Source organism: Rhinolophus sinicus, linkage group LG12 (genome assembly GCF_036562045.2).
Source record: "Rhinolophus sinicus isolate RSC01 linkage group LG12, ASM3656204v1, whole genome shotgun sequence".
Lineage (NCBI taxonomy): Eukaryota > Metazoa > Chordata > Mammalia > Chiroptera > Rhinolophidae > Rhinolophus > Rhinolophus sinicus.
The window spans coordinates 18559914-18704092 of NC_133761.1; positions in this window are offsets into that span (position 1 = coordinate 18559914).

Sequence of the window (144179 nt, forward strand, 5' to 3'; positions counted from 1 at the left end):
ATACCAAGAAACATGTAGCAGACAAGGAGGAAAATATAAGTGGATAGGCATGGAGAAGGCTTGGGTAGTTCAAAGAATACCATCTCTTGTCCCCTCCAGCACTGCACAACTTGATAGGAATACATAAATACTCATCAGGAAGGTAAAAATATTGAGATCTAACATAAAGTTCAGACCAAAGTTACACTTTGCTATTATTTGACTGTACCTATCTATAAATCACATTCTTTTCTACATTTTAAATTGAAACATTCTTTTCTCACATTCCAAAAACATTTTTCTTGCATACATACCAGACTAAATTTTTTGTTTTATTCTTCCTTATACAATAATATCTGAAAAGAATTTCAGTCTTCTGCTTTCAATCCCATTTGTCCTTAAAAAAATAACTGTTTAAATAATGGAGATGGATGAGTCAAGTGAGATATCTATCCTAGGATGAGAAAATGTCTGTGATTAGCCTGTGTGGTATAGAGCTGAAAAAAATTAAAAATATATATGAAACAGATAAAAATAATGCTATTATTGTAGAAGAGGAATTGAGGGGCCAGCATTCTCATTGCTCAATCACTTTTTTTTTGCCTGGAGGTAGCCTAGGGGTAACTTGGCTGAATATTAAACCTCAACAGAGCATAGTTTAAAAAAAATAAATAAAGGATTGCTGGACTATTCATACTACAATTCTTTCAGCTTAACAATGCTATTACTGGGGTCATTTAAAAACAAAACAATACAATTATTAAGTCTTTGTGTGGCTTTGCAGAGACTGCTAATTATTACCAGGATCTGTCTCAATCTTTTCAGACTTTAACCTGGTGTTAGGTTGTCCAGGGCTACCCAGATAGAAACTACATTTCCTACTTTCCCAAGTGCTTATGTGTGGATATGTCACCAAGTTTTCTTACACAATTGAGTTTTCTTTCATTTGTAACCCAATGTTCTAAATAATATATTGGTCAGAAAGATCGTGCACAAAAATGTAAAGCTATAAAAGAAATATTTAAAAAAATCACTCTAGCAGCAAAAATATGATGGACTAATGTCAAAAGATCATTTGAAAACTATTGAAATAATCAGTAGCCTATTGAGATTAAGAAGGTGCAGCATGTGTTGGTCATTGAGAAAAGAGGATATATTGAATAAGAAACAACTCAAGTTCAACTTTGACAGGTCTTGGTGACAACAGACCATATAGAGTGAAGGAGTTTGTAACAAAAGTATTTGAAATTTTGATCTTATGACCAAATGAATGATGGTGTCAAAGAAAGTAAAGCTTGAGTTGCTGCAGTTTGCTGAGTAAAGTACCAGTACATTCCAATCAATCTGGGAAAAATGTATATATATTTAGATTTTATGAGGGCAAGTTGAGAAATGTCTCATTATGCAAGTCAGGAATAACCCTAATAGGTAAAAATAATGGCTATTTGTGGCTGTTATTATAATTATGACCTTCTTGTATTTCTTTAAAAACTGGTATACTTCTATGTTGGTGCATATCCCATAAAGATTGAATTTTATTGAGGCACATACCTGATCTCAAGGGAATATCCATTTAGCTTTGATCTGAGGCTAAGTGTTTTATCATCTGTTCCTACATTTAAAACAAAAAAATCCTCAAGAAGGCTTCTCGTGAAATGGCAGGGTAGGTAAACATTGTGCTCCCTGTCCTCCCAGACAACCTCTAAATTGTAACTAAACTACAGAACAGTCATCATTGAGAACTGCCCGAAGTCTAGCTGAACAGAACTCCTATAACTAAAGACATACAGAAGAAACCATGTGGAGATTGGTAGGAAAGGCAGAGACGTGGAACGGGGTGGTCCTACACCCATGTGTGGCAGTTAATCGGGAGGGACATATCAGCTGCTGAGGTACCTCTGAGGAATCAGAGGTCCCAGCCCCACACCAGGATCGACAGCCTGGGGTTCCTCTACTGGGAAGTGAAGTCCCCATAACGGGCTGTGAAAACCAGCGGAATTGGTGGCTGAGTGAGACAGAGGGCAGCTGGAGTCCCAAGTGCTCCTTTTATAGGGCCAACACGTGGACTTATTTGCTGATGGACTCACTCACTCTTAGCTCCAGCAGTGGGGCAGCAGCTTGAAAGGTGACATATGGGACAAAGGTAAAGGAACTGAAATGTCTGGCTTCAGGGCAAGTGCTGGAGGGGCAGCTTTCTCCCAAACAGTAGTTCTGGCAGAAGCCATTGTTCCTTTCTTGGGCCCTCCCCCTACCCAGCCTGCATATACAGGCACAGATGAGTCTCCATCTAAATAGCTAACACCGTTCACTTTGCCCTGGTGATTCCCAGAGACCCCTCCCTACCCCACTTGCAGGCTCAACCAAGCCACTTCCATTTTATACAAATGACCTGATTTGGCTCATGATGTGGACTTTCCTAAAACCTCTCAAAGGTTCACAAACCTTAAACAAGCAGTATGTGGTCTTGGCATGACCCTTACCTCTTATTAATCAGTCCCAAGCCTGGCACTAGTGCCAGCCAGCCTCAGTTTGCCGCTTAGCCTCTCCCGAGTACCTCCAAGACCAGCACAAGTGGCAACTATCTGCAGATCACTTTAGAGCTCATACCAAGTGGCTGTAAGCCAGGCACAGACAGCAGCTGACTTTGGCCTATACCAGAGCCCCTCCTAACAGGCCCTAGAACCAATATACTCTATGGCCAGCTTCAGACTATATCAGAGCACCACCCTCCATCTCCACAAATGACAAACACAAAGGGCAGACTTGGCAGGCACCAGAGCCCTGCTAAAATGAACCCTGCTCCGTAGGGACAGCCCCTGCACAATAGCTCCTCCACTATAGTCATGACCAGTCCTCACAACCAATCAGCCTGAGGGTAAATCTTTCCCACTGATGTGTCAACAGCAGTCAAGGCTCAACTACAACAAGAGGCCACACACAACCCCCACAAGGGACATACCTGGAGCACCCGGCTCAGGTGAGTAGGGCCCCACAGGACACTTACTTCATAAGGCTACTCTTCCAAGACTGGGTGGGAGATGTAACAGCTCTACCTAATACATAGAAACAAACACCCAGAGGCAGCCAAAATGAGGAGACAAAGAAACATGTCCCAAATAATAGAACAAAACTTCAGAAAAAGAACTAAACAAAATGGAGACAAGCAATCTACCAGACATAGTGTTCAAAACATTGGTTATAAGAATGCTCAATGATCTCGGTGAGAACTTCAATAAAGAGATAGGAAACATAAAAATGGAGATAGAAACATAAAAAGAATATAAAAATCACAAATGAAGAATACAATAGCTGAAATGATGAATACATTAGAGCAAATCAACAGTAGATGAGATGAAGCAGATAATTGAATCAGTGATTTGGAAGATACGATTGCTAAAAATACTCAATTAGAACAACCAAAAGGAAAAAAAGAATCCAAAAAAAATGAGAATAGTTTAAGGGGCTTCTGGGACAACATCAAGCATACCAACTCTTGCATCATAGTTGTAGCAGAAAGAGAGGAGAGAGAACAAGGAATTGGAAACCTATTTGAAGAAATAATGATGGAAAACGCCTGACCTGGTGAAGCAGATAGACATACAAGCTGAGGAAGTGCAGAGAGTCCCAAACAAGATGAACCCAAAGAAGCCCACACCAAGACACATCATAATTACAATACCAAAGGATAACGATAAAGAATCTTAAAAGCAGCAAGAGAAAAGCAATTAGTTACCTACAAGAGAGCTCCCATAAGACTGTCAGCTGATTTCTCATCAGAAACTTTGCAGGCCAGAAGGGATTGGCATGAAATATTCAGTGATGAAAAGCCAGGACCTACAACCAAGATTATTCTACCTAACAAGGCTATCAGAATTGAAGGACAGATAAAAAGCTTTTCAAACAAGGAAAAGCTAAAGTAGTTCATTACCATCAATCCAATATAACAAGAAATGTAAAAGGGACTTGAATAAGAAGAGGAGGAGGAGGAGGAGGAGGAGGGGGAGGAAGAGGAAGAACCAAAAATGTGAATATTAAAAAGACAATAATTACATATGTATCAACTATTACTTCCAATGTAAAATGGACATTAAAAAAAAGAATGGAATCTTGCCACCTAAAACAACATAGATGAAACTAGTGGGTACTATGCTAAGTGAAATAAGTCAGACAGAGACAGACAAATACCATATTACTTTACTCATATGTGGAATCCAAAAAACAGAATAAACGAACAAATAAACAGAAACAAACTCAGAGATATGGAGAAATTTTGACAGTTGCCAGATGGGTGAAAAGGGGAAAGTATTAAGAAGTATAAGTATAAATTGGTAGTTACAAAATAGTCATGGGGATGTAAAGTATAGCATAAGGAATATAGTCAATAATATTGTAATAACTATATATGATGTTAGGTGGGTACTAGATTTATTGAGGTGATCACGTCATAAATTATACAAATATCTAATCACTGTGTTGTACACCTGAAACTAATATAATATTGTATGTCAACTGTAATTGGAAAAATAAAAAAGAATTATTAAAAAACAGAAACATCTTCCAATGTTGGCATTAAAAGCTACTCAGAGGCTGAGAGTAGCTAGCTTTCTGCCTCTTGCGTTTTTTTTTTCAACATTCAAAGAACAAAGTTTATAGTAACTCCCATAGCATTTCCAGATTTTATTCATGATATAAACTTTAATCAACCAACCCTTTTATTTATTCATTTAGTTTTACAAATCCTTGCTACCTTAAAGTATAATTTCTTCTATATATCATATCTTCTCTAAGGAGCTAAGATCAGCTGAGGTAATTTGTTGACCACCTTAAGATTTTACCTTTTTTAAATGAGATGTTAAAACCAAAATTTGGAGAAATTTATTAAAATTGATTACAAAGATTTTTGAAACTTGTCCCTAAAATTTGGTGCTGAAGGAAACTAGTGTAATTTTCAATGTGATTCTCTAAAACCAGTTGTATTTAATTCCATACATCCTCTGGCTATAACCACAATATATTTCCTCTGTTACTTAGGTACAAAAATGTAAACATTATAAATACAATTTGAAAAAGAACTATCTGTGCACAAGAATAAAAAGGAAAAGACCTGGGGCTTAGTTGAGTAAACTCTGAATGAGTCAGCAGTATGATGTCATTGTGGAAATAAGCCTACCTGATTTAATATAGAGAAAAGAATACAATGGACAAAAGCTTGTGAAGTAATCTTTTAATTTTATTTTTCTGTATTTAAAAATGATATGCAAAAGTGGAAAATTACAAGATAGTTAAAAGAATGAAAATGATTATACCAAGAATGACTAAAGGGATTGGTTTGTGGGTTTAGGGAAGTACAAAGGGTGTTTTGATTATGGTCTTCATCTGTACTAATACATTAAATCAAGGAGGTTTGCTGAATAGTTATACTCTCTAATTCTGGATAACAAAAATATAATAAATTATAATAAAAATAAAGGAAGAAAGATTAGAATTAGGCACAAGGAAGACATTTTTTAATGTGAAGGTGATGGAATTCAGTATCAAGGGAAATAGCAGATGTTGAGATTCCATTTATTAGGTGCTCAATAAATCTTTCCCTTTTCTCACATCCCTTCTCTCTCTGAGGTCTTCCAGGTATTTGTTCTGGATGTTTCAGACATTCACTAGTCTGAAGTATTGAACAAGATGATCTTTTCAAATTCCATCTTTTTTCTCCATCTCTGTCCCTCTGGTCTCTGTGTTTCCACAGAAAGTGCTTGGTTGTTTGGGTGACAATCAACACAAGCTGGAATGATGAGTGTCCTTCAAGGAAAGGACTCTGAGAAAGCTTGGCAGCTTTTCCTCTTAGACACTTTCTTCGCATCCAGTAGTACTCTGGCAAACAATTAAAATCATGGGGACTAAGCTTGAATGAATTAGATTGGAATAATTAGTCAAGTTAGCAGCTATACACACTCTAGATTAAGTACACTGTATTGCCCTGTCTTGTTGAAGCAAAAAGCTTGTCAGTTGTGAACTCCACTTCTGAATCATTTCAGAGAAACAGGATCCTTAGAGAAAGCTTCCCTTACGTTTGTTTGTTTTGTCCACTTTTAGGTGTGCACAATAATCTTTAAAAATATCCTAAATATTCTTTCTTCTACAAATGCTGGATAGGATTGAGGGTCTATTCAAAGAGGGTCTCTCTGGCACCCTTTCCAATCCTCCAAAGATAGTCCTGGATTATTTAATTTGCAGACACAGTTATAACATCACTATGCTATTTCTCTGCTGAGCAAGGAAAATGCTTTCTACATGGGTATTTGTGACCATCAGAAAGACTTAGAGCTTTTGACAATTTTGAGAGACAAGCTGAATACAAAGGAGGCAATAATGAAATCCAGAGGTTTAGGATTAAATCATGGAATGCTTTTCCTTTCTTAGTGAAATTTCTGCTGGCCTCATGTAAACTGTTTTTGATGATGTGAATTCATTAATCTTCTGAGAATTTAGGTTTCTTTTCTTACTAGAAGGCAAAAACCAGAGGAAACCGTAAACAGTAGATTTGGGAGATCGAAAGTACTGATTTGTGTTTCCTTCTGTTTCTAACAGGCACATTTTTTTGGGGGGAGAAAAAGTACTGGAACAGATAAATGAAATCAAAACACACAGGCAGCATTATAGTGGACTTCAACCGTTAGTTCCAGGCTTCTCAGGGACATGTTTCTCACATCAAGACACGCATACGGCCATGGTAATGTATGTGGCACAAGGCAAAATAAGATTTGCCTTGAGGTTGTCAGGGAAGATAAAATTTCTAAGGTTGTGGTTTCCATGTGACTCTGTGACCTTGTTGTGTATTGGTTTAAAAAGAAAAGATAAATATCATTGTTCAATGTTCTCAGGCCATTTCAGAATTTGAGGTTATTGATTCTCAATTTATTTTCTTCTTGGCTATTGTGCTTTGTGCTGAATAGACCAGACTCTTAACAGTCTTGTTCCATTGTGGTTTCTGAAGCTTTGAGTCTCTGCCTCAAAGTTTCTTCTACCACTCGTGCCCCCAACACTTTCTTTTATTGATTCTTGCCAGGCTTTGGGCATGAAATAAATTATGATATGTCAAAGATTTGACACTGGATTTCGTTTTGGTTTAGCTTCGCGTGCTGTAATGAACACTTAAAGTGAAAGTTTCCTTTATAGATCTGAATCACATTCCTGAAGTCCCCTGGGACATAAAAGGTAGATCTTTAAGTCTCCCTTTTATGGGCTAGCCTCTCACTATTCTGTCTTTATGAATGGCCATTATTAGTATGCTAAATAAGAGAGGAAGTTTCTATCTGGTGGTGTCATTCTCTGAGCTGTTACTCTCACAGAAATGTTCTCTCTGGGTCAATTTACATTTTCATATCTAATAGTTCTTTTTCACTGACAGAGAATGTATATACAAAATTGTAACCACTTAAAAAAAATAAGGTTCAAGATTAAATGGTTTATTTCTGGCCCACCTGTCTGCCTTTCTTCTCCCTCCTATCCTCCCTTCCTCCCTCCTTCTGTTTCCTTCCTTCCTTCCTTCATTCCTTCCTTCCTTCCTTCCATGTCCATTCTGAAATATTAGTATGAGTAAATTACTGCTCGTCCCCCTCTTTGACTCTAGAATTTATCAGTTGTTTTATGCTTCCACTTTACCTTGCTCAGACTTTTACAATTGTGTATGTGCCACTTCTGGGCCCAATGGCCTTCTGAACTATTTTGTGTCTTTCCCTTGCTCTGCTCCACGTTATAGGGAGCTTGGCTGCTCCTATGGGCTTAAATGTCTCAGGCTCCCATGTTGGTTAGAATCCAGTTGGATTTAGTCAATTTGCCAATGGGACACACAGGCTGAAAATCCGAAAGGGAGGATTGAGAAAGTCAAGATATTTCCCCCTTCTTCTCTGCCTCAGACTGCTTTTCCTGAAGGAGCTCTAATTCCTCCATGACTCCAACTCTCACTTTGCTGGTCTGCCAAGGTTTGTTTCTGCTAAACGATTCTGATTCCCTTGTTTTTTCAGTGATGGAGTGACTTTCTGCTGTTGTTAGTCTCTGGTTTATCTAATTGTTCTTTGGCTCTCACCTCTCCTATCACCTATCTAACAATTCTCTGCCTTAAATTCCTTCTCTTGTACTTAGGTAGTTTTTAGTTTCCTAGTTAAACACTGACTGCTACAGTCTATGAAATATTGTTATTGTGATTGTTTGTATTCCTGCCGCATTCTACCAGACTGTCAACTTCTTAAGAGAATAGACTCTGTTTAGCTTGGAATCTCTCATACCTAATGCAACAGTTCCTGGAACATATTGGGTTGTCACTATTTGTTTATACATTTTAATACACTTATTAGTTGCTTGACTGAGTACAACCTATAAATTATCAAAATACAATGACTTATAGTTATGTCATGTTTTATGATGAACTAATCAATTCTGGAGTGAAAAAGGGAAATGAGCAGTAAATTCCTCATACTAATATCATAATATTTTTTAGCTCATTATCATCTAGATCTTGAGTAACTTTTGTAATTATAAACTTTATTAATGGTCATAAATAAACTAAGAGCTTATGTTTAGCAAAAAAGAGAAGGGAAAAAGGAAAACAAGAACAGGTAAGCTTTTTAAAACTACTAAAGGAAAAGAAACCAACAATTATTTGGGCTAGTCTAAAGAGTTAATTAGAACTTGTGGCATTCCTAAGAAAAGTAAACATCAAAAACAATAGAGAATGGAAATCAGAGAGTTCTCTTTTTTATAGTACTTTATAAGCTTCCCAGGAATACTTACAATGTAGTTCCCCTTAAGCAAATAAAGAATTGGAATACATATTGAAATATTTTAATACTTCATCCACATTACTCTTATATTTGGCTTAACAAAGGTAAGGGGAACACATAAGAAAGTTTGGTGGATAGGAACCCTACGACAGAGCCAAAATATTATTGAGCAAAGGTCTGTTTTTTGAAGATGGAAAAAGATTGAAAAAGAAGGGAACATTTAGTCAGGCATGGGAAGAGATAAACAGAAAATACTTAGATAAAAGTAAAATGTCTCCTTAAGGATTTCTCTGTGCAGAATAAATCCATTTTGTAAAAAAATTACATTATCTAACTTTCATTTCGTGTTTTCTCCACGTAAAAGTGACTACACCATTGTTCAAGTATCAGTATATAGGAACACAAAGCAGACTGATATTTTATGCTTAATTAAATGTTAATAGTATATTAAATGCTTGAGGTGAATCAGGTGGAGGCAAGCAAAAGTCCTAGAGTTCAGTTCTGCTGTTTTGGAAGAAAGATTTCTGAGACTTATGCCTTAGCAAGGAAATGTAAATGAGAAAATTAAGTTGATTTCAGGTTCATAAGAAAAAAGAGGATTTAACAGTATACCTCCATTTGTCCTCACTTAGATTTTTCTAATTTTCAGGATGATAATCTAACTCTTGACTTTTCTTTTTAAATACTTTTCACTAGGTTGTCATTTGTGTTCGGGATTCATGACAGTCTTGGGAAAAACTGTTCCCTTTCTTTTCTATACCAGTAAGAAAACGTAGGCTCAGACAGGTTAAGTAACTTGTACAATATCACACATTTAATAAATGAAAGAACTATAATTCTATTCCAGGTACCATGGACTTAGATCCTTATAATATTAAGCCTGCGTTTTGTTTTTTTCCTTTCCATTTCTTGTTCTTATTCTATCAGTTATAAGTAATTGAACATTTACATTAAGCTGGCTTAAAAAATAAAGGTAAATGTTGGTGAGAATGTAGAATAACACGAACTAATCAATTGCTAGGAAATGCAAAATGGTATAGCCATTTTGGAAGACACCTTGATAGTTTTTACGAGGCTAACCATAGGCTTAATATATGATTCAGCAATTGTACTCCTAAGTATTTACCCAACTGAATTGAAAATTAATCTATATGAAAACCTTCACATGAATGTTTATGGTGACTTTATCTATAACTGCCCAGACTTGGAAACAGCCAAGATGTTTATCAATAGACAATAAAACAGTCAGTGGTTGCCGGGAGTTTAGGTGGGGAGGAAGGGATGGATGAGTGATAGATGGCACATGGGATTTTTAAGGAAGTGAACTATTCTGTATGATACTAAAATGGTGGACACGTGACATTATGCATTTCTCAAGCCCACACAACTGCACAACACAGAGGTAATTCTAATGTAACCTATGGACTTCAGTTAACTACAATGTATCGATAATAGTTCATCAATTGTAATTAATGTACCACACGAATGAATGATGTTTATAATAGGAGAAACTGTGTTGGGGGAAAGAAGGGGTATGGGAACTCTCTGTACTTTCTGTGTAATTTTTCTATAAACGTAAAACGTCTCTGAAAAATAAAAATAGTGCAAAAGAGGAAACATTTAGGTTATAATAAATACCTAAGAGCAGTTTGGTCCAAAGCTCATTTTTATTACCAGCATCCAGATTTTCTCTATTGTTGGCTTTAAATTTCTTAGTGTTGGCTCTTTTCCAAAGCAGGTTATTTACTCAATACCACAGAGTGATTGCTTTTATTTCCTTGGGTTATATATATTTTCTCACTTATATCAATGTGGAAACAAAAATTCACTTTCCTGATTAACTCATATAGAATCCTAGAACTGAATTTCTTTGGCTTTGACTGGCTTGACTTAAATCACGTGACTACCTCTGAACCAACCACTGTAGCTGGAGGGTGAGATTATCTTCAAAGAAGGAAAGCAAAGTTAGCCTTATTAGATGGATACAAATTAGTTCCATCTAAACCACATGGGAAACTCAATATCATTAATAAAGGGAGAGGGAAGTAAAATACAGAGGGTGCCAAAAAAATGTATATACATTTTAAGAAAGAAAAAAAACTATTGAAATTGTAATACTCAATATATACCAGTAACAAAAGATGAATACAAGTCACATTTGACTTCTGCAATTACCAGAGGTGCTCAAAGTGGTTACCATCAGCATCCAGAAACTTCTGATGACAGTGAACTACTGCTTGAGCAATGTTGACCAAAGTGTTCACTTGTATACGTGTTTTTGGCACCCTTGGTATATGCTGGGAAGATACCTGGCAAGTATTCACTGTAGTATCTATGTAAGGAATATAGATTTTCTGTACACTAGCTTTATGATTAAGCAGTTGTATACATATTTTGCCTTCAAGTGTGACACTTAAGGATTAAAAACATTTCCTCTATTGGTTTAATGATGTTTGAAATTTGTAATTGCATTTGTTACTTTAGTTTATTCAGCTAACAAACATACATAAAATGACTGTAGTGCTCCATTGTATGGAATACAAAGACAAATAAGACACCAGTTAAGACCTAGTCCCTGGCCTCCAGGGGCGAAAACTCTAGGATGAGGAAGAGGCAAGCACAGATATGTATAAGGGTTGTCAAGGAGAGAGTGGTTGTTCCTAAAAGATGCCAAAAGAAGCTTCAGAGAGAAGCTCATACTAGAGCTGTTTTGAAGAACCAATAGCATTTCAGTAGGTGGATCAATGGTGGAACTTATTCCAACCAGACAAAAACAAAACAAAAGAAACCAAAACAAAACACAACACAAACAAAAACCAGAATGAAACATGGCAGCATGAAACATTGTGAAGTGTTTGACAATTGTAGCAGTTGTATGAAATGTAACAATGGTATAGGAAGAGATAAGATCAGAAAATTAGATTAAGGTCGGTTTTATCAACCTTTGATAAAAGGTTCCTGAGTGGGGAACCTTTGAGGCAGAGGGAGTACAAGATAAGTTTTTTTTTGTTTTTTTTTTTAAGATTTCACTACTGTAGTCTGATAGTCTGAATTGGATTCAATGTGGCATCAGGCTGTGGAAAAAGGGAGATTGTTTTAGAGGCTGTTGTAGCAGTCCAGATGAGAACTTGTCAGGGTGTGAGCTGAGGCAGTAGTGGTAGTCATGGAGAGGTGCCTCACTTAAGGTTTTATGCTCAGTTTTATGCTCACATTGCCCACAGCTATAATGCATAGCTGTCCATTACACTTCAGTGTGAATTTATATCAGACTCATGCACAGTGTAGGTTTCCTTGGGGAAAATGAAGGGGGACATGAGCACTTCAGGACTCTATTGATGACAAAGAGTGGTACCTACAATTTAGGTAAAGTTTCATAAATAACTACATAGGGATGGAAAAGGTCAACTTTTTCTGTGCCATACTTTTTCTTGCAATGACCTAATATAATGTGATGTCAAGAATGTAATACATCTAGGTGTTGTGAAGATAATTAGAACAGATATTGATTTGTGTGGCATAAAACTAACTGCTAAGCTCAGATCATGAATCCACTATGATAGGGTGAATCTATTTGATATGCAGTGTATGTTTCTCTAAATATGTCTCTAAATGTAAACATGATCCCAAATGGATTTTAAAGATTGGTGCCAATTCATGTCACCAAAAATACACCATAAATTAGATTGTAAATATGTATACTAATTATGATTGATATATCCCATTGTTATGTTCATTAAAAAAAGTTATCACCAAAGAAATTTTGAAGGAAATAACAATATATCTTTGTTAATTAATTATGCCTGTAAATTATTGTTGGTTAGTTTTTTCTAATGGAAGCAATAGACAAAATGTTGTCTATAATTCCAAAAGAATGCCACTCTCACTCTTAAGCATTCACCATTTGCAGTTTGGATTAGCAATTCTAAGTTTAGAATGAAAAACAGTTATTGTATAGAATTTTCATCTGGTAAGACACTGAGGTTCTGTACCTTATATTTGGAATATTATGGCAGACTAGGGGAGCACAAATGTTTATTCCTTTTACTGATCATGAATTGGAAAAGAATGGAACAGTTGGAAAACAGCCCATCTCCAGCCACCATCTGCTTGTTATAACATAACTGTATGTTGTCATTTCTTCCTCTTTTTTATTACTGTTATTAACACACTATAAAAATGCATTTAAATAGCCTTACGTTTGCAACACAAACCAACAAAATGGAGTCACTCGATCTTTAACTTGTTCTGTGGAAATTGCTCTATTCCTCCTTTCAAACATTTTTGTAGTCGTGCAGTATCCTGCTGTTCAGTTATAGTAAAAACAGGTGCCCAGAAAGGTAATTACCAATCTTACAGTTAGTGCTTTATTTTCTTTTGATTCAAAGTGTTTTGCCAATTGGTAGCAGACTGATGTATAGAAGAATGTCTTAGAGTAGAATTGATCATAGTTATGAGAGTTTATGCTTTAGTAGAAGAAATGACAATGTGACAAGTAATGAAATCAAATTTTAAGAAGCAAAAAATACTAATGTAATAAACATTTATTAAGTCTATTATGAGAAAGGCATATTGAAGTCACATTGTTTTACATTATAACTGATATTTTACCTCCTATTATTTACATTACATTTTATGTCCGATGAATGTAATCAAATTAATGAACATAACATTTTTATAACATATGCATATGCCCTTAACATAGTTGAACATTTTTCAAAATAAAAATAGTTTTATAAACTGATAAGTTTTTATATAAAAAATGTGAGTAAAAGCCACTAATATTCTTTACAAGATAATTGTTAGTGTGATATAGACATCTGTATGTGTGTATATACATACACATTTTTATGTAAGAGGAAGTTTACTAAGATATGCTTCTCTGAGAATACAGTAAGTCCTCATTTAATGTTAGCAGTAGTTTCTTTGAATTGCAGTTAAACAGTTTTTAGCAAAACTAATTTTACCATAGACTAACTGATACAGACAGGAGCTAAGTTCCTATGGCATCTCATTGACATAACAATGAAATGATATAGGATGAAATGACATTATTTGAGGACCTGCAGTACTCTTTAAAGTGTGTGTGTGTGTGTGTGTGTGTGTGTGTGTGTGTGTGTGTGTAAGCATAATATATATAAGACCAAGAATTTGAAGATTCTTATATGGAGGGATATTTTTGAGTTCCCACTCTTGGCAAGCCAGCAGAAGGTTGAGGAGGACTGATTAATAGAGAAGAGTGTCAGCGAAAGTCCAGTCAGGAAAATAGAAAACACTTTTAAGTGTTTCAAACAGAGGGAATTTAATATAGGGAATTGATTATACAGGTGTCGAAAGGGCTGAGGAAATAAAAAGGGGAAGTGAGGTAATCTAGAGATAAATAATGACAGGAAACAGGTATTAGGTCTAGAGAAACAAGAAAGGAGATGATGCACTGAGGCCCAGGGCAAACGGCCCACTCTGAGATTGTGGAGGAGGGACACTGAGTCAAAGACTAGGTTTTCTGAGAAATTGATGCAAGTTCCAGAGTTTCTGCTGGAAGCAGCAAAAGAGAAAAGAAAATAGAACACAGGGAGAGAGAGAAACATACCTTCTCCATTCCTCTTGATTATGAACCTGCCAGGCCCTTCTATTAGGACAGGCTGAAAGGCAGCCAGCCAGCTGGCAGGGGAGCCTGAGAAATGTCATTTACAGAATTCTAGGCCCAGCTTTACAGAGGAGAGGAGAACAGAATGGGTTCAGGGCTAAGAACAATACTAAATAACCACCTCAGCAAGTAAAAACAAACCTGAGACCTGGGAGGAGAATCCAGGGCGATGACTCCTAGATAATTTAATAGATAGGGGTTCAAAGTCACTAAGGAGAGATTAAAGGACCTCATTTTGCATTTACAGGCAGATGAGATCTGACCATCTGGGGAGAGACAGAGAAAGAGAGAGAGAGAGAGAGAAAGAGAGAGAGAGACGCTAGTCTGCTTGGCTCATAATAAATGTCTCAAAATAGTAGTTCTTATTGTGATTTGAAAGTATTTTTAATCGAATATTTTCATAATTTTTTCTAAGTAAAAAACAATCGTGTTCTTTTTCCATCTCCCCTTCTTTCTTTGTAAGAAAAGTAATTTAATATGTGGATCACTCCATAACAGCAGTCACTTTTTCTTGTGCAAAACCCAAACGGTTAAGTGTTAATTCTTTAAGATATCTACCTAGTTATGTGGACTTCAAAGTGTTGATTGATATTAATTTTCACAAATACTTAATAGGGGACGTGTGATGCCATGTGTTTGGTGTCAAGTCCCAGAGGACACAGGATGTGCTACTAGAACTGAAAGAACTTAGTCTATTTCAGGGGGTGGGGCTTAGATGTAAAGTGTGATAAATACCACAAACAGGAGTAAAATATTAAGTTTTACTATTTTCCTTTGTCTTGTTTTCGTCCTTTCTTTCATACTCTTAATCTCTTGAAATCAACTATCATAATTAAGGCAATGTAATTGCTGCTTCGCCTATTTGGGTACACACATTAAAAATTATAGCAAATCCCAGGGGAACATGCTGTGCAGTGCCCTTTCTTTCTATTTTTATATTTTATGTATGTAAGGGGATGGTTTGTTTCATTGTGGAAGATGGGAGGCAAAGGGAGCAGAGAGTAGTCTGGGAGAAGCCACCTGAAACAGAAGAACTGCAAGAAGAATATTATTTGAAGCCTGGTATGGCCTGGCAGCCTGTGACCTCAGTAGCGGGAAGTCCCACAGGGCACCGGAGTCAAAGTCCGATCCCTGGGCTGGTCCAAGAGCAGAGGAAAATGGCAGACACCACATGCTTGCCACTTGTAATATACCCTCCTACAGAAGCTTCAAAGCACTGTGGCCTTCAACTTCTAGTGTCTTAGAGATTTGAACAAATGAGGTGTATGAAAAATTCCCATGGTTGTTTACTCTCTAGGATTCATTCATGAGTCCGTGAGGCTGGTCCAGCCCAATGAACAGCGCAGACCATTGACTTCTGTCCTAAACAACATCCACACTCATTTACTCCCTTTAGATACTAGCCAAATGGCCTTATGCTAGATGTTGCACAGGAATTCCCTTTCTCCAGAGAGATTCCCAGGACTCAGTCACATTCAGATAGATTTCAAGTGATCATCTTCTTCCGCCCTACAGACAATTCATAAACCTAGAGTAAATACATAGTCTGTGCTCAGCTTTGGAAACTACAGTATTTATATCTAAATAGGTAATTATTTTACTAGTAAACAGGAAATGCAGATTAAATCTACGACAGAACATTTTATATCACTGGGTTAAGGAAAAATAAAGATGTCTGGGAATGTTGTCTAAGTGTATGTGGAGTCATGTGAACTTTTAACAGCTGGTGAGAATACAAGTTCGAACAGTCACATGGGAGAACCATCAGCAACGTTCAGGGAGGCAGAACATGTTCACACACTATAAGACAGCCACTTTACTCTTTGGTATTATCTTAGGGGAACTCTTATGCGCGCGTTCAAGGAAACTTGTGCAAGAATGGCTGTGAAGACACTGTTGGAATCAAGTATCAGAATGCTTCGAAAGATAATCACCACATTGAAGATAAGAGTTAACCTCTGTGTCAATGCTGGGGAGGTGAGGAGGTGGGATAGAGATCAGAGAGGGGCACCCGGGTCAAGGTATTTACCTGTTTGACTGAAGAGTTCAGTTGTTTAGGTAAGAAATTCAACCATATAAGGTTAGATTGTACTTCTTTAGGAGCTGGATCCGTGGGTCTAATGTTATATTTACAATATAATCTATGATATTTTTCAGGTAATATATTAGGTTGGACCATATGAAATCATTTGTTTTTGATCTACAGAAATGGCAGTTTGATGTGGTTGAGCCTAATGTTTCATTATGTGTTTTTAATTATTTAGAATTTTTGAAATATTACATTATATAAAACTATAAAAGCGTATCTCAAAGCATTTTGAAAAAAATAATTTGTTGAGTCTTTTTGCAGAATGTCTAAATTTTGCTGTTCCAATGATGATCGATTAATTATGCCTGTGCTATGTTTGGGTAATTGTGGGCTTGCTTCCTTAAGTATTGGTAGCGACTCCTACCCAAAGATCCAAGAAAGCTGATGAGATTAAAAAAAGGAAAAAAAAAGGCAGCACTAATAACTCTTTCTAAACATAATTAGTAATAGGTATTAACATCCAATTGTCTCCACATTGCGAAGGATTTCATGACCTGCAATGGGGCTGGGAGGTGCCTGTCCATAGGAACAAGACTCTGCCAAGGTCTTTGTTATTCTTTTTAAACCACTTATTATAACATGTTTATTTCCCATAAGACTTAAGGACAACCCAGGCTACTCCATAAGGACCATAATAGGAATCACACAGTAATTCAGGTTCTTGGGCCATCCATTACTCTTTTTCCACAAAGTATATAAATGGTTCTGACAAAGAAATCGTAAAAAGGATAATTGTATCAATTGTAATGATAGCAAATGAGTTACAGTTTTGCCAACATAACATCTTGAAGTCTTAGTTCCTCTTAATGCAAGATATTTTTAAATATCAGATTTAAAACATTTAACTTTCTCTTACAGTCTGCTGTGCATTAACTCAGTGGAAAGTCTCAGATCCTTGCATGTATCTGAGCTCTCTGTCTCTAATATTGATTCAACTGACACTTAACAGGCAAGGCATTGCCCCTGATGGACTTTTATTTGCAACTAAATCCTCAACCTGGAAAAAAATATCTAACATGGAGACACATAACACATATTTTTGAATGAATCAACTTAATGCAAGGCTGTTCTTTATTTAATTTTCATCTCTAATAAATTCTTCCTCTTGAAGACTTTTCTGAGGCCTCATGTGAATGTGGTTTCCTCATCATTTGAAATGTCATGTCTTTGCTACTAGAGGGTATGTTTCTTGAGGGCAGAATCTTTTTCGGGTACCTGACAGGACCTAGTATAAAACATCTGACCTGGTAACACTCAGATTGCCTTTGTACCTTTATTGTGTTCTATGCCTCCTTTTGATTCTTGTCTGACTCATGTTTTTCTGCTTGACTTCTTTCTAAGAGCAACCATGACAGGTAGTTTGTGTTTAAATTTATGGTCACGAGAGTAAAGGATTTGGACTGTTGTTTCTGCTTTAGAACCAGACTCTTCTAAATGCCTAAAATCTGTTACATATATTGTGGTAAATCCTCCATCAAAGCACGATTGCAATTCTGCACTTCCGAGTATATTTAAGATATTACCTAGATTGATAAAGTGTTAGACCTGTAATTATGAGAATTGATCACGAACTGACTTGTTAATTATGCCTCATTCATTAATACATATGCTGAGGTATATGCCAGGTCTTAGGAGGAACCATTAACACCCAGTGCTAATATAATCGGGTAGAGAGGTCATATTGTTAATTTGCTGACCAGAAAATTTAAACTATGGGATCATTTTACAATACTAACATTTTAGGGAAAAATAATCTAAATAGATGCTCTTATCAAGGAATTACTATTTGTCCAGCATTGTGCTAGGTGGGCTACTTACATTGTTCCTTTTAGTCCTCCCAACAAACCTCAGAGGGGGATATATTGCATCATTTTTACAGCTTTGGAAGTGGAACTTTAAGAGTCTTAAAATAACTTGCCCAAAGTCACACAAAGGGTAAGTTGTGGAAGAGAGACTTGAACCCAAGTTTGTCTGACTCCAAAATCCAGGCTAACTCCCTACATATTTTAGTTCTTATGGAATCTCCTTTGTGCATTTGCCACTATTTTCCCTCCTCTAGTGCTTTATGTCTTTGGCTTCCATGATTCTATTCTCTCTTGGCTTTCCTGTCTGACTATTAACTTCCCCATTCTTGGATTATTCTTTGTCTCCTTCTATACATTTTCTGGATAATCTCATTCAGCCACATGATTTTAATTGTAACCAATTTGCTGAGAGCTTGCTTCTCCCGTGCCCCCAAGTGCAACAGACACTCCAAATTCAACTGGACGGCTCATCTTCTTGCTTAGCCTGCTTCTCTTTGTTTTCTAGCTCCTATGAACCCCTTAAAATTCAACTCAGAAGTTACTTCTCTTAGGAAGTGTTCCCAGACACTACCACACAGACTTGGGGTTATTTATACAGAAAGTTAATTAATTAATTACTTTACTTACTTACCTGGCTCCCCCAAAATATTGTGAACTCTTTCAAGGCAGAGAACAACATGTCTTCCTTACCTTTGTATTCCCAGGGCTTAAGACAGTGCTGGTACATAGTAGATGTACGTTTTCAAATTTACTATCACTTCTTGTCCATTTCGTGGAAACAGCAATATTGGAAAATAGGCAAAAAAGGTGGTAAAGTGAATAGAGTTATTTTGTTTCTCTTAATAATGTGTTAATCCCAGGCTTGCTTTCTTCTGCCACCCAGCATGTTGCTAGTCATTCTCTAACTGACTGGGATATAGTCTGGGACAGCTAAATGCGTCTAAGAAACAGTGAAAAACGCAGCACAATAACTGCTCTTCAAAACAACCAAATGGTGCCAGATGTATTACATTTGAAAGGACTACCGGTTATAAGTTTTAAAAAAAATATTTTGGGCCTCTATTCTCAATAATAACGTCTTTTGCTAGTTTTCTTTATGCCACATACTGCTATAAGCACTCTGCCCGTCATTTCTTATCTAATTTTCATCATCCTATGAAAGAGCAATTAACATATTATTCCAAATTTGCATATGAGCAAACTGAGCTTTAGCAAGGTGAGGTCAACTTGCTGTGGGACACACAACCTAATAGCAGGCAGGGCCAAAATTTCAACAGAGGCCCTTATCCAAAGCCTGAGATGTAACCGCTGCATGATTCTGCCAGGAGTTTGCTTTACTATGAAACTATACCCACAATGGTTAAAGAGAAACCATGAAGAAGTAAACTACACTATGATGCTTTCCTTTAATTTTATTCTGAGGAAGGATAGTATTGGCTTTACCGAATCACGGATTTAGTTTGGAAGCTTTATTTCTCAATAAAGGATTCATAATTTTTGACCTAGGCATCCAGCGATAAAAAATGGATGAGAAAGCATTTGGGGAGACAATAGAAACTCTTGTGGTGAAGATAATTCATCCCGAGAGGAGCACAGGAAGGGAGACCATAAAATATCAAGAACGTTTCCATCTGCTCCAAGTTCAACTCAGCGGGACAATAGCAAGCAGGCTGGTCAGAGAGAGCCTGCTCTGTTGCAAACCACAGAAGTTATGGTTCGAATCTCTGTACTTAGAACGTAAAGGAAGCATAAACAAGGAGTTCAGCTACCAGATGGGGACCATTCTAATTAGTTAAGTCTGCTCTAATTTTTGGCCACCAGTCGGCAGATGTGACAGATGCCAAGGGAGTAAACAGAATGTGTTGGCAGTTTTGAATTTTACACCAGTATATCACAAATAGGTTCAATTTAGAAATATTTTCCCCTTTGGTTAAACTCTGTAACTTCATTTTGTCAAATGCCAGGAAGTTAGAGATGTATTACCAAGCATTTCTTTTTGGACATTTTACATTTTTGCCTGTAAATGGATGGCAATGAAAGACATGTATTCAGTCATGTTATCTCCGAATTTGTAGAGTGCAATAGTAATATTTGTATAAGAGTGATATTTTAATCATAAATATGGAGTAGTGGGGTATTTTGTGGTTAGAAAACTATAAAATGTAAGAACCATTTGTGGGGAAACACACCTTGAAATGAACAGGAACATTAAGAAATGAAGAAATTTTGGGACCATAATCACAATCTCTTGTCTCTGTACATTGTTGGGGGTTCATGTCTTATAAGCAGTTGGTCATAGGCAAAATGCTGTAACTACATAGCTGATAGAAGGACAGTATTACCTCAACATTATTGGATATCACTGTTTTCCTTTGAAATAATACATCAGTGATAATGTTCTAATATTTCCATTCCCAGGAATAATCAGCAAGTTTGCTTAAATTACTTTCCTGCTCAGAACTACTGTCAAGGTGGAAAGGATAGTTTTGAAGTTATATTTTATTTACTATCAAAAATTGTGTCCTTGATTTTATCTACATGTGTTCAACACATCTTTGCAACTGCTTGGAGTACGAGGTCTGACAATTAAGTTTGCAAACTCATCCTAGGAAAAACTGCTACCTACCTCATTTCTGAATATCACTATAGTCACCCTTGAAGTATTCCCTGTGGGAAGCAATGCACCAATGCCAGTGCCTAGTTCACCCTTCAAAGCAATTTTGGAACTCTTTTTCTGGAATGGTCATCAGAGCTGTTGTTGTATTACCCTTGATGTCCTGAATGTCATCAAAATGTCTCCCTTTTAATATTTCCTTTATCTTTGGGTAAAGAAAGAAGTCATTGGGGGCCAGATCAGGTGAGTAAGGAGGGTGTTCCCATGCAGTTATTTGTTTACTGGCTAAAAACTCCTTCACACACAGTGCCATGTGAGTTAGTACATTGTTGAGTTGCAAGAGACATGAACTGTTGACAAAAAGTTCAGGTGGTCTAACTTTCTTTTTAAGGAGGGCACAGCTCACAGTGGCTCATGTGGGGATCAAACCGGCTACCTTGGTGTTATTAGCACCTCGCTCTAAGCAACTGAACTAACCAGTCACCCCTTGTCTAATATTATTTTTCATTTAACCTTTTCAGCACTTCTAAAGGGTAAACTTGGTTAACTGTCCAGTTGGTACAAATTCATAATGAATAATCCCTCTGACATCAAAAAAGTTTAGCAGCATCATTGCAACAAGTTCTTGAACTTAATTGTCAGACCTGGTATGCTGGCCACTGTGTTTGCTGGATGTTCACTGAGCTAAATAAGATAGAGTCCCTAATGATTACTCATCTAGATAAGTCTAAGTGCTCCAATGTATTACGACAATTCTTGTTTTGGATGGAGGTCAGGTGTGTTATGGGCATTCACAGGAAGGAACATAGAGAAGAGTAAGTAATTCTGCTTGACTTTGTGGGGTGAGCATTATAAAATATTTTTAAAGGTGATGGTACATTACCTGGTTTTTGTTTTAGGGAAAGTAGGCATTACCAATAAAGTTAGTGGGTCAGAGGATTATGGGCAGAGAGAATAGTTTAAAGACAGAGATGTATTTTTGAGAAAATATAAATAGCTTTATAGGACATGACATAGTGAATGGGATCTTGATAAGAGAAAGAGCGGTTTGTTTTGGTAGGGAAAAAGCAACTGAGTGTAGGGGAAAGAAGGTAATTGAGAAAATGTTTGTAGGTATTTGACTGAGAAAACTGAGTACATTATGCTGCAATTAATCAAAATAGGGAATGCAAAAGAACCAGCTAGTTTTAGGGAATAGATGAAGAGTTCCATTTTATAAATATTGAATTAATATTATTAATATTTATACCAATATCATTAATATTAATATTGTGTTGATAATGCTAATGATGCTGGTGCGGATAAAGTGACATTTATTTGGCCTTAACTTTGTGCCAGATGTTGCACCAGATGTTTGCATATACAAACATACTTAGTCCTTATCACAACCTAATGAGATAGGGAGAGTTATTATGAGGAATCAGAGGTCCAGGTCATGCAGATATCAAGTGGTGGAACTGGGATTCAAATCCAGGTAAGTTAAGTTCATATTCTTAAACAGCTCACACAATTTGGACCTAGTTTCCATGGGACTCTGGTTGGAATATCTGAAAAGCAGCTGGTAATGTTTCCGGACTTTAAGAATAAGGTCTGAGTTAGAGTCATCATTTAGTAGTCATCTGCCTTGAGGTTGTAGTGAGAACGGTAAAGGTAGGGTTTGTTTGTTTTAGTTTGTTTGTTTGCACTTATCTAGAGCAGTCGTTCCCACCAGCATGGTAGGATCTTGGATGATTCAGCTGTCACCCTGCAATGATAGCTAAATGCTCTTGTGTGTGCATTTTCCTGGGGGAAGGGGTCCATAGTATTTACAACACCCTAAAGAGGGCACATGATTCCACCAATCCTTCACCATTTTAAGAGTCGTTAGCATGGAGTGAGCAGAGGTCAATATTTATAATAATCCCCAGAATTCTCTCTTCTAAAGAAACCTCTGGGACTGCCGGTGCTCTGCTGGATTTTCAAGGAAAGTGACAAGTAGAGAGAGTCATCAGTATAAAAGCTGTTTGAAGGGCTAATTCTGACTTGTAAAATCCTAGAATTGAATACCCTGGAGTATTTCATTCTCATGTATCTGTAGCTTTCTTCTTGCTTTTCAAGTGTGACGTGGCTTCCCTGGGCAGGCAGCCATCTCCTTCTGGGTCTTGGTCTGTTCCTTTCTTAAACTGGTCCTTTTCCTCAGATATAATCTGGTAATCTGTCAATTCTGGTCATTGGTATAGGTAAAGCTTTGATCTTAGAACTGATAATTTTACATACTTATCGTCTAGACCACGAACCCTTATCTCTGGGAAATGGCCTTGTGTTTTGTGGCCCAACGTGGATGATCATAGGGGGAAGACGCAGAGGAGAATAAATAAATAAGCTGGTTAGTCTCTCACTATTATTCCTTTCTAAGTTTTAACTTGGTTTCTCCATTTTATCTCTTGAATGAATTTAGATTACTTGGCAGAATTTGGCTCAGAAGTATCCCTTTCCTCTGTTATTTGTCATGTCCTCACTGAAATTGGTAATTCGGTGACATGTTACACTTGTAGACGTTCTTTTTCTCTTATGCATAAGGCATTTTTGGAATCAATTTTTACAACTTCAGGAATTTCCCAGATAATGCAAATATGCGGTATATCTAGTTATCTTTGTTAGCCATACAAAAACAAAAGCAAAAGTAAGAACAAAATGTAATTTGTTTTGATACCTTGAAAATGCCATCAGATAAGCTTTGTATGTTTGACTGAGTGAATTATGGTAAGAATGAAGAGTGCTTGAGGAGAGTAGGAAGGAATGCCATGTTTCATCCCTTGGTCAACGTATATAATTTAAATACTGATTTAACCTTAAGATCACAGGATCTCTTTTGCCTTAAAAAATGCCATTCTCTGAAAAGTATTATTAGCAAAGATATAATCCTTCTTCTTGGCAAAACAGTCTTTCTGCCTTGACTAAAGTTGGAACAAGTGGCACGGAGTATAGAAACTAGGGAAAGCAAATTCTGAAGTCCCTTTAGCATGTGCTTCCTTATTGCTTGTTGTATACCAAGCCCATATGGTCAAATACTGCACGACTCTTCAGAGAGATGTCTACTGTGGTCATACTTAACAAGAGAAGCATCTGATATTACAAGGCATGTCTTCCAGATCTTTTGCCCATCTTTATTCTTCTCTGAGTTTACAAGGTCAGCTTAACTTTCCTTTCTTCTGCAAAAGATAAAATGACCTTGATTTCTCTTTAAATCATGATTTTGGCATCTATCAAAAGACATCTTGAAAACTAAAGTGTTTCTTCCTTGGCTGAACATTTAAAAGACAATTATTGGCTGGTTTAAGTTGTATAAGAGTAAATCTATAAATTCTTAAGCCTTGGTAAAAAAGTACTCAAAAGAGATACGGAAAATTCTTTGTGGATTGTTTGCTTTACAACAAAAAGAGCTATTTTGTCTTGAATTAAGTAAGTATTATTGGAATTTTCTTGGATAACTTAGTTTACACAATCTCTAAGTACTATCTTCAGCAAGGTTAACTTATTTTATATTGAACCATTCCTAAATTATTGACATTTCACGGACAGCATTTAAGTAGAATTGTTGGGGTTAAGTATGTGGCTTCTTGAGCTAAACTAAGTTTGATTCCCAGCTCCACCGCTTACTAGCTGTATGACTTTGGGCAAGTCACTTAACCTTTTATGTGCCTCAGTTTTCTCAGCAACTAAATGGAGAAAATAATAGCAAATACCTCATAAAGTTTGTTATGAGTTTTGACTGAGCTGATCTATGCTCGTCTCTTAGAAAATGTGCCTGGCATAACTTAGCCAATATTTATTGACTGTTTACTATTTCTTTTTGCTATAGTTCATGATGCACTAAAACTCTCCAAAGCTATTTGGTGAACAGTATTTTCAGAAACTTTTAGCTAAATCTTATTTGTATTTTAGTTACATATATAGTACAATCTCATTGTGAAAAGTTAATAAAAAGCATCATCTCCATTAGCACTAACCATGGTAAAGCCACCGTCAGCAGTCTGAGGTGTATTTTTCCAGATTGTTGGTATTCATGCACACACAAAATCACTACACAAACCCTTTAAAATGTTAGATTATTGCCTTCATATTATTCTCTAACTTGATTTAAAAACATATATTTTTGGGCTTATACATGTGGATCTACCTTGTATCTTCATTGTGATACTCTAGTTCCCAGAAGGTATGTATTATAAAATCTATCTCGTGACTGACATTTAGTTTGTCTCTAAATGTTTGCTATTTCAAATAATACAGCCAAAACATTCTTACGCAACCATCAAAGTTCAAAAATTGGCCCCCTGCGAGACAAGTTAAGAGTACAGATTTGTCTAGTTCGGGTTCCAAATTGTTTTTAAAACTTTTTAAAAGTTGAATCAACACTTGTAAATCAAGAGAATTTAGATGAAAATCCAGATATTTGCTTCCTCTTAAAAAAAATCTAAAGATCAATAAACAATATAAGCATTGCAATAACTAGCTCTGACAGAGCAGAGGCTGCTGCAGTTCTAAGTTCACATCTATTCCTCCCGCAATAGTCCCTGCCCTGTCGATCACATTGCACTTATCCAGCTTTCCCCACTAATGCCTGGTTCTCATGGGCCCTTAAATTTATGATCCCTGAGATGTATCTTTAAAAAAACACACGAAAAAAACCCCAAAAAACGAAAACCAGAGATTTATTCTCTCATAGTTCTGGAGGCCAGAAGTCTGACATCAGTATTACTGGGCTGAAATCAAGGTGTCAGCAGGCCATGCTCCCTTCTTGGTGCTGGGGAGAATCTGTTCCTTGTTTCTTCCAGTTTCTTTCTTTTTATTTTTTTTTAAATGTGTTGAGGCAACATTGGTTAGTAAAATTACATAGGTTCCAAGTGTGCAATTCTGTAGTACATCATCTATATATTGCATTGTGTGTTCACTACCCAGAGTCAGTTCTTTTTCCATCACTATATGTTTGACCCCATTTATCCTCTTCTACCAACCTCCATCCCTTACCCTCTGGCAACCACTAAACTGTTGTCTATGTCTATGCGGTTTTGTTTCTTTGTTTGTTTGTCTTGTTCCTTTGTTGTTTTCAGTTTTATATCCCACATATGAGTGAAGTCATATGGTTTTCGACGTTTTATGTCTGACTTATTTCTCTTAGCATAATAATCTCAAAATCTGTCCATGTTGTCGCAAATGGTAGTATGGCTGAGTAGTATTCCATTGTGTATATGTACCACATCTTCTTTATCTAATCATCTATCGAAGGACATTTTGATTGTTTCCATATCTTGGCTACTGTAAATAATGCCGTAATGAACATCAGGGTACATATATTGTTATGGATAAATGTTTTCAGGTTTTTTGGGTACATGCGCATGAGAGGGATTGCTGGGTCATGTGGTAATTCTATTCTTAATTTTCTGAGAAAACTCCATACTGTTTAGTGGCTGTACCAATTTACTTTACCACCAATACTGTATGAGGATTCCTTTTTTGCATAGCCGCTCCAATATTTGTTATTATTTGTCTTGTTGATGATAGCCATTCTAACAGGTACGAGGTAACATCTCATTGTGGTTTTGATTTGCATTTCCCTAATAGCTGGTGAAGTTGAACATTTTTTCATACATCTGTTGGCTATTTGTATGTCTTCTTGGGAGAAGTGTCTGTTCAGGTCCTCTGCCCATTTTTTAATTAGATTTTTGTTGTTGTTGTTGTTCAGTTGTATGAGTTCTTTATATATTTTGGATATTAGCCCCTTGTTAAAAGTATTATTTGCAAATACCCTCTTCCATTTGGTTGGTTGCCTCTTTGTTTTGTTGATGGTTTCTTTTGCTGTGCAGAAGCTTTTTAGTTTGATACAGTCCCATTCATTTATTTTAGCTTTTATTTCCTTTGCGTTTGAGGTCAAATTCATAAAATCCTCTTTGAACCCAAGGTCCCTAAGTTTAGTGCCTATGTTTTTCTCTATGCAATTTATTGTTTCAGGTCTTATGTTTAGGTCTTTGATCCACTTTGAGTTAATTTTGGTACATGGTGACAGACAGCAGTCTAGTTTCATTCTTTTGCATGTAGCTTTCAAATTTGTCCAGCACCATTTATTGAAGAGACTTTCTTTTCTCCATTGTATGTTTTTGGTTCCTTTGTTGAAATTTATCTGCCCAATATATGTGGGTTTTGTTCTGGGTTTTCAATTGTATTCCATCGGTCTGTGTGTCTGTTTTTCTGCTAATAAATACCGTGCTGTTTTGATTATTTTTGCTTTGTAGTGCAAACTGTAGTCATGGAGTGTGATACCTCCTACCTTGTTCTTTTTTTTTTTTTTTTGGCTTGCTTTGGTTGTTCTGGGTCTTTTGTGATTCCATACATATCTGATAATTTTTTTGTTCTATTGAAAAATTGCCATTGGGATTTTGATGGGGATTGCATTAAATCTGTACATTGCTTTGGGTAATATGGCCATTGTGACTATGTTGATTCTTCCAACCCATGAACATGGAATATCTTTCCATTTACTTTGTGTCTTAAAATTTTTTTTTGTATGTCTTATTGTTTTCAGTGTATACGTCCTTTCCGTCCTTTGTTAAGCTTATTTCTAGGTATTTCATTACTTTTGTTGCAATTGCAAAATAAATTGTTTTTTTCAATTCTTTTTCTGAAATTTCATTGTTAGTGTATAGGAATGCAATGGATTTTGTGCATTGATTTTGTAGCCAGCAACTTTACTGTATTCGTTTATTGTTTCTAATAGTTTTTTGGTGGAGTCCTGTAGGGTTTTCTATATAAAGAATCATGTCTTCTGCAAAAAGTGACAATTAACTTCATTGTTCACAATTTGCATGCCTTTTATTTCTTTCTCTTGCCTAATTGCTCTGGCTTGGACTTCCAATACTATGTTGAATAACAGTAAATTATAAATCCTAAGTAGTAAAATTTCTGGGTCAAAGGTAAAAATCATGCTAAATTTTTGAAAAGTACTATGAAATTATTTTTCAAGTTGTATTAAATACCCAGAGTGCTTTTTCCTCTATTCTCTCAGCTAGACCTAAATAAATGCATCCTAAATCAAGTAGGGAATAAAGTAGGAGCTTTAAGTTTCTTTGAATAACAGAAATTTAGCGAAGGATTTATAGATTGATATTTGGTGGTTGTATCAGCCTTAGTCCTGTCAGGAAACAGAATACATACTTGACTGGGATCTTGGAGAGAATATATCGGGAAACTATTTCCAGAAATGTAGGTGGGGTGAAAAGAACCAATAAGGGATGCTGAGGTCCCTAAGGAAGCTGATAGTAACTTCAATCTAATGGGACAGGAAGAGGACATGGTTTTTCTGGAGCTCACTGGGGACGAACCTACTGTCAAAACATTTCTGCTGAGATCGGGTGGGAGTGGTGATCAAAATTTCCTGGCCATTGTTCCCTTCCATTCTCTAATCATGGGATGGTATCTTCTGTCGGCCAAACCCCTCTGGATCCCAAAGACATACAGACAGTTTGAAACAGTTTTTAGGGGTCAGAGCAAGAAGTAAGGAGAATATAGAGCAGGAGTCTGCAAAGACAGAACAACCAGCATGGGGCTGTCTGGCCTCAATTGTCCTAAAACATTTTCTGTATTGTTCTCCTTTATGATCATTACATTAAAAAACACATGAGGCCACCCAACCCTAAAAATCTGTAGTTTGTAAAAATTGATGGCACAGATGAGTTTAAATGACTACCTGCAGGAAAACTCCCACTAGTAATAGGATGCACATAAAGTCTTTATCAGTTTTGACAATACTTATATTTTTTAAAGTCTATGTGGAATTGGTTTAACCTTTTTGCTTTTACCAACAATAAGATAAAAAATTAATAAAAATGTACATATAAGGAACACAAAGAAATACCACAAATGTATTTTTCAAGGGGAAAAATGTCATGTACCTAAGTTATTATGTCTTTGGGATAGTGATGAGAGTTTCAGATAAAGGGCTTTGGAAATTTGGGAAAAAGAGAAATCATATTAGTAACTCCCGTGACAGAACCCTCTACTTCAGAGGTTTTCCTTGGTATACCAGTGCCCTCTGTGCCCTCTGTGAGGCAGATGACTGATGCCTGCAGCAAGCTAACCATTCTTCTCCCTACCACTCTTGCACATCTGCTCCCTCTGTGTTGTATTTCTATTAAAAGTCAGTTGTGCACCTGATTAAACCAATAAGTAAACCAAACCTGATTGAGCCAGTTTCACTAATTAATGACTACTCAAAGCATGTCAGATTGAGTAAACTGATGAATATGTTTTAAATGAAATTTATTTTTACAATGAAATCGAAGTGGAATGCATTTTTAAGAAAGAGTTGGTATGAATTGCTAAGAAAAATTTGCTCCTGTATTAGAAATAGCAATTTTGAAAGTTGGAAAAATTCGTAAAATGGATGAACATTTTCAAGGATGGAGTCTGCATTTAGAATGCTTTGCGCATCTTAAATATCTTGCTCCATCTTGAAGAAATAAAAAATGGGTATTGTATACGTGGTCTCACAATTAAGTTCGTGAACGTGTTGCAACGATGTTGCTAAACATTTTTGATATCAGAGGGATTATTCAATATGAATTTGTACCACCTGGACAAACAGTTAACCAAGTTTACTATTTGGAAGCGCTGAAAAGGCGGCATGAGAAATTTAGACGACCTGAACTTTGTGCCAACAAGTCATGGCTCTTGCATCATGACAATGCACCAGCTCACACAGCACTGTCTGTGAGGGAGTTTTTAGCCAGAAAACAAATAACTGTATTGGAACACCCTCCCTACTCACCTGACTTGGCCCCCAATGACTTATTTCTTTACCCAAAGATAAAGGAAATATTGAAAGGAAGACATTTTGATGACATTCAGGGCATCAAGCATAATACGACAGCTTTGCTGGCCGTTCCAGAAAAAAATTCCACAATTGCTTTGAAGGGTGGACTAGGCACTGGCGTCGGTGCATAGCTTCCCAAGCAGAGCACTTTGAAGGTGACTGTAGTGATATTCAGCAATGAGGTATGGAACACTTTTTGTAGGATGCATTCACAAACTTACTTATATGACCTCGTATTATGAGTTATAGATGTGTTTCATGCAGAGGGCCAGGAGGTTGAACTCTGTTCAATAGATCACTAGCAAAAGAAAAGACTTTGGCCCTAACAACAAGTTTGTAACTAGAGCATTAGTCTAAGTTTTAAAATCAATTAACACTCAATCTGTAAAATGTAAAAAGTATTTATGGCTATCTTGTTTGATTAGTTAACTAATTAGTAGTCCTGAATGATTTGGAAGAGGGCGTCCTCTAATTTCAGCTAGAAAGATAAGATATACTTCCTGAAGAAAATATATTTCCAGTTGGGCCCCTGCTAGATATCTCATTACTTGTCTTATTTACTTAAGAAAGCAAACTCTTCCTCAGTAAGTAGGTCCATTACTTTGAGCAAACATTTACTGAATTTCCATTGCCTTCAGGACAAAAGATACATTACTGATCATGGCATAAAATTGTATTTGTAATCTGGTTCCTACCTACTTCTTCAGCTTCATCCACCATTCCACCTCACCGGGCTTATCTTTATGGATTAGCAAGACAATGTGCTTGTGAATTTTAAATCCCTATTATGTGTCAATATTGTATCCCTTTGTACATTCTCTTCCAGAGGCCTAAAATGCCTATCCCGTCATCAGGCATTATGTTGAATGCTTATTATTCAATGAAAACTGTTCATCTTACAAAATAAAAAGCGCATACTCTTTCATTTGCCATTTCTATATCAAATTCTCATTTTAAACGAGTAGAAAGATTAATGAAGACAACTATTTGTTAGAATTATGTTTGTAATAACTATTTTTAGGATATTCAAAACTAGAAAAACAAGTTCTACCATTAAAGGATACTCTAGTGTATTGTAGAAAATAATTTAATATAATGCTTCTATAAAGCTAATGCATGCAAAACAATTTAATGTTTACTGAAGTATTTTAAATTCACTGCCTTATTAACAGTGCCTATGTATGTGCTGTCAAAAAACACAGTGTAAGGTATGGTGTTAGCTTAATGACATAAAGAAAAGTAGATAGAAAAAAGTATAAAATTTTATCATGTGTAACTCTAGGTGGTGGTATTAGGTTACAGGTGTTATTTTATTCTGTACTTTCCAATTTTTGAACAATGAAAATATGTTACTTTGATAAAAAATAAGTAAAACTTTTAAATAAATCTCAATACTTGGGTCATCACTTTTCCTATGAAGGTCTCCCTAACCATTCATCCTTAGCATTCATTACTCTTTCTTCTCTGTATGTTTTCTTTGTTACTCATAGAAATAAGTCTATTGAAGTTATTTCTTTACATTTGTGTCTCCTAAGCAGACAGAAAATTCTTCGAAGAAAGAGTCTGCTTCATTGTTTTCTGTCTTATCATTAACACATATAATAGTACAATCTAAAATGATGTTTGGAGCTCAACCAGTGCAGTATACTAGTAACATAATTACCTTCAACAAGATTAGTAGTGTTTTCCAAATACCTGGCAAAGAGAAGAGGATGGGGCTCCCTAAGTGATTTCTTGTCATTAGGCCCAGCACATGTAAGACTTCGTCTTTGTCCTGGGTTGAGATAGTGCTAAATTATTTTGAACATTATGATGTCATTGATATCATACCTGGAGACAATGTGTTCCCTGAATTTTCTCCAGAGTTTCTTCAAATACTTCACATGCATTTTTAGAAAAAGTCTAAGAGAACTGCCATGTTGTTTTTTTTTTTTTAAGAAATTATTAATAAGTATCACTTTTCTTCTTTCCTCCCATTTTCTAGTAAAAGGTAATATATCTTCTGTCTTTTCAAAGCATATATGTTATTGTACTTGCCCATCAATATTTTCTTATTGAGATTTAAGGAAATTTCTTACGAGTTCTACCAACTTTATGAAAAAAGAGACTGAATTATTTATTTTTATTTTTTCGATTAATGACCAGGCTGCGTCTTTTCCAGTTTTTCAACTTAAATTAATAAACATAAATTGAGTACATTTGTATTTGTCTGTCTGCTAAATGATAGAAAATGTCTTTCGTATTTCTTATGTAAATAAAATCTTATTTATATAAGTAAAGTTTGCCTTAACAAGAAAGACTTGAACCCAAGGCTGTTTACCAAGTTAGTGTTAGAACAAAGCGCTTCAGGAACTATGAAAAAGAGGTAATGGGATCAAATATATGGTGATGGAAGGAGAACTGACTCTAGGTGGTGAACATACAATGTGATATATAGATAATATATTACAGAATTTTACCCTTGAAACCTATGTAACTTTGCTGACCATTGTCACTCCAATAAACTTTAATTAAAAAAAAAAAAAAAAAAAAAGAAAGAAAGAAAAGAAGGAAAGAGAAAGAGGTAAATGACGTTGCTGGAGAGGCCTAAGTGTGAGAAATAGCTTTATGGGAGAGATGATCTTGTTGCTAGCAGCAATGGAAGGGTGAGCCAAAGTGAGCAAAATCACACAGGCATTAATTCCTAAGACATATTAGTGGAGCATTATTATTGTACTATTAGTTGAAGTTCGTGGTGTGTGTGTCTGTGTGTGTGTTTGTTTTCAGCATCATATTCTCTATTTTGGGTATTGAGAGCTAGTGCTCAGCACCATTGAAACAGGGATTATCTGCAAAGGAATTTCGGGTCAGCTGAGCAGATTTGTAAAGGCAGCTGCCCATGAAACCCTCTCTTGACGTCAACAACACGAATGTTGGCTAATGTTCCGGCATTTCCCCAAACTTTTATAAATAAATGCTAGCTATCTAATTTAATTTTATAACAGTCTCGTGGGGTTAGGCTATCATTTCCTCCATCTTACACACAAAGAAACTGAGGCACAGAAGAATGAAGAAACTTGCAACTTGCTTAAGATTATGCAATTAGTAACCAGTGAACTGCATAGGCCAATAAACTACATTTTCTTGAACAGTTGTTTGTTTTTTTTTTAAAAAAACCTCTTTAGATGACCAAAAATCCTCACTCATAAATGGTCTAGATATATTCTTTAACTTTTGGTGTGTCTCCAAGTTCTGTCCAAAATCTTTTCTTTCCCTTTTTCTTTTCTGAATTTTTATACTTCTCATAGAATTTAATCCCTCACTGGACTTAAATTATCTTTATTGTGAACACTTCCAAATCTATCTGTTTAGCTCTCTTTCTTTTTTTTTTCTTCCCTCTCCCCCCTCCCTTTCTCCCCAAACATCTATCTAATCATCCACCCATGCATCTGTTTAACTAATATCTCTATTCTGAGTTCTAGTCTTTTATAGCCAATCAGTTACTGGACAGAAAATTTTGGATGTCCCACAGGGAACTCAAATCAAATTTCTAAAACTAAAGTCGGTGATTACCCTTTAAAACTGCCTTTCTTTTCATTTATATATTTTACTAAATGGTATCTATTTAATGGTACTTCATAATCCAGCACATTAACAAGTGTGATGGCATTTATTTTCTAATCTCTTAAATATATACAGTATTTTCCATCTCCACTTCAAATGTTTTTCTTTTAGTAATCATCATATTTTGAGTGGATCATTAAAATGTTGTTTACCTGGCAGCTGGGATTGTAGTTTTGCTCCACATTTATACATTTTCTACATTAAAAGCACAAATCTGATCATGTGCCCCTTTCTTTTCCTTGTGAAAGCCTTTCGGTGTTTCCATATTGCGCATTGAATTCTGTTAAACTTCTTAAGGCATTTTATTATGGTGTATCAGTTAGCTCAGATTGCCATAAAAAATGTTGGGCTGGTGGGTTAAACATTGTAAAGTAATTTTCTTACAGTTCTGGAGGCTGGGAAGTCCAAGATCAAGGTGCTTGCAAATTCAGTTCCTGGTGAGGACCCACTTCCTGTCTTCCAGACAGCTGCCTTCTAGTTGTGTGTGCACATAGAGATATCTTTCTGTCTTCCTCTTCTTATAAGGGTTCTAATCCCATCATGATGATCCAAATCTTCATGATAATATAGATCTAATTACGTCAGAAGGTCCCACCTCCAAATATTATCACACTGGGCATTAGGGCTTCAACATGTAAGTTGGGGGCGGCGGGTAAATTCGGTCCAAAACAAATAGACTGTGAATGCAAGGTCTGATAATTAAGTTCGCGAACTGATCCTAGAAAAAGTGCTACATAACTCACTGCTGAATATCACTACAGTCACCTTCGAAGCACTCCCCTTGGGGGTCTATGCACCAATGCCAGCACATCATCCACCCTTCAAAGCAGTTTTGGAACTCTTTCTGGAACAGCCATCAGAGTTGTCATCGTATTACACTTGGTGTCCTGAATGTCATAAAAAAGGTCTTCCTTTCAATATCTCCTTTACCTTCGGGTAAAGAGAGAAGTCATTGGGGGTCCTATCAGGTGAGTTTGGTGTATTCCAATACAGTTATTTGTTTATTGGCTAAAAACTCCCTCACAGACAGTGCCATGTGAGACAGTGTCGTGATGCAATAGCAGTGAATTGTTGGCACAAAGTTCAGTGGTCTTTTTCATGCAACCTTTTCAGCACTTCCAAAGAATAAACTTGGTTAACTATTTATCCAGGTGGTACAAATTCATAATGGATAATCCCTCTGATATCAAAAAAGGTTAGCAACATCATTGCAACAAGTTTGAGAACTTCATTGTGAGACGTCGTGTAGTCTATAGTGATTTCAGAGTCAGGTAGGTCTGACTCCCTCAGGTGGGAAGATCACGTCACACGGAGCTATTCTTACACCTTCACTTCCTTTACTGGAATCATCCATCATCCTTCATACGTCTGTCATTGGCCTGACAATCTGAAAGTCATGCTTCAAATCTCAGCTTGCATATGGCTTCTGGAAGTTCTCCATGATCATTCAGAATTTGGTTAGATGCTTGTCTTGTAGTATTTATTCATGTTTGAAGCTTATACATTCATTCATTATGAAATGTTTATTAAACAATCTTTATGCGCGAGTCTTTTTTCAAGACACTGGGCATACAGATACAAACTAGGTCGCTATGGTCCAAGCTCTGAAGTTGCTTAGCAAGGAAGACTTATACTGTATAAATTCTAGTATTATGAGTGTAAAACATGAGCAGAAGGAAATGATGGTTTGCGTTTATATATAACAGAGTTGGAGAAGAAACGAAAGCTATGTATGGAACCATAATGTGCAGAGGAAGGGAGGGGAGCTAATTATATCTTTGGATCCAAGAAAGGCTGTTTTTAGGAAATGACATTTAAGCTGAGAAACGAGAATGGTGAAATTATGTGATTATGGATCAGATGTGAGGGTTGAGTAAGAGGGAGGAGTCAGAGATCGTTCCCCAACTACTAGCTTGGGCACCTGTGTCAATGGAGATGCTATGATTAGTCTTGGAAAAATGATTTTGAGAAGTCTGTGAGACATCTCAAGTAGAGACATGGACCACATATTTGGGTATTTGAGTGCCAAGGTCAGATTAGCTCAGTCTGGACTAGAGGTGAGAAATACTGAAGCTGTGAATATACCCTGTTTCCCCAAAAATAAGACCTAGCCAGACAATCAGCTCTAACGCATCTTTTGGAGCAAAAATTAATATAAGATCCAGTATTATATTTATATTATATTATATTTATTATATTATATATAGTATTATATTATATTATATTATATTATATTATATTATATTATATTATATTATATTATACCAGGTCTTATATTAAAAGAAGACTGGATCTTATGTTAATTTTTGCTCCAAAAGACGCATTAGAACTGATGGTCCGGCTAGGCCTTATTTTCGGGGAAACACTGTATGTGAGATCACTTAGGGCAGTATGGAGAGAGATGAGTTTGGAGTCTTGGGGATAGGGCTGGTAAATTTTCCTGTTTGGGAACTAGGAAGCAAAGGAGGAGTCAACAAAGAGACGTGGGTAAGACAGCTAAAGAAGTAGGTGGGAAAGCAGGAACATGTGGTGTACTGACACTGAGTAAAAAGTGTGTATGTGTTTTCTAAGGAGGAAGTGGTAAGAAGGTTAAATGCCATTGTTCGGTCAAGCAACATAAAAACCTCAGGAGTCTGTTGGACTTAGAGGTATGAATGGATATCATTGAATATCTCAGCAAGAACAGCTTCAGTGGAACAGAAACCTGCTTTGAATGAGTTCATGTGAAAACATGAAGTGGAGAAATCATGATATCACTTGTAGATAACTACTTTGAGAATTGTGGCTTTTAAAAACATCGAGAAAAGTAGGGTTGAAGCTAGAGTGTGTAGGACTGAAGGAGAGGTGTTTTTTCTTTCTTCCACTTTTTTTTTTTTTTGTACAATTTGAGATCCTCTATTAAGTGTATATACTGAAGTGGAGGAACCAGTGTTGCTACAGGAAAGGAATAATTAAATATAAGAGAACTAGAATATGGAGACTGGGTGGGATTTATTACATAGACTTATCCTTTGGGACAGCTCTTTCATTTAAGTTAGAATGATGTACAAAAACAAAGGGTAGACAGGGAAGTGACAAAGATGAATTTATTCATTTGGTGATGAGAAGCCAATGAAGTATGTCTTTCTCAGGAAACATGGGGCTTTCATTGAGGGCAAGGGCTGAGAGAGAATAGCGTAGAAGGAAGGTATGGGTTTGCCAAGAGGGTAAATGGTTTACAATCATTGCTATGAAAAGTTGGATTAGGAAACCTACCATAGTAGCACTTTCAGCGTTCATTAAACCTGGTGTTTGTTCCTCACCCATGAGACTCTTCAATACAGAGCAGATTCACTGAAAGAAAAAAAGAGAAGTTATTCTATGTATTTGCCACCTCCTGTCTTATTTCTAGCAAGAAGGTTATGAAAACTGCTTTGATTTTGGTGTACCTATCAGTGCCCTTGCTTCTGGTCCCACGGTGATGTGTTCTCTGTAATACAGCAAGTGCTATCGAGAGGACTTTCACTGATGAGTGTGTCTCAGGGGAGACAGAGCTTGCAAGGGCAGGCAAGCAACTTCTCTGTAGTCAACAGCCAATTTTCATGAAATTTTCTTGGCTGTAAGGAAAGACATGTGAAATGAGAAAGCAAAACTAAAACTAACTAAAATTAAAGGAGTCATGAATTTGAGGAGACTTTTGGGAAATCACCTGGTATATGTATGACTTCTTTTGGGCATGAGAGATAGCTTATTTGATCTTTGTGTCCTCTGTGGCTGGCACATAGCAATATGGCCATGTTTTTGAGTGCTGTTATGTGCCACAGACTTCTGAATGGTTTACACAGGTTAACTCATTTATTGACACCTCAGTGTAGGGTAGACTGTTATTGTCCCTGTTTTACAGATAAGGAAACTGAGGCACAGAGAGGTTAAGTGTCTTGCCCCAGGTCACCTGGTTAGAGTTCGGACTAGAATTAAGCCCCAAGTAGTATGGCTCTATGTTCTCTTATAGGTACTTAGTGCTAGGTGAATTGAGTAATGTATGCCCTCCTGCATTTGGTCACCTGGCATAATCTATTATTCCAATTTTACAGCTGAGGTCCAAAGTCCTATCCAGGATCAGCCAAGGTATACCATAAGTGACAGAGCTGGTCTTTATATCCAGCTATTTTGACTCCTTGTCTCATGCTTTTTCCACTTTGCATAATCGCCTCTGCATCTAATTTCAGGTCTGGTGATTCCCTTTTGCCCTGAGTTTCATTTGCACCTCCAGCCTGTGAACCGCCTCCTCAATCATGATCTAATACTTACTGTGTGGGCTTCAGAGTTTATTTGATTTGGAGCAATCTAAACGGCCTGTTGGCAAGGACTAAATATAAGATTGCGAATACAGGGGCAAGGATGCAGATTTCTGGCCAGAGGGGATCTTGCAGGCAAATTATTGGCAACAGTTGCTGTAACTAAAATGAATTCTCTAATTCTAAATGTTTGTGGTATATAATGAAAATTCACATAAAGGGAGGGGATACAGAATTCAAGCAATAAAGTTTAATATTTCTAATGTATTGCACCATTTTACGAAAGTGGGATTTATTTGTTTGGGAAACACATTAATTTTGCGAGAATCTTGCCTTGCAAATCACACAATAAGAGCCATTGTTTTGCACAAGGCATGCACCTTGCAGGGTTCAGAATAGGCTACTTTTGTTGTTCCCTCCCTTGTCTCCTCGCAACATCCTGTGTTGTCAATGGGCAATCCATTTTGCTACACTGACTTGACTGAGGGAGAAACCACAGCACAGTGTGGTTTAAATGACTCATTCGGTCTCGTAAAAGTGGTCTGTCTGAGAGCCAGGGTTAGGATTTGGATCTTCCATCTTGAATGCCATGCTTTGTGCTAAACCACATGATGTTCCAATATATCATTTGGCCCATTTAAACCACATGGATAATTCATTTTTCAACACCCTGGTTATATGTCATCTTAGCTGTCACTTCCATTAGCTGCTTACACACCTGCATGGAGCTCACACCAGACTCCTTTTCTGCCTGCTCTGACATCAGGAGTGGTGCTCCTTAAGCAATAGAAAAGTAATTAATGTAACAACAACCACCATTGCCACGACCCTTCCTTGTTCTGGCCTGTTGCGTTTCACTTCAGATTTCTGCTTGCATGGAGTTCAGTAGCTCTTCGATGACATAATGCCTGTCTAGCAGGACTCTCACTGTTCCATTTTGTTGCTTGCAAACTTTCAGAGTCTTTCCCTATAGGAAAAGAATGCTTTTGCATTTATGTTTGATGGAGCTTTGGAGATATTAGGAAACGTTTTTACACCCATCTTGGTGAACTAGCCCAAAGGGAGCCTGAGATAGAGGCCCAGGGTACAATCTCCCCATGGCAGGTTGTCTATTTTCAGCTTAGATTCACTTCCAACACATTCTTAGGCAGAGGAGAAGTAGGGAACTGTGTTCCCTGAGCTTCCCTATTCCATATGGTTCCAGTTTAGTGTCTGCCGGTGAGAAGCAGTCACGTGAGATTCAGAAGACAGAAAAGAAGGAAAAATGGAATAGAGGAGAGATTTGACCCTGAGCTCATACATGTGTGCATTCAACAAATATTTATTAGTATTGTACGTGTCGCAGGCATTGGTTTACATTCTGGGAATGTAATTCATATTCTCAGAGTTTATATATATCCTATGATTAGGTGAGGAGACCAAAAAAAACAAAGAAAAACAACAACAACAACAAAAAAGTGCCCCACAATCCAAGAAGCAAGCACAATATAAATAAATATTTCAGATCATGATCAGCGTTATGAAAATATAACAAAAATAGAATAGAATATTTTAGAGAGGGGAGTAAGAATTGACAAATTTTTATTTAGGGATGTTCTGAAGTTGATTTCTTGGGGGAAATTTTAATGTTCTAAACTTTTCTGAAATTTCTTCTTGATTGTTCAAGTTTCAGTTTAGTTGGGTATTTTGTGCTCATGCAGGTATCAGTGATTTCTTTAAATACTCTGTATTAATACACGAAGTGCAGTCGCTGGAGACGAGCTATTTAGATCAGAATGATGTCAACCTATGGTTTGAGATGCTGTTTGTCTGGCTCCTGAAAGTCTGTCACACTCTCCACTTCCATGAAACCTGTTGGACTAGGAAAGACCTGGGATTTCAAGGGAGCCACTATAACAGCAGTGGGAACTGGGATTGCATTCCACAGCTTGTTCTAAGGTTGATTAGCATGCTGTGCCCAGGTCAGCTTGGTCCTGTACTTTATAGGATTCAACAGAAATGTGGCATAATAAACATATATCTGAATATACCTGGAGAATACTCTGGATTAATTCAGTGAAGGGAGATAGAACCCAAGTTCTCTCTGTCCTTCTCTTTAGGATGTGATGAACAAGCATGAGGCCTGACTTTTACAGGTAGAATTGAGTATGTCTCCTTTAGAGATCAACTTTGATTTACAATGCAGCGCAGACAGTGTGTTCTAAGGACATCAAGCTGTAATTGCTCTTCTTCAGAGTCGGCTGCTGTCCTGGCCTCCTTCGAATAAAGGGGGACTACATAACACACTGTGTTTATTTGATTTAGGATTTATTTCTTTTGAAAGGATTATGATGAAACATTCTTTTCACTGGGGATGGAGACTTAAGGAATAAAGAGGTTTTGGTCTTAGGAGGCTACTTTTTCTGTTAATTTTGTTTACCTCTGGGATCCTTTTATTAAAAAAAAAAAATTTATGTTTTTATATGGCATTTGTCCTTGGAAGCTTATAATAAAAATTATGTGTCTTCATTCTTTTTCTCTCACCTTCAGTCCCCACTATCATACCTTCCTTGTCTTTTACATGAGATCAGGTTTGGTGCTTACATGTGCTGGAACAATAGTCCTTCTCTTTCCAGTTCAGCTTTGAGAAATTGAAACAAAGAGGATTGGGTTCTACAGTAGGCTCTGGACTTGATTACTTTGGTAATCTGGAGCCAGACACTTATCTCAGAAATGGGGATCTGAGTTTCACTGCCTTATTTGTGGAAGTAGGGTGTTTTATTAGAACAGTAGTTCTTAAATACATCGTCTTAAGACCCCTCTACATGCCCAAAGTATTTAGGGTCCTATAGAGATTTTTTGTTTCTTTGTTTGTTTTGTTTTGTTGTGCTAACCCAATGTCCATGCTGTGAGAGCCAATTGTTAAATATTCACAAATTCTACGACCCATAGTTAAACCACTGGTCGTTTGAAATCAACATGGAGGAAATATTTACATCATGGAAATAGGCAAAAGATTAACCATCGGAGCTTTTTATTCAGTGAGCTGGTTTACCAGCATAACACTGGCTTACCAGAGAAGAAACTGAAATTGAGAAATTAAAGGGCATCTACTTATTAAATAATTTAAAATAAACATAGGCTCGATGTATGTTCACATAAATGAAATATTTTCATAAAAAGTAATTACATTTTCAGAAAAAAAAATAATGAGTTGGCTTTTCCAAGTATCTTTAATGTCTGGTTTAATAGATGACAGCTATATTATGTAGGCTTCTGTACTCAATATGTTGGGAATATCACAGTTGTGTAACTTGTAAGTTATGTAACTTCATTGCCTCCTTGTGAGAGAATGAGCTTAAGAAAGGCAAGTGGTTTCTTAGTGTTATTATAAAAAATAATTTTAACCTGATGAACTTCTGAAGAGGTTTCAGGGTACCCCTGAATCTTTGGACCATACTTTGAGAACCATTGTTTCTGAATCCCTAGAGTCCTTTCTGTATCAGAAAAAACAAACAAACAAACAAACAAAAAAAAAACGGTGATTCTAAATTCCTCCTTTATATCCATTTTTGTATGTTTAAACTTAAGTTGGAAAGCATCCCCTTGGTTAGTATGTTTTGAATAGTGGAGTCCACACTGAAATGAGCCATTGACAATATGTAATCGAATGGGAATGGCTGTGTTCCAGTAAAATATTATTTAGGTACCTCTGCCTAGGTGAAAAAACAAATTGGCTTTGTCTGCTGGTGAAACTTCCTCGCTCACATTGACATGTCTTGTTTAATAGACTCTCCAAAACTTCTGTGCTATTTACACCTTTACATTGAATCACAAATGCTGGATTTTCAAAAATACTGGATAAATCTAATGAGGTAGTCAATTGAAATAATAACAGTTATAGCACTTGCTACATGCCAGATACTGTTTTAAGCACTTAACATGATTTCATCCTCACAGCAGTCCTATAATTAAGCACAATTATTATTATTCTCATTTGATTTCCCAGGAAATGGATTCATGGAATGATTAAGCAATTTGCCCAAGTTTGTTCAGCTAGTAAATGATAGAGCAAGGGTTTAAGAGCCAGGCAATGTATCCTATACTATACTGCTCCTTGATATATGCAGGTATTATGTTATGCACATGTGCACACTTTTGGAGGTCAAGTAGACCTAAGGATTAATTTATCAGCATCGGTTTCAATTTGAAAGTGGGCATAAGGTCTTCGCAGGAGCTGTCTAATATATTCTATATAGAAAGTTCAAAAATTTTCTCCGACACTTTTGTCATACGAAGCTTATAAAGGAGGCTCGAAAGGGAGAAATATACTCTGATAGCAGCATTAGCCTTTAAAAATGAAAGAAAAATAAACATATTGAAGGACCATAAACGATATATTTTCAGAATGGATAAGACCGAACAAAGAAAGGAATAATAAATAGAAAAAAAAGAGGTAAAGTGAATGGAAAGAGGGTATTTAAACAAATATTTTAAGTATTCAATGAATCATTCTTTAAATAATACGTGAGTAGGATATTTCCAAGGTAGAATTTTGGTAGAAGCTGCATCTGTTTTTACAAAAACTACACCAAGCCATGTTTGCACAAATTAAATTGCCTGGAATTAAGTTTTGAGGCAAAATAAACAGGGGAAAAAAGTAAAAGGAACAGTAGAACATAAGGAAAACAAAGAAGAAAGCTTTTTAGATTCCTCCTTTTGGTGAACTCCTGGACTTTTCTGTTTCAGCCAGTTGCTCATCTGAAGCAATGTTCTCCGAAGTTCAATTGCTCAAGATGACCCATTGTGGGACACAAAGAATATCTTAGAACTGTCACTCCTGTTTTACCCTTTCTCATAAAGTATTCTAAGTTGTGAGAGCCAGGGTTAGAACGACAGTTTAATGCTGGTTGAAAACTCCGGTTCATTCTGTCTTGTCACTGGTCATTTCAAGGAGTTTCTCTCCTTTATATAGTAGAAGGCAGTTCAGGGTCATGTCCATCTTCCAGCCATCCATGGAAAGGGGATCTGAAGAAGAGGAGGGCACAATCAGGAAGTCTCAAATTTCACTTAAGCTCACTTCCTGTTTGCCAGAATTTATTCCCATGGCCATACCCAGTTGCAAGAGAAACAGAAATGTGACATTAGCTATATGTGCATGTGCCCAGCTAAAGTTGGTGACTCTTTTAACTAAAGAAGAGGAGAATGGATATTGCTAACTGTTAGCTGCTATCCCGTAATATTTAAAAGGGTTTATAAACTTAAAGATCAGTTATACATTTTTCTTTTACAGAAGATGAGAGTGACCAACTCAGTAAGCTTTCCGTGATGACTAACAGCTTTGGTAGGGTGCTACGCTAACGGTTATGAAAAGCTAGACAAACGTAATATTTCCCTTTAAGGGGATGAAGAGAAAGGATTTTTAAAATACATATACTGTGAAAAGAGTAGTTTGAAAAAAAGATGCTTATACTAAAGAGTATTCAAGTGAGTCCCTGTTTAAGTAAAATCTCTCATACTGCACACTTAAATACTTGTAAATAGAATTTTTAAAACTCTTTAAAAAATTCTTCCAAAGATGTTTCAACAAATTTTAAATTGATTTACTAAAATGTAAAATGGACACATTTGTGTTAATTTGAATGAAACAATTTTTTATTACTATCTGAGAAGAAGGAATTTTACCAGCTTTATTAAAAGCTGAAACCTTTGAATATCTGTAGGTGGGACTGAAAAATGGCCAACAATGCACTCCTCTCATGGGTATGTACATGCTAGTATAAGATTTCCTTTTAAACTTTTACAAACTTTAAAATTAGATATCAAAAACTACTAAGTTATTATATTTATTAGGGCACTAATTTTTACCATTAATTTCACACTAATTTTTAAATAATTATTTAGAGCATTATTAATTCAGTATATTAACAATACAGCAAAATAAAAGTATTTACAAAATATCATTTATTTGACATTTACTTCATTTTTCTTTGATGTATATTGTGCATACAAAGTATGACAATTAAGTTTGCAAACTCATCCTAGAAAAATGCTACATACCTCATTGCTGAATATCACTATGGTCACCTTAGAAATACTCCCCTTGGGAAGCTATGCACCGACGCCAGCACCTAGTCCACCCTTCAAAGGAATTTTGGAACTCTGTCTGGAATGACCATCAGAGCTGTCATTGTATTACCTTTGATGTCCTGAATGTCATCAAAATGTCTTCCTTTCAATATTTCATTTATCTTTGGGTAAAGAAAGAAGTCACTGGGGGCCAGATCAGGTGAGTAGGGAGGGTGTTCCAATATAGTTATTTGTTTACTGGCTGAAAACTCCCTCACAGACAGTGCCATGTGAGCTGGTGCATTGTTGTGATGCAAGAACCATGAATTATTGATGAAAAGTTCAGGTTGTCTAACTTTTTCACTCAGCCTGTTCAGCACGTCCAAAGAATAAACTTCGTCAACTGTTTGTCCAGTTGGTACATATTCATAGTGAATAATTCCTCTGATATAAAAAAAGGTTAGGAACTCCCCTGCAACAAGTTCGTGAATTTAATTGTGAGATCTCGTATTTTATGTCTAACGGTATGGTTTTATGTACAACATAAATAAGCTAACAAACATATCAAGAGTGCATTTAAGCTAATTTTAGTGATATAGTGAATAATCAAACAGGTTTGGAGAGCTGTGATTTCTAAAAGGCTGTATTTGCTCCATAGGGATGTAGGTTTTATTTTTTGATGTGGAAATAGGAGAAATATGCTGTACTAATATTTAATGTATGGATCAACACTAGCAAACTCACATGTTGTTTTGCCAGGAAGGCCAAGGTATGCACTCTAGTTCTGGGTTAGAATTGAAGCTTTAGAAGCTTTATGAGGGGTTATTGGACGATGTCATGAGCATCCTGAGGGACTGACTAGTGGTACTAGTTTCTTGTACCTGTGGTCTTACATTCTAGAAAACTATTGTGCGTCCATGCTCAGTGCTACTTGCTAGATGGGAACACACAGCTCACCCTATTTTTGCTCACATCCCTACCTATCTTCTTGTCAGATTGCCTAACGCTTGAGACTAAAATTCTGAGTTTCTGGCAGCGAGGGTTAGAAAGGTCATGTGAAGAAAGACTTATGATTATTTTAATCACCCTAAAGGAGTAAAAGGAAATATTTTGCTAATGCTGTAAGTGTATGTGTCAAGAATGTGCTGTCTCAGGAATCAGGAAAATTGGGTAACAATGGAGTTCCATGTGTTTGGAGCCCAGGGGCAAGGGGAGGGGTGTAGAGAGAGAGAGAGAATCTGTTTTTATTATGCATTAATGCAAAAGTATTTTGCTATGTCTATAAAGTTACCATTTTCTTGGCCATAGGATGTATTACTTGTGAAACTCTTATAGCTTGCTTTTTGTGCCACCTGGAGACACTAGCTTTCTAAACTTATTTTTCTGCATTAGCTTTCAGTTTTAAACTTTCCTGGCCTGTTTTTGTCTCATGATAATTCTCTATTTTTCAACCTTGGTTGACATGAACTGAAAACCACAGACGATGGAACTTGGATCTTTTCTCATCTGTGTCTGCCCTCTTTTTCTACTTTGTAGGGGAGCAGTGGAGCTTAGCTTCAGGTTGCTTAAAACCCACGTAAAACTCAAATTCTTTGAGGTTTTACTTCTAAATACACAGTAACTTAATGTCATTAAAAATTTCAATTCTATATGATTTTTATCCATTGTCCCTGACCCATTCCTCTAGTATTTGATTCTTTATAACAGGATTTCATCATCTTCTTTTAGTCTTCTCTCTTTTAGGGTGAACCATGTTCAACTGGTAGCCAGTAGTCTCTTGGCTTGATGGTGTCTACCTGTGATGTTACAGTACCGTGTAACTTCCAAAAATTGCCATTGGTTCTATCTGAAGATCCTCAAAGGAGTTTTCAAGTTTATCAGTAGTATAATCCTGTGCCTCAGCCCTGCTTACACTCCCATGTGTTCATATCCATTATCACTGCCCACAAGGAAAATCCCAAGGTTTCCAAGCCTTACAAAAAATGGTGCTGGGCACCATGCCAAGAAGAAGAAGGGGAATCCCCCTCCTCTTTGTGCCTTAAGTTATCTTCAGATGCCAGAAGCAGCTCTCTGTCACATCATAAAGTCCCCTCAATTCTTCCATCAGCCTCCTCCCCTTTCTCAATAGTAGATTTATGCCTAATCCAAAGGAATGGGGAAAAAGATGCAATTCTATCCTTCATTCTTCTTCAATTACCTTTTACTTTTCTCATACACTTGGACCCACTCCAACCTTGTGCATCTTTATTTAAGAAAATAAGGCTTCCATGCATAGTACTGAAGATACCTTACTATTGGATTTGGGTTGAATTGTGTGGGAGATGGGTTTGACGTCAAGGGTAAGAGGTATGTTCTTGACTAGTAGCAAAAATGAGTTAAATATGCTCTCTTATAAGTATTAAAGAGACTTCTCAGCTCATTTGCCATCTCAGTAGCCTCTCTGCATATGCTTGCGTTTGTTAATATTTTTCTCAAAATGGGACACTTGTAATTGGACCTAATGTTCCAGATGTGACCTGATTAGGTCAGTGCACAATAGTGTAGTAAATGTCATGCCTCAAAATCAAATCTAATCAAAGTTGTTTCCCACTTACAAACCTCAGCTGATTCCCTTTCTTGGTCTTGGCCAATCATGCTCGATTTATAATGATGGTCTCGCCCTCATTCATCTCAATTTCCTTCCACACAACTGATGCAAACCTCTCAGAATTCTTCATCATTTCCCAGTCTTTTCTGTGAATGCACAGTTCTCTTTTCCTAGAATGTTTTTCCCTTTATCTGAAAAAACATCTTCCTTATTCTCCAAACATTTTTCTTTTGTCTGGGTTAGATAGATGGTTCTTCTACTTTAGTCCTTTCTCAATCATAGAAGGTATCACTTTTTATTTTTGTTGTCTTTTAAGTCTGTGTCACCCTAACTATAAGCATTTTCCAAATATTGAGGGCAGAAAACACATATCATTGACCTCTGTTTTACTAGATTTGATTCTCAGCCCAGCACATACAGATGTTCAAAATTTTTTTCACTGAATTAATTAATTATTGTGGCATTAAGTTACATTAACTTTTTAATTACAACAACTGCTTTGTTTTTATTACACTATGAAATATTAGATGACTTGTTAGACTTATTTAAAAAAAATAATTACTCAGCTTTTTGCCTAAATTAATTAGTGAAATACCCATGTTGATTTTGCTTCTGTATCAACTTGTTCTGGGAGAAATGGCTGATGGCTTATATTGAAGTCATCCCAGCTCATTAGTGGTAGAGCTGGTATTGAAACCCAAGTCATCTCTACCTTGGCTTCTTCTTTTTAATGTGCATTATTCTACTTTCTACTAATATTTCTAAATTCTCTTTCATAAATATGCCTTCAGCCTCTTTTTACTTATTGCTACATCTTTGCTTAACTACAAGATGGTTTGTACTAACAGCATAGGATTGTGAGCTAAACTGCCTAAATTCATAATGCTGGCTTTGCATCTTTCTAGTTTGCTGACTTTGGAAAGGTAATTCAAGCTTTTGGAGCCTCAGTTTCCTTATCTACAAAATGGGTACAACAACAGCATTTAGCTCATAAATGATTGTGCAGATTAAGAGATTTAATATAGATAGGGCACTTTGTTGCTATATATACAAGCACTACGTGTGTGCTATTATTATGCTATCACCCAGTACTCTATGCTCTTGTACCTGTCACTAAACTGTGTGGCTCCCTACTGTAGCTTATGTCACCATGTCCCAAACAATTAGCCAGTATCTTGGATTTTCTCCTTGATATTTTAAAACAAACTTTTATTTTGCAATAATTTTAGACTTACAGAAAAGTTGCAAAGATAGTACAGGGAGTTACTGTCTACAACTTCACTCAGCTTCCCTCAATGGTAACACCTTATATAACCATTATCTATTTGTCAAAACTATGAACTTAACATGGATACAATACTATTGACTAAATTACCGACTTCATTGGGATTTCACCAGATTTTCCAGTAACGTCTCTCTTCTGTTTCAGGATACCACATTGCACTTAGTTTCTCTCTCTCTCTCTCTCTCTCTCTCTCTCTCTCTCTCGCTCTCGCTCTCGCTCTCCTCCTTTAAAATGGGCATCCATGATTGGACTTGAGAGTGCTAATATGGGCAATTTTGTCCAGGGGATAGAGGCACCATTATCTCTTTTATGACCAGGATGCTACACTTCAAAGACATCTAATCACCCCAATCTCTTGGCAGATATCAAAGTGCACAGACAGAGGAGGTAATCAGTTTCCTTATTTGAAAGTTGCACTTTCAGCAGTTAGGGAGCACATGGGAATAAATACAGGGTAGGGAATGGAGCTGCTGATCAGAAAGTCTCGGTAGTCTTGTGCGATTTGGTTCAAGTAGATGGCTCACAAGAAAAGGGAGTAAATGTGGAAATCTTCCTGTTTCTCCTGATTTGAGAGAACATTTTAGAGAGAGACATTTATTCATCTATTCAAACATTTATTAAGCACTTGCTACTGTTAGACATTATTCTTGGTGCTAGATATTGTTTAGAATCTATAAAAGCAGCTTATTTTTTCTCATGTTAATTCCTTCTAGCAATGAAATCAGCAAGGACATTTTAATGTTTTAAATTGTATCATTACTTGACTTTTAAATTCTTTGAGGGCATCTTTTTTCATCATTTAATTGATGTATTTTGACGTATTTAATTTCATGTACTGTATTAATAACAGTAAGAGCATAAAATTAAATATTTAAAAATATCTTTACTTTGTGTTTCCTCCATTTATGTTATTATACTAAATACTCCAAAGTAGGGATTTATCTTTCACTTTTAGAGGTGAATAAACAGACTTTGAGAGGTGAATAAATGAGACTGGGTGAATTTCCTCATGCTCTCAAGATTGTTGGAGCCTCAGTTTCCTGGAGATACAACTGGGATTTAACACTGTCTACTCTGAAAACCCACATCTTGAGACTGCATTCCCACATTCTGTGAAATCAGAATTTGGGACGACTTTGCAAAGCGTGATAGGTCACATCAGAGTAGAGAGCAGAGACTTGCTATTCAGGTCTATGTTTCAATCTGCTCATTTATAAGGGGAGCATGAAAAATGACATGCAGTTTTGTTATTGTGGTTGAGAGTGTGACGTTATTGAAAAACTAAGAGACTCTGAGAAGAGAGCTAGAAAATAAAAATTTAGAGAAGAGAGAGAGTGGATGTTCTAAAGAAAAAAAAAGTTGACCAGAAGCCAAGTCAGTAAATCTTAAGGCTTTTCTCTGGTGGTAAGTAATGAAAAACAAAACACAACCCCAAAACAAAGCCAAGAAACAGAACAAGCCCGGGAGAGACCTTCAGTCTGGTGTGACCCTCCTTTGTTGCTGAGTCCTGTCTCTGCCCTCCTCTGTAAGGGGGCTGTGGGGACAGAGTCCCAAAGAGCAGTTTCCAGGCTCTCGGCCTCGCGTGGGGAGATGCTGGCTCGGGTGGTGAATGACCATCAACTGTGATTGGTTGGCCATCAGCTGTAACTGGTTAGCCAATTGGCTACTGATACAACTGTGGGGCTACGTTGATTGGTTGGTTGGTTGGCAGGCAGAGAAGTGAATGGCGGATTGTGGATCATGTGGCTACTACTGCGTGTGTCTCACCCAGCCTCCATTGAGACTATAGTGGTGTGACCCCTACCTATGGCTCCCTGGGTGTTCCTTTTTGGCCTAGCCACATCCTGCGTTCTTATGTGGGGAGCGGGAGCTGAGACCCCACAGGCCACCCACACGACCGACACATGGTGGAGCGAGCAGGGTCTCCTGCATGACCCAGGGGCCATGTCTGCCTCCGCTTCAGACTCCACAGTGACCCTGGAGTTCATGAGTGGACACAGGCATACATCAGAGGAGCAAGACCTCAAGGCATTGCTGTACTACTGTATAGCCTGGGCCAAAGATTTGTTTTTGCATTCAGTAAAAGCCCACAGATTATGACATATAACCAAATGAGGTTGTGCCATTGCTTGATATCCCTTCAGGCCTCTAGGGGCTCATTTCCAGTATGTTCTCTCAGAACAGAATCATGTAATCTGTAGATCAGTGCCACCTTTGCCTCTGATGGTGAAGGGAGTACCACACCTCTTATTTTCCTAAAGTTAGTCTGGATTCTCTCTTTTCACCTCTGCCTACCTCTGTGCCTTTATTATATAGACAGAAGGTATTTTGAAAGAAATTCGGGGAACCATTATGATAACCAGTGCACCATTTTGATTTTTTTGGGGTGGGTGGGGGTCGGGAGGCTTTCGTTCAGTGGGGGAGTGATTGTTTCTCAATCTTTAAAGATTCCTCAAGATCAAATTAGAATTTGGTCTTCAGAATAGGTTGATAATCCAATCGGAGAGTGGAACACCACTAGTGGAATAACTTTAGAGGTCATCTGGTTGAATTGCTCTTCATTTTGTAGACACAAAGGTTAAATTTTTTTCCCAAGGCACAAAGTTGGCAATGGGCACAGCTGTGACTCAAACCCAGATCACCTTTTTGTCCAAACCAGTGTTTGTTCTCCCATGACACTCATAGAGAAGAGAAAAAAAAAAATAAAGAAGTCCACTTATAATGAGGTTTAAATCTCCCCCCACCTCCCAATTTGGCTAGAACCAAAGTACATGGTTTGTTAAATCTTTAAAATAATTTTTAGAGTCTATATTGGTTAAACACCAACATTTTCCACTCTTCTTGAAAGCTTTTTAGAGGTTTGGCTGGTAGAAATGATTGGAATTTTCAGATCAGGGAGAAATTTCTATAAGTCAGTCATATTTCTATAACTGACTCAAGGATTCTGCTGAGGAATCTATTATCTCTTGGCTATTATTTTTCCTCAATGGCTATGACAATTCAATTCCATAAAGTAAAGAAGAGAAAAGAAGCTATATCCTCATAAGATAGAAAGGTAGCAGAGCAGAAATATGTTTTAGGTTCCTACTTAAGAAGCCAGGTAGTAACAGAAGACTAATATTCGCACAGTAGGTGGCAGACCACCAATAATGCATTAACTGCAAGGCAGTTATTAGGGAGAAATAGGGCAGAGCCTTATCTTGTTACTAACTTTGTGCCCCAGGCATTCAGCCCTTTCAAAAATGCATCTACCATTACGATTTTGTTACAAGCTGTTACGGTAGTTCTCCGTATTTGTGAGAGAAGGAAGGGGAAGCAGTTGTGTTCTCACCATTTAGTTTATTATGTAGTGTGATCTTATATAAGGTCCACAGTTTATATAAATTAAAAACTGTGCTATAGACAGTTGAATTCTTTTATTCCTAATCACGTTTGGGAAGAAATCAGTTTTCTAAAATTCTTTTAGAAGACCAGGCATAGACACATTTAGACTAGTAAGATTAGTTTTCTAAGTACTTTGACTCTGTAAAATGAGGACATGAGACTAGATTATCTTGCAGATATTTTCCAGTACACAAGCCACAAGATTTACAACATACGTTATGTTGCTGTTTCCTCTCTTCTCGGTGATGAAATGGATAGATTTTGAAAATTTACACTAGAAGGGAAAAACTGCACATACGCCCATATTTTCTCTCTCTGTCTTTCTCTGTCTCTATCTTTCATACACACACACACACTCACACACACACGCACACATACACACATACACACATGCATACACACACATATATTTGTCCAGATTCATACAGCCGTTGGCAGAGGTGAGGATAAAATATCTGACTCCAAAATCTCTGGCATATTATACTGGAAGATCAATAGAAAGGTATAGAAAATAACAAGGGACAATAAGAGTCCCAGTCACATCACCTTTATTCTCAAGTCTCCATTTTATTTCTCTTTTTTTGTAAGTATAGTACTAGCTGTCTTCTCTCTGTCTCTCTTTCTCTCTCATTTATTTACTTATTTCCAAAGGCACTTTAGCTGTTTTCTTAGTTCATCTTTCTGATTCTAAAAGAGGATAAACACGCAAGATGAATCCCATCTGTATTTCCTGTCTTTGTTCTTTGTTCTCTTAAAAGTAGATTTCAGAGAAGTAGCACAATAAAGTACTAGAAAGGACATAGGTTTTGGTTTATTAGTGTCTTGGTTTGTAATTTGAGAATGATAAGACATCTAAGATTGTTATGAGGATTCAGTTATTATATATAGCTCACATGAAGCATTCAGTACAGAAAGACTGGTCCATATCAAAAAGGGTAACCTTCTTCCCCCAGTGCAGATGAAATGTAGAAGGAGGAATACTGGGAGGTGGGGGAAGGGGGAGTGATTGCATACCCTATGTAGTCGGAATATCAGTTTTCCATCAGTTTTCCTTTCTGGTAGGTCGTGGCCTTAGTAAAGGAGATTCTCTGAAGGGAGATGTGGGTGTCCCTTCTGTGCAGGGTCTTGCTAAAAGCTGTCTGAACTCCCCTGTCAGCCAGAGCAACTGGGATAGAAGGTCTCTGTGTCAGGCCAATGCAGACCCGAGTGGTATCACTGACTCTGTTTTCATACATCATTCAATATGTCTTGGTTAATAACAAATTTGAGTTTTTACCAAATCCCAACTGGCATGAAAAAGCTTCAGGGAAATTATGAAGCTTAAGAAGTAGTGCTTTGGGCGATTCAGGTGCCACCAGATATATTCATTCCTTTATTTCTTTTTATATTGGTCTAATCACCCCTTAATTCATCCAAAATTTATTGAATATTACAGGGAATCAAGCACAGTGGTAGAAATATAATAAATAATAGTAACAATGACAACTGCCATTCATTGGGTGCTTCCCATGCCAGACATTTTATACTTTATATTTTATATTTTAAGTGCTTTGTATTTGTTGATCATTTTCTATTTTAAGTGCTTTGTATTTGTTGATCACGTAGTGCTCACAACAAGCCTATGGAGAAGATACTGTTATCACCATCCCATTTTGAAAGTGAAGACACTGGGGTCACATAGCTTATCAGTAATGAGATGGGATGAAAAAGACATAAACTCTGTCCCTGCAAAGAGTTCATACTGTAGCAGGGAAGATAAGCAGACTAATAAAATAAAATAAATAGAATAACATCTGAAAAATGAACATATATAATAGTGCTTGTTATTACACTGTAACACTACCCCTTTCACAGGAGTGACTAACTGACTAGAGGCATTAAAACAAGGTATCTAATGTGAGTTGAATCTTGAGGGATGATTTTAAAAAATCATCAGGTAGAGAAAGTAGAAAGGAGCATCGAGACTGAAGTGCTAGCACAGATAGTCCTGGGTACTTAAGAGGCAGAAATAGGAAAATGCAAGTAGTTCAGAATAGTTAAATCATAAACAGAGATTGAAACTAGAGAGTCAGAAGTATGCTGATCATTAAAGGTCTTGGACTTGTAAGTGTTCGGATTTTTGTTCTTTAGACTTTTGGGGGTTTATAACCAGAGAAGTGACATAATACAACTTCAAAATGGGTTAGAAGGAAAGAAGCTGATGATAGGGGAATCTCCTAGTAGGACCTTGCATCAATCTTGGTGAGACATAATTAGGAACACATTGGTGTATTTTGAATTCAAAATAAGAGGGCACAAATTTAACTGATATTTAAGAGTTAAAAGTCTCCCAAACTTGATTAGTGGTAGGAAAAGTTTGAAGCTGGATGGCAGAGAGAAGTAGAGTCAAAAGACTCAGATGAAAAAGTATTGGTTGTATTTGATTTTGTATTGCAATTTTTGAGGTTCAGCTGCACCCCTGCCTCTGTGGTTTGGTTACATAAATCCCCTTCTTGTTCTAAGCTAGTTCAAACTGGGTTTTTGGCATTTTCAACAAAAAGATTTTTGACTAATATATCCAGGAACCACAAACATTTAAGTTTTAGGAAGTAGAAGAGACAATCCAATACAAGATCTGACCTCCCGTATGTGAATCATGGAAGTGAAATATTCAACTGAACGGATTATTCAGCTTTCAAGGCACAAAAACATTATGCCCTTATGGATCTCTTCATATCATATGAGACTAGAGGTGCTGATTCTTAGAGCTTATTCTACTGCATAGAAGAGATGTGAAGAACAGAGAGGTTCCAGGATTTTCTCTTCAGTTCACTACGATGAATTGAGGTGCTGTGATTGATGCTGTAATGAACTAGATTAAAAGGTGAGTGGGCAAAATTTGTGAAATATTGAAGGAATTGAAATCAGTTCACAGGGAGAAAGGAAGGCGAGAGCACAAAATTGCTATCTTGAATTATGTGAAATGTTCTGAAATGGAGCTCCATGACAAATGTTTCTCTCCACAAAGAGAGAGGAAGAGCAAGAGGAAATGGATTCGAGTTGAAGCCGGATCTATTTAGGTGAATTATATTAGAGTGCTTCCTGACCTTGAAGGCTATTTGGCATAGGAATGAATTACTAAGCCAGGTCAAGGAATCCCTTTCTCCAGAGAGAGAATCAGAAGGATGGAGGGGATTTGGGAAATCATTCAGGCAGATGAAAATTGATCTTCTTTTTAAAGACCAAGCCCCCTGAGGAAGAAATGCCATGCCTTCATATCAGTGCCTGACAACCTTCACTCTTGGCTATGTCTAACTTGACATTGCAGCTTTAAACTACTTCCTTATTTTCTCTTCCCCGTTGAAATAGAGAGCTGTTAGTCAGGATCTTTAAAACTGTTGGTTACTCTAAAGGTCAGTATTAAATCGCCATTCACATTCTTTTTGCAGGCTAAACCATCCCCTTTCTGTTGCCTTTCCTCATAAACCTTACTTCCTAATCCCTTAATTGTCTTTGTGGTTCTCCTGTGAAAAGTCTCCGAGATTTCATATCTTTCTGTAGTTTGGAGCCCCAAACTGGACACAATAATCTAGTAAGAACGGTAAATGTTGAATATACTAGGTCAGCTGCTCTGAGTTAGGTTTGCTATTGTTGATGTGATTCAATGTAGTATTCTTTCTCGTTTTTCTAAAGCAGTGAGGTCTTGCACTACTGGTACTTACACTGAGCTTGCTACATGTGTTTTGTGCTTTCATTTAATTTCCCCCCAGTATCGAATGTAATTACTAGCATATAGTAAAGTACCCAATAATTGGGTATGTTGAATGAATGAATCAGTGTTCCAATGAATAAACTTCAGAGAGCTCTTTGTAGGAGGATCCAATTAAATAATACAATATAGTTCTTCATAACCTAGACGCACTCTTCTCTTATACTGAAAAATCTGTATGCGTGTAATTTGAATTTATTCCTTCAATGTTCTAGCCTTTAGTTCATAATATTTTGTAAAGTATTTGTTTTTGCAGTATGTACATCCAAGGGCCACATTCCTAGTGTGTTTATTGTTGGTTATTAAAAGTTATGAATGCTAATGGCAAGAAAGAAAAACACAATTTTATGGGACAATGTAACAGTAATCATTATCTCCTTCCCCAGTGCCACTGATTGCCCCAAAAGAGCTACAGTCAAGAGTTACACAAATGGTGTCATAGTCATGCACTATTTATCTTCTTTTCTGCCCACTTTCCCCCCTCATTGTGTATGGTACCTTAAAATATATGCAGTATATATTTCATATGTGAGTACTTCTCATCCTCTGGTGCCATCATCCTATCCCAAACCACCTTCATTTCTTGTGAATTATTACAGTTGACTTCTAATCTGTCTCCCTGCTTCCACTCTTACCTCCTGGCTCTGAGTGTTTTCTCCTCACAGTAGACAGAATGATCTTTTAAAAACGTAAGACAGATCTTGTAATTCTCTTGCTTTTAGCTCATCTCACTTTGGATTAAAGCCAGATCCTTAGAGTAAGTAGCCTGTGAGGGTCTCCGAGGAAAAGATCCCTGCTACATCTATGGCATTTCCTGAATATCATTATCATTATCCCCCAAATTCACTCAGTCTGCCCAGTCTCCTTGTTTTACTGAAATATGCCAGATATAATTCCCTTGAACCTATGCTCTGCCCAGAATACTCTTACCTCAGATGTCCACAGAGCTAATTTTTTCATTGCCTTCACATCCCCACTCAGATGTTACCTTATCAAAGGGGACTTGATTAATAGTACCCTAAGACTGTGTAGACATTAGTCCTACTGACCTGGATGGTGGATCCTCCTCTCCATTCTGGCACAGGGTAGGGATAGAAATTGCATTTCCTTTCCATCTTGGAGGTAGGTGAGGCCATGTGACTTGCTTTGGTCACGGAATGTAAATGGCAGTGACATGTGGAAGCATTGAAGAATCTGTGTGTTACCCTCCATGCTCCCTCTTTCCTGCCTTGACAACCTTCTGGAGACTCCATCAGCATGGCTCCCTGAGTGATAACTACACAGAGCTACACCTCTCCCAGTAGAAACCATTGGACTCTGGTGTGAGCAAGAAGTGATATGTATTATTGATCGTGGGGTTTGATACCACAGCATAACCTAACTTCCCCTGTCTTGTACATTGCCACCTTTCTCCCCATTTTCCTTAAGCTCTTTGTGACTCTCTAAAGTATTCACTACCATCTGACATATTTATTTTTTGTCTGTGTACGCCTCCTGAAGCACAAAAACTTTGTTTTGTTCACTACTGTATCCCAATACTTAGAAAAGTTACCTGGAATATAGTAGGTGCTCAATAATTATTTGACAATTTATTATAGTATGGTGATCATTCTATATCAGTACGTATAAGCTCTGCCTTATTTAGTTTTTAATTATATGAATATGTCATAAATTATATGGCTATATATAGATTGTTATGCTATTAAGTCATTTCTATTCTTTTGTTTTTCTATTAAAATATGCTATAATAAACGTTTTAATCTAGCTTTTCCACTAGTATACAAATTTTTAGCATAAATTCTCAAAGCGGATGTTTAGGATCAAGGTTTAAGTCATTTTTAATTTAAAATTAAAAATTTTCTTGGATATTGCCAAATTTCCCTATGAAGAGACTATGGCAAATTAGAAATATGTGTGTATATGAGTACAAATATTATATTGGTGCAAAAGTAATAGAAGTTTTTGCAGTGATTTTTGACCTTTAAAACCGCAATTACTTTTGCACCACCCTAATAGAAGTTATGAGAACATGTAGCTCAGAGGAAGAAACTTCTGTGAGGCTCAATTAGTCAAGGGCACTGGTATTAACAGTTGGGACTGAACTGGAAAATCTAAGGAGAATTTGTGTGTGTGTGTGTGTGTGTGTATAAATGTGCCCGACAATGTGGCCCTTTTCTTCCTCATTAAAAATATGTGTAGCATCTGGTTTTAGTGTGTGATTATGATCAGTATTGGTCAAATGTTGCTCTTTCGAACATGATTTGCATGGATACAGAGGAGGCCAGGGAAAGGTCATGCTGAGAAAGACTGAGCCTCTCAGTCATTCAGAAAGTAGGTTATTACCTTTGTTGCGTAAAATTCCACAGTGTGTATTCTTCATGTCCCTTCCAATTTACAAGATGGAACTCTGACTCATTCTGAGAAAGAAGAATACCCCAATAAGTAACACAGCAAACAGTGAAGCGATTTGCCTAAACCCACACAGGAAGTCACCAGCACACAGGAATAGAATCAAAAGTTCCTGATCGCTTTCCTTTGCTGAGGCCACTAAATAACGTGTCAAAACCCTTCAAAGTCTTTCAAAGTAAACGGAAAACTTTTCATGAAAGTCTGTGCTTCTAAAATTCATCTTCTGAAGGAAGAATATTTTTAAGTGTTGCTAGAAAACAAATATTGCAATTTTATGTTGCCAGTGTTACTCTTTGCAAGGCCAGCTCCTTTCCTCTCCCTTTCTCTCCCGTGTTCTTGCTGTTTACCCTGGGAACAGGGCAGGGCAGAAGCCATTCAAAAGGAGGGACCTATGCATCTGTCTTGGACAGTGTTGCATCTCCTCACCTGTTCCAGGGACAGGACATAGGAGGCACTTAACAACAGTCATTTAATAAATGAGTGAGGGAAAGAAAAAAGATACATTTAAAAATAATGCTTGGAGGAGGGGAGAATGGGGAATGATTGCTTCATGGGTACAAGATTTCCCTTTAGGCTGTTGAAAACGTTCTGGAACTAGATACTGGTGATAGCTGCACAACATAGTGAATATATTAATATTTAATACCACTGAATTGTATACTTTAAAATGATTACAGTCATTCATTTTTATGTGTATTTTACCACAATAAAAATGTTAAAAAAATTTAAATTAAAAAATGCCTTGCATGTTACCTCTTAGCTGAGAAATAGAATTTTATTCACTAATAGGTATCCTTTTTGAGTATCAGCTGCTTTGTTAGGTGGATTTGCAAATGAAGACATTTTGAAATAAAATGTACACCTCATTCCCACTCAAACGGCTTTACAAATACTTTACCATGGACCCGTGTAGCCTGTCCTAGAACTTTGTATAAATGAACTCATTCAACATGAACTCTTTTGTGTAAGGCTTCTTTCATTCAGCATATTTTTGAGATTCAGTTTATACAGTCACATTTTTGGAAGACTAAAATGAAACTAACAAAAGCAAGCCTTTAATGAGGTCCTCCACTGCTTACAGAAATAGCAATTACTTAAACGTGCTGCCACAGAAAAACACCAGCAATAAAATCTAGGCCTCATCGAGGGAGATATAAAATTTTTCTTCAAGAAGTCGAGTACTTGGAGAACATGTACTTGGGAATATTACATGAATCATACTGACACTGAAACATACAAAACTCGTTCCTGTTTTGCTCTGCGCCCTGTGGAATTGCATACAGGAGTTTGTGCTGGAGTCAAAGGCGTAGTGTTCTTTCTGAAGTCAGCGAGAGCTCCTGCTTAGATCAGGCCTGTGAAGGACGGAGCAAAATCAGAAACACACAGGTCCTCATCCTTTGCCACATTTACAAACCATGCATCTGCTTCCAGTGATGGGTCTCAAATCGTCTGTCTGGTTATTTTATCTTTTCTTACCTAAAGTGTGATGCATCATATACTTTAAAAGCAACAGGATGTATTTAACAAAATACTGCAGTCCCTTGTTTTCTAGATGTAATTGCACTCACAGGCAGAGCTGACAAAATAGAATGCTATTGCTAAGCAGTTGTAGTTCAAGCTTCAATTCAAGTGCTTCAAGTTTACTTTAAATGACCTGATGCAAACATATGATTTAGATCTTTAAGTAAGAACTACAGACGCTCTGCCAGACTCCATTATTTAGTCTTGAAAGTTCCATTATTTCCAGACATTCCAAAGGCAGAAGCTGCCAAGAAATGGGAGGAACAGAAGGCCCTATCAAGAGGTGTCCTGCCAGGGAGATGACAAGACAGATATAATTTCAACACCGTCCTAATTTGCTTTGCTGACCAGAAGGGGAAGAGTCCAGTTTTCCCCATCAACAAAGTCCTCCACAACTGAGAACTCTATTTTAAATCCTGTCAGCTAAATTCTCCTCCTACTCTCCTTACATGCCTGTATTTTCCAGGTGCAAAACACTAGTTAAATTTTGAAAAAGTTTTGTGTGGTAGGTTGGGGCAAAGTAAACAAGTATGAAAAACTGCAAAGCAGGGTCTTTCAGAATAAAGCTGATTTGTTTTGCATCTTTATGGAAATCATTTAAAAATTCATTTAAACTATTAAATTAATGCAATCAGAGACTTTGAAAGAAGTTCGAAAGTAATCTAGGGCTCTAAGCTGGATATCAAAGTGATTTATTAAAGAATGTGAGACATCTCTTTTCCTGGATGAACTTAAAACTAGATGAAATTTTCATCTGAATGTAGGATGATATGGCTGATGGTAAAATGTGGGATTAGGTGATATTAACATTTATTAAATTTATTAAATGATATTTTAAAACCCATTTAAATAAAACATTTAATTTTCCACTTACTAATTAATTAATCACAAAAATATTTTTAAACACATTTTCTGGAGTGATGTAATTAAATTCTCAAATTGTAGAATTGTATGCAAAAATGTAAAAAGTGTTTCTTAACTTCTTCAGTTACAGATTTTAAACTATAGTTGTGAGCTGACCTATTGATTTCTGTTAACTTTAGAGGAAGGGTTAAATTTTAGTAAATTCAATGTCGGAATTCTATCTTTTTATTTTAAAATGACCACTTGTTTCACATTTTGCTCTTTTATCAGCAATTTTTACTTGTGTTTTTTTTTTTTTTTTTGTCTTGTGGATTTTAATTTTATTAATAGTACACTGGACACTAAATTAAACTTTGTGCGTTTGATCTTTTCTGCCTCCATTTATTCACTCACTCAATGAATATTTATCTGATCCCTTCCTTGTTTTAGGTTTTCAGGATAGAACAGCTAGTGGACGCCTGGAGATTTCATTTGAGCAGGAAGTTTTTTATTATTATTTGAAGATACACACTGACCAGTTGTACCTACATCAAGCAATATTAGAAAATGCTACAAGAACCTAAGTACTTAAAAAAAGCCAACCGAAGTATGTATTCCTCAACTGAATCAAAGAGAGGACAGATTATGAGCCCCTTCTAATCCAAGAAAATGGAATTTGTAGTTCTTAGTATGTTCCCCCCCACCAATAGTAATGTGTTCATAATTAGGCAGAATATTGATCAAATAGTATGCATTAAAACAGACTTCACTGGACAATCACTTCCTTCTTGCTTTATCCAAGTGGTATACTTCTCTATTCTCACCTCCTAAATAAAACTTCCCTGCCTCTTTTTGCATTTTCGGAATGCTTCTCCAGTACTACTTATTTGACAAGCAATTGCATTTTCTGATATTTTTAATTGCTATTTTGTATATTGTTTTCAACAAGGCTGTCAACTCTGTCTAAAGAAGAAAGTCAGCCATATGTTTTTTCCTTCCCCAAGACTTACTAGAAATTAAATAAATGTTGATTATACAAGTACTGTTAAATGCTTCTTAAAAATAACTATTTCCATTACACAATTTTAAATACAATTTGAAAACTACAGAAGAGTATGAGGAAGGAAAAAAGTCACCATAGTTGAATTTCCTTTTGATTTTAATACTTTTATTGCATAAGTTTTACTTTTATTTAGATGTAATCCTAGTATATATTCAATTTGCTAACATTAAAAATTTTGTATACTAATTATGAAAGTCATTTTAATGGTTGTTACTATTCTATTGAGTCTTTCAAAATGTATCCTTACTTATTAGGTTACTACACATTCATAAGTTTTATGTCTTTCTAATAGAAGTTTCCTGTGTTAAAAGTACCCTGTTTCCCTAAAAATAAGACCTAGCCAGACCATCAGCTCTAATGCGTCTTTTGAAGCAAAAATTAATATAAGACCCGGTATTATATTATATTATATTATATTATATTATATTAAAGACCCGGTATTATATTATATTATACCCGGTGTTATGTTATGTTATGTTATGTTATGTTATGTTATGTTATGTTATGTTATGTTATGTAGACCCAGTCTTATGTTAAAATAAGACCGGGTCTTATATTAATTTTTGTTCCAAACGACGCATTAGAGCTGATGGTCCGGCTAGGTCTTATTTTTGAGGAAACATGGTAGAGGCCCTCTTTATCCCTAATAATTTCTTCTGTATTTAGATCATTTTTTATGTGCATGTAAATATATAGGACTTTTTTTCTTTTAGTAATTGCCAAGTGTATTGTTTTCATACTTTCAATTCTAATTCTCCTATGACAAGATGATTTAGGTTCATCTCTTTGTAAATAGTATAAAACTATATTTTACAATTCAATCTGAAAATACCTTTCTTTAATAAATATATGATATCCGATATATCCAAATACATGTAACATATATACATGTTTATATATTTATGTTATTTAGTTTGTATATTTTGTTATTTATATACTTATATTTATGTTAGTTAAATTTATCAATCCCTTTTAAAACTTTTTACTTTGAGGCAATTTTGGACTTACAAGAGTTGCAAAACTAGTACTCAGATTTCCCATATACGTTGACCCACCTTTCTCAAATATTACCATCTTACATAACTATAATGTAATTATTAAAACCAGCAAGTTAACATAATGAAATACATTTAACTAATTACACTTATTAACTTATTCAAATTTTGCCAATTGTCCCACTAATATCCTTTGTCTTGTCCAGAGTCCAGTCTAGTATTTCACATTACATTTATTTACATTCCAATTATAGTCGAATATAAAATAGTTTCTAAGTGTCATTTATGAATTTAAGACTTTTAAAGAATTCTGGCAAGTTATTTTGTAAAATGTCTCTCAGTTGGGTTTGTCTGATGCTTTCTCATGATTAGACTGAAGTTATGTTTTTGACAAGAATATCACAGAAATTATATATTTTTTTCATTTTCAGTACACAGTATCATGATGTACATGATATAAATGTGTCATTACTGATAATTTTTAACTTTAGTCATTTGAATAAAGTGATGTCTCCTAAGTTTATCTGTACTAAATTACTATTTTTCCCTTTATAATTATTAAGCATCTTGTAAGCAGATACTTTGGGATAATGAAGATACATAGTCTCATCATATTTTCATTTGCTCACTTTAATCTCCATCAATAACTTTTGGCTGCAACAATTATTACTGTACTGTATTTCAAATGCTGCTTTTTATTTCCATTATTCCCTTTATGTTTACAAATTGGACTTCTAACTGTAGGGAAAATTTGTGCCTTGTACATTTATTTATTTTTTTCAAGTACTTATGCCAGTATGAACTCATGAGTATTTATTTATTTTTTTGAATTACAATCCACTTCTATCATTATTTATATTGTTGCTCTAAATTGTCCCAAATTTAGCCTGTGTAGACTCCTTCAAGTTTGCTTACTCACATAGCCTTTCAATAAGCCCTCATCATATTTTGAGCTCATCTTTACTTTCTGGTGCTGTAAAATAATCTGTAGTCTCTCTGTCCCTACTTTTTAGTCAGGCAATTTTCCATAGAGCCTTGGTAAATTTTATTGGTAAATGTCATGTAGAAATCAAGATCTGAATGCTATATGTGTTTACTATTATTGGGTGCCATTGCTCTTAAGAGTAAGAGATGAAACTAAGTACGTGTATGCACTTGGGCTTGAACGTAGGCACACTTCTGTACCTATTCCTATCCATTACATATATCAAAAACCATGCGTTCATATGATAGCTCTGGTAATTTTTTCTTATTTATAACTCCCCCCTCCCAACATTGAGAATTAAGAAATTTGCCTCTTATCATCCACAAAGTATTTAATTATTTGTCCAATCCCAGTAGTATACACCATGACCGTGGGTCTCAGGTGTGTGGTCTTTTCAGTTCTCTTGCCTTAGCCACGAGGGGTATTCATTTGTGCCCTAAGAGTGTGAGTGTTTGATACCCTTTCTTCACAAATTAAGGCATTTTTTTGTGTTTGTGTGTAGGCAAGATAGGGGAGAAGAGGCCAGTGGAAATTTCATGCTTCTCCTTTATGGTTGTTATTCCACAAGCCCCAGGTATGCACTGCTATAGACTTTTTTAGGGCTCTTTCTGGTATTTTTTGTTGGGGTTAGTGAAGAATGTGCAAATCCACCCAATTTATGAGCCCTCAAGCACTTCACCCAGTTCCGTCATCATCCTCTAAGCTTAATTCAGTTCTTCGATTATTATTGCTGAACTCTTTTGTTCAGTTGTACCTATTCCAGGTAAGTGAATGCTTGCAGGTCCTCTGTCTTTGCAGGTAGTCATCGCTCCTTAGATTGGGACATTTGGTTGATGTGTGACCTTGGGTTTTAAAAGAGTTTCGAATTTGAAGTTAAGTCAGTTCTTTTCAATTGTAACGGTGGGAATGGTGCTCCTTCCAGCTCCAGTTCTTTAACAAAAGGCAGAGGTGCTTCAGGAAGTGTGGTTTTATGTAGTTTTTTCTTTTTCCTTGTTTTGTATTATTTTTAAAAGTGCTTTAAAAGAGATTTCAAAAATTATCTTTCACATTTAAATCTTTAATTCACTGAGAATGGATTTTTTATACATGGTGTGAGTTAAGTATTTAGTTTCATTTTCCATATGTTATTGAGTAATATTTTCCTGTTCTCCAGTGCTCTACAATGCCACTTCTACATATATAATTTTATGTCTGGCTCTGTTTCTGGGCTCTTTATGATGTTCTATTATTTAATTTTCATCCCTGAACCAATGTCAAATTATCTTAATTACTATAAGCTTAAGCAGGTTCACTTAAATAGAACCTTTATTCCAGGTAGGCAAATGCCTCCCTGTTAGTCTTCTTGTGCAGAGGTTTTTGAATTTTGGGGGCAAATTACTCTTCCATATACATTTTCAGATAACTAATATCTGATTATCAGGTTTCTTAAAAATAATCAGTTGACATTTTGATTGGAATTAGTTTGAAACTATTATTAAATATAGAAACGATTGATATTTTTATAAAACATTATATTTATACTTTAATGGAGCAATCTCTTCATTTTTTCAGATCTGCTTTAATGTTTTCTGGAGACAATTCCAGTCATGATATATAACCTTTTTTCATAGTTCATTAACTTAATTTCATTAAAATTTTGTTTAGATTTTTGCAGTGATGTTTATGAGGGGGATTGGTTTAGAATTTTTCCTTCTCATAATTTCTCTATTTAGTTTTGATAATCAAAATTAGGTTGATCTCACAATATGACTGGGAACCCTCATTTCTATTCTCTGGAGTATTTGTATACATTTTTAATGATCTACTACATGAACATTTGGTACAACTGACATGAAAATATACATGGGTTTGGAGTTGACTCTCAGGAGAAATTCCTATTAATGATTCAATTATTAAATTATTACTTAAGTTTCTATTTCTTTTTAAGTAATTTTTTAAACAGGTAAACTATGTTAGTAGCTGCTCATTTATCATGTTTTCAAACTTATTAGTACTAGGTTTTTCTAAATAATCTCATTTTTCTCACCTTTGCTATTTCTGTAGTTTTGTCATATCCACTAGTATATGTTTGTGCTTTTTATTCTTCTTTAATATATTTGGTCAGAGGATTTTTCTACTATATCAATCTTTTCAAAAACATTTTACTTAGTTAATATAATAATTTATTATTAAATGTTTACTAATTATCTTTTCCAAAATTTTGGAGGATTAATCTAATATTTCTCTATTGTATTAAATTGAATACATAGATTATTAATTTTGAAACTTGATTGTTGTCTAATATAAGCATTGAAGGTATATTTTTTTCTTCTGAGTACTACTTGTTTTTCATAGTCCTTTTTAAGGGATTATATTTAAAAATGTTTCATATGTAGTTTTTTGCATTCTGTACCAGCCTGTCAATTTCTAGCAAACTCTAACAGGAATTTTAATTAGGATTTTATGTAAATCTGTAGAATAATAAGAGGATACTTGTTATTTAATAATATCAAATATTCAAATTCCTGAACAATGACATATCTTTAAATTTATTAAATTCTTTTTAAATTCTCTTTACAAAGATTGGTAGATTTTATTATATAGGCATTGCGTATATTTTATAAAATTTATCCCTAAGTGTCTTTTGATACTATTTACAATGGAATTTTAAAATTTAATTTTTCAATTCTTATTGCTAGTAGGTAAAATACAGATTTTTTCTATTGTTCTTCTATCCTACAGCCTTGCTAAACTCTTATTTGTCCTAATAGCTATTTTGTAGATTCCTTAGGAATTTTAATGTACATGATAATGCTTTCTGTTAGTACCTACCTCTTCCTTTCATATATATATGTATATATATACACACACATATGTATATATGTGTATATATATACAAAAAGATATATATATATAAAAGATATATATATATATAAAAGATATATATATCTTTTATTTCTTTTTTTCTTTGTTTCATTGCCAAAGCTTGGATTTCCATTATAAGGTTGACTAGACGTGGTAAAAAGAAACACCCTTGCCTCATTCCCAATCTTTGAATGAAAGCATTTTATCTTTCACCATTTTATACTGTTAAAAGTAGATTTTTCAGTCACCATGTATTTAGATGAGGAAATTCTTGCCTGTTTCTAGTTTGCTGAGATTTTAAAATCATGTATAGGTTTTTACTTTTGTTAAGTACTTTAAATGCCACCATTTAAACTGTCAATTATTTTTTTAAATTGTTGATTTTTGAATGTTAGAACAAATCCTCAATTCTAAGATAAATTCTATTTACAATGTATATTTTTATTTTTTAATATTACAAAGTACTATACTGCTTGATTCAAGTTTTAATATGTAATGTTTGATTTACTAATTGTTTGAAAGGCATTTGGTCTGTAGTTTTATAGATTATTTTTTTCATTATAAGGCTTTTCTTGGTTTTAGTTATCTGTATAATGCTGGCCTCACAGAATAAATTAAGAAATGTTCCTTCTCTTCTATATTTTGAGAGATTTAGTTTAGAGTTGGTGTCATTTCTTCCATATTTGCTTGGAAAGAATCACCAGTGAAACCATCTTGGCCTACAATTTTATTATAGAAAGTTTGTAAATGACAATCAATTAAAAAAAAAAGACAGGACATTTTGGCAGTCTTTTTTTTTTAAATCAGTTTTGATAATTTGCATCTTTTAGAAAATGTATCCATTTGATCAGTGTTTTTAAATTAATTAGGCTAAAGTTTAATAAAATTCCTTATTATAATTTAATGTCTCTAGGATATCTAGTGATGTCCCTTCATTCATTTGGGATATTGATAAATTGAAATTCCTGTTTTTCTTATTCAGTCTTGCTGGGGTTCACCAATTTCATTGATCTTTATTAGTATTTATTGTTTGACTTCATTGATTTTATCTATTGTTTGTTTTCTATTGCTTTTGTTTTCACTTGTTTTTATTATTACCTTCCCTCTACTTCAGTACTTCTTTAGTTGCAGTCCACAAATATTGATATTTTGTGCTGCTTCTTTTCATTCCGTTCAAAATATTTTCTGATTGCCCTTATGATTGCTTTATAAACTTACTGGTCTTAAAAAAGGGTGTTGCTTAACTTACAAATATTTGGGGATTCCAGACAACTTTCTGATATTGAATTTTAACATAATTTCATGGGATCAAAGAACATTTTCCATATGATTTCATCATTTTAAGTTTATTGAATTTGTTTATAGTGCAACTTATGATCTCTCTAATTGAGTGTTCCAAGTCTATTTGATATGAATGTGTTTTCTATTATTAAGGTAGAGTGTTCTATAATATCGCTGATGTCAATTTGGGTGGCAGTATTGTTTATGTCTTCTATAACATAGACTTATGGATTTGCAGTGTTCTTAGTTACCAGAGAGGAGTATTAAAATCTCCAACTAATATTAGAATATTATCTATTAATATTTCTCCAGTTATTTCTATCAGTTTTAGTTTGATTTATTTTGAAACTGGAATTATGTGTGTATATCCATTTATATTTGTTGTAAATTGATTATTTATTATTATGAATGCCCTTTTCTATCACTCATAATATTCCTTTCCCTGAAGTTTTAGTTTAATATTATTTTCGTCACTCCTTTTTATGTGATTGTTGTTTGCATGATATATCTTTTTTCCATCTTTTACTTTTAATGTACTTTTAGTGTTATGCATTGAATTATGTCCCTGAAATTCACATGTTGAAGCTTTAAGCCCCAATGTGACTATATTTGGAGATAGGACCTTTAATGAGAAAATTAAGATTAATGAGGTGACAAAGGTGGGGCCATGATCTGATAGGATTAGTGTGTTTATTTAAAGAGGAAGATACATCAGAAGCCCTCCCTCTTGCCAGGCACATGCACTGAAGAAAGGCCATGTAAGGACACAGAGAGAAGATGGCTATGTGCAAGTCAGGAAGGGAGATTTCACTAAAAACCAACCCTGGCACCTTAAACTCAGACTCCAGCCTCCAGAACTGTAAGAAAATAAATTTCAGTTTTGTTTAAGCCACCCAAGTCTAGTATTTTGTTAGGGCTGACCAAACAGGCTAATTGAACTGTATTTCTTGCAGATAACATACAGTTAGATCTTACTATTTTAAAACTCTAATCCTATAATCTCTACCTATAATTGGAGTGTTCAGATTATTTATATTCAGTATTATTATTGATATTATCAGATTTATCTATCATTAGGTTACTTTTTCTTTCATTTGCCTGGTCACCTTTGTTTTTCTGCTATATTTCTTGCCCTTTTAAGTGTTAATTTTAGTAATTTTTAGTATTGTAGCTAATCTTTTTTATTGGCTTATTTGTTTTCCCTTTTAGTTCTATTTATTTTATAATGATGGCTCTATCATTAAAACACATCCATGTTTTTTTCTTATCACATTCTATTTGTAATTGCTATAATAACACTTCATTTATAATGTAATAACCTATGGTTATCTTTTCCTCTCCTATAATTTGTACTGTTTTTGTTGAGCATTTTTCTTCTACATATGTTAATAAATCATATCATATATTGCTTCTTTTTAAAATGAAATTTAAAAATGGAAAAGAAGAAATGTCTTTTATATACTTGTCATTTTCAGTGTTCACTACTCATTTGTGTAGATCTGAGTTTCCATCTGGTGCTGATTTCCTCTGGGAGAACTTCCTGTTTTTTTTTTTTTTTTTTTAATTCTCACAGCTTTTTTTTTTTTGTCAGAATTTTTTTTTATGTTGCTTTCATTTTAAAAGGATGTTTTCATTGGATATAAAATTGTAGTTTGACTTTTTTTTTTTTCGGTAGGGTAAATATGTAAATTTATTGTGCTCTGGCTTGGGTATCTCAGGTGAGAAATCAGTCATTAATCTTTACATTGATCCATTTTATGTAATGAGTCTTTTTTCTCTAACAGAGTCACTGGTTTTGGCAATTTAATAATGATGTGCTTTTGTGTAGTTTTCTTTGTTTGATGCTACTTACATTTCAGTAGACTTCTTCAATCTCTGGATTTGTAGATTTTATCAATTTTGGAAACTTTTGGCCATAATTTTCACAATATGTTTCCTATCTCTCCTCCCTTTCTTGGACTTAAATGATAGTCTGCTTCGTATTTTCTTATATATCACTGAGTGTCTGGATTTATTTTTTAAATTTTGTTTTTCCTTTTGTGTTCCGTGTTATTTATGTATCTTGCCTTTTCACTCTCTGTGCTTCAGTTTGGACATTTTCCATTGCTATGTCTTTATATTTATTGGTCTATTCTTCCACAAGGTGCAATCTGCTGCTAAACTCATCAAGTGAAGTTTTTATTTCAAGGATTGTCTTTTTCCTTTCTACTTGTTCCATGTGGTTCTTTTAAAAATATTTTGTTTCACTTCTCATTATGTTCCTATTTCCCTTTAAATCCTTGAAAATATTTATAGGCACTGTTGTTTAATTTTTACCTGATAAATCCATCATCTCTGTCATTTTTGGTCTCTTTCTGTTTCTTGAATTGTCCCCTAGTGATATGTCACATTTTCCTCCTTCGTCACATCTAGTAATTTTTGACTGAGTAATGGATTCTTTGAATTTCACATTGTTGATGCTGGATTTTATCGTTTTCCTTTAAGAGTTTTGGAATTTGTCAGCTAAATTACATGGGGATTAACTTGATCCTTTTGAGTCTTGGTTTATATTTTTTTCATATTGGATCTAGAATAATCTTAATCTAGAACTAATTTCGCTATCCTGGTATTAAGATGTATAGTGTTTACTGAAAGCCCTGCATTTTCAAATAGGATTTTCTGGTTGAAAACGGAATGTTTTCCAACAATCTGTGATACATCTTAAATTTTAAATTACATTCTATATATGTACAGGTTATATTTCAGCACAGATTTACAGGAATGCAGATTTCTGGAACTAATTCTCGGTGTATGTCATCCATCTCTGATTTGCCGCCACACAAATTCCAGTCCTCTCAGCTACTTCAAAATCCAATCTATGTCTCCTCCATTCAGTGAGCCTATGATTTCTATTTGGGATTTCCCTTCCTGTACCCTGTTCCAGAAAGTTTCTTCTGCTCAAAACTAGTGCAGCTGTCAATCTTATCTCATGTGATTCCTTCTTCTCTGGGATGCCAGGCTTATTCTACATAATGTTCAATGTTTGAAAACTGCCATTTTATGGATCTTTTTTTGGTGGATTCATATTTGGTTGTTTTAACATGTGTTTTCTTTTGCTGTAAGCTAGGGATGCTGCCAATGTATGATCAATTTATCTCCCGCTAAGGTCTCTGACCTAATATGGGAGCCTGTAGTTCTGTTCTTTCATAGTGCCACTCACCCACGATTATTAATCTTCTTGTAGAGCTTATTTAGTTTTTTGCCCTCAGAGAACTGTTTCCTTTGAGTGTATTTACTGCTAATCATTTTGAACTCAGCTTTTTTTTAGAGAGTGTGCGTGAGTAGCCCAAGGAGATTTCCCTTGCTTACTGAAAGCACAGGGTTATAATAGAAAAGAATATCTTTTGCCACCGGATCTAGTTGTTTGTAGCAAGAAGGCCTTTCGGCTTATTTGTTCACTGTGTTGCTGCATATAAAATTCTTCTGAATTTTCATTTTTAACCATTAATTTAAGTTAATTTATAGATGTTGTTTTTAACACCGTTATGTTTGGATTTATATTTGTGCATTTTTCAACCATGCGGTTAACGTATTTCCTGTCTTTCTCCTCATTTTCTGTCTCCTCTTACATTAACATTGTTTTTCTTTTGATTCCTCTAAGGATTTGGATGTTGTGATATTTAATTTTATATGTCAACTTGGCTGTGCATCAGTACCATATTTGGCCAAACATTATTCTGACTGTTTCTGTGAATGTGATTTTTGGATGAGATTAACATTTAAATTGGTGGACTTTGAGTAAAGCAGATTATCTTCCATAATGTGAGTGGGCTTCATATAATCAGTTGAAGACCTTAATAGAACAAAGACTGACTGCCTCCATGCTTAGCAGAATTAAGCCAGCAGACTGCCTTTGGACTGAAACTGCATTTCTTCCCTGAGTCTCCAGCCTCCTGGCCTAATCTATCAGATTTTGGACTCACTAGACCTTCAAAGTTATATAGGCTAATTCCTTAACACGTTGCGTACGGATCCCGAGAATCTTCACGAGGGATTTAAACCCTGCCGTACACAACGTGTTAAAATCGATCAATCGGTAGATAGATAGATAGATAGATAGATAGATAGATAGATAGATAGATAGATAGACCCTATCGGTTTTATTTCTCTGGAGAACCTTAATACAGGCATATATATAGACTTTATAGTTATTTTAATAGCTAGCTACATGGACATTTTTAACTTGCATCTATGACCAATAATGTCTATAGTTCATCACTATATCTACTCCTTTCTCAATTCCTAACCATAATCGGCCACTAACTCTTAATACTCCTTCTCCTGTTTTTTTTCATGCTATTTCATTTTAGTTCACGATTAATAAACCAAAATTATTTATTTTTTTTATATTGTAACTCTTTTATTTCTCAACAAACGTACAATTTTTTATACTGATTGTCTTTTCCATTCCATTTCCTTCTCATGGTTTGAATACCTTTTTCCTCAAGTAAATACTTTAATATTTTTCAGCAAATTTGTGATTAAAAAATTCCATCTTTGTTGGGATATGCCTCTTATTTGCTCTCAATTTTTAATATGGTTTAAATGGCTATAGAATTTTTAGTTCAAAATTAATTTATCTTAACACACTGAAGATATTATTGCTATGGCTAATTCTGTTTTTAGTTTGTGGACTTATTTTTTTATTGCTTTTAGATTTATTTATTTACTTTTAGTTTTCTGTGGTTTCATCATGCTATGTCCAATTGTAGGATTGTTTTCATTTAACATCTTGGAGACTTATTTTTCTTGATGCTGATGATTTAAGATTTTTATAGTATCTGTACAGTCTTTATCAATTTATTTTAGTGCATTCTTTATTTTCTCTATTGGGTGTATGTTGACTCTTCTCATTTTATCCTGTATGTATTTTAACTTACATATTTTAACTTCTTTTTCATATGTACAATTTCTTATTTCTCCTTGTTGCATTTGTATATTTTTCTCATTTTTACCTTTCGGTTTAGTTAAGCCATTTTAGCTAGGTCAAATATGAAGTTTAATATAGCCATTTGCTTTGACTTTTAGAATCTATTTTCAACACTTCTACTTTTATTCTGTATATTTTTTCAAATTTGCATATTGTATTTCTACAGTTTTTTTTTCTTTAGCAATTTAAGTAAATGTGTTTTCTCTTTCAGATTGTTCTATAGTTTCAAACCCTTGGAGTTGTAATTCTGCTATTTTGTATGCTAACTTTCATTATTGGTGGACGTATCTTTATGTATTTTGCAATTTCTAACTGTGAACTCATCTTGAATCAGATTGAGAAAGACACAAAGGAAGAGAGTGAGAGAGGAGACAGAGAGTCAGAGACAGAGACAGAGACAGAGAGACAGAGAGGGAGAGAAAAAAATATATCCTGTGTTCTGGATTGTGCAAACTTACTTCCAATTTTGTTTGTTTTGTGCTTCTGCCAGGAGCCTCAGGCCATCGCTGGCCTGATACATAGATCTTTCTTAAATTTTAAGCATGCAGTTCCCAAATGATGAAAAGATTGTAACTAAAACTCAGAGCCACATGGGTCAAGAGAATGTGTTTCTTTAATTTTCTGGAGATATAATTTTTCTGTTGAGAGCATATGCAAAGAAAAGACTTTGTTTTGATTTCCTTTGCATTGAATAGAACTCCCCCCACCCCCCACCCAGTCTATCCTTTAAGGTCTTGACTTTGTGTGTGCATGTATAAATATGCATTATTTACATATCTCCAACTTTCAATTCCAGTTTATCAATATATGTGGCCCCAGGACCTTGTCACTTGTATTCAAGTGAACATGAAAGCACTAAAGTTACGAGCACTGGCAGTTCCCCAGAGCAACTGGTTTTGTTATTTTTGACTTTGATCACATCACTCACTCACATGTGAGCTTGGATATTCTCTTAAATGCTATTCAATGTGCATTTAAATACTTGCTATATTTTATTTAACAATTCTAGATATTTGTAGTATAAGGGATTGAGATATCTGTACTACCATATTTACATTTCAAGCTAATCTATTTGACCCAGCTAATTGATTGCGTAGCTATCACTGACCAGAAATATCTGTGTACCAACCGTGCATACTATTGAGACCAATTTACGTGGGAGCTTCTATGTTGTATGGGAAGTATTGCTCTTAGAATTAGTTCTTCAAGCGCATAGAACCCAGAATCCAATCTTTAATTTTATCCTTCTTTCTAGAAAAGTTTTGTATTTTATCAAGTGCTTTTATTGTGCCTCAACTAATTTGAACAGATGACTTTTCTTCTTTAGCTCAGTGATATGGAGGTTTATTTACATAGATGATTTTTTATTGTTGACCCAGCCTTGCATACTTGGAATAAATCCCTGTTGGTTGTAGTGTATAATATCTGTATGCGTTGTTTGATTTCATTTGCCATGTTTTTTTTTGAGAAGTTTTGAATTTACATATGTGAGAGATGTGGTTTGTATTATTTATTTCTTGTAATGTTTTTATCTTTTTATAGGTATTAGAGTAATGATGGCTTCATAGAATATCCTAGAAAATGTTTACTCCTATTTTTTGTTTCTATGTGGAGAACTGGTATTACTTTTTCCTTCATTCTATGTTAGAATTCTCAAGTAAATCAATCTGGTCAGGTCTGGAACTTTCTTTTGGAAGGTTATTAATTATTCACTTTCTTTAATAGACCTATGGTATTCAGGTACCTTGTTCTCCTTGTATGAGTTTTGGTAGTTTGAGTTTTTTAACAAATTGATCCATTTTACCTAGTTATCACATTTCTGGGTATAGCATTGTTTATAGTATTCTTTTAACATTTGAATGTTTGATATATAAGTATGATGGCATCTTTCATTTCTAATATTAGTAATTTGTGTATTCTCTCTTTTTTTGTTAGTTAAGCCATAGAGAGGTTGTTTTTTTTTTCAATTATTGAACTTTCAAAGAATGAGCTTTTGGTCCAGTTGATTTCTAAAATTGATTATCTATTCTCAATTTCATTGATTTCTCTAATTTTAGTATTTCTTTTATTTTGCTTATGTAGGTTTAAGTTGCTCTTTTTCCTCTAGTATCCTGAGGTGGAAGTTTAGGTTGTTAATTTCACATCTTTGTTCTTTTCTAATGTGCAAATGTATTACTATGCTATAAATTTCCCTCTAAGCTTTTTTATGCTGCATTTCACTTTTTTTTTTTTTTTTTTGTAAATTGGTGTGGTCATTTTTATTTAGTTCAAAACATTTTTAAATTTCTGTTGAGTCATCTTTGACACATGACTTTTTATTACTGTGTGGTTCAATTTCGAAACGTTTTGGAATTTTCCAACTATCTGTTGATATTGATTTCTAGTTTATCATCTGAGAACATACTCTGTATGATTTATATACTTTTAACTTTTTTTTTAATAGCCAAGAATATAATCTATCATGGTGAATGTTTCATGGGAGTTTGAAAAGAATTATGTTTGCTGTTATTTTTAAATGGAATATTCTATGCATATCAATTAGATCAAGTTGATTGATAGTGCTGCCCAGATTTTATACATTGTTACTAATTTTCTGCCTGCTTGACCTTCAATACTGTTAGCAAGGTTTTGAAGTCTCCTGCTATACTAGTGGATTTTTCTATTTCTGTTTTCAGTTCTGTAAGTTTAGCCTCATATATTTTGATGTTCTGTAATTAGGTGTAAGCATGTTTAGAATATTATGTCTCCTTGGAGAATTGACTACTTTGTACCTTTTCAATGCCTCTCTTTAGCCATAATATATTTCTTGCTTTGAAGTCTGATTTGTCTGTAATAAACACAGTTACGTCAGTTCTTATTTGATTAGTGTATGATATATTTTTCTACATCTTTAAATTTAACTTTTTATGTCTTTATTTTTAAGATAGTTTCTGGTAGACAACCCATAATTGGATTTTAAAAAAATCCATTCTGACAATCTGAAATTGTATTTTGACTGGTATATTAATTATAATTCAGATGTAAAATAATTATTGAAATTGTTGATTTAATAGTTACCATGTTTGGAACTCTCTTTTATATGTTGCATTTGTTCATCTCCCCTCCAATTTTTGCCTTCTCTAGTTTGAAATGAGCATTTTATGATTCCTCATCAATTATACTTCTAAAAAAATGTTAATGGTTGTCTTAGAGTTTGCAATATACGTTTTTAACTCATCTAAATTCATGTTTTAAAATACACTATAACATTTCACATGTAGTATAGATAGCTCATAACAGAGTATGCACAATTTCTCCCTTCTGTTCTTTGTGATATTGCTCTCATTCATTTCACTTATATTTGCTATAATGATCTGATTCATCATTACTATTAAGTTTTAAACACACAGTTATATTATATAAATTAATAAGATAAATAAAATATTTTATTTCACTTTCATTTGTTCTTTTCCTGATGCTTTTCTTTTCTTTATGTAGATTGAAGTTTCTAACATATTATCACTTTTGCCTGAAGAACTTCTTTTAACATTATTTTTGCATAGTGTCTGCTAGAGATGAATTCCTTCAGATTTTATTTATCTAATGAAACTTTATATCTCCTTCATTATTGAAAGATAATTTTGCTGCATACAGAATTCTAAATTAGTAGATTTTTTTCTGTCAATACTTCAAATATGTCACTACAATATCTTCTAACTTCCATGGTTTCTGAGAAGTTCACAGTGATTTTTTCCATGGTCCTTTTGAGTCTACTGGTAAGCCTGTTGAAAGCATTTTTCATTTCTGTTACATTGTTTTTTGATATCCAGCATTTTCTTTTTATTTTTTTTATACAGTTCCATTTCTCTGTGTTCTTTCATGTTGTCTATTTTTCCCATTAGAGTTCTTAGCACATTAATCATAATTATTTTAAATTCTCTGTCTAATAATTCCAACATCTCTTACATAACTGAATCAGGTTCTGATACTGCGTTGTCTCTTCAGACTGTGTTTTTCCTTGTCTTTTGGCATGACTTGCAATTTTTTGTTGAGCATCAGACAAGTTGAATCAAGTAATAAAAATGGAGGTAAATAGGCCTTTATTGTGAGGATTTATGTTAATCTGACTAGGAGTTTGTTCTGCTTTGTTTAATGTTTTAACTAAATAGTTATAGGTGCCATTGGCTTCAAAATTCTCTAAGTGTGCTTGTTTTTGTGTCCTTTCTTGTAATTTCTTATGTCACTCTCTTCATAGAGAGTCTGTCTTGCAACTCTTTCAGCTATCGTACACTGTTACTATCTTGGAGTCCTATTAGTATGATGGTCAAGTGTGAAGGAGGGGAAGTATTCTATAGTCTTCTGAATAAGTCTACACTTTTTAGTGGGCTTGCATTTCGGGGCTGTGAGCATCATACATGTTTCTCTAGTAGTATCAATTTCTGCCCCCTTGCCCCTATTCCTTTTCTTGGCATCAAGGTTTCTGGGCTATATCCTTGAACCTCTGAACCCTGTTGATTATACTCCCCCACCTCCCACCCTGATACCCCAGGTGAGACTCAAAGACTTTAGGTGGCTGGATTGAGAGGAATGGCCTTCCTCCAGCTGGGATAAGGTCCTGGTAGTCTTTTTCTTTGGAGGATAGGCCTATGTTATGGCAAAGACATTGGGTATATTTCATAATGATCACCCTTCCCTTCCCCCTCCTAGATCTTCACCAGGTGATCCTATTGAGATCCTGTAGGGAAAGCCCACATGTGTGTGTGTGTGTGGGGGGCATTCTGACTTTCATCCCCAGGAATTGCTCAGTTTCACCCCAGGATACACTCAGTCTCATATAATTCCTCTCAGTTACCATTTAAGTATATTCCTACGAATTTATGGCTCCAACAACCATAAATTTCTGTTCCAGGTAAACAGATCTTGGTTTGCTGGATCTCTCTGGATGTGGCTATCTTTCCAGATTTCAGGGTGACAGTTTGCCCTATGTCTGTAGTTTTCTGATGAATATAAGAAAATGTGTTGATTTTCAGTTTGGAAGGACAAGAGTGACAACTTCCAAGCTCTTTATATATCATAACTGAAACTGGAAGTCTACAAGTGACATTTTTGTTAGTTTGTGTGTGTATAAGTTATTTGTTTATTTTTATAGTTAACTATGTTCTACTGCCAGAAACCCATAATGATGGAAAATTCTCTGTATCTTTCAAGAATAGTCATTGTCAGTCTAACTATATTCCAGACAAATCACATTTTCACTTCTCCACAGAAAGGAGTAATTAGTCTGCTCTAACAAAAAATTATTTTCAAACTTTGAGCCATGCAAAGTCACAGATGCCATTAAGAAGGCCAACCCATGCAGTGAAAATTTCAGCTTCCCTCAAAGGCCAATTAAAAAGCCACTACCTTGTTATGAGCCAAAAATTGTAGGGCCATCTGGGATATAGAACCAATTTATTAAGCATTTTTTTAAATGCGTATATTTCATATTAGGAGATTGTGAATTGAATCATCTTGAGCCTGAGTGATTATACTACTTTCTAGACTTTGCCAATAGTGATTTGTGGCTTAAAAGAGGAGGTGTGTTTATAATTTGTGCTCTCAAGAGAAGACAAGAAAAGCCCTTTTACAAGATGTGCACACATTTTTCTATGACAGCAAGCTTCAGAAAGGATTTGCACAACAATATTTATACAAACTTTTTTTAAAATTTCAAATAAGACAATTTGTTTAAAAACAACAACAACAGCAAACTAAGACAACAAAGTAGACAGCAGGAAATTCTGTGTTTACCAGTAGGACACAGATTTTTGAATTGGTTAACGTTTATAACTTGCTAGTATAAGGACTCTGATGAAATAGTATGGCACGGCTTTTGTTCTGGTGCAACCTTCTGTAAGTTGTGACATATTCAAGCATACCACTCTCTGAAGTCTTCCTTGAAGGCTGATGGTTTCCCATGATTCTTTCTGGTTTGATGCTGTATTTCATCTTCATATAACACCACAAGAAATCCTTTCCAATATTCATCAATTTCACATTGAATCATTTAGTGTTCCTCTGTCATGATGAGACACATAGACCAAATTGTAGCAGGATCTAAAATTTGGAGTAAACCACAGAAATTTGTTCAAAGATGGGTAAATAAAACCTGTTATTTCATGTAAACCACAAAAAAGCAAAACAGAAAAAATAAACAAAATTACCCAGTCATACACCTATGATCAAGTTTGAATAAAATAAAACCTACATAATTTCCATAAATTTAAATAGGAACAAAATAGGAATATTCAAATACATATGTATATTTTTTTATTAAAACAATTAAAGAACAACCCCTAAACCTAGAAAACTTGGTGACATTTGGTATATAGCAGGGTATACAAAAGACTTCCTCTCTTTTTCTTCATTTCCGCCATATATTCCTTCATTTGGCAGTGATATAATTTGGTTTCAATACTTTCATTTTCTGCATATGTAATGAAACATAGGCTTAAAATTTAAAGAAGAATTTTTAGATATTTCAAGATAGGAATTGATACCTTGTTTGCCTAATTATGTTAAATTAAAAGCTACATTTTCTTTATTTGAAGTACAATAAATCAACTTAATTTTTGTTAAAGGGTCTGGGTTTTGTCTTAATAACATTACTGACTCTAATACAGCAGAGGTATTAGCTGTGCAGGATAATTTGAACTTTCATGCATCAATTGGGTTAACTACCCTTTAAATGAGAGGAATCAGATTAGTGTTTTTCCTGCTTTAAGATGCAGCCTAGCATATCAACTTTATAAATAGCAAGCTAAAAAAATAAATAAATAAAAAATAAATAAATAGCAAGCCTTTTTCCCCCTTGCATTTTCAGACTCTATTCCAACCTTTTAAATTGAAAATGCCTAATTCTTTAAACTTAAAGTTCAGAGTTATTCATTAATTTCCCCTTATACTGGAGATAGAATATTGTTTTGGCGATATACTTTGAAAGTTGCAATTTTATCGCAGTCTAGTGGATGTTGTGGTTTCTTCCCAGTATTAGCTGGGGTTTGTTTTGGCTGGTTCTAACATACATGCCCAAAGAGCAAGAGATTAAACATTGTAGAAGTTTATTTCAATCTCATGTAGAAGATGTCCAAAATAGAGAAGTTGATGGTTGGTGCGGCAGTTCACTGGTATCAGAAATCTGGCTCTTTCTTTGATGTTATTATACCATATTTAACACATAACCACAGTGCCCAAGAGGCTGCTTGAACTCTGTCCATCATATCAAGATTCCAGGAGGCAGGAAAAGCTCAAGTCATCAGAGAAGTTTATTCTGTCTCTTTAAGTTGACATTCAAGAAAGCCATTTACAGAGCAATATGATGCCTCCATTTACAGCATATTGTCTAGAAGCCAGTTACAGAGCTACCCATACGTGAAAGGCAGGTTGGAGAATGTAGTCTTTTACCTAGGTGGTGATTTGTCTAGCTAAAATGGACAATTTTTTTTAACAAAATTGAAATAAAAAACTAACTGCCTCAGCAACCTTGATGGTTTTTCCGTGAGTGAACTTGGCTAGGTTGAACGCTCCCAAATCCCTCAGTCAAATGCTGATCTAGGTGCTGCTGTGAAGGGATTACACAGATATGTTGTCCCTAATCAGTTGACCTCAAGCTAAAGAAAAGGAACATTATCCTGGGTGGGGCTGACCTAATCAGATGAGCCTTTAAAAGAGGAGTTGGACCTTCTCTGAGTTTAAAGACTACAAACGACCTGTGTTTACAGGGTTCCAGACTGTTCATGTTCATCTCTTTCTGACTTTTCTTATAGAACTTCACCTGGCTAAGCCAGTCCCCACAATCACGTAAGCCAGTTCCTTGTAATATATCAATCTTTCTTGCCCTCTCTTTCTCTCCCCCTACCCCTTGCCACACACACCTCCTAATGGTTGAACCCTGATGTATACAGCAACATTTTGCAATGTTCATTTCCAGTAGATCAGTAATGCCTCAGATTTCTTTCAACAATGTACCTCACCTGGGGCTGCCCTTGTGCTTTGAGACTGGGGCATGTAGCAGGTTATTCTTTGGTCAGTTCTGGTTCCAGAACAAGCATAAGACCTAATTTTAGCCACTGTGGTACAAAAGAGATTTAATTCATGTTTCTCAAAATAATAATAATTCCCAGTAACTCTGAGATAAATTTTGCTAAACAACTTTCTCTCTTTTGAACATGGGAGAATGGAGTCCCAAGAAATGGTTGGCATTGGAAATAAAGGAGAAGATAGTATAAGGATAAAGCACACACACAGAAAACTGGAGAGTCAGAAATTTTTATTTTTTAAAGCTTAGAATCTAATCAACCTTGACACTCTATATCCCTCAGCATTTCAAGTTAAGTGATCCAATAGATTTTGCTAACTGTTCAAATTATTTAAGTTGGGTTTTTGTCACTTACAATCAATATCCAAACTAGCAAAGAAATCACTTTATGAATGGTTAAAACTAAATAGATACCTAATTTTGGCATTACTTAAAGTAACATCTGAGAATTTCTATAGTGTGTCAGACAGTGGAAGACTACTGTTTTATTTGGCATGTAAACAATTTTCAATGTAGAACTAAGTACCAAGACCTCGTAATCATTTGTTGATAATTTTTAATATTGTATATGAGAAATCAGTTAACTAAAAATCACATAGAACCCTATGTTTTGCTATAAAGATCAATGTGAATTATATCTATTCCTCTTGATTTTTTTTTTGCCCCTACCAAGAGATTCTTTACAATGAAAATAATGGCAATGGTATGTGTTATGGATTAAATTGTATCTTTCTCAGAAATATGTTGAAGTCCTAACCCCTGGTACCTGGGAGTGTGACCTTATTTGAAAATAGTCTTTACAAATGTCATCAAGTTAAGGTAAGGTCATTAGCGGGAGCCCTGACCCAATAGCACTGATGTACTTACCAAAAGAGGAAAATGCCAGTGTAAGGACAAGGCACAGGGAGAACACCATGTGATGACAGCAGCAGAGGCTGGAGTGATGTGACAACAAGCCAAGGAATGCCAGGCATTGATGGCAGGGCAGAAGGTAGGAAGCGACAAAGAAGGATTCTAGTCAAAGTTCCAGAGACAGCATGACCCCACTCACACCTTGGTTCTGACTTCTAGACTCTGGAACTGTGAAAGAATCAATATCTATTGTTCCAGCTAGACATCAGCCTTAGGAAACTAACACAATATGAACATTCCTTTTGAAAAAATATAAAAGAAGAAAAGAGAGAAAAAAAGGTGAGGAAAGGGAAACTGAGTCAATGCTATTACAGTAGATTAAAAAATATAGTCCGGGGGATATTTATTAGATATGTTTCAGAACAAATAAAGTGTGAGATGGAAGGAAAGCGAGGAGGCTATCAACATGTACGGAACCCTTGCAATGGGCCAGGGGTGGTGTTGAGTGCTTTGCACGTGTTACCTGATTTAACTCTCATAATATCTTGGTGAAGTAGGCATAATTATTGTTATTTTATTGATGAGAAAGAGGAGGCCTAGTAAGGTTAAATAACTTGTCTATTATTACACAGATGTGAAGTGGTAGATCTGAATTATTCTAGTTCTGTCCAACTTACAAGTCCAACCTCTTTCCTCTAGTCCATGGCCAGATGTGAAGATCAAACCTGGCCTGCTCCATGTTTTTGGGAAAAAAAAGTTTTACTGGGACATAGCTATACCCATGACTGCTTCTGTACTACAATAGCAGAGTTCAGTTGTCACCAGAGAGACTTACAGCCTGCAATGCTGAAATAGTCACTGTCTGACGCTTTCCAGAAAAAATTTTCTAACCCTGCTCTCAACTTATACAAGAAAATCTGTATGTGAGCCTGACTTTCTTGCCTTCCTAATGATTAAATCTTGAGTAAGTCATTTAATGTTTGAGGCGGTTTTCCTATCTATAAAATGTGGGTAATACCTCATAGTGTTTTTCTGAGAATCATTTGTTATAGTAAGTGTTAATGTACTTTGTAAATTGTAAAATAGAAATACACACACCTAACTAGTTAATACTTAAAAGCAAGAAAAACATATTACTTAACTAATTTCTCACTTCAATATTGAAGTAGATTTAAGCACTATTATGATTTCAGATTTCTGTTAATTTATGTCACTGGATTTGTCTTATTAACAAAAATTATAGGCAGATGTACTTCCCAAGCTGCTTTCCTTGTAGGGGTCCCTCTGTGCAGGGGTGGTCCTTCTTTCCTGGGGATCTGTTTGTTCTATGATCAAAACAGTAACTTTTTTTCTTCAAAAGGCAGAATTTAATCTTTGTGGTGGGCCACCAAGAGAACATTCCTCAGATTCCAGAAGAGGGAGTTTTGCAAATTTAAAGACTTTGCAATCCCCTTATTAAGTCTAACAAATCTGATCTATCTTTAACATTTATCTTTAAGTGGGAGTTCTAAAAACATGAAGGCTGCATTATTTCAGATTCTGAAATGCAATTCTTTCCATCAATTTTGACAGGACATTCCCTTAGGGTCCACATTAAAGGCTGCTGGATCATAAAAAAACATTAGCTTACTTTATTAGAAGCTCCTTGATTGTTCATTATAGGAAATGGGCTAAGGTTTTAGACAAAGTCCTCTTTCTATATCCATACCAACACCAACGCCTAGACTAAAAACCAGTTCTCTTTAATCCTCTTTCCTCATTGTGTTTCCAGTTGACATCTGTTGAGCCCAGGGTTGGTGGGGCTACTTGTTTTCTTTTAATAAGACAAGTTGTCAACATGGAATACCGCATGAGAGAAATCAGTTAACTGGAAACGTTTGTAAAGCCTTTCCATTTGAATGCAGAAATCAATGTGACTACCATCTACTTCTGTCAGCGTTTGTACTTTTTCAAAATTCAGACTCTCCCAACAATGAAGTCTCTCTAAATGTTGACTATCTACATGACCTTGCTCAGTTATGGAATAAAATAAAAGAATAGATGCTGAAAACTCTCTTTTTGGTAGGGTGGTGCTTGGGCAGCAGTGGTCTGCTGTAGCTCACAAAAGCCATTTTCTAAATTACTGGAAATTTTGCAATCTAGTTGTTAAAAATAGCCATTAATAAAAATGAAATTATGCAAACATAAGGTTAAATAAATTATAATGAAAACATATGTTGTAAAGACTCAAAACTTATCATTGCCTAATTATTTTTGCTATATTCTACTATTATCTCTTGAGATTATTTTCATATATCTCTATTTTGGAAATACTGCACAATGGTATGCTATTGTTTGTCTCTTCCTACCTCCACCTTTCAGTAATGTCACATTCGTTGCTAGAAATGATCCATGCAGGAGTATTTACACCATGGGAATTGGCAAACGCTACATACCAGCCATTTTCAATTGTTTTTTTGAAGAGCAGGATGCAGGATGTTAAACCTTTGTCAGTGCATCACTGTTGAAAAGTTCTGTAACATTTTCTGGTTACACACAAGAGTTCCTTGTGTTCATTCATTGTTGTATAGATAGAACTTCTTCAAAGGAGTTGCTTTGATAGAAGGAAGCCTCTCTATCCATGTGAGGAACAGCTTCCGTGTAGATTTTTAAAGGAAACATACCCTCACTACAGAATTTTGGCTACATAAGAGTAAGAATTTTGTCCATCTTGTTCACCACTGAGTTGACAGCACTTGAAGAATGTGGCACAAGAAGTTGTTCAATAATATTTATTGAATGTGTGGCCACATAATAATATCATGAATAATAAACTTATCAATATCATAAACATTTATAAAGAACATACTATGTACCAGACGCTGTTCTACATGTATTAACTCCATTCTGAGCAGTTCTATGGTGTGGATACGTTATACTTTCAATTTACAGATGAAGAAGCTGAGGCACACAGAGACTAAGTAATTTTTCCACAGTCACACGTGAACAACTATGCAGTTATCAGACATAAATGCTTCCCTCACTTTGTAATGAATGATAGCTTTCTGTAGCACATCCTCACAATTTTGCACAAATAAATAAAGGTCCTAATTCTTTCAAGTATGAGCTTTATTCAAATTACATAAAACCCTTTAGGTTGTTTTCTTTTCCCCCCGCTAAGATGGCCAATTTAAAAATTATTAGTTTTTACTGTACTGAAATTAAATTCATTTATATATTTGGATGCTTTTAGAAGTCTTTTAAAATTATATTTCTTATGATCTGAAACCTTTGATTCTTCTCGTGACTTATCTTCAATTTATTCTAATGACCAGTGACACTTGTCACCTCTGAGAAGGATTTCTGCATCCACATTCTTGTGACTCCTGCCTTTTGGTCCTGAGACATAATTTGTTGGTAGGCGTCATGGTTGGATTATATGTTCAGTCATGACCATCTTTAAGCAGATGGCACTACGGGGAAGGAGTGGTATGCAGAGGATATGTGTGTCTAAGGATTATAGATGGGAGGTGTTTTAAAAATATGAAAACTATTCTAAATTAGAAAGTTTGTTCTTGGCAAGTTGGTGGTGGTTAGTTATTCCGAGGTTGATTTGGAGAAATGCTGCCTGTGTAATTATGAGCTTGGCATTGAGAATATTGCCCATCACTCCCAAGTAGGCAGACCTACCCATTTTGTGTACGAATATTGAAGCCACCCTTTCAGTGAGTTGATGACTGTGACTCATCACGCTCCTCACAAAGGTTAAAATCTAAGCAAAAGCCTTTTCATAAGTTAAAAGCTTAATGTTGTGAATTGGATTCAGTGAAAATGTCTTTAAAAGTTTTCAGCAAATGAACATTTTGTAGACACTGTCTCATTTGACAGCTATATCCCCATGAAATGAGATTTTTACAATTTGAGTTGGGTAGATATGACAGTTTACCTAGAAAATGGCACTAAAGCATCTCAGTATTTTTTTTTTTTCTTTCTTTCTAACGACAAGAAAGACAAGAAGATGGAGGCTTTGGAGACATGGTGGAGCTAAAAAATGGGAATTTTAATGTAGTTACCAGTTACCAATATTTCTGTTTCTAAATGATCACATGGAATGATTCTCCAGTTGTGATCCAGGGAGTGAAAGAAAATGATGATAGAAGGTAAAGGAGCTTTTTGCTTGTATTTACATGTATGTGAGAAGACTCGGAGTAGCAACTGTGATATACTTAGATTTGAATATCTTTAAAATTAATTTTTACAAACAACAATAGCAACAAAACCCGTAAGTGCCAAGCAGTCAAAATGATGCTTCTCCACCTTGAATATGTTAGTTTCCTCGGTTGTCACCCATCATTTGGTTCTTCTTTCTCAAACAATACATTGCTATAGTGACCTCATCCTGTCTAAACATAGTTTTCCTGAAAATAGAATTTTCTCCTAGATCTAAGCAAGAAAATGAAAAAGTGATTTCTGCTTAAATTTATGCCTGAAAAAAATACATCTAATTTTTCATGTACTTCACACATGGTATGCTTTTCCTAAATTAATTACTGTAGTTTGTGCCCATTGAAAGCCTTTACTCTATTGCATATTTATTCATTAGTATCTATATGTGTTTTATGGAAGGATATTGATGGAGTGTCATCACTTGCTGAAGTTTAGAATTTCTCTGAAAATACCAGCATGCAAACCTTATAATTCTCCTTTTCATATATCACTCTTAAATGCCTCCTTTGGCTGCTTTTATGCAGCAGCACTGGGACAAATTGTGCCCTTGTGGTGGAGAACAGATATAGTGAGAGCCTTCATTCCACCTGACGTGCCCTGGCAGACCCAGCCTTGGACACACCTCATCATGTCTCGCATTCTGGCCACAGTTTCTACAGGCTGATTTTCTGTGGTCACCTCACAGATTCAGTGAAAAAGCCTCCACTGTATTCCTCTTTCTGTGTCAGTATCAGAACAGCATGTTGTAGTGAATTTCTTGATAAAAGTTTGCAAATAAAGTTGTGGTTCTTAGGTGATTTTCTGTCCCAGAGGAAGAAGCTCAGGGCAATCCTACTAAATCACTACGAAGAGGTTTATCAGAGGTGGAATATAATTCAGAGTAAGAGAGCACAAATGAGCAGTTAGGGCTATGATCCCAAGTGAGATTCAGAAACATGGCGATTAGTAACTAAGGAGTAATGTTGTCTGAAACACAAGAGACTAGAAGCAAGTTGTGTTACACCAAAGTAAAAAAACATGTAAGATACCATCTGAAATTACAAAATCAATGTGAGGAAGAGTCTGTCAATGACAGGTGACGCTGGCTAAGCAGATCACCGTGTAGAACATTTTAGGTCTAGAGAAATTTCTAGAAGAGAGAGAGAACTCAAGTTGTCGAATTGCTGAAGTCTGGTTAACAAATGCAGGTTTACAGCTAAATTCATATAATTGTATCCATTTTCTACTAGTATTATTAGGATATTATGTTGCACATTCAGATGTATAGTTCTGAATTAAATCTGGTATTATTTTTGATGTCTAGACAGAGAAGGTTGGACATTTAAAGTATCATTCACATTTTATCAGAGGTGGGACAATAGCAAGAAAAATCATTGGTATTGATGGGAGGTGCCCACTTTCTATGAGGTAGCTTAATATACAAGATCATACTTCTAAGCAGTTTATCAAATTTCTAGATTTTTTATATTCTGGCTAATTGTGTGAACCAATGTGTTAGTCTGTTTTACTCTCCATTATTTTTTCTCCCCATTTGACACAGAAGGTTTTCCCAATTCTAACTTTATGATTTCTATTTCATTTCAAGCAACAACTACTGGTTCTGATTAATTTATTTAATAATATGAAGCAGTTTATTGTAACAATGTTAAATAAATCACAGAAAAGGGCAAATCTTGGAAGAAACAATATCCAGAACAGCTCTAGTCACTCAGTAGCAGAAATGCCTGGGCAATCTTTTTAACGGCTGTGTTTTCACCCTAGCCGATTTCCAGCCATATTCTACCCCTGCATCTTTTTTCCCAAGAGTCAAATTTCAGAGAGAGAGAAAGAGAGCAAGAGTTTGATTATCCTGGTTTGGGTAACATTCTGTGAGTAGAGGCCCACTTGATTGTCTGTCCACCAAGATGATGATGGAGTAGCAGAAGAGTCACTCCAAAGAACTGCAGATCATTAAACAAGGATTAGAAACATTACTTGACAAATTAAAATTCTGTATGTAATTCTTTATAAATAAATGTATATGCTTAAAATTAGGTCACTGAAATGGGTTAAGTTAAAAAGGCTCAGAGATAGTAGGAGGGAATTTAGAGATTCTTTAGAGTTCTGTTTCCTTTATGAAAATAAAAGTATTAAATGCCTGATTGTCTAGGAAATACATAGAGACATTAATAAATAGAGTGTTTGGGGTCCTAGTTCAGTGACAGGACAGGTGAATTTACAAATGAAGTGTCAGGCTTATTTCTTACCACCATAATTTCAGAAGATTGTAATCAAACAGGAGCAGTATAAAGCAGACATGAAAGAAAATCACTTTGGAAACACTGGTGTAAATCCTGGCTCTGCCACTTATTAGGAGGATGCTGGGCAAATCTCTCAACCTCTTTGTGCTTCCATTTCTTCACTGTAAAATAGAGCTAAATAACATCTTCTTTGCACTGATCTTTTCGGTATTAAATGGGGTAATTATATTTGCAAATTTCTTGTACTGAATAATTGTTAGATATCGTATTGTCAGTAGCATTCTTAAGAGTGTGGACCCAAGCTGTACGTGTATTAATATTCCAGAGCGACTGGAACAAAGTGCTACAAATTAGGTGATTTAACAATAGAAATATATTATCTCGCAGTTCTACAGACTGGAAGTCCAAAATATAGGTGTTGGTAGAATTACTTGTTTCTGAGGGCTATGAGGGAAAAATCTATTTCAGGCCTCTCTTTTTGACTTGTAGATGGCCATCTTCTCCCTTTGTCTTTCTGTCATCTTCCCTCTGTGTGTGTCTCTGTGTCCAAATTCCCCCTTTTAATAAGGAGGAATTAGATTAGAATCCAATAGTATTGGATTAGAATCCATGATAAAGACCTCATTTTAACTGGATTACATTTGTACAGACACTATCTCCAAATAAGGCCACGTTCTGAATACTGGAGGGTAGGACTTCAATGCATAAATGGAGGGGTGGGGAGGCATAATCAACCTATAAACAAGGTTACATTTAGCGTGGTGGAAGGACCTGTGGCTATTTAGTCTTGGACAGGAAATACTGGAGCATAGGGAGGAAGAAATTTGATAAATGTGTTCAAATGAGACAATGCACAGCATTTAAGGAGGTTAATACAATGTTCAACATACTGTCAGCATTCAATAATTATTAGCTTTCTCTTTGTCTCTGTCTCTAGTTCTGTCTCTTTCTTTCTCGGTGACAAACATTTATTAAGTACCTACTATATATCAGCTGCTAGTCTAGGTAATGAGGACATTTGTTGAATAGAAAAACCATGCATGCTGGATTAGACTTGTCTCATGTGGCCCCAGGGTTAACATTCCAACTAATGTGTGCTCGTTATATAGGGATATACTTTTGTGTCAGCATAAGCAGGAAAATTCTAAAAGACAAAGCTAGCCAAAGATGGAATGGGCTCCTTTTGAGGTAGCCAGCTTCTTGATTTGATATATTGAAACCCATTTTGGAGGATGAAGTACATAGCATAAATCTGTGACAATTACAGAACTAAAGGAGAAGTAAGGTAACTCAGTAACCGACAGAAGCCTCTCCTACTCTAAATTTCACTATTTAATGATTTATTTTCAAAGAGGCTGAGACAAAGGTAGCGAGAAAGCTTAAGAGAATCTCTTTTGATTTACATGGGAAGACTATTACAATTCCAGGAACTGCTGAAATGATAAAAGACAGTCAACTCAGCCAGTATTATCTCTGGTCTTCCAACTCTGAATTTCAAGATGATAGTGAAATTCGGAATGAATGGAAAGTGTTCTAAATGACAAAACCTCATTCTAGTTGTTGAACTAGCCTGGGGAATGTTGTGTACTAAGGCCATGACTCTGGAAATAGCAAGTTTCTTGCAAGTAGGGAATATGCTACAGTGACTTCTAAATAAAGGCAAATGTTAAACGTTTTTTCTCCAAGCAAACATTAAGGAATATTATACCGCATAAAATTACATGTTCAAATGAAAGCAATTCAAACACTGGTAAAATCCAAATTTTAAATGACAATTCGAGGACACCGATGGAATTATGTATGAAGTTTCAAGACGTAAGGAAAATTCAATGCAAATCAATATCATAAAAACCCTTTTTTTATAAATATATACTTCAAAGTTTTTAATTTTTAAGTTATAGGATAAGACCATAGGAAGATAGTGTCTTATGTTTTAAGGTCGCCTTGATTAACTAGGTTTGTATAGAAGCTGGTGGAGAGTTGAGATTTGACTTTTAATAAATGGCCAGAAAACAGAAGTATACAAACTTAACTGTCTATGGTAGACTTCCATTGGGGGCCCTCAAGGACCATGCATTCTAGTTTCCAAGACTTCGTGTAGTTCTTTCCCATATTGGCAATGGGGTTGGCTATGTGACTTACTTTGACCAATGGGGCATTCACAAGTGTGATGCGGTAAAGGCTTGATAAAGCATTTGAATGCTGGGTCTTGTTTCCTGGAGCCAGATGCTATGTTGTAAAGAACCTTGGGCTGGGCTATTGAATGAGGACAGGATGATATGCAGAGATCATGAAAGATGAAGGCCATCTTCGATGTTACAACCACAGTTCAGGAACCAGTTGAATGCAGTCCCATGAGTGCCTTTAGTTACCAAAGAACATTCCAGCCAATTCCAGTCAACTCGCAGAGTCACGAGAAACAATTATTGTTGTTTGAAGCCATTAAACTTGGGGGTTATTCATTATTTAACAATAAATGACAAAACACTACCATCTAGGTTATTTATTTATAACTTTTATTTTCAGTTTTTTTTTTTTTTTGTTTTGTTTTGCTTTGATAGCTTTGGAAGAAAAATCCATTTGATGAGATAGTGGTTAAATTAGATATCCACTGTTGAGTTACAGTGCCTTCCAAAATCCAAATGGATTTTTTTAGGCAAGTTATATGAGCACAGTTTAAATAGCTCTCTAAGAAGAAAGGATTTTATGAAGAACTATAACATTTTAAAGGCTTCTGGGAGAGCTTTCAGTAGCTTGCAGCAACTTATTAAATGATGTATTTAGTTATATATTTTAAACTTATGTAGCAGCCAATTATGTTTGTGCTTATTTTCTGTCATGAACCAACACACTAATGATTATGTTTTGGCAATATAGATCGGAATTTCTTTGGGAAAACAAACTAGAGAAATTTTTTTTCACCAAACTGAAATTGAGACTGATTATTTGTTGACAGATTATTCCCTTTCTAAAAGAATTTGCCTCAGGATTCCTGAAAATTGTATTTTCTTCCTTTGTTTATATGAACTAGTATTGAATTAAAAAAAAAAAGACATATTAAACTTAATGGAAGCCCACCATTACGTTATTCATTGTAAAACAACAAGATATGCCTGTATTTTCAGATTGATCTAAAGAAAAGAAGCACAGGTCTATATATCTTATACGTTGTGAATAAAAAGATGTTACATATAATGACAGTACAATTGAAATTCAACAGACAAAACCAGAAAAGAAGCTTCTTTGAGTTACAGTTGTTTGTAAGTTAATAGTTGCTCCTCCACAAACATAAATGTAAATAGTAAAATGAATCATATGGCAATAGGTGTAATAAAATTTAAGTTGTCCATGTCTATCTTTTATAAGAATTTCAGTAAGGTATATTACTTTCTATTACATAATGCTTAACAATTTACACAGTGCTTTCCCAGACTTTTTAATTGATCTGTTACTAAATGCCTAGTACTATGATAATTCTAAGGTATCCAATTTAAATTCAACACATGTATTGATGTGGATATCAGAGTGAAATGGTCAATGTCATAATGTGGAAAGCGAAACAGTGGAAGATTCGCTGACTGAGAAGATTTCACTATGTGGGCACTTGTTCCAAATCTGGGATAATGAAAGGCTGCCTGGGGAAATAATCAAATGTGAAAGTCTAGAGGTGGGAGAACATGGTACATGTCAAAAAAAAAAAAAAAAAAAAAGGACAACTGACTCAAAATCAATGATGTATAGATTAAAGGAGGGGAGTGGAGAGATTAGTCTCATCTAGATCAAAATTGACTTTTTAAACCATACTTAATTTCAAGACACTAGATTCTAACCTAAGGAAATAGGAAATAGGGAGCCACTGAAAGATCTTAAGAAGGAGAAAGATACCGTGTTTCCCCCCAAATAAGACCTAGCTGGACCATCAGCTCCAATGAGTCTTTTGGAGCAAAAATTAATATAAGACCTGGTCTTATATTGTATTATATTATATTATACCCAGTCTTATATTAGAGTAAAATAAGATCCAGTATTATATTATATTATGTTTCATTATATTATATTATATTTTATATTCGATCTTATAGTAAAATAAAACCCGGTCTTATATTAATTTTTGCTCCAAAAGACACATTAGAGCTGATTGTCTGGCTAGATCTTATTTTCATGGAAACATGGTATGATGGGATTGCATGTAGAAATATTATTCTGGCTTCATATAGATAATACAATGGGTAGGGGCAAGACGCTTGCAAGGAGCCCAGTTAGGGGGCTGTTGGGGAAATTCAGACAATAAATAATTGAGGATATAACTCAATATAACTGTGATATTAGAGACAAGTGAGTAGAGTGCATACAGGTGAAATTAATAATACTTGATTATATATTAATTGTAGTGGGATGGGGAAGGGGATGAGTTGAGATTATTTTCCAAAGTTTGTGACCTGAACAAGAAATAATATGTGTCCTGCTGTTCAGGTCATAAACCTGGGAAATAGGGATATCCGAGAAAAAGTGAGTACAGGGTTAATATTAATACGTTTCTGTTGATGGAGATTGATTTGTAGGTACCAGTAAGGAGTTGTATGGAAAATAATGAGGAGGGAGCTAGATGATAGATAGGTAGATAGGTAGGTAGGTAGGTAGGTAGATAGATAGATAGATAGATAGATAGATAGATAGATAGATAGATAGATAGATAGATAAACAGGAATATGTGGACAACTCTTTTAAAAAAAATTGGCTCTAGAGGTGAGGAAGGAAACAAAAGACGGGAGAAGTGTGTGTGTGAGTGTGAGTGTGAGTGTGTGTGTGTGTGTGTGTGTGTTTGTTTGTGTGTGGCCAAGGGAGAGATTAAGTTTAAAGTAATTTGAGCAGAAGAGAGGAAGAAACTGAAGATAAAAGACAGGAAATAACTGGGACGTGAAGTGTCTGGGGACACAAGAGGAAATTGACTAGAGAGAATATTACCTCACTTAAGTCTCTCCCTCTAACACCCACAATAATAACTATGATGTTATTAATTTGTGGATAGTATAACTAAAACTCAAGGTTAAATGACCTATAAAATGTCACATTGCTGGTATATCACATAGCTAAAACTCAATACCTAGTATCCTGACTATTGAATCCAGAGCTTATTCCTCTAAAGGCGATGGGGACAAGTACTGTTTAATTAGTAGCTAGTTAATCAAATAAAATAATAAGTCACAGGCAGTACTACAGCTCAGTAGTCAACATCGCATTTTCCTTTTTAATCTAAATTTGTAATAAGATAATATTCACATTATCTAGCCTGGACTGAGGTTGCCCTACCTCTTTAGAATAGAAAAGCATCAGTGATATTTATAGTAACTATATTTGCATCTCTTGGTTCCAGATGTGTACACTTGCCACTGCCTCTACCTTTTAACATGGGTCTAGAATGACCCGTTCATTATCTAGTGCTGAAAGAATAAACACTTTGCCTTATGGTTTTAAAACAAGAGTCACTTGCAGAATTCACTTATTTAAACAATTGTGGTAATGAATGGCAGGAAAAATATAGCAAGAGAGATGGAGAAAATTATTTCACCTTATTTTTTTTCTGTATGTAATTAACCCAGTAACTCCTTTTATTTCAAGGCTTATACTATCAAGCGCAGCAGTTGTAGTCTTGTGTTTAATATAGATTATTAGATGTTTAGCTTTATTTTCTTTAAATTTTGGACTCAAGTTGCATAGAACATGCATTTTTCATGGAGAGAAAATGTGGTAATATGCACAGTTGCATAAACATCATATGTAGGGTATTTTAAATTTAGAAATAGTATTTGGTCTTATGCTTCTGGAAATAGCCTACTAAATCATACAAGGACTAAAACTTTTGATAGACATTTGTCAGTCTACAGTAGGATGCCTGCTGTGACAAGCTGTCTTTAGGAACTGAGGATTTGTGAAGATAAAGTTACACTGGGTTTGCTCTATAAAAGGAAAGTCAAGTGTAAATGTACTCGCATTGTAACTTCTCAGTGTAGGTCTTGGATTTGCTGGAATGTCCCGACACCTAACAGATGATATATGTAACCATATATCCTGAATTTTTATTACAAAAGTATAGTCATCATACAATGACACTATGATACGAGCTATTGCCAGCTTGTCTCCTTTAAATTCCTCCTTATATTCATCCCAAGCCATTTTTTTCCCACCTCTGAAATGAAACTGCCCAACATTAATTACTAGTGTCAATGAAATGTTATGTTCAACAGCCATTTCTCAGTCCTCATATGAATGAACTTATCAGATGCATTTGACACAGTTTATCACTTTCTCCTTCAAACACTTTTCTCACATGGCCTCCAGGACTCCATTTTCTTAGTACCTTACTAGATTCTCAGCTTATGATCTTTAAACATTGGATGCCTCAGAGCTCAATCCTTGGACTTTTATCACTCTCTGTCTATATTTAATTTGTAAGTGATCTTGTTCACACCTAAGGCTTTTAATTATGTGATGCTAATGGCTCCACATTTTTTATCTCTAGCATAGACTGCTCACCTGCGGTTCACACTTGTAAATTCACCACCACTTGAATATCTAGTATACATCACAAATTAACAGGTTCAAGACCAAACTCTGAATTTCTCTTTATCTTCCACCTGCTCCACATAATCTGTCCCATCTCAGAATGTGGCAGATCCATTCTTCAGTTACTCATGTCAAAAACCTCAGTCACCTAAGATTTCTTTCTTTCTGTCACACCTCACATCCAATCTATCACCATATCTTGCCATTTTTGTCTTCAGATATATCTACTGTCAAAATACGTCTCACATTTCACCACTGATTCTCTTATTTCTTGGCAGAATTATTGCTTTCTAACTCCTTTCCCTGTTTCCACCTTGCTGCTCTATGGACTACTTGTGCTGTAGCTTCCAGTGTGACTCTTTGAAAGCCCAAGTAGGATCATACCTGTCCTCCACTCAAAATTCGCCAATGGCTTCCTATTTCACTCTGTCGAAAAATTAAAAGATTTGGCTGCGATCCTCGTGGCTCTACAAGATATATGCATCTCTCCTTCTTGTTTCCTGAATCACTATCTCCATGACCTAATCTATCAATGCCCCCTCTTCCATCACTTTCTCCATCCCCCACCTAGCTCCATTCCAGCCACATCGAACTTCTATGAGTCATGAATGTGCCAAGCTTACTCTCACCTCAGGGCAATGGCACCTGCTGTTTCTTCTGCCTGGAATTTTTTCTTTATATCAGCCTGGCCTCCCCGCTGTCTACTTTCAGGCTCCTGTTAAAATGACACTTTATCTGAGAGGCCTACTCTTACCTCTCTGTGGCAAATGGTACCCATGTCACCATACATCCTCCTTTTTGTACTTATCATCATCGGACACAATATTTTCTAGTTTGTTTGTTTATCAGGCAATTTCATATCTGAAAATTAGAATTCCATACTTCTAATTAGATAAGTAGAATAGCTCACTCCATGGAAGCAGGGATGTGTCTGTTCAATAGCCAACAATTGTGCCTGGGACATGGTTAGTTCTCAATAAACACTTGATGAATGAATGATCCTGTGTATATTCTTGTTTCCTGAATTAAACACGTATTTTTCATAGATTAACAATCAGCCACAGCAAAACTCTTCAACACCTACCAACTACCTGCTTCCTCTGTGAACCAGCTTCTTAGCTATTTGGCCTTGATTTCAGTATGGACGATTCTCATCTGGAGAGGACAGATGTAGCAAGCACTGTCAATATGGGTTCTAATTCATAGGAATATCAGTATTGAACTGTAAACACAAACAGACTTAACCTCTTGAAACCTGGGTTACGAAGTCATAAAAACTGCACAAATCATAGGAAAGGTGCTGATCTGCTGGCAAATTGTGAATTATAGCAGTGACCTGAGTTCTGTTACTTTTAGTACGTATTTCTAGGAGCGTAATATCCATTACAGTAGTTTAATATGACAAAAAAAATTAACGTAGGAAAATTTTCTCCAAGATTTATAGTTTTTATTCTACAAATTGAAGAATTCAATGTTGATGATTTAAAAACAACAAAAACAAAACCAAAACAAACCCCAGTTCTTCCAGACACTAGTTGAGTGAATTTGGGCAACTTATAAACTTTGCCAAGTTTAATTTCCTTGGCCATGAAATGGGAAGTATAGCGGCATCTACTCTATAGGGTTGCCTTGAGGATTAAGTCAGGTAATGCATGAAAAGCATTTAGGAAAATTCCAGAGAAAGCACTCACAGCTTTTTTTTCTATTACTGTTTGTGTTACATCTACTGGTTTCAGTGTCCCAGAGTTAAATATCATTCTTCTCGTGGTCTTAGTTTTCCAGGTGGTGGAGGGACAGTTACAAATGTGATCTGTCGTTCTGAGAACAGAGTGTGGGTTATGGGAAAACTGAAATTGTCACCTGTGTTTGAGAATTACATGTTCTTTATAAATTCTAAGGGGAAGTTAAATTTTTGAGCTACGTTGTCTCAAAAGTATGCAAGAGTCATTTTTCTTCCCACATAAAGAACAAATAAGTTTTGAACATGATTAAAATGACAGTCAATTGAAAATGTTTTCAAAACTGGGCCTCATATGTCTTTATATAATACGATATTTTCCACCTGCAAACTAATGCCACAGAAGCTTGCCTCCTGTGTCAGCGAGGACGTTTGTAGGCAGGTGCTAACATTTCCTAAGTAGCATATGGGCTATTAGAACTGATACATGAGAATGACGTATACTGTAGTCTTCTGCAAAACATTAAAGGGTTTGTCACAGGAGAATCAGAATTTCTAGAGACACAAAAATCAAAATACCAGCTTGAATATTATGACACTTTGTAGTAATATATCACCTTTCTCAAATGCTTCACACCTATTTTCTCATCTAAAGAACATTTCTGTATATTACTAAAGTGGCAGGTATTAGACTTCCCTTCAAGATGAAGGGAAATATACTATATTAGGGAGTTAACTACTGTATTTCAGTTTGTACCATGTGAGTTCTTCTCGATTTATTTTATTTATTAATATTTGCATTATTTCATTGGAAGTAGAAAGGTTGTCAACTGTAGCATTATCTTCAAATATAGAAAATAGCAGATATTGAAAATACTCGAGTTAACCCAGGTCCTGTTATACATGCTAAAAATCAGGAGATATTAGCACCAAAACATATGCTATTAAGAAAAATAATTTACCTTGATTATAGATGAGAGTATTGATAGATTCATTAACTCAAAATCAAATAAACATTTATCTTATTTATTCATCAAGCATTTACTATGTATTTCCTATGGACCCACCAAGTATCAGATACTGTAGGTACTGAAGATACAGGTTGGATTATAATAACCTCTGCTAGCAAGAAAATCCTAAGTTTCTTGATTACAAAATAAATGCATCTTCAGTAATGCTTTTACCGGCATCATTGAATTTTAGAGGAAAATATCTAATGTAAAATGAAATAATGCCTTAACAATAGATGTCAACAAGAACCAAATAAATTAGCTAGATAATTGATGTTCCCTGATTTTAGTTCTGGCCAGTGTCAGGCTTTAGCTGTATAAACATGTATATTCACTGGGCTTAGGTGAAATCTCTGCCACTGCTCACCTATCAGTATCGCTTTCAACTTGGAAGACACATGAAGAATTGTAACCCTTGTTCCTAAAATGTGGATAATGATGGCAGTTACTATCCGTATGAGGAAGGGGCCAGGGTGAATGACAACTGGTCAGCATTTCCTTTCATCCAGCATGTACATCCACTAATACATTTTAAATATTCTGTTATTCTTCATGCTGTGAACTTGAAGCTAACATTTTTTTTTCAGAATTTGGGTCTAGGAAGTAAAAATGAAACCATTAAACTGTAATAACGTGCTATTTGGTAATGCCAGTGTACGGGAATCTCTATGCAGTGGAAGAAAACCTCCCACATTCTGATTTTAAATTTAAATTTACCAAAAACAAAACAAAACAAAACACAAACAACAAAAAAGTAAGGGTCAAAACACATTCACTTAGTTCTTTCATTCAGTTATTTCCAGTTTTTCTTTCTCATGAAATCCTGTAGGTTTTTGCTCTTTTACTTAAGTTCTGTCTCCGTCCCATCTTTGACTCCTTTTCCGTCTAAACAAATGGGCTATTTTTAAGCTCACTATTGCCTACATGACTAAACTCCCTCACCTCATTCTCTTTCAGCCTCACTTGTCTAATATATCCTCAATTCGAATGAATGAATAGATTAGTTTTCTACACACTTATATTTGGTGGCCAAAGGAGTGTTGGGAGCATTGCTGTGGCTCTGGTTTGGCTTTCTTGACAACCAACCTGCAGCCACAGATGTCAGTCTTGTCACATTCCATAGACTAATAAGGTGCACCTGTGCAGAGAATAGCCAATGATCAATTGTCCCCTGTAACTAGAAGTAATACTTTCCCAGCTAGCGAGGTATCTCACAAACTGTTCTTCCTATGTGGAAGGAGAACATTTGGCTATCTGACGTCAGTGTACATTACTTGAACCCTGGGTATTGTTACATAGTACAGATTTTCTAGGGCTCCCTTCTAGTTTCCCATGGCCTACTTCTGGATGAGTTCAAAGAAGCAGCCTTCCTCATACCTGTGGGATAGAGTTCTCCATGTTCTTACATGTCTCCTCTTTCTTAGATTAGGGGTAATTGATCTGAAATAATAATATAAAATATATCAATGATGGAAAAAAAAGGTCCCTTAAGATAGTCCAAGACTTAGAGGCAAGCCAAGTTCATCTGAGCCTCATCAACACATCATATTTTGCATGGGTCACCACTAGCAGAGAGGTAAGATAATCAGATTTGTGTATCATAGACAATGATGCTCAGAGTAAGAAAATCTTCAGCACTCTTCCTTCCCAAAGGCTATTCCTTACAACCCATGGTAAATTAGCTAACTGTAAAGGAATAACAGGCAAGAGAATTGGATTTCTGTGATTGGCTTGGCCTTACCTGGGACTTGGGAGGTGATCACATGCCCATGACTACAGGAAGATGTGCAGGAAGGATGGATATTTGAAAAAATGGGATTTTGTTTGAAAGAAGAGATGGTGGATGGTAGTTAGGCAAACAACAGTACAGGATATAAATATGTGTGATTCTTTTGTGAGGCTGGCCTGGATTTCCAGATATTCCCAGACATACCTAAGCCCAAAGAGACATGCCTCAATTCTGAACTTTGACAAATCTTATGAAGGTTTTAGTTATATGAATCTACTTCTAGTTCCTCAAGAGGGCCTTATTCTTGGATATTTCTATATCTTTGAACATCACCATTACTAAAATCATTAGGTTGAAAGACTAGAAATTGACAGAAGGAGACAAATATTAAAAAAACAAAAACTTCATTCTTTATTTTTAGGACCTATTCAAATTTGCTTGGTGGGGCAAATATTTTCTGTACCTTGAGAAAAATTTAGGGCATGTCCACTTACTTTTTTTTGGTGATTTTCTGATCATAAAATTTCAGTAAGTTCTGGGCAAAAACATAATCTCATTTCAGTAAATGTCCAGACCCATATAAAACTCAATACCATGGACTGTTCTTAAACTTAATACTTACCCTCCTCAAGTTCTGGCATGTGTCAGGCAGGACTGTGAGAGTGGGATAGAGGGTTATGAATAACTTCTCTATTTCTCCCCTTCATGCGTCTCCTCTTATGTATTTCCCATTCCATCTCAGGCTGCCTCCTGGCTCCTCTGAGGTTCAGGGTGAAGGCAAAGACAGGGAAGGGGCAAGATGTTCTTAGTTGATAGATACTGCTGTGACATGGCATTTGTGCTTTCTAGGAAAGCACAAGGATGGGATTCAAGGATGGAATTTTCATAGAGCATGCCTGAGGATTGCTTCAAGTTTTCTTAACTGGGAGCATTTAGCTGTATCTCCCCTGGCTTGCTGCACGTGATTCTTTCTTAATCATCTGGGTGACTGGCAACCCACCCACTCCGTTGGGATTACAATAAATATAAGATAAACTGCTCAACTGACTGTTCCTAACTCTAAGAAACTTTCATATGCCCTTACGCCCTTGAGCTATCAAGGTGTGGCTCCCAACAACTGCAACTGTCTCTTCCTGACATCATAGTTCAATAGTTAGAACTTTTATTCCTTAGGTGTGAATGCAAGATGAGTTCCTTTGTCCCCTCAAATCTAGGGGCAAAACAGTACTCTCCCAATGTGTTATTTAGTTGTCTCTTAAAACTACATTTGGGTGTGGGGGGAAGGATTGGCAATGTTTTTTCAATTGTGGTGGGGAGGGGGAAGATATAAAACTATGAAATTATTTGCAATATTAAAGATAAATATTTTATAAACAATAATCCCTATTTTTAAACCTAATGTCCTTTTAGAAATCAAGTCAGAAATTAGAGTGAAATTTCTTTCCCCCAAATTACTGTATGGAGCATACAATAATGTTTTTCACCACAAGATGTTGGACAGGGGTTAGCAATTTGAAACGTTACGTGAGATTCAGTGATGCAGGAATGGAGGGCAGCTAATGCATTTGCAACTGAAACTGAAAAAAGAAAGAAAGGAAAAGAGAGAGAGAGAGAGAGAGAGAGAGAGAGAGAGAGTCAGAATTTAAAAACTAAAACTATATAGTGAACTGATGTACAAATTTGAGGTGAGAACTATTTTAGTGAAGGTTGACTAGACTATCCAGTGATTCGGTTTGATTATGGATATGAAGGAGGTTCAGCTCAAGTCACCTGCATTCCATGAATTTCCAGCGTTGATTTCATGTCACAGCAGGTTTGGCAGCTGTTCCCTTCCTTTATCCAAACTCCATGTATTTATCTCCTAAGGCCGTATGTTAGGTAAGAGTCAACTTTATCAGATAAAATGTTGGTGCTAGCCTGAATCTCCAAACTAGCTCCCTTGTCAGTGCTTTGAGATGCAGACAGACGTTTAGTTCAGTTCAAAGAACAATTTTTGTTTGTGTACTCTGTGCTCACCAGTGTACTAGACAATAATGATACAAAGATAAAAACAAGATCTCCTCCACTGAGAACATTCATTTGTTGGTGAGACAGAAAAGTTAATCGCGGAATTCTTCCTAACAGATTTGCAGAAAAGGTATTATAGGAAAGAGTGGTATGTTTGGAACACTGACAGAGCTATTCTCTATGAATGATGCCTGCTGAAACTGTGCAAGGAAGTGGCCTTTGGGGATAGTCAATTTTCAACAATGGCTTTAAAGCAAGTTTCTAAGTATTTGAGGCGAAATCCTTTTTACCATCTCTCCTTTTAGTTATAAGGACTTATTCTGGCAGGAATAAGGATGAGGGTCATGGCACTGGTGAAATGGATTGGCTTATAGTTATTTTGATTTCAGTTAAAATTAATGAACTTAAAAAACACAGGCGTCTATTTCATCTTTTCTTATGGCAGACCAGAATTCCAATAGTGCCATTTGCAACAACATGGCTAGAACTTGAAATTATTATGCTAAGTGAAATAAGTCAGACAGAAAAAGTTGAGAATGATATGACTTCACTGATATATGGGATATAAAACTAAAAGCAACAAAGGAATGAGACAAACAAAAACTCACAGACGTAGACAATAGTTTAGAGGTTACCAGAGGGTAACGGAGGATGGGGGTGGTAGATGAGGGTAAGGGGGATCAAATATATGGTGATGGAAGGAGAACTGACTCTGGGTGGTGAACACACAATGTGATATATAGATGATGTATAATATTATAGAATTGTGCACTTGAAACCTATGTAACTTTACTAACCATTGTCACCCCAATAAACTGTAATTAAAACAAACAAACAAAAAATGAAACACAGTTGTAAAATCCTGTATCAATAGTTGATCAATTGCATTAAAAATAAATGGACAAAAAAATATGTTTCCTTGGGAGAAAAAGAAGTATAATTCAAACAGAATTTTATGTGATAGAATTTTGTTGTACATTGTTGTTTGTTTTGTTCTTTTCAAATCAAATGGAAGGGTCTCCCATGTGAATTTGCTGAAACGAATATTTAGTAAATTCTAACTTCAAAATATTTGGTAATTAGATAGTATTAAACTGATATTGAGTGAATACAGGAGATTTCAAGTATAACATGTATAGGCTGGGAGTAGTTCATTTCTCTCATTTAATAAAGTAAACTGGTTTATTATTTTATTTTATTGAAAAATTCCCAAGGAGTTGAACTATGTATAGCTCTCTCTTTATATTTTTTGTTCATATATTTTCCTGATTAGTTTACTTTCTGTCAAATCTCAGGATTTAATATAAATTTAAAGGTTTTAGGAATATAATAACATATAATTGCTGTAATATCTTATTAAAATTATAGCAGACTAAATAACAATGGAGCATTGGAATATTGACAATTATGAGTTTATATCTACTGAGATAAATGACTTTGGATAAAAGGAAAAAAAATTCACAAAGGAGAAAAAATAAAGGAACAAATGTAGGTATATTAGTTAGGGATCGGTGGCTACAAACAACAGAAAATTCTACTATGAGTCTGAAAAACAAAGTAGTTTATTTTTTATCATATTATGAGCAGCCTGAAGATAGGCTCTTGTGGTAAACATAGGAAATTTATTTATCCAAGCACAATGAAAATAATTTAAATTAAAATCATTTGCCTTGATTCAGTAATTAAGAATACAACAATTGCTACATCACATTTATTATTACTGTCATTATTATTATTTACCTAATCAAGGTTTCCCTACCTTTTTAAAAAATAAATCCTTTTTTTTTCTTTTTTTTTCTTCTTCTTGAGGCCTCCTGCTCTGTCCCTGAGTTGCCCAGTCTCTGGGTATCATTTTACCAAGTGGCTCAGTCCTATTTCTGGAACATCTGCTCAGTTTACCAACCCTAAGCATTTGTTGTTATCTCATACTGTCTCAGTTGATGACTGTTCATGATGTCTTGGAAGTTGCTTGTACACTCATAGAATGAGTTTATAGCTGGTTTAGGTCCTGGTCTGGTCACAGTGACCTCTGGTGCCCAGTTTAATCTATTTGGTTAAAATTTATATGCTCAACAATTTTTCGAAAGCCTGAAATAAAATAAACGAAGAAACAGTTGAAGAAAACCAGCCATGAGATGATGGTATTAGGAATGATGCAGAACTGATAGAATCACAGGCTTTTTAGTGGGTAGAATGAACAATATTTGGCATTTTTCTGGGGTAAGAAGTGAGAAGTAACTTCAACACTCCTGTCTTGAGAAACTGGGTGAGTAAAGGTATCATTCAACCACATAGACAACACTAGAAAAAGAACAGATATGGAGAAGAAGAGAATGAGTGTAGTTTGAAATGGGCTGAGTTTTAATTGCTTCTAAACACTCTAAGCATGTGGGGGATAAGTTGATGTCTGGATATATAGTTCTGAAGTTATATGAGAAAATGAGTCTAAAATTAAGGCTTGGGAGTCATAAATGGATATACATTATTTATTCCATAGGTATAGTTTCTGAAAACCTAGAAATTTACTTTGTTGAAATGAATTGCTCTCCTGTCACTGAAAGGATTCAAGCAGAAGTTGAATAATTTTGGGCCACCACTATAGTAAATAGATGAATTGGGAAACTTCTGATTCCCCAATTTTCTCCCCCAATTCTTTCCTGATAATGTAAGTATTGGCAAAAGTCATATGCTGATAAATATTAACATTTTTTCCCCACAGAAGTTATTACTTATGTAATTTAATAAAGGTCTTGATCAAAGACCAAGAAGGGAGCTCTCATGCAATTCCGAGAGATAAGGCTCAGGTTATATGCAATGTGTAATTGCTCATAGAAATGAGAGATGAGAAAAACAGAGTCACTAATGTAGGAGAGGGAGAATGGCAAAATGAAAAGGTCATGGGAAGTGAGAGTCACACAGATTTTTGTTCAAATCCTAGATATGGAAATTATCTGTTTAATATCAGACTGCTTATTTAATCTTCAAATTTTCTCATATGATAAATAAGGGAAATTATATCTACTAGCTGTGAAGATGAAATATAATATCTGAAATATGCTAATCATAGTGTCTTTCATATATGTGGTGCCTAACAATATAAAGTGGTTACCTTTACCAGTAGTTTGCATTTTATGACTTAGATTAGACAAAATAATTTGCACAAAATCAGAATTTTAGATAAAGAATCTGCCATAAGTGTAGGAAGTGAATTAAAAAACTATATACATATATTTTTAGTTGAAAATATGAACCTGTGGCAATTATAAAAATTTTTACTGGGGTTGGCCGGTTATCTCAGTTAGTTAGAGTGTGGAGCTAATAACACCAAGATTGTCAGTTGGATCCCTGCACGGGCCGCTGTGAGCTGTGCCCTCCTTAAAACAAAAAAATGAAAAAACAAAAAACAATTTACTAAATTTTTATGGTTATCTGATAATGAATAATTTAAAAAAACCCACAAATTCATTTATTTTTCTTTCTTGCTATGATTTGCATAAGGGATGAGACATTCAATTTTGGACACCAATGGAGAATGAAAACAACTGGATTGAATTTATGGTTAAATACAAAACATTTAACTATAATTTCTGAACTAAGACTAGAACTAATATTGGAGTACAGCACTCACTTTTAAGTTTATTAAGCAGAGACCTAAGCCATGCACAATGTCATTTTTGTTGTTGTTGTTCTTAAGGGTGTCCTGGTATCAAACTATTGAAATTCAGGAAAAGAAGGGGATTTAGTGTTTCTTAGTCCAATACCCTCAACGGAAAGACGAAGGGTAAAGTTCTAAGAGGACATGACTGGTGATCATAGAACAGACTCCCAGACCTTTCTCCCGACTTCAGTCCCTTCTTTTTTTTCACGGACCTGTGCTCCTTCTATAAACTGCCTGTCTACACCACACCAAAACCTACACAATGGCAGAGAGCCCCTTTGGATTCTTAAGCTTGAGCAAGCATATAGGGAAAAGCTGTATTGAATTAAAGTTTGTTGTCTTCTCTTGGATCTAGGCTGATTATTCAGTGAGTACATTATGATGAGTGCATTATGTCGATCTAAACTGATATATACAGTTTGCTGGGGCCGTAGTTATAAGGTTATGGCTTGACTTATCATGATTAGATCTGTTTACGTTGAATTTTCCCAAGTCTGAAGCTTGTTCTGTTATAAGTCTTCAATGGTAAATGATACTACCTCTGCACCTGAAATCCATTTAAATTCCCAGTTGCCCATGGGGGTACAACTCAGTCTGCATTGTTTTGAAATGACCAACTCCAAATCCCAGGACGCCAGGCTATTGAGATAGCTGGTGAGTAGTAGCCGATAATCTATCTCACAGATGTTCCAGTCAGATATTTCCCAGCTTCAGGGCAGGAAATTATATTTAAAAATGGAGATCTTACTTCCAGAGAGAGATACCCTAGCAGATACTGTATCTTAGATATTCAAGAAAGAGCATGATCTAAAAATATATTTTCATGGGAAACATTCACACAAACAATAACGTATTCCAGCTAGCAAACACTCATTTGAAGTTTTTCAAATACATGTGAAAAACCTATGAAAACAGGCTTTTATTTTTCAACTGCATTTCAAGGAGAGGGGATAGTCTACTTCTGCTTTATTATTCTTTCTCATATATATATGTGTATATTTTCCAAAATTGTGTATTGACTTCTTGTCTCTTTCTAACCAGGTTTCTCAATTTACATGGGGAGTTATTACCGCCATTTAGAATATGATAAAAGCTATGGCACTTATTTCTAGCAAAATGTACAACATTGCACCTACATCCACATATTCAATTTTTTTTTTCATATAATTTTAGGGGTTCATTGAAACCCATCCATGGACTTCCTAGGAGTTGAAACCTGAAGACTGAGAAAATGATTAAGCAGCTATTACAATAGTTTAGGGAAGAAATAACAAGTAAAGCTAATGGAAAGGACATTTCAATGTTTTCTGCAGCATTCCATGGATTATCATTCTCACCTTATTGAAACTCTCTTCAAGTCTTGAATGCCTTAATCTCTGTTTACTGCATTTAATCACCAGGCCCCACTGTCGTATTTCTTATATATTTTTTAAAAATTCATCCCTTCCTGTTTTATCCAGACCCTTTATTCTTTCTCACCTGAACAATTACCTCATAAATGATCATTTAGCATCTAATATCATACCATGTTTCCCCGAAAATAAGACCTAGCTGGACAATCAGCTCTAATGCGTCTTTTGGAGCAAACATTAATATAAGACCCAGTATTGTATTATATTATGTTATACCCGGAACATAGATTTTTGCTCCAAAAGATGCAAAAGATTGTCCAGCTAGGTCTTATCTTCAGGGAAACATGGTATGTGCTAAATTTATTCTCTATATTGATGTGAGGTTTTCTTGGTAAAACAGATACCTGAAAATGTCTCTCCCTCGAATAAAATGTCTTCCCATCATCTATAGCAGAGCTGTCAAATAGAAAGGTAATGAGTAATTTTGTAATGTAATCAAGGAATGTAATGTAATGAGTAAATGTAATTTTAAAATTTTCTAGTAGTCACATTAAAAAAATCAGATGAAATTAATATTTTTCATTTAAATGAATATATTCAAAATTTTATCATTTCTACATGTAATTATTTTGAAAATTATTTTAAAATACTAATGCTTCCCTTTTTGGTACTAAACTCTCAAAATCCAATGTGTAGTTTACACTGTACATATCTCAATGAGGATACTATTTCATTTCAGCGTTTAAAATGAAATAAATTCCCTCCCCCAAGTCAAGTTATGTTTAACAACAACAAAACCTGTATTTTGTCAGCTATAAAATTTCAATTAATTGAAATGAAATAAAATTCACGATTTAATTTTTCAGTCACACTAGTCACATTTCAAGGGCTCAGAGCCACAAGTGTATAAGTGTATAAGATAATAGTGAAACTCTGCACTATGAATTATGGAAAATGGCTGTTGATCAGTGCCACTCCTTACAACACACCTTCCAGCTGTAACAAACACTTTGCCATTGCCAGTGCATTCTGTGTTCTCGTGTGTCTATGCCTGAATATTCTTGCCTCATATTTTTGCAACTCTATTCAACCAGAAATATTTGGCTCTTCTATTAAGGCCCCCATGATAACATTCTGTATTCCATTACTGTCCCAGCTAAAATCTGAAGAAAGCAATTATTGTTCTGTTCTCCCACAGAAATACACTTTTCCTCAGTACCAGCAATGGGTATTAGCCTCTTTCAAATGTGTTTTCCCATATTATCCTGTTAATAGGAGGGGAAACCAAAGCTCAGAGAAATATATTTTCCAAAATCATTTCTCTGGAAACTACTGGAAAAAACAAAAGCTATTAGCCAGAAATTCCCAACAGCAAATGTACAAATCTATTTCCATTCATACCCACCTTCTCTCACATATCTTCTGTTACATTGGAGGAAACGAATCTCCAATGTAAAAGGAGATTTTTATTATTACTCTGTAAAGTAGTACTATTTATATTACTTTTATAAGTGTTCTGGATAAGAACACTTTTCATAGTATCAGGACTTTGCTTGTTACTAGAGTTTGGGATCATCTGAGAAAGACAAGCCAGTTTACCCGTTGTCTAGTGCCATGATTTCCTTTCCTCTCTCTTCTCTTTCTCCTCTTCTCTTTCCCTCTATCTCCTCCTCCTCTTCCTTCTACTTTTCTTTTTAGCTCCAGAATATTTTGTGCAAATATAATGGTAAAGATATAAAAGCTACTGGCATACAGTTTTTAAAAAGGGATAAAAGATTTAAAAAGCAGAGTGTATTGTCTAAGATAATTAGAGCATCCCGGTAGCAAAACAGGACAAAAACATGGACTTTTTAATTCTTGATATGGTGTTCTTGCCATCTTATTGTAGTTTCTCCTCCCAACGCCCTTACTTCATGAAGAAGCAAACTATTACGCTTAAACTTCAATAGGTAGAAATCGCTATCTGTGAAATTTTACTGAAAAGCCAGAAGTTATAAAAATCAAGTACTTGGTATTGATGTTTTAAAAATGTAGGTAATTTAAATTTCTGCAACCATAAAAATATTGAGCAGGGGCTGAAGGGATAATATTTCTTTTATTACTATATTCCGTTAGCATCCAGAGTGTTCTTGTAATTTTTTTCAACAGTTAAAATTGAATTTTATTTTTTTATAATGCCTACTGAATATTTTTCTTCATGTCTCTCTGTAATTTGTGAAAGAAAATAAAGTGAAAATTATTAGAAGTGCTAAATAAAGTACTGTCAGAATAGGCACATGTTAAAGCATTTACTAACTACCAATACTTAAAATTGAGCTTCCTAAATAGTGAAAACTTAGAAAGCATTCATGTGTCAACATAATTACCCAGATCTTCTAACCAAATATTTTTTTCGTTTGTTTTTTTATCAGAGAGGAGTGGGAATTCTGGTTAAAGGCAATGAATAAGAGAAGAGGGGGGGCCATGTTATATTGCTAATAAAAACGTTTGCAGAATTTTCTACATCATAAAGATGATGGTCCTGCATATGGGTTTACAATAAGCAAAAGAGCTTTAAATCATATCTAGGATGTTATCTTGGTAATTAACCTGAAAACCATGTTTTCTTTATTTAGGATATTGGGGTTAGGCAAATTGACTGAATATTCCATAGCTAAAATAGGGAAGACGTAAGCTACATATGTTACCCAGATATCATCTGAAGATTTTCCTGACCTTGGTGCGCAGAAAAACCTGGCTTAATTTATCAATTTCTCAATGTTAGCAAATGTGCGTCCTCCTGTGATTCTTACAACCTTTAGATCACGTTCTTTTACATTTGTCCTCTTGGGTACAAAACACTGCCACTTGATGGCCATTGAAAGAAATATAATCACAACAGGCAGAACATTATTTTAGTTCCTTCATTGAAAATATGTGGGGTTATATGTAGCAGGTTCAATGGAAATGTGAGCTGCTGCTTTTCTATGTGTCTTTATCTCTGTTTTCTCTTTTTTGGAGACTAATATATATCCCACCTGCACATGAAACCACCTGGAAATGGGCCAGAATCAGCTCCAGCAGCTTTTTATCATGGGGTCCTGCCTAATTAAAGCTTTAATATGTTTCCTAATCAGCAAGTGCCCCCACTCATTCACTTTCCCACCTGCCTGAGAATTCTTATGACAAATGTGCCTTCTTTTTTGCAATTTCTGTGAGCAGCCTCTTGTTACAACCCTTCTTAGACCTCATTTTCAGTTTCCAGAGAGACTGCTCTTAGTTGTTATTAAGCAAAACCTCTCTCTCTCTCTCTCTCTCTCTCTCTCTCTCTCTCTCTCTCTCTCTCTCTCGCACTTGCTGTGCATGCACACACACACCACACTTCTCTGATTTCTACATTGCAGTGGATAGTCAATTCAAAGCCTGTGAGGTTATAAGGAATGGATATTATACTATTGTCATGTGAGGTGGACTGCGGGGCCTCTGGTCCCACTCCCCATATAAGAACGCAGGACATGGTGAGGCCAAAAAGGAACACCCACGTAGCCATAGGTAGGGGAGTCATACCACTATATTCTCGCTGGCGGCTGGATTCACATGATCTACAACCTGCTGTCTGCTTTTCTGCCAATCGACCTACTGGACCAACCAGCGCAGCCTCGGCAGTTATATCAGTGGCTAATTGGCTAACTGGTTACAGCTGATGGCCGTCTACTACCCAAGCCAGCATCCCTCCACGTGAGGCCGAGAGCCTGGAAACTGCTGTCTGGGACTCTGTCCCCACAACTATACCACACCATACCAAAACTACTCAATACAATACAATGCAAAATAATACAACACATCGCAGTTTAAGGTAAAAAGACAACAAAGCCAACTCGCTCCTGTTAACTCTCCTAACTGCCCAGACTAAGAAAAAGTTCATTATTTAATTCCACAAACATTTAGGGTGTCTAGGTATCACATCTTGCACTTCACTGTATTAGATGCAAGGAATAGTACAATGAGTAAGACCAGCCCGCCCTCTTACCTTGAAGGAGTTAATGGTTTGGTAAAAAATCAGATAATACCTTTCCAGTACTGTCGTGCGGGGTGGCCTGCGGGGGTCTCAGCTCCCGCTCCCCACATAAGAATGCAGGATGTGGCTAGGCTAAAAAGGAACACCCATGGAGCCATAGGTAGGGGAGTCAGACCACTATAGTCTCACCGGAGGCTGGATTGACACGACATGCGACCTACTGTCCGCTTTTCTGCCAATCCACTGGCTCCACTCTACTCCACTAACCAACCAGTGCAGCCGCGGCAGTTATATCAGTAGCCAATTGGCGAACCCGCTACAGCTGACGGCCACAACTAGCCACAGCCAACGGCCATCTACTACCTGAGCCAGCACCTTTCCACGTGAGGCCGAGAGCCTGGAAACTGCTCTCTGGGGCTCTGTCCCCACAATTACTTTACCATTAGGCACAATAATGATCTCTCATCTTTACAATACCCTATGGAGGAAACACTTTTATTCCAGTTTTGCTGATGATCATCCCTCAGTGAGTTGCTTTTATAACCATCCACTCCTTCTCCCTGGTTCCCACTCTTCTGATACGGACTGCAGGCTACCAACCTCACGCTCCATTTCTCCCCTTCCTGCTTGCAGTAGAAGCACCCAGGACCACCTCCATTCAAAGGACACCCAAACCTGGATCTGAACTAGTCAGGGCCTTGCTCTGCTTTTGACATCTTCACACATACGTCATGTCTCTGGATCGTGGGCAGACTGTTTTATTTCACCTCCAACAGAAGGTGGGTTAAAAAAGAGATCAGAATTTTAATCAACTCATAAAGCACTCTAAAAAGGATCTTATTAAAAAAAAAAATAAATCTCTGTGTTAGTGGAGGTTGAATCCATGAAATGAAGAGAGGCGTGGAATCTCCAGCAGTCTCTTCTGAGCGGTTCCTGCATCATCAGGGAATCAGAGTGGATGGAACCCTGTGATGAGGGAGAGAAGCATGAGGCGGGAGCAGCATGGCAGCACAAACTAAAGAGAATATTGTCAGCGGAAAATAGGTGGGGTGGGGGGAGTGAGAAATAAGGGAAGAGTAAGGACCCCGGTTTCTAGTTCTGCATGTGAGGAGCTTGGAAATGGCCACTCCATCTTAACAGGTAAAAAGCCGAACAGACTGAAAAATCCACAACTCTTCTTGGATCTGGTAATGAGAGGGGGACGTAGGGCAGATCGTGGTCCCAAAATTGGAGAGACAGGCAGATACAGGGAATCATGGCATCTTGGAATCTATTAAAAGCACTGAGCTCTTATGAGGCTCAGAATTTTCACACGTGTTTTCCATCTCTACAGGGTGTTAACACTTATTCATCTTTCAAACCTTATCTCACTCCCCCATCTAAGCTTACCCACCTTGTGATTCTCTCTCATGACATACTGAAGGAATGAATCCATGGGAAGACTTCATGGCTTATTTTACATCATTGTTTTCCTTTATAGCAGCCACAGCGGCCCTCTGTTAACAAACTCATATCTAATGTATATCAGTCATTTTTCGGCCTTGGGCCTTAAATCAATTCTCATTTTATGGCTTGTTTCTGTTTAAAAAGGTGTTCATACGTATTGCGTTATTTGACTCCCCTAATATCCTATGAAGTAGGCACTAGTTTTATTATAGCTTTTTACAGGTAGGGAAAGCTTCGGAAGTCATCCTGTGCATTATCTGATGAATAAAATCTTATGCTCTGATAAAAATGCTGGTGTCTGCCCCTCTGTCTGAGAAATCTTGTGTAGTAGCAGTGAGAGATTGTTATGGGACCCAGAGATATAACAGAGGAATGCAAAAGAAAGAGTCAAAGAGTAGGTTAACAGTCTAGTTTAGGCTTTCAATGCAACTATTGTCATGTTTAAATATTATTTCTTTCATCCCTTGAGTTAGTTCATCAGTGAAAATATGGCTGAAATGGAACGAAACACCAGAAATATTCTAAAAATGGAGGTGAAAGTGATTTGAGGCCTAAATAACCTGAATAACTGTTTCAACTACTTGCTTTCCTTGAGCAGGTAAAGCTACTAGTAGCTTGAGTTTCAAAATAAATTCTCTTTTAAGATGTACATGAGAAGGTACCAACCATCAGACCCAAAGAGTATGAAATACGTATTAGAAAACCCTTCATTAAAGCACAGAAACACACAGTGACTATGATGAAAAAGACACCTCTTCTACCTCTGACCATCCCCTCACTGTAGACACTAAAACAGATTATTAAATAGGAGAGGAAATGTGTTCCAATGTTTTACTCCAATTTTTGATTTCTCAATGTGATTATAGCAGTAAGGAAATCACCAGAACAGCTGTGCTGAAATTTCCGATGTTTATTAGCTTGCCATTTCTGGAAAAAAAAAAAAAAGAAAATACTTCTCTGAAACCTAATCATTCTATGTCATAAGGCTATAGCGCCCTAAGAAATAGTGGGGCCTCCTGGATTGTGATAGCCATTAAAATTGGAATATTATCTCCAAGTAGATTCAGTAATATAGGAGCTCAAAGAGAGCTCATTATAAATTTCATATATATAAATTTTCTCATTGCCTCTTGTATATAAATTATTTTAATATTGAGTGATACATAAATAGTAAGATATTTTAATATGTAGGCTTTCACTTTTGTCCTTTTTTTTTTTTTTTTGAGCACGTAACTAATCTTGATGGAAATGTCCAAGTAGAAAAATATGTTTAATAATAACTGCATAGTCTTGGGGATTTTTAACAATGTTTGACTGTAAACCTAGATAATCCTCTTTGGTTTCAGAAAAGAAGTACATTTCTTCAAATGAAACTACAGATTGAAAACAAGAAAGCCAACTTTTGTTCAACTGTCAAAGTCCAAAATAAATCAGTGGGCCTTGTATAATAATTCATTCAATAACTTGTTGTTCCATCCCATTAGATAGGCCAGACTATCTTTTGGTGTAGAGTAAAAATTTCAAGGTTTGAAATAGTTATTTTGTCCTAAGCTAATGTAACCTGAAAACTAGGTTTAGTCTAGCTTCTCTTGATGTCTTCAAAAGACATGTGTAACAATATCTACAGAGAATATTGTCTAAGAAAGCTTATTATATTCATATAAATACATGTAGAAAATGCCTTTGACATTTGCTATCATCATTAGATGAATGTTGCAGTTTTAAAAAATTCTGGTCGAGCCTGTGACTACTTCAGGAGACAAAATATGGTTGAAGTGACACCACGTGACTTATGAGACTGGCTCATATGGATCATAAAGGGAATGCTGTTTTTCCCTTGTTCACTTAAATACTTGCAAATGGAGACCTGAGCGGACATGTAAAAGTTCCAACTACCCTGAAGCCACCATGCAGTGAGGAACCCAGATCACAGGGAGATACCACATGTAGGTGCTCCTGGCAGCAGCACATCTCCCAGGCTAGGTGCCATATATGCAAGTGAACAAATCGTCATCTCATTCCAGCTCCCATCATGCATATCGTCCCCAGCCTCTAAGTTATTCCTAGGTGTTATGGACCAGACACAGGCCATTTCTGCTATTTCCTGTCCAAATGTTTGTCCTATAGACTCTAAGAGAATAATAAAATGGTTGATTTGAGCCACTCAGCTTTGGGTTAATTTTTGAATGCCGCAAGAGTAGCTGGAACAATTAGTGACTGGAATTGTTTTTCTGGTGAATACAGTTTTCAGACTAGAAACCCAAACAGACTTTTCAACTCTTTGGCAGGCTTCCTCTTGGATGATGTGAGTCAAGAGTACCAGCTGAGTTTGCAGAAACAAAGGTGCTAAACCTGCACGAATAATTTATAAGTGAAATGGAGACTAAAGGAAACAATTCATAAGACTGAAAGAATATTGTTCCAAGTACCTGGAGATAATCAAGAAAAGGCTTATATGTATCTTGAATCATCTTGATATTAGCTTAAATTCTACTTATTTTGTATGTATTATCTGATCATGGTATGAAATCTGAGTAAATGTCTGAATTTGCAAAGAATAAATGGAAAAGCCCTCATTAGTTAATAAATAGTACTAGTCAGCTCACACATAAGGTTTGACATAGGGACTAATGCAATGTGTTGAACGCATTTGGTTCCCAGAGACAAACTCCATAATAACCAATCTGCCTTGCAGACTCTGTGACCAATGCTCAGATGTAGACCAGCTCAATAACATTCAAGTAGAAATGATATAATTTAATTTGTGTCATTGGAAGGCATAGTTGTTTCTCCTCTCTCCCATCTTGATGAAAATCCCTTATTTTCATATTTAGCTTCCTCCTTCACCCATTTAGATCTGTAACTTGGCATCACCTTTGTTTCTATAATACTATCAGTACATGTCAAAGTAATTAACAAATTGAGGCAACATTTGGGCTAAAAGAGGGTAAATATTCAGGAGTGAACTGATTCATAAACCTACTTGCAATTATCTGCTCTTCAAGAGAGGACAGGATAATCACCATGGCCAAAAGAAAATTATTTAAGAGTGCATAGATAGTATTTAAAAAACAGCTAAGTCCTTTTCCTTTTATACAGAAATAATTGTAAAAATATGCTGGGAAGGATTATACATTGACAGTGTCCCCTCCACAAAGTATGAAATTCATTTGATCTCCAAGTAAAATAGGTCTTATTTTTATTCCAACCATAAATCTTTGGAAAGAAAAGGTAAAGCCGAATAACATTTGATTTTCTTCTTGAATAATTATGTAATGTCTGCTTTTATAATCATGAAATTTGTGTTAAGCCATATGTGTATTCACGCACATACACACACACACACACACACACACACACACACACACCGGCAAAAAGGAGGTGGAGACTTAGTAAACTTCATTCATTTCAGGATGTGTAGACAGCCAAATTTAGCATCCCAGGGACATACATTGAACCCAGATTCATTGTAACAAAGTGAGGGGGTAAGCAAATTCTCAACTTCACTTTGGACAATGAGGTCCCCTGAGCTCTAGTAAGTCTGATTACATGTACCATGCCAGGCTAACCCAGAACATTACCGGCTTGTGAGTGTGGCGGAACAGGAAATGGCCAGTCCACAGGGGTAATTAGTCATCACACAGAGATTTTATTGCTATGGCACTACAGGAGAGAGCCCATCATCAGGTTGAAACTGAGGTGAGGACTCTGTTTTAGGTCAGTACAATGCACACTTTTATACAGGCAAGCTGTGTAAACTCACCGTTCTTATGGATTGATTGTATGTTACAGGTATTTTGCAATCTAAACCTTTTCTTTTTCAATTACATAAAAGGAGTAGTCTTCCGATTCACTTATTTCTCAGTGAAACCCCTGCAAGTTTTATAAACAACTATTTTCCAGCCTCTGTATAGGGTGTGCATGTGTGTATATGTGTGTGTGTGTGTGTGTAAGTATGCCTCAACACCCACATAGGTATAAAACAAAGCAACCCAAATCAACTTCTCCAATTTTCTTCTTTTATGTATTTAAGGACATTTCCTGAGCTAGTAAGAATAAGGAATTCTTTATTGTTCATGAATAAAATCATTCTATAATAAGCCCAGGAATTCCGTAAGTCAATACTGACCTCCACACATTTGTGTTTTGGAGAAAGTGGTGTCAGTTATAAATCTTTTTCCCAGCATAAACTTAACTTGGTTTCAAACGTGGCTTGGCAACCTTGATATTCTTCCCATACTGTTGAACTGTTGATTCAACACACAGACTCAATCTGCCCCCTTTCTTTAACTCAACGTGTGTGTGTGTGTGTGTGTGTGTGTGTGTGTGTGTGTGTGATAAAAAGATATTTTCTCAATTCCCCCTCCTGAACATAGCCTATTAATAATTAACCTAATTAAGGGTCAATATATATTTAACAATGTTCTTTGCTCATGTGAATCTACTTTAAAAATAAATTTATGGAAAACAAATTTTTATTACAAGTAATAGCAGATATTAAAATATAAACTGTGATCATTAGCAGAATTGTGGGATAATCTGTGATATATTTATATAATGAAATACTATATAGCATTTAGAATAAACAAACTTTACCTCCTTGCAATAACATGGATGGCTCTCACAAACCTCACATTGGTCAGAAGATGTCAGAATCCAAAAGAATACATACTATATCATTCCATTTGTATGTTTGCATAGCTTAAAAACTAATCTGTTGTCTGACGTCAAGTTACTTATGTTGAGACTGGGGAGTAATGCATAGAAAGGACTTGCGATTTGCTTTTAGGGTGCTGATAATATGCTTGCTCTTGATCTGGGAGCTAGTCACATGAGTGTGTTCACTTTACAAAAATTCACCAAGCTGTGCACTTATTATTTGTGCATTTAAAAAATCCTATCTCATAGTTCACAAAACACACCAGACTTAAAAATTTTAAAACAAGAAAATAGTTGATGCTCAACTATTTCGGCGTCATTTTGGTCCTAATCTAAAGTAATATTGACATTTTTCTGTTCTGTTTTTGATATGAATTTTTTAAAGTTTCTTTCCACAAAGCCCAGAGAATGTTTACCTGCATCAATAGCTTCTAGCTAATGTTTGCCACTCAGGTAGATGAATAGTGCCTTTATAGCTTCCCGGGCCATATCCACAATACATTTTCCTAGGATTATTCAATTTATCTGGGCCACTGGTAGGTGAAGTTATTTTGCAGTAGCTTTTTTCTCCTCCTCCTCTGCCTCATCTGTTCCTCCTCCTTTTTTCCCCTTTCTTGCTGATATTTCCTTCCCTCCTCCCCCCTTGCCATTTTTCTTTATTTCTTTTTCAGTGCTTTTCTTGATCACTGGGTTGTTTGAGTCCTTATCATACAGACTGTCAGGATCCACAGACCTTCTTCCCTTGATGAAAACTTACTTTGCTAGTGGTGGATACCAGTCATTATACGTTAGTCCACAACCATTGAATATACAACACTGAGAATGAACCCTAGTGTCAGTGCATCAGTTGTAACAAATATTGTACCACTCTGGTGGGGGTGTTGATAATGGGGGGTTGTACATGTGAGGGGTAGGGGTTGTATAGGAAATCTCTGTATCTCCTGCCCAATTTTGCCATGAACCTAAAATTGCTCTGAAAACTAAAATCTATTAATAAACAAACAAACAAACAAATATACTTTGCTAAAAGGAAAATTTCTATCAACTTTGCATGTGAATTAATTGATATGTACTCACTCTCCATTTTAAAACAGATAAAAACAAAGAAATACATGGTTACTAAATGCGTGATATGAGGTAGAAAGAAGAGTGATCAAGCTATTTTGAGACCAACTTAGGTAAATCAGGTTAGAGAAAAAATTTGTAACTACACCTACCCCCACTTCACACACACCAGCTTGGAGGTCCATAGGGCAGAGAAGATATTTTGTTTATCTTTGATCCCCAACATTGATCACCTTGACTGGCACATAGTAGGAGCTAAATAAATGTGTGCCAAAGGACTGAACCCATGGATACATGGGATAGCTTATTTTACCTACATAACTATAAAATAGCTCAATTTCTTATTTTTCTAATTGGAACAGTCACTGTTCCAATAATTATTTTCTTGAGAGTCACATGCCTAATTAGAAATACTTAGTATTTACGTGACAAACCCTTTTCTTCTAGTTCTCAGTTTTCATTTTTCTGTTTTGTTTTGTTTTGTTTTTTTGTTTTCTTTTCTCTAAATAGGAGGAGACTTAATCCAAAGAAGGTTAGCCTGGTTTGCAAACAGTTATTAATAAGGACCAGACTATGATAAGCCTGCACAGTGCCTTTTGTGAGCCTTAGGGAAAGTGTTCGTTCCTCAAGTGAAAAGAAAATTTGTTTTAAGGGAATGTATTATTACACAGTCTGAACACCCTGGCTCAGGAGAGTCTTTTGGAGTCACAGAGGCTGAGCACACACAAATGCCCTCTAAGTAAAACAGCCTGTCACACTCAAAGTGGGTGGTGGAAGGAAGTGAATGGGTAGAACTGGGTGTCTAGGAACTGTGAGTGGGTGAGACAAGCCACCTGAGGACAGGGCTGAAACAAAGAATGGGCTGAGAACAACTGCTCCAGTGAGTGGAAGAGACTGTGCTACTACAGTTGTATGGACATGACCATGTGGATTCATATGAATTATGGTGGGGTTACCTCTCTCCTACTGCCACAGCAGTTATCCAGGAGGCCTGCATTTTACGCCATCAGCAAAGAGATGAAAAGTGTCTCTCTAGATGTTGGTGCCTTGTAACATACACAATCTTTTGGAATGCCCTGGGTAATAGGAGCCTTGGCAACTCATGAAGAGAAATCCTATTCCTTCTTGCTGCCATATGGTGACACTACTGAGTAACTGTCTTGCAGAATCCAATGAACCCACTCCTGCTGGGGAATGCTGTCCTATGTTAGGCGCCATCTTGCAACATGTTATTTCATACTTCCGTGCTCAGTCAATATCCATGTCATGGTACTAGGTATATAGGAAGTCTTAAGCAATATGCATAAACTATGCCAAAGCAAATCAACCATCTCCCACCAAATATATCCCTTTTCTTATGCCTAGGTAGCCAGCATAACCTTTAACTCAAGGTAATTTTACTTCAAGACACTTGTTGACTGTTTCTAACTTTGGTGACCATCATCACTCTAATAAGACTGAGTATTTGTTCTTTTGCTTCCCCAATCCCCTCAGTTCTTTATGCAAATTGATCCATTTCCGTGAGAGTAATCCACTTTGAAACCTAGAAATCTCAGAGTAGTGGTTTTGATAAAGTCATAAAATGTTTTATTAACCCCCCACCCCACTCCCACTCTTTCCCAGTAGGTGCTTCTTAGATTTAGTTTCAGTAATTAAGAGAGCCAATGCTAGTGAGTGCTTGATTCTGACAATGATCTACTTGATGAATGAAATATCTTCTTGGGCTCTAACTATACACAGGAAAAAAAGTTTGTCTTTTGAATAACAGAACACAATTCTAGCTTTGCTTTTCAAGGCAATTGTATCCAAAAACATTGCACAAATGAGTTTTTGGAATTAAGAAGCTATATGTAAAATACTTTTAAAATATTTATATCTTGTGAGTTTCTGTGACATCAAAAAAAAACCCCATTTATTTCATTCTGTGAGTCCAGCTGAACTAGTTAATAAAATTGTATTAGAGAGAGTGGATATATTTTTACTGATAGCCATCCTTTGGAATGAAGTTGATTTTAGTCCACAGTTTATATTACTTTTTTCCTCACAATTTAGTTTAATATGCTTTGAATGACTTGCTATGAATAAATAATAAAGTCATGATTTCTGCTGGCAATTATTTTTTTTAAAGTGCAAAATGTAGGAAATCAATTGGGCATATTTCTCCTCTTTTATGCCTATATTTGTATATCTGGTTTTATTTTTAGAAACCAAATATCTGATTAGTTGAACATATTTTGATAGGTTTAAATGTCTTTAGTGCAAAGGAAATGTCTGAGGCTTTCTAATTCTAGTAAATTTTAAAGAAAAGCAGGCTGACATTAGGCAATCTGATAAATTATTTTCCTGTGGAGAGCTGTAAGAAGGTCAGAGAAACAAAGCACTTACAAAAATCTTTCCCTGGAAAGAGGAGGTGGGGGTCGGGGACAGAGAGAGAGCCAGCTTGTTCAAAATGTTTCCAGCTTGTTCAAAATGTTTCCAGCCACTGGGTGTCACTGCTGATATGAGACTGAACAAACTGAAAGATATTCCTGTGGCAGCAAGAATTTCTGAGAGACAGGATGTGACAACCCAGAGGTTTAGATGCTATCGCTTTTCACCTGCTACAACAGCTGAAAATTCATTGCATTTATTGTGTCAATCGAGGGTGGTGAGCATTCTGAATAGGGTAATGGTTCTCTAAAAAAAGCATAGAATATTAGAATTCCTCCTCGTAGCTGAGTAAGCCCTGGTAATAGTTACATTCTCGAATTGATTAAATATGCTTTTATGATATGTGTCTTTATTTTTTTTTTCAGTTTAGCAAAAAGGCATTTAAAGGAGCAGAGCTCCAATGAGCTCTTTGGCATTGGAACATACTTGTAGTTTATCCTTGGATTTTGCAACTTGCGAGTAGCGGACTTCAAAATTCACTGGGTTGCGCAAGCAGACAAGAATTATGTTAATACTGGAGCTTTCTTCTTCCTTTCATTTGGTTAAACAGAGTTGGCAATGCCCATTGAAAATGGGTCTATCTATCACCCAGGCTTTCTCTGATTTTTTTTTTCTTTTATACTTTGTTTTTAAAACTCATTAAACTTTTGCTATTAACAGTTTTAAAAAGTAGATAGAAACTGAAACAATTTTCTTGTTACGTGACGTTCTGTGCCTTAGTTGTGAAATAGGACTAGAGTACAGACATAAAAAACAAGGTACAAAGTTGGTTATAGGAATGGATCGAGCTTCCATCAGAAGATGTAAGGAGACAAGGAATGTCTTTCAAGTCAAGCAAGACATATGAAGAGACGAAAAAATCAATAGACGTGCAGGAGGAAGATAAAGAAAAAAGAATGAAGGAGATATGGGGTAGGAACATACGAGTAAGGAAGGAAGTTAAAAGGAAGAAAAGAGAAGGAAAAAGGAAAGATGAGAGAAAGAAGAGGAAATACTTTCCCTTCTTTTTAATGATTTTGAAGGGGGTCATTTTTGGTGCTATATGTATTTTCGAGGAGGGTGACAGGTTGGAGGTCAGTGAAGGGCACCACCTGTGACTTCAGGTAATTCAAAAACCCAAGAGATGAGTTGGTTATTAATCATAGTATCCAGAGATGCAGATTCAGGGCTGGCAGAGAGGAGAGAAAGCCATTTGAGAAAGAAAGCATAGGGAATCCATGACCATTTTCAAGGAATGGAACCCTGCAAGTCTAACAGCTGAACTTTGGAGCTGAGGGCACTGCAAACCCTCTCATGCTTGCTTTACCCCTGCCAGCTTCTTGCATTCCTATTAACAGAACTGCCATAGCAGTTGTGGTGATTGTTATTCCACAGAAGAGGCTTCAGGTAAGAAGTGGATCCTATTTAGAGTTCTGTGGTCAGTTTTCTGGTATTTTGCAATAAATTGTTAAGAGTGTAGGTGACAGCTTTGTATAATATATTAGCTCTGTATAATAGATATTTGGCCTGCTTGTGCCCTGCTATGTTCTTGGCACTCAGCACATTGTAGGTGTTCAGTCGATTGTTACTGAATTGTTGAATTGACCAGTGTCCCAGAAGCATGAGTATGGCACAGATGACCCCCAAACATTCAGTGTGCGTTTCCAGCATTTGCCCTTGTCACTGACATGGACATCCTCGTACATACTTCCGATGTGTCATTAGCACTGAAACTATTGGACCCTGCCAGACTCATTCAGCAGAGGGAGCCTTGGAGGTCTGCTCTGTTAATTAGGTCTCAGCAACACTGGGACCATTGATAAGGGGAGAAGAGCATGTTTTCAAGTCACCAAAGATGGTGCTCCAAGTATCTTGTTAAAGGGTTAACTCGGTGAGTAGGTGATTTAGACATAGTGCTTCCTTTAAAGTTGGCTTTCAGTGTTCTGAAAATATGTTGGTTATGCCTGCAAGAAGATTTTTTCTTTCCAGGTAAATTAACACATTCTTGCACTTAAAAACTGGAACAAACCTGGTGTGGCCAACGGAAACTATAAACTCCAATTGCTTTTTAATGTAGTTTTGCTGTCAGTCCATGTTTGTCAAACAGAGGTTGCAGCAAATAGAATTGTTCTTATTTTATTTCTTTAAGTTAAAGTATTTAAAATATATTTCCCGCTCACCAAGTGTGCACTTCTTGTACAATGATTGGCATTAGAAACAGATGATAGAGCACCACTTCCTCTTCTGCTCTCAGTCTGCCACCAGTGAGGTTATTATTATGTTAACTGTATATCTTAAGTGGAAATATTCTTGAGAGAAAAAAGGTTTTTCTCTGCATATTCTCAACCAAGAATAATGTTGAAAGTTAATTGATATTAAAACCAGCTCTGGTTGGAAACTATGTAAAACTGACTGGTTTGGGTCTGTTTTCTATAAAGTATGTGTGTGTGCATGTGAGTTTGTGTGTGTTGACACTCATTATATAACATATGTGCATATATATATGTATGTATATATGTATACATATATATGTATATGTATATATGTATATATATGTGTATATATATATGTGTATATATATGTATATATATATGATTTTGTTGGCTAAATTACATCAGAGAAATGGTAAGAAAACTAGTCACAAATCACAAAAGCTTTATATAAACAGCAATGAGTGAAGCATTATGACCCAGTGCCAGGAAACTTGGAATAGGGTAGTTAACAAAAACCTTCTTATGATGCTAGTGATTGGATTATGAGATAATCTCCTGGGGGCAGAAATATAGACTAAATCACTAAAGACATTTACATTTACAAACTAGATTATGGAAAACATCCATGGGTGTATTATTGGAATAGGTCTATATTGATGTGGGCATGTATTAAATGCCTTCTGGGTTATGTAGGTTAACATTAGTCTTTGTTTTATTTTCATATTCTGTTTTACTTTTCTTCACTTTTTTACCCTAAAATTCCTCGACAATATTACCAGAGGCTAGTCTTTCATTTTTGTGCTTATTGTGCAATTTTCTTTAAATGCATACACATCATTATTAATCGTGATTAAATGTGTATGATTAAATCAACAAGATTAAAATTTAATGATAAAAAATTTCTAAGATCTTGTTTAATCATTTTGGTCTTGCTTCGGTATTCTTGGTATTTCTCACATCCTTTGTGGGACACAATGTTTGCGTGTGTTCACGTATGTGTTTTCAGTGGCACATAAGCCTACTGTTGAGACATGAAAGTAGAATCAATTCAAGGAAAACGAAGACAACGAACAGCAGGATAATAGTAAAGGGAAAAGAAAAAACTCATTTTTCATACTGCAAAATAGTTATTCCGAAGACAGAGCTGTCCTGCACACAGGCACACAGTGTCTATAAATGGATTAACACTGACTAGGAAGCCCTGTTTGGAACTGATGAGTATGTATCCCCATATAGATGGAAAGAATGAAGAGTTCACCCTCAAGTTCCCTTAATGAGACTTCCTGTGCAAGAAATCGAGCCTACGTTGCTGGGGTAAAACCAGTACATTTTAGGCTGGAGTATATATGCACAAGAGGCTTTATTGATATTTCATGGTAATTTAATGCAGGCACAGCATGCAATCTGTAATGCAGTGCTGCCCCACACGTTATTTTCATTAACTTAGGAACGTTTAAACTAGATACAATTTAAATCTTTTAATGCAGGTCAGCATAAGGGAACAAACAGCCTTATTGCTTACAAGTAGTTTCATGGTGGGGGAAACTTTAATTGCCTCTCTGTCGGTGAATAATTAGTAGTTCTGCATATTATTTGAAAAGAAAAATTATAACCACGGTAACACAAATAGTTACCTGTTAAAAGAGTTCTGTTCTTTTTGGTTTGACTGTACTGGATTATTAAATGTTTTGGACTCTCAGATTTATTGGATAGGGGCCTTCAAGCAAACAAGTCTTAAAGATAGTATTGTAACTATATATATATATATATATATATATATATATATATATATATAAATATATAGTATTGTAACTATATATGTATATATATATGTATATATGTGTATATATACATATATATGTATATATAAGTGTGTGCATATATATGTGTATATATATATATATATATAAAACATTGTAGTTGACATTCATTATTGTTTAGCTTCAGCTTCAGGTGTACACTGCAGAGATCAGGCATCTACATCATCCCTGAGGTGGTCTCCCTAATGAAACGTGTGTCCATCGGATGCCCTACAAAATCTTTACAACATTATTGATTACATTCCCCAAATTGACTTTATAATCCCCGTGGCAATCTTATGGTTACTGATCGTGCTTTCTAATCCCCTCACCTTCCCCCTTATCCCCACACCCCCTCCCATCTAGCAAGAAGTGGAGTACAGCATTAGGAATAGAGACAGTGGAAATGTAATGGCTGTGTGCGATGTCAGAGGGGTAGTGGATGGGGGGAGGAGGGTTATCACCGTGTGAGGGATATAAATGATAAATGTCTAACTATTACATTGTTTTGTACACCTGAAACTAATTTTTAAAAAATGTGAAAAAAAAAAGATAGTATTGCTAGCTGAGATAGGATATCCTCTACTCTTTTTCTCATTTAGACTTTCCCAGTCCATATAAATAATCATAAGCCTGGGACCTGGGCTTCAGTTTGAATTTTTGCTTTCCACCACCTGGTAAGAAGACAATGTTCATGTGATAAGTATATCATGCATTTCTCTTATCTATTTCATTTCGTTGAGCAAAGTATTTCCTTTGGCTTATAACAAAAATTGCTTTTAAAAAATGTTTCATGAATATCTTAGCCATGTCTTTAAACAATAAACAAAATATTGCAAAGACTCGGGATTTAAGAAAAACTTCATCTTATTTTCACAAAGCCAATGAACTACATGAAGTCTCCTGAGTCCATTCATTTCATATTGTCTCATGTTCTTCTCAGGTAAACACTGATTCATTCTCTGATCTTGTCTAAAACATCTCATCGAACGGGAGATTATGGAATCCTTCAACCCAGGGATATCACCCCTCTCCCTGGGAACATTTGGAAATATTTGAGAATGTGTTTGATTATCACATGGCTAGGAATTCCTCCTGTCACTTCTTGGATGCTGACCAGGGGGTGCTAAATATCCTGCAGTACATGGGACAGTCCCACACAGTGAATGAAGACTGCTCTCATCCGATATACCAAGAGTGCTTTATAGAGAAACAACTTTATTCTTAATATGAGAGAAACCTCTGGTCTTTCCTTATCCTCAGCTAGGCCATGTGAGGTGTTCCTGTTTTGTGTTTCCATAATAGCTTTCCCATGTATTTATCACACTATTCCACATTTTTACAAAATTGTCACTCTGTGACTATCTCCCACAGATAATTTTGAGCCCTTACAGCATATGGGTATTTCTTGTTCATTTTCTAGGTAGGAACTCAGCGCAAAGTTTTTGACTGGAATAAACTGGTGGGGCATCCAGGAAGCTTCTTATCTTAGACAAGATAATTTCATAAGACAAGAAATATAAGCTGTATTAAAAACAGATATAGGATTTGAAATTTAATAAACTTTTATTATTTAGAGAAGAGTATTGTTATTTTTCCTGTGTTGAATCCTGACGCGTCATATTTTGATAAAATAAATGACTTGTTTTGAACTTACAGAAAAAGTTTACTTCAAGATATTGAAATGATGATACATTGGTAATCAACTAATCTTATTTCGCAGAACACAATCCAAAATCAGAGTTTTTAACTGATGTGTTTAAGATCACATGACTTCTTATTCACGTAGATACTTATGATCAGGTCAGAACTAAAATGTGGTAGTGTTAAAACCCACATGGATAGGGGCTGTGCCTACCAATATCTAAAATGGTGTCTGCTGTTTGGTGAAAACTTGACAATACTGGTTAAATGACTCATGCTTCCAGACTCCTAGTCCACAGGTCATTCGGTTACACTCCATTGCCTTGCTGTGATGAAGTTGACATATTATTTGAAAATAAAACAGATACATATTGGCCCATGAAAATAGTTTTCTTTGAGCCAGGATAAATGTCTTCTATTAATGAAAATCTTAGAGGATGATAAATCAAGCAGCTTCTTAATAGCAAATTCCAAAGAGTCAATTATATTATCAATCGAACTCTGTTACATGATTACCGAAATAATCAAACTACATAAAAGATAACGATATGGAACTTGTTTCTTGGTATTCACCTATGTAGTGACTGGATCCATTAATGTATGTTGCATGAGCCATGCTGATAATATTCTAGCAGCAATCTAGTTCCTTGCTGTGATTTATATTCTAACGTACAATACAAGACTGTACATGATCACCTTTTCTCTACACATTTTCTCCCCAATAACAATGTAGAGTTGACAAAAACAGTGGCTGAAAATCTTTAATAGCAAATGATGAAAGAGGAGTTACTTCTCTTTATCTATGATTTATCAATGTGCAAAGAGTGGTGATATAAATAAAAATATAGATGTGCTCACATCTTATTAAGCATATTATCCTCCTCAAGCATAATGTTTAGAGTTGTCTTTCAACCGTTCTCATTTATATTCTAATCTTTGTTACCTGCTGTGCTGTTCTTATTTTTTCCTCTTCCTTATGGCTCACAGCTCAATGGAGAGTAATTCGATGAGTGATATTGTGTACATAAAGCTCCATCAATTCTCTGGTATGAAATTCAGCTTTCTCTAGGTTTCTGTTAATCAAATTGTATGTGCAAAAAGGGACAGAATTAGGTGGATACTTCTGGCACGATTGAGTAGTACATCAAAATTCCTGTGATTGAAAGGGAATGGATAGAAATAATGATAAATAGTAAATTCAGGCTACTATTCACTCATGTATATATTTTATCACTATGATTATTAACATAAAGATTGTTTGAAGTGAACATTAGTGTTTCTGTTAACTGTTGATGTGTAGAGGGCCACCTCAAAACTTAGCTTAAAACAATTAATTACTCTCTGTCATATTTCTGTGTGCTAACAAGGCTCATCTGGGCTCTTTTCAGTAAGTCTGTCATGAGGTTGCTGTTATATGGTAGCTGAGGGGAGTTATTTGAAGGCTCAGTTGAGGTGGACATCTATGACATACTGTATTCACAAGGCCGTTGCCTCAGCTGGGCCAACTAAAACACCTGGAAGTTGCCTAGGCAACATACCTTCTCTACACAGTCTGACAATTAAGTTAGCAAATTCATCCTAGGAAAACGTGCTACATACCTCATTGCTGAATATCACTATGGTCACCTCCGAAGTACTCCCCTTGGGAAGCTATGCACTGGCACCAGTGTCTAGTCCACCCTTCAAAGCAATTTTGGAGCTCTTTTTCTGGAATGACCATCAGAGCTGTCGTCGTATTACCCTTGATGTCCTGAATGTCATCATAATGTCTTCCTTTCAGTATCTCCTTTTCCTTCGGGTAAAAAAGACGTTGTTGGAGGCCAGATCAAGTGAGTAGGGAGGGTATTCCAATACCCTCCTGTTTACTGGCTAAAAACTTCCTCACAGACAGTGCCATGTGAGCTGGTGCATTGTTGTGATGCAAGAGACATGAATTGTTGGCAAAAAGTTTAGGTGGTCTAACTTTTTCACTCAGCCTTTTTAGCACTTCCAAATAGTAAACTTGGTTAATTGTTTGTCCAGGTGGTACAAATTCATAGTGAATTTGTATCAAATTCTGATATCAAAAAAGGTTAGCAACAGTGTTTCAACAGTTCTTGAACTTAATTGTCATATATCACCTCTTCCCATGGCTGGTTTGGTTTCCTCACAAAATGGCAGTCTCAAGAGAGTTGGACTATAGATATGGTGACTGATTTCTCCCTTAGAGTGTTTAAAGAAATCAAATCAGAAGCTGCAAGGTTACTTGTGACCCATCTTTGGAAATCAAACAATGCCTTCTGTATGTTTTATTTTTTACACAAGTTTCAGCTAAATTCGCTTTGGGAGGGGACTACAAAAGGCCATAAATAGCAGGGGATGTGATTCATTGGGTAAACTTCTTTAAGAGACTTGCTATCTGAATTTGTTTAGGTAATCTGTTTTTGCTGTTTTAATCACTTTCAGGGCCCTCCTTGTATTGTATTAGTTTACTATAGATCAGTAATACTGTATAAGTGGAAAAAGACATGAAATTGAAAAAAAAATTATTAATGTTATTTTTCCTTTTTGTATATTTCATGTAAAGTCTTATTTCAACATTGCTTTACATTTTCTTTTCTGAGGCACTGTGTTCTGGTTGTATTTTTTCTCTATTAGCAATTTTGGTACATAAGTGTGTCAGCTATTGATTTCTAGTAGCAATACATTGACAATCAGCACATTTTCTGTCAAAAGAAAATTATACAACCTGCAAATATGAAAACAAAGATATATGTGAGTTTGAAAGCTGCATAGAGTGCCGCTGCTTACCATATCTTATTCTCATTTATTGATTTTTTGAGCATTTATTAGATGTCTGTTATGTTCTGGAAAATCTGTATGCCCACCTGCAGACAACATGATTTCTGCTGTGAAATTACTGCTATTGTAAGGTGTTGTTCTATATCAGTGGTTTTCAAACTTAAGGTACAACAGAATCACTGGAAGGGTTGTTAAAACACAGATAGCTGGTCCTCATCCCAAAAGTTTCAGATTCATTCTGTTCGGGAAAGGGCTGGAAGACTTGCCTGTCAAACATATTCTCAGGAAACAGTGATGCTGGTCTGGGAACCATACTTTGAGAACTACTCTGCTAGACAATATTCTCATCATGTCTGCTTCTCATCTGATGCAGGACTAGCACAAGGTCAGGCAAATTGTGCCAATTTGAAACAAACAAACAAATGCCCCCCGCCCCCACCCCTCCTCTGTTTGCCTCCAAACAAGGCCTATGCACTGAAGACAATTCTGGGATCAGTTTTTCCATGAGTAGACCCAGACTGAGCCCAGGGGATTGACACTTTTACTGAATCTGAGTAAAGAATGACTGAAAAAGTCAACTGGTCAAACTCAATTTTCAATATTGGAAAACCCATCAACTGTTTCATCATAATTGGTTTACATAGACAAGGCCTTAGAGAAAACCTAATTTCCAGCAAGGCAATAATATAATGGAAAGTCCATGGAATTTCAAATCTGAAACCAGGAACAGAGTTTTGACTTTACCACTTATTGGCTTATGTTATCTTGGGAGTGTTTCCTTCCTGGCTGAGAATATTTTTTCCTTTACCTATAAAATAAGAAACATGGTAAGGTTTGCATTACTATAAAAGTGTCATAAAAAATCAACAGATAGTGTATAGGAAAACTTTTTGTAAGTTATTATGCAGATCTTCTAGATATTTCAGGTCATTATTAACTAGTAATTGAGTAAGTGGTGCCTTGTTTTCCTGCTAATTGGAATCCACAAACCTGTTGGTCTTTACTCACCCTAGTTATTGAGGCAACCTCAGATGATTAATTGATTCATCTTTTGACATATCTTTTTATCTCTCCTGTCCTTTCCTTTTTTAAATAATTACATCATTGTCTTAAACTTCATCTTTTCAAGTCTGGTTAAATGCCGTTTTCTGCCGGAGGCCAATATCCCCCTAAAACACACCCCTTTTGCAGCCCCTCTTACACACCCAAATAAGCATGTTATTTATACTATAAACGCTCCTCTCAGGAAGAAAAGGCACAATGAGAAGAAAGATAATAAGTCATTATTTACTAAATATTTGCAATGTTCCTATCTTTGTGGTAATAAGCTATCCATGCATTGTCTTTTTTTTTAACATTTGCCACAACAGTGAGGTAGATTCTGTTATTTTTCTGATTTTCTGATTTTCTGATTGAGGAAGCTGAAGGATAAACAATTTTCCAAGATCAAGTAGTAAGTAGGAAGGGCTGGAACTTGACTGCAAAGGCAGGTCTACCCAAGTCCAAAGGCCTGAAACAAAGCAATCCCAGCTCTAGAAGGATCCTTCCAATTTTATAGTTCCTTTTTTTTTTTTTTTAAACATCACAAACAGGTTTTGTCACCATGAAAATCTGAATTTTAAACAGATTCTTGGACTGGGGGCTCATATGCATCAACTCTCTCAACTTTATCAGCTGTCTCATCCCCAGTAGCTTTTCCAGAACTGCTACCTTCACCATGAAGCTCCATGAGTTTCCCCAATTCAAACTTGGGCTTCTTCAGCATTTTGACTTTTCTAACAAACACATCATGAAGCAGGTACATAGATTGGAAGCCTTTTCTATGTCCTTTCCAATGCTATCTGGAATGAATTTATTGATCACCTCTTTCAAGGCATTTGTCTGCACCTCTTGGGTCATGATTTCCATCAGCTTCTTCCGAATTTGGTGGACCTGTTGATGCTGAGCATAAGAGGTCTTCCAAATATGATTGTTGTGTTTTTTAGTAAAACAAACAGAATAGACAAAGCAAATAACCATTGGTAGTCTTGACATCAACATAAGCTTCAATCATCATCTGCCATTTTTTTGACCACGGAGCACATTTTGTCATGGATAAGATCCACGCCATGGAAATTAGTCAAGTAGTTTTTGCCCTGAACATCCTGAGTAATTAACTTGAATTTTCTAAATGTAACTTTATCATTCTGCAGATCAGCTAGGCTCACGTCAAAAACATGACCCTTGAGTTTTCTTTCCTTGAGTTCTTGTGACTAGTGTTTTTCCAATATTTTTTATATTGAACATCGTGGGTGCTTCCACGTCATACCAATCTTTCTTAGCAAAGGGGTCCACTGCTTTCTTCATGGCTCCCTTCTTGCCACCTTTCGTAAGACGCTTGTTCTTGCCGACTGCCATCGTGCTGCTCAGAGAGCCAAAAGGGGCCAAGTATAGTTCTTACTATCTCTACTTGGTCTGGGCTTGTTTCTTTATTGTCCCTTTACTATCATTTATTCACATATTCTTGCATTCTTTTATTCACTCAACAAACATATCTTGGGAGCAATGTGGATGATGATGAAAATAATAATAATAATAGTAATAGTAACTCTTCATCTTTATTGAATACTTATGATATACCAGGAATTATTCTGAATTCTTCACCTGTACTAATTAACTTGCATAACAACATTTAAGGGCAAGTACTGTTATTATCCCCATTTTGTACATGATTAAATTGAGGAACAGTGATATCAAATAATTTGTCCTAAGTCACATACTAATATGTTGAGAAGCTGGTGTTCAAGCTAGTCTAACTGACAGCAGACCCCATGATCTTAACACCTATACATATTAGCTGGGCCCATGTGCCACATACTACCTAGTACCTTTTTTCCTACATATATCTTCTCCATTTAAAATTATCATCCTCCTTTTTCTCTACCCATAAAAATCCATTTTTTTTTAAAAAAGATCAAGCTGAAATTCAGCGTCACAAAGTTTCCTGGGATAGACCACATCACCCAGCATTTATACCATTCATTTTAGCTGTGTAAATCTATAAATAAATAGAGCATCTTTTCATTCAAGCTAATTAAACAAGTTTGACTGATAGGGAATATTTTCTGTTTCTATTCTCCCTGTGCCTGGGAAGGTGCTGGGGATTAATAATAGGCACCCAATACTGTTTTCAATGACCAAGTGGTAGAGAACATGTATATATATATATTTTTTTTTTTTTTTTTTTTTTTTTCTGTCTCACATGACTTTTGCTCTGCCACCTGCGCTGAATGTACTACTTTTCTTTTTCTTTGTTTTTTTCAATCTGGCCTTCTAAGTCTAGCTCATGTTTCACTTTTTCTATGAAGTTTTTAAAGACTTTTCCCACTGGAGTGAATGCCTTCTCTGATTGTATGGCAGCTATCGTCATAACATTCATTTGATTATTCCATTATAGTTCCATGTTTCCTTGAAAATAAGACCTAGCCAGACAATCAGCTCTAATGTGTCTTTTGGAGCAAAAATTATATAAGACTGGGTTTAATATAATATAATATAATATAATATAATATAATATAATACTGGGTCTTATATAATATAATATTAGACCCAGCATTAGAGCTGATTGTCCAGCTAGGTCTTATTTTCGGGGAAACATGGTTCTAATACAAAATATTCTGATGTAGATTTGACAGGATACTGATCCATATTGAGCATCCTTAGAAAGCATGGGTTAGGGTTATTTAATCCTCTCTATGAAGTGCCTACAAGATTGTTGGGCTTACCTGCTAATGATGTAGGTGCAAGAAAAGGTTGTACAAAGAATCAATTCCTGGATGGGGTCGATATAAAAAAACAAAACAAAACAAAAAAACCCACCTGCAGTAAGTCTGAAAATCCTGCTAGAGAAAGGATTATACCGATGGTACCTGACATTTATAAAATACTTCGTGTGTTGGAGTTGAGAAGATTTGATGAGTTTCAATGTCATTATCAGTGAAAATCATCTCACACATTAAATGTAGGTTTCCTTGCTCTTTTCCATGGTGTATAAGACCTGCTTCTGGCGTTTCAACTCTCTCTCATTTTGCATTTTTGAAAGTAAATATTGAAGAAGAAAAGGTTGAAAGCTACAGCGCTCATATTCACACCAAGAACACGGACAGATGGATATCCCAATCCATGTTACTTACAATTAAACAAACAAACAAACAGCAAACAAACAAATATTGGTTAAAGCAAGATATCTGTATAGCAGATGTCCATCTTTTTCCAACAGCTCTGAACAGCAGCTGTTCAGATGAGGTTTTCATGAAGTGTAAAGTCTGAGTACTGCTGTTCTATGTCCCGTGCAATCTTTCTATTTTTTCAGAGCACTGAGACAGACATGGGGTCCAGGAAGAACGTGAAGCACACTATTGGAATGGTACTGCACTAATGTAGTGCTTTTTCTCCATTCATATATGTGCAAAGTCTCTGACACAGGAAAAAAAATGAAATGGATACCAAATATTTCCTTTTTATGTACGAAGTATGCAGAACCACTTCCCTTGCTTTACGGTAATTCAATTTTATAAGGTTAGCAAATATTTTTTCCTCAAAACTTTAATATCAAGAGGACTTTTCAATTTAGAAATAAACATCCTGCCTCCACCAAGGTCTTTGCCTTAAGTAACCTTCCTAAATAACTGCGGAGGTTGCTTGCTATGAATGTGTTTGCATGTGAACTTCAAGCTGTTTTATTGACATAAGATGTCAGTCTAACACGGTCCTAACATCAAGGGAGGAGAGCAGAGAAACTATACTAATTGTGGCCATGAAGAGCATGTAAGTGATTTTATTAAAAGTCAATACTCATGCAGATTTTCAATTCACCATCTGGCCCTCTTTGCACTGATATTTGAAATGCAGGAAGCTGATTTAGCTACCAGATTTCTTCATCAATTTGTCGCATAAATATGTGAAAGATAGACTACCTTTTTACCATTTCTAGGTAATATAAGTGAAAGCAGGGCAATATACTTTCCATATTTCATTTATTTCTTTGAATATTTTAAATCCATATTGGAAAAATATATTGCTAAAATATAGTTTTAGTTTACTATTCAAGAAGAATTAACTTGGCCATCGTATTTAAAAGTATGAACTAATCATAGGAATTGAAGAACCATTTGGAAATGTTAATATTATATTATAATTAAATTTATTTGCAAAAGTTTTAGTATATGTGTGTTGGCGGGTGGAGTTACGGATGTGGGGACAATTCTGAGTTCTCAGGTACCTCTGTAATGACAAAGAGTTTAACAGGTATATATGTTAGAGCTACAGTTAATGCCTAATAGCATATGTAATCACAAATTCTTATTTCATAGCTGATTTTGTTGTTTGCTCTATTTATTCTTGTTTCTTCAACATGTGTGGCTTATATATAAAGTTGACACTATCAACTAACATTTTTTGAATTTGTGTTTATTTTATTAGTAGATAAGACTGTTTCTTTGAACCGTCTTTACTCTTTTACCTGTTAAACAAATATGTCTTAATGAATGAAAGGCTGAGAGATTTGGGAATTTTTTAGAAACTATAATTCATTCAAGTAATAAAAACATATTGGGGACTTAATATATGCCAGACACTGTTCTCAGTGCATAGAATTCATCAGTGGGATAAAATAAAAGCAGCTGATAAATAATGAATGTTTAAGTCCTTTACATGCATTGTCTTTTTATAACAATCAAAACAAACTCATGAGGCAAACACCATCCCCCTACTTTTTACAAATAAGACAACTGATACTTAAAGAAGTTAAGTAATTACCTAAGGTTTCACAGTCAGGAAGTAGTGGATCTAGGATTTAAAAGCAGGTTTTTCTGGCTTGTCTTCACTGTCCATTTCTTCCTATGCTAGCGCACACAACATGTTAATGGAATTGGCCTTCAATATTCTGCTTTATAGTAAAAATTTAGCCAAATGGTGTATTTGTAAATTCAATCCCCATAATGGTTATTATATGTTCCACTTATCCCATCTCATATCGTGATCATACTTTTCTCTTTGTGTCTTTAGGTCCTTGTATTCACGTAATTTATTTTACTTGGATTGCTCACGACTCCTTTCTTCACTCCTTAGGTAAATTTCATGCTCTGGATCCCTATTCAGTTAAGGCTCATTTATCCTCCTGCAAATCTTCTCTGTCTTCTTCAAATCTCACTGAGCTTCCTTTTTTTTCTGATGTTCTCTAGTACTCTCTATTGTTCTAGCAAATTGAGTGCTAAATTATGTATTGTGTTGTCTTCCTTGCCTATTCTCAATTATATTTTGACATTTTAAAATAAATAATTATGTCTTCATTGGTATTTCCATCAAACTGTTAGACAGACAGACAGACCATAAAGCAGGATGTTAATACATGATAGAGAACAAATTAACCTGAGATTGAATGGATTAGTTATCAAAAACATCAATTTATTCTAACAGGTCTAGCAGATAATGTGGTAAAACCTACTGTTTACTGCTCTCAGTGAAACAGTGAATAAAGATATTAAGTGGTGGAAAAGGCCACGTTTCAGAACAAGAGATGACTGGCAACAGACCCGGAAGTCAACAGGAAATCCATGTCAAGGGAAGGGCATCTCCGTGATCACAGATCATCCCATCATCACATGCAGGAAAATTCCCCAGAAGTCACCCATTTTTCAGCATAATTTGGAGATATTTGATTGATAAGATTAAGAACTTTCAGAATGGCATCAGAGTCCTGGTCTCCTTATATGCAATCAGTTTAAAATAATTTCCAAAATGTGAAAATCACAGCACAGAATGGTAGTATTTTGCAAGGATTAAGTTTGCTGCTCCAGTGACTCGGGCAAATGTTGTGGGTGGTTATCATAAAGTCTAAAAAAAAAGGAAAGTCAGTAAGAATCTGTTAGTTTGCCTCCATCCTGGCTTTGATGACACTGTGCCCTGATCAGGGACACAAGTATTCTTGCCTGTAATGGAGGATGACTCATTAGGTTACCATGGCATTATGAAAATATTGTGTAATCCACACTTTATTGAGTATAAAGTGATTAAACAGAAAGTCTCCCAGCTACCGTTGCCTTGGGAAATTTTAATGATGCGACAAAGTGTCATGCTTATTGCCCAAATGGAGAATCTGTGCCTCCTTCAGTTTCCAAGCCAGAACAGACTCTTCCCACCAGAGGGTCTTTACAACCCCTTCCACACTTAGGTGGAGAGACCACATCACTGGAGCAGAAAATAACTTTTTTTTTTTTTTTCCCTACAGACAGACCAGGAGAGAAATGATAGACAAAAAATACTCAATTTAGAACAATGCAACAATCACATAGGTATGCATAGTTATTACATAGGTAGTTGAGGGCTTAACAAATAAAGGACTGGTTTTCAAAATATCTACTTTGAGTGTTTATGTGCTCAAAGAACAAGTCTTCGTACTATGGACCCTGAAGCTAGAAGTGAAAATCTCAGGCAGAGGAGAAAAATGTGGAACACAAAAGCAAGGTCAGACTTTACTATTACAGGGAATATTCTGTGAGCCACACTGTTACTACTACCTCATTTATTATTAATTAGACAAGTTGTTATGTACCGGAGACATGCTAGATCCTGAAAAATCAAGGGAAAGTAAACAGATGTAATTCTTCACTCTCATGGAGTTTGTGGATTAATAGGAAAGACAGATTAAAATAAGAATCATCCAAATATTATTATACCATAAACTATTATAAGTGCTATTAAGTACAGGGAGGGGAATGATTAGTGTTTACCAAAGTGATTTAATAAAGCCTGCAAGGCGGAACAGTAGGGAATTTTCCTAAGAAAGTATCGTTTAAGCTGAGATCTGAAGGATGAGTGGACTTTAAGTAGGAAAATTGAGTCATTGGTAGGAAGAAGTTAGAGAGGGGTGAAGAGAAGTGGACAGACCATCATGTGCCAAACCGTGGTGTTGTGTGGGTCAGGAAACTAGCCAGATTCGCTGGAACTAAGAGAGAAAGGGGAAGGTGAGGTTTGGGGGCAGACACTCCTGGATTTATGGGTCCTGTTTAGTATATTGGTCTTGATTCTAATGGAGAGTCACTGAAGCTTGTAAGATAAGAAGATGACATTATTTACTATTTGAAAATATGTCTGCCCATAATATAATCTATAGACTAACTGGTAGAGATGAGTTAGAAAGGAAACAAACCAAAGGACAACACCCTTTCCCGACTCCACTATCAGCTATAGGAAGGAGGAACAAGTACTGTGTTTTTCAAGACATACAGATGTGAGGTTATGTGGTATTCTACTGGGTAAGAGGAAGAGGAGGGAGGTGGAAAGAGTCATACCAAAGAGAGGTTTGGAAAATATTCCCTGATAGTGGGGAGGGGGTGAAAGTTTGTAGGTCCTGAGATTGGCATGGGTCCTGGCAAAGAAGCTCCAGAGAGATGAGTGGATCTCTGATGTAAGAGTTCACAGATGCCAGTGTTGGTGGGTCATTCCTGATCAGTGAGGCACTGGGGTCAGGAACACTGAGTTATCCTGGCACTGAAGTGCTGCCGCTGCCTTTTTAAAAGACCCTATCAGAATAAGCAAGGAGCATGTCAGGAGACCAGTCTGGTCAGAGAAGAGCTCTTTCCTCATTTTGCACAATGCAGATTGGAAGAAAGGCTCTCCACAACTTGCAGACTATGTTTTTACTATTAATAGTTAGTTATATAGATGTTGAACAAGGCTGTTTTAGTCCATCCTGTTATATAGTGAAACAGGACCACAACACCTGAAACTGACCCTTTCCTACCTGTTGGTTAGTACCATCCTCTTCCACACGTAATGCCAAATAGTGACGTTTGAACTCTCCTCTGCCTCCCTTCTCAAATTTCTTTAAGTTTTAAGTCTCTACCTGACTTGTTGAATATTATGTCATTATAAGAAATTGCCTTGCTTTTTGATGAAAATTTTGTTGCAGTTTTTCAACCAATTTATTTACTGCTGTGTATCTTCATGCTATATTATAAATATCATGTTTCTGTACATTGTTCTTAATAATGGCTTTTTGTTTAAAGACTAGTAAGTAATATTTTATAACATGTTAGTTTGTTAGTTGTATATAGGTAGGTATTTTATGTATGTGTGTTTTACTTATGTTTTAGGAAATTGATTGGGGTGTTCACATGTAATATATTGTAATTTTTCCATTTAAAATAATGGGAAATAAGCTCTTGTTTAGTGTTTCTTGCCCAGACTATCATATTTTTCATAAATGAATTAATGATATTAAGTGGGAGGTGCATATCTTCAGCTTTTGTAATTTCAATAGTGGAAGAATCAAGAAAGAAGGGAGTGTTGTGTTGAGTTACCACAGAATACTATGTGCAAATGTGTGCATGATACTGAGGTTGTTACTAGGAAAACAACCAAACAAACAAACACCAAAAGCACCGGGGAATGATCAGAAACCACCGGGGAATGATCAGAAACCACTGGAAGTCCTTTACATTAAAATCGGTTATATTTGAGTCAACAGATAAAAATCATGAAGGGGAACTCTACACACAGTGGCATAGGAGGTCCAGCTCCAAACACAGGCATGAACCCAATTATTTCACACAGAAGCTACCTAATACTGACTCCTTTGAAGCCAGATATTGAGGAAAGATTATTGCTGGTCATAGCAGTGGTTTTTAGCATGTTCCATTTTAACTCATATCATAGAAACTCCTCAGCGATAAGAGTTATATTTCATGTCTCTGGAGTAATTGACTTGGGCTCCTAAAGAGTTTAAATATCACTGTGTTATAGGAGAGAAATATAGCCATACATTTGTGCAAAATCCCATATATGTACAAGTGAGATGCAAAGAACATATGTTCAGTCATAAATGTGTTCATGTAAAGCAGTCTAGTTCTCCTGTGAGGAATCACATGCCAAGACATCTGAGGAAATGCAAATAAGGTACTTAGAAGTGTTTCTGGCACTTTGTAAGTGCTCAATTACCATTAACTGAAATAATAATATTATGGTTATTTTTTCCCTTCTGTTTCTACTCCTCTTCCTCCGCCTTTGTCCTTTCTCCTCATATTAATCGCTTCTCTGATAATGCCTTTATAGCATTGTTATAGATTCCCAGTCACCCACTTTCAAAACCAGAGTCATGATTAATTCTCTTCCTTGCCCTTCTAACTTTACCAATTAATTCCATTCGAAGGTCAATTTCACTCCCACACCCTTCAGTTCTGTCTTCCATTTCATGCTCACTGCCACTGCCATATTTAATAGTTTTATTACTGTTCATCTAGAAAGCACTAACCCCAAACCCAGGGTAGATTAACCAATGGAGAATCAAGCAAATCCTTAGAATACTGACAAACAGACATATCATCAAGATGAAGAAAGTTTAGCTTTGATGAACCTTTCCAGGGTTTTTCTATCAGAAAATCTAGAAAAATATATTGAAGTTTCATTACACATTTCATTCTTAACAGTTAAGCATTGATCCACAGTTGAGGTGTTAGTACCATAATATTTTCAAAGTTATAGGACTTCTAAGAGCTTTTAATCTGACCCACTTCCTAAATTATCTTCTTGCCTCTAGCTGCTTCTTTCTCATGCATACTCCTTTCAGGATAATGAATGCCTCTGTAATGAAATTTCACTGTTCAAAAATTAACTGTGATTTATAGTGATTAGAAATAACCAGCAACCATAGAGAAGTGAGTTAGGGAGAATTCCATAATGGCGTAGGGGAATGAATACAAAGAATAGGCTTGAATAGAGAAGCATATAGCATGGTTAAGTGAGAGAAAGTAGTTCTCTGATGTAGTTATCCCCCAGAGAGATTCTTGAAGAAGAGGGTGCTTCTGCACACAATATGGGTTTGTGTTGCAGGTGTGGGTAACGGTCCCTCTGCTGTGCATTCTCCTGCTAGTACATGTGTGAGAGAACACCTTTGGGAGAGGTAAGAATCAAAGTTCAATATAAGTGTCTATACCAACTTTTCAGAGAGATGCTTGACAATGCCAGCTGCTTGGGCTGGGAGTGCATGCAGGCTCATAGGCCGCTGAGCTTAGGCACAGCCTCTCCCACTGACATAGGGGAGTGCTTGGACTCTGCCAGCCCCTTGAAACACATGTGAGCTTCAAATTTATTCACTGGACCATCCTGCTTGTCTCTCTCCACACACCTTACCACTAGATTTTAACTTAAACCTATCTTTCTGGTCCTACCCCTTATGACACCCCTAATGCATCCTATGCTTTTTTTTTTCTTTGAATATTTCCTGTGCTATCTTTCCTTAAAAGATTTGCTCATATTGGAATATCTGACTGCCTTGCTTACCTCAGCCCTTCACTCCCACACTTATCCTCGTCTCCTCCATCAACATCATGTTGAGGCTGGATAACTTTCAGATACCGTATTAAAAGTTGTCTCCTTCATGGAGGCTTCCTTTGTATTAATCTAACATTGTCTGGATTTTGACAGAGAAGTGAGATATAAAAACAAACGAACCGCGTGCAATATTTTAAAATTAAAATATTTCTGGAGTAACTTTTAAGATCCTGTATGTTTTAATTCTTTTTATGAAAATTAAGAAATACAGGAGGGCCGTTGTTCAAAAATTCCATTTAATTATAACAATAAAAGAGTAAGGTATCCAAACCAACTTAGAAATGTCAGGAGATGTTGTAGGAACTAAAGTTTCATTGAACCCTATGAATAGGACAAGCCAAGATAACAGTGTCAGGCTGCAGGTACAGACTTCGAAGCTACAATTCCCACAAAGCTTTGTGAGTCAGGTAATGAAATGTGAGCTTCTTTAAAGAAGTCTATAAAATTGCATTATCCACAAGTGTGGGGATATAACATATGTGAAATAGAAATGATTTTTGACGCAAAATGACCTAAGCAGAAGCTGAAAAGACGCTGAAGAACTAAGACCGTACCTGGAACAGAAATATATTCAACTTTGAGAAAGTATTGAGAAGCGTTAAGGTAAAACTCCTGTGACACTCAACTGCACCCAAAGAGCTGGCCCAGGGTATATTTCAGAATGGTGTGAAATTACTGTTGTCTAGGAATATGCATTAAATAAGTCAACAGGCAAAGGCTGCAAAATAATAGTCTACATTTTGGAGAGAACTAATAAGTAGATGCATAGTGCAACAGAATGCACTGCTTGTGATTTGTTTTCTTGAGTCATTACTATGGGAAAATGTTTCCTAAGTACTTATAATGTATGAAGAACTATCCACAGAGACAGATGTGGCCTCCACCCAGTGGTTCTGTAATCTAAATGAAACTAGTAACAAAGCAAACGTAAGAACACTGGAAAATGGATGACTTACACGGAGGTGATGCAGTTTGCATATGGTTTCATTTTTCTGGTTTCTTCTTTGAGGCCTCTCCCATTGCCCTATGATTTTAAAAGGATGACATGTGTGAGGTCACAGAATTGCATTTTGTTCCTCTTTTGTGCTTCATAAAGACTCTAGTTTGAGACTAATGTTAAGTCAGTATGTTACAAAATTAGTGCATTCAAAGGTTCTTGTTAATAAGAAAAAGAAAATATTGTTCTACAGATTTTTCCTTATTCCAGCTTTATTTGTACATGGCCAAAATATGTTTGCTAGGAATCTATTGTGTGATATCAGCAATATAATGGAAATACTGCTTTTGTTGATGGCCATTAGAATATCTTTTTAAGAGTTTCTGTAGTCATTATCTTTAAACAATTCATCTTGTAAATATACAGCTGGGTTTTTCCTGCAAAATACCAAGACAACAAGAGGGGGGAAAAAAACAAAACCATTGCTGAACAGCAGGTAGCTTTTCAGAAAAGCTGATAAAATATTTTCTGGAGGAGCTGAGTGTCCGAGGTATATGTATCTCCTAGAGTGGAGGAACTCAGGTATGTTAATTGAATGCTTGCTACAGGGAGGTCCTTATTGCATGACTGAATGGTACCTGGAAACTTAAAATTTTGGAAGGACCATGGTTTCTTAAGGGTGTCTCTTTTCCTACAAGGATAGACTACAGAAAGAAGAGAGACATCTGAAATGGACAGCTCAGGCCCCGGGGGGTGTTTTGTGACCATCCATTTAATTATATATTTATAAATCAGATATTCACGAACCAACTCTGTGTTTAGAGATGAGTTGAGTGCTTTTGAAAGCACCTAGCAAACTAAGAAATGATGATCACCTTGTATAACTTGAAATTATAAGTCTCTGAATCTTTATTGTGCTTTAATTGTGGTTATATTCAACCCCAGTCACAGAGAGGACTGGGAGATGGAAGGTAAATAAGTAAGTTGACATTTCCGATGCTCTACTATTTCCAGAGGATAGGAGTTTATGCAGTAACTAGGCATGAACTAAGGTATTACTTGCTTATACTAGACACCTAATATACCAGATGAATAAATGAGTAATACTCTGGGATAATTGACAGAGGGGATGCTGGTGCCATAGATGCACATAGGTAATTCCTTGGGAATGAGGAATCTGCTGATGTGTCAGTGTGTCAGTTGAGCAAAGCTACTGCAAACATTTGTTGAGAAAGCTGAGAATAATTGAGGACTTGAGATAAAAAAAATTTTTCCAGACAGCCAGTGCTTATGCTTCAAAGGATGGAGAGAGCATTGTCAGGAAGAGATGAGCTTGGAAGGGTGGGCTGGACCCAGATCTTGAAGAGCTGTTGGTCATTCTAAGGAGTGTGGAATTTTAATTAGAGGGGTGATGAGATCAGCTTTGCATTTCATAAGACCACTGTGGATAGAGGAGACAACTAGGGAGATCAGATTAGATGTTCTTTGTAACCCAGGTAATAAATGTTGAAGAAGAGAAATTGGCAGAAACTATATCAGGATTAAGTATGGGAATAAAGCACAAAATATGAATGATGATTACCAGGTGTCCCATCCTTTGAAAAAGTTTGAGCAACCACTGCCCCATGATCATAATATTTTATACATATGGAACTTTATAATAAAAACATGACCTTGTTCAGATTTTAGATGAGAAAACCTGAGGCTGCTGCTGCAGCTTCTGCGGATCCGTTTCATTTATTGAACAATTACTACACGCCAGAGATAACGCCAAGTGCTTCACATGCATTGTATCTTATTGAATACCCCAAAGAACTGAATGGACTAGTACTATTATTAGTTTCAAATTAGAAATAAGGATCTTGTTTTAGAGAAATTAAGTAATCTGCCCACGTAGCCTATGTAGTAAATAACGGAGTCAAGATATAAGTTCTGGCTCTCTGATTCCAGAATCAACATAGTTACTACAGGATTTGTTTCCTGTTGCTGCTACAACAAATCACTCTGAACTTAGTGTGTTAAAGCACGTGAATTGATTATCTTACAGTTATGGAGGTAAGAAGTTCAAAATGAATCTTGGGGGCTAAAATCCCGGTGTCGTTAGGGCTGATTCCTTCTGTAAACTCTAAGGGGAGATTGTGTATCATCGCCTTTTTCGGCCTCTAGAAAGCACCTACTTTCCTTAGTGCATGGCTCCTTCCTCTGTCTCCAAATTCAGCAGTATAACAGCTTCCATTTCTCTCTGTGTGTGTGTGTGTCTATCTCTTGTTTCCATCAGCTCATCTCCTTTCCTGATTCTTACTGTTGCCCTCCTGCCTCCCTCCTATAAGGACCATTGTCATTAGATTGGGCCCAACCAGATAACCCCAGGTAATCCCCCCTCTCAATATCTTTAACTTAATCATATCTACAAAGTCCCTTTTAAAATGTAAGGTAATATATTCACAAATTTGGAGATAAGATATGGACGTCTTTGTGAGGGAAGATTATTTAGTCTACCACAACTTCTAAGATGGATAAAATTTCTTAACATCTAAATCTGAATAGCTCTTTTATATCTTGTCCTATGTATTGTTTACATTGATTTGTTGCATCTACTATGATGCACAAAGCCTTGTTTTGTTATAATGCTATAAGTCAGGAGTTAGTGACCCCTTTCTATAAATGGCAAGGTAGTAAATATATCCAGCTTTGTGAGCCATGTGGTCTTAGCAACAGCTATTCAATTATGTCATTGTAGTACAAAAACAGCCACAGAAAATAACACATACAAATAAATATGGCTGTATGCCAACAAAACTTTATTTTACCAAAACAAGAGCAAACTAAGTCCAAAGTTAGTAGAAGGAAGGAAATAATGAATATTAGAACAGAAATAAATAAAAAGAATAGGCACTAAGAAACAATAGGAAAGATCAATGAAACCAAGAGTTGATTTTTTAAAAAGGATTAAAAACCAAATTGACAAATCCTTAGCTAGGCTAACCAACATAATATAAAGAAGACTCAAATTAATAAAATCAGCTATGAAAAAGGAGACATTGTAACTGATTCCACAGCAATATAAAGGATCATAAGAGACTACTATGAACAATTATTCACCAATAAACTGGATATCCTAGAAGAAATGGATAAATTGTTAGATACGTACAACCCACCAAGAATAAATCGTGAAGAAAAGAAAGCCTGAACAGACCAGTAATGAGTAAGGAGATTTAATCAGTAACGAAGACCTTCCAACAAAGAAAAGACCAGGACCAGATGGCTTTACTAGTGAATTCTACCAAACATTTAAACTAGGATTAATGTCAATCTTTCTCAAATTTCTAAAATACTGAAGAGGAGGGAACATTTTTGAACTCACTTTACGAGGCCAGCATCACCATGATACCAAAGCTAGACAAAACCATAACAAGAGAAGCAAAAATTATAGGGTAATATACATGATGAACATAGATGCAAAAATCTTCAACATAAAACTAGCGAGACAAATTCAACATTACATTAAAAAGATCATCACCATCATGATCCTTGAGACTCAAGAGTGTTTCAATATACACAGATCAACAAATGTGATACATTAATTTACATTAACAAAAAGAAAATCACAATTATCTCAATATTGTAAAAATATCATTTAGCAAAATTCAATACCCTTTCATGAAAAAAAAGAACACTAGATATAAAAGCAATGCACTTCAATATAATACAGACCATATATGACAAGTTCACAGCTAATACCATGCTCAATTGTGAAAAAATGAGCTTTTCCTCTAAGATTGGAAACAAGAAAGGAAGCCTGCTATTACTTCTATTCAAGATTGTACAGGAAGTTCAAGCCAGAACAGTTAGGCAAGAAAAATGAATAAATTAATTTAAATCAGAAAGGATGAAGTAAAATTATCTTTATTGCAGACAACATAATCCTAGATGTAGAAAACCCTAAGATTGCACAGACACACAAAACTGTTAGAACTAATAAACAAATTCAGCAAAGTTGTAGGATACAAAACTGATATGCAAAAATCAGTTGCATTTCTATACACTAACAACAAAAAAATTGAAAAATTAAGAGAACAATCCCATTTACATGTACAATAGCATCAAGAAAAAATACTTAGTAATAAATTTAACCAAGGAAATGAAGACTTGTACACTGAAAACTGTAAAACATCCATGAAAGAAATTAAAGAGATAAACAAATGGAAAGACATCCTGTGTTTATAGATTAGAAGACTTTATATTAAAATGTTCATACTACCCAAAGTGACCTATAGATTCAATGCTATCCACATCAAAATCCCAGTGGCACTTTTTACAAAAATAGAAAAACATTCTAAAAATCATATGAAATTACAAAAGACGCTGAATGGCCAAAGCATTATTGAGAAAGAAGAACAAAGTTGGAGGCATCATACTTTCTGATTACAAAATATTTTACAAAGCTACAGTAATTAAAACAATATGGTACCTGCATGAAGGCAGTCATATAGACCAATGGAACAGAGCATAGAACAATAGCATCAAAAAGAAATAAACCCATGCATACATGGTCAACTGATCTTTGACAAGTGTGCCAAGAATTCACAATGGGGAAAGGATATTCTCTTCAACAAACGATGATGTAAAAACTGGATATCTACATACAAAAGAATGTAATTGGAACCTTATTTACACCATACACAAAAAAATTAACTCAAAATGTATTAAAGACTTAAACATAACACCAGAAAATGTAAAAATCCTAGAAGAAAACATAGAACAAAGGCCTCTTGGCTTAGGTCTTTCCAGTTATTATTGGATGTGACATTAAAGGGCCAGGCTACAAAAACAAAGAGAGACAAGTGAGACTACACCAAACTAAATAGCTTCTGCACAACAAAGAAAACAATAAACAAAATAAAAAGTCAAC